At 39.0% G+C, this 144,179-nt stretch overlaps 1 pseudogene; it reads left to right on the top strand.

Moving 5' to 3' along the window:
• The first annotated feature begins 67,805 nt into the window (after nt 1–67,805).
• LOC142439923 (alpha-soluble NSF attachment protein pseudogene) lies at nt 67,806–139,254 on the top strand (annotated as a pseudogene).
• Nucleotides 139,255–144,179: the final 4,925 nt, after the last annotated feature.

The raw sequence follows: 144,179 nt of genomic DNA, 5'->3' as shown, positions 1-144,179 counted from the left end.
CATCGCAATTAAAAATGATCAATTCTTCTGTGGTCTTTATTATTTATTGTCCAACTTTCACACGCATATGTTGTTGTTAGGAGCCATCAAGTCAGCTCTGACTCATGTAGCCCGATTTAAAATGAAGAAAACGCAGCTTTAGGCCGGCACCATCCTTACAATTGTCCTTATGTTTCAGCCCAATTGTGGCAGCCACTGTGTCAGTCCATCTGCACTGGGGCTGTCCCCTTTTGTGCTCCGCCCCCTGCCCCCCGCTTGTTTGCCATATAGGGACTGATCTCTTCTGAGAACATGTCCAAAGGATGTGAGAAGAGGGCTTTCCATCCTTGCCTTTAAGGAATTTTCTGGCTATACTTGGTATTCCATCAGTTCCTGGATTGGATTTTTCTAATTATTTAAGGGTAAATTGGACTTTAGCCTTTAATACTATTGGATCTTGATGTGGAATAGTTGAATCCAAAACAGTTTTTGTTATTGTTGTTATTCAATGACTGTATTTTCCTTCTATCGTCTTCTTTTTTAAAAAAGCATTTTATTGAGACTCCTTACAATGCTTATTACAATCCATACATCAGTTATATCAGGCATATTTGTAGATTTGTTGCCATCATTCTTTTCTAGACAGTTACTTTCTATTGAGCTCTTCACATCAGCACCTCTTCCCCCCGGCTACCCTCGTGACCCCTTGATAGATTATAAATTATTATTTTCATGTCTCACACTAACCACTGTCTCCCTTCCCACATGGTTTCCATTGTTCTTCCCCCTGGATTGGTGTGATTGTGTGTTGATCAGTGTCCCCTTCTTCCCCTGTCCCTCCTCTCTTCACCCTTTTTATCTGGTATCTCTCTTCTCATTCCTGCTCCTGGGTTGCACGTGTCCTCAGCTCTTATTTCTTATCTACAGGCTGTGTACATGCTCTGGTCTAGTCCAAAATAAGGGGCATCACTTGGGTCAAGGTGGGGGTGGGGGTGAGGAAGCCTCAAGAAACCAGAGGAATATTGTCTGTTTCATTGGTAGTTTATTGCACTCTGGTTGACTCATCCCTTACCTGTGGCCCCTCTGTGGTGGATGTTCCATTGTCTACAGATGTGCTTTTGGTCTCTGCTCCAATGCCCCTCATTTTAAGCCATACGATTTTTTTTTGTTTGATTGTTAACGTTCTTCTGATGCCTGTTGCCTGGTCCCGATGACATCTCATGCTCACACAGGCTGGTCTGCTTCTTCCAGGTGGGCTTGTTGTTTCTCTGCTAGATGGTCATTTGTTTCACTTCAAGCCTTTAAGACCCCAGATGCTATATTTTTTAATAGTCAAGCACCATCTACTTTCTTCATCACATTTTCTTATGCACCCATTTTATCTTTAGCCATTGTGTTGGGAGAGTGAGCATCTCAGATTGTCAGTTTGTTACAACACTGTGTTCTTGTATTGAGGAAGAGTATGAGCAGAGGTCCAAAGTCCATCCACTACCTCAGTGTATTACCATATAAATATATGTACATAGGACAATACTTCTATTTTTATGGATTAATGTAATTACATATAGACACCCTATGCTCATGCCTCTATCCATAGTTTGGCTTCCTAGATCATTCCTCTGTTTCCTTTTGCCTTCCTTCTGCCCCACCATCATGCTCGCCCTACTTCTACCTCATGGTACTTTCTCTCCGATGCATTGCTGTTGCGCCAGTGCTCCCAGAATCTCTATATCAACATTGTTATTCTTTTTTATTCCCTATTTGTTCTCCTGTCTATGGTGCTGTTTGCTCATCGCACCTTTCCCCCTCTCCTTTCTCCCCCCAAGTCCCCTCAGGACTGTTGGTCCCAATGCTTTCTCCTCGAGTTTACTTCCCATGCCTGTCTATGTAAGTAACCATACCAACAATGGCATAGTCCAAACAAATAGAAATAGTTGATCAAATAAAAAACAGAGAGAGAAGTAAGAAGGAGAGAAAGAAAAACAAAACAAAACATTCATGCTTCCAAGTCTGTCTGCTGACCTTTGGGGGAATTCCAGGAACTACCCAGCCTAGCATGAAATCTATATTGGGGGGATCTTTAGGAGCTTTGTGTCTTTGCTTTGCTCCCATTACTGATCCGTTGTGTTCCCTTCTTGGTTTGCCCTGCTGGAGGAGGTTCAGACCACACTTCCTCCCTGCTGTGTGTCTCCAGTATTTTCCTCTGTTGTAGTATGCTCCAGCAAAGGGCCAGCATGTTGTGAGCTGTTGTCAGCCCTACAGTCATCTCTGTGCCTTAGTTTCATGCTGGGACGTTGTCTTCTGGTCTTGGTGTGTCATTATGGGATCTGGACCGACCGTTTCTTTCATCTTTTTCTTTCTCGGTTTGCCTCCAACCTGTAGGTTTAGTGTTGTTCTCTGTCACACGTACTACTAGGGAGGGAGTCAGTTTGGCTCAGGTTGTGGCCGCCCCTATGCCCCAATATTTTCATGCATTTCTCCTCACAGTTACGTTGCCCTCGTGGTTTGGTGCATCGTGTTGGTGTCTGTATGCATACTCTGGATTCTGTGGAGACATAACCAATACTCTCCCCCTGGGTGGGTTAGTGCCCTACTCCCCCCCACACCATGCCACCTTCTCACTCTCACCTGCCCCCTTTTCTCTCCTTCTCTCTTCCTCCTTTTCCCCTAACTTATGTTGGATTATCATGCACCTCCTTGGGTTTGGTCTGACCTCCACCCGAATGGCTATACCTCAATCCATACATTGTGAGATAAGTGGCTTTTCTTCTATAAATACTGTGGTGGTTATACTTCCCTCAGAGGATTCATGTTTTACTTGGCCTTTTGTGATAGGCTGACTTCACTTCGCATAATTGCCTCCAACTCTTCCCATTAAACGACATGTTTCCTGTAATCATTAGTGCTTCTTAGGGATGCATCGTACTCCATCGTGTGTATGTGCCAGAGTTCACTAATTCAGTTGTATACTGATTGAAATTTAGTTTGTTTCCAGCTCTTTGCGGTTGTGAATTGTACCGCAATAAACACCAGACAACAGATAACTGGTTGTGGTCTATTTCTTACCTCTTCTGGATATATGTCCCATAGGGGGATAGCTGGGTCATAAGGTAGATCAATTTCCATTTATTTTAGATCACACCAGTTCGCTTTCCACAGAGGCTCACAACCACCACCAGTGGAGGAGAGTTCCTCGCTCGCCACATCCCCTCCAACATTTGTTGCTCTCTGATCTTATGATTTGGTCTAACCTCAAGGATATTAGATGGTATCTCATGGTTGTGTAAATTTGCGTCTCTCTGATAGCTAATGATCAGGAGCATTTTCTCATATGTTTATTGGCCATATGGGTCTCCTCCCTAGTGAAACTTCTTTTCAGTTCTTTTGCCCACTTCCTCAGGGGGTTAACTGTTTTCCTCTTTTTGCAGGCCCTGAGGGTATTGTAGATTCTAGTAATAAGCCCTTTGTCTGTTGTGTCATTGCTAAAACTCCTCTCCCATTCTGTGGGAAGACCTGTTGTCAATATGCTGATGGTTTTACTTCTGGGTTTTCTGTTCTTTTCCACTGGTCTGAGTTTCTGCCATTATGCCAGTACCACACTGTCTTGACCACTGTGGCTGTGTAGTAAGTGTTAAAATCAGGTAAAGTTAGTCCTCCAACTTTGTCCTTCTTCTTGAGGAATTCTCTGCTAATTCTGGGCTTCTTCCCTTTCCATATGAAATTTGTGGTCAGTTTTTCCAATTCTTTGAAGAAGGTTCTTGGTATTTGAATCAGAATAGCAGTAAACTTATAAAGTGCGTTTGGTAAAATTGTCATCTTTACTATGCTGACTCTTTCAATCCACGGGGATGGGGTGTTCTTCCATTTATGGAGGTCACTTTCAGTTTCCTGTAGTAGGGTTTTGTAGTTTTCCTTGTACAGGACATTAATTTTTTAGTTAAATATATTGCTAAGTATTTCGATTTGTTCTTGGCTATTGTGAAGGAAATTGCCTTCTTGAACTCCTCTTCCATGTTCCTGTCTGACGTATACAGCAACCCAATAGACTGCTGTTTGTGGACCTTGTATCTGCCACTTTTCCATAGTCATCTATCGCTATAAGTACTCCATTGTGGAGCTTGTAGAATTTTCAATCTACAGAATCATGTCGTCTTCAAATAGGGATAGTTTCACTTCTTCCTCTCCCAGTTGAATATCTTTAATGTCCTTCAGCTGTCTAATTTTTTTTTAGCTACTGCCTCCAGTACATTATTGAAAAGAAGTGGGGTCAAGGGGCATCCTTGTCTGGTTCGCTTTTTCAGTGGGATTGTTTTCATCTTTTATCCATTGACCAGCAGTTCTCAACCTGTGGATCATGACCCCGTTGGGGATTGAAAGACCCATTCATAAGGGTCACACTACATCCTGCATATCAGATATTTAAATTACAATTCATAACAGTAGGGAAATTTCAGTTATTAAGACCCAAAATAATTAAGCAACAAAAATAATTTTATGGTGGGGGTCACCACAACATGAGGAACTGTATGAAAGAGGTGCAGCATTAGGAAAGTTGAGAACCACTGCCATTGACTATGACATTGGCTGTTGGCTTTTCATGAATAGCTTGTATTAGCTTGAGGAATTTACCCTCCACTCCTATCTTCCTGAGTGTCTTAATTAGAAATGGGTCTTGGATGTTGTCAAATGCTTTGTCTACATCTAGTGATATTATCATATAGTTCTTATACTTTTTCTTATCAATGTGGTGTATAATATTGATGGATTTTCAGGTGTTCAACCATTCCTGCATCCCTGTAATGAATCCTAAATGATCGTGGTGGATATGTTCTATATAATTTTATATTCTATTGGCCAGTATTTCCTAAAGATTTTTGCATCTTAGTTCATTCTAGATATTGGTCTATAATACTGTAATACCTGTAGGATCTTTGCCCTGTTTTAATATCAAAGTTATACTGGATTTGTAGAACGAGTTTGGGAGTTTGCCATCCTTTTCTATGTTCTGGAATACTTTGTGGAGGATCAGTGTAGAAGCTGTCTGGTCTAGGGCCTTTTTTGGTTGGTACTTTTTGATAACCATATCTATTCTTTTGCTATAGGTATGTTGAGGATCTTGAGTTCTGTCTGGGATAATCTAGGGAGGGACTGTTTTCCCAAGTATTTATCCACATCTACCTGTTTTTGAATTCATTAGAATACAGTCCTTTATAGTATTTTGTGATTATCCTTTTAATCTCATTGGGGTCTGTTGTGATTTCCCCTGTTGCATCCCTTATTGTGGCCATTGATGTTTGCTCCTTCCTTTCCTTGGTTAGGTTCACCAGTGATCTGTCAATTATGTTGATCCTTTCATAGAACCAGCTTTTTCTGCATTAATTTTTTACATCATTCTTTTATCTTCCCATTGGTTTAACTTTACCCTGATTTATTTATTTTCTTTTGCTATTGGAGGTGCTGTTCTGCTGACTCTGTTCTACGTGTTGATAGTTTTGTGATAACGTATCAGTCATAAACCTCTCTTCTTTTTTCATATATGCTGAGTTAGTTAAAGTTTATTGTGCCAACCTGGCCAATAAACACATGTGGGGTTAATTGAAGAGCAGAAAGATAAATGGCGCAGTTAGCCTTTCCTTTCTAGTTCTCAGGTCTCTTGCTTTCTGATGGTCGGACCAGCGTGCAGCTTGTCTTAACCAGTTCCCTGCTTCAGCTGGCAAGGATCATGTCCTGGATAACATCCCTGTGGAGAAGCCACATGGACCTATCCTGATGCAGCCCTGGGTGCTACAGCAGTCGTGTGGAGACCCTTGCCAGTGCTGAGATGCTTACACATTCACTGATTCAGCTTTCTTCCTGCAGTCAGCATCATTGTGTGTGTGTTGTGAGATGAAGGAGGACTTTGTGGATTGGTGTCAGACATATGGGTTAATGGGTTAATGTTGGGCTTTTGGGCTTGGTCAGCAATGGGTTGGGATGTTTTCTTGATGTGTACTTTCCCTTTATATAATACTTTCTTTTATACATATGAGTTTCTGTGGATTTATTTCTCAAAAGTACTCAGACTAACACACATGCATTTATTGATATCAAGCTTCCTCTGATAACTGCCTTCACAGTATCCCATAAGTTTTGATATGTTCTATTCTTGATCTAGAAACTTTCTAGGACTTCTTAAGTTTCTAGAAGTTTCCTAATATTCTCTCTAATCTAGGCCAGTACTCATTAATGTTACAGAATTTTGTTGTTCATCCTCCAATTGTTTGCTTCTGCTTTTCTGATTGTCTTTTTGTTACTCTCCAGTTGTATGGCCTGGTGATCTGAGGAAGACGTCTAGATAATCTGTGTTTGAATTCACTCAGGCTCACCTTGTGTCCCAGCACATAGTCTATTCTTGAAAATTAGTCATGTGGGCTTGTGTTTGGATGGAAAGCTCTATAAATGTCTATCAGGTCCAGTTGCCTAGTGGTATTGTTTATCTTTATAGCCTCCTTGCTGAGCTTCTTTCCCAGTCATCTATCTTTCTCTAATAGTGGTGTATTAAAGTCAGCTACCATGATTATTGATGTTGTGATTTCTTTTTCATCTTTTGAATAGTTTGATGAATTTTGCCAATTCATTGTTAGGGGTGTAAATATTCAATATACTTACTGTTTCCTGGTTTACTGATCCTCTGAGAATTATATAGTGTCCCTGCTTTTGCTTTTCTCTTTTTATAGTTTTAACTTTGAGGTCAATTTTGTCCAAAATTAGGATTGCCAACCCTGCTCTATTTATTTTTATTTTATTTTTTTCCATTTGTCTGGTTTAATTTCTGCCAGCCTTTTATTCTTGGGGTATTTTTGTCTGTGTGCTTAAGATGTGTCTCTAAGGAAACAGATTGTTGGGTTATATTTTCTGAGGCAGTCCTCAAGCCTTTTTCTTTTAATATAAGTATTGAGGCCATTGGATTTCAGAGTTGTTATCAGGATCTGTGGATTCATTGTTGTCATCTTGTGCCTTTTGATTTGGATGTTTTCCTATCTTCCTTCATAACAGTGTGCTGTCTTTGTATGTGTAGCTCTATTCTTACCTTCTATTCCCCCTAAGGCCCTGCTATATTTTGTATTTTTTGTCAGCACATTAGCTTCTGGATGGAGTTGGGCTATATGGTTGTTTCCTGCTTGTGCTTGGTGGATGTTGATCCTCTGCCCATAGTGTATCAGCCAGTATCTTATGCAGGTTTGGGTGTCTTACAGCAAATTCTTTTAGTTTTCCCTTGCCCTGTAAGACCCTTATGTCCCTATCTATTTTAATGGATAATTTGGCAGGGTAAAGGATTCTTGGGTGGGCGTTTTTTACTTTCAGCTGTTGGAAGATGTTGCTCCACTCTCTCCTCCTCTTCATCATTTCTTCTGATAGATCCAAGCATATTTTTTGCCCGAGCTCCTTTGTATATGACCATTTCCTTTCTCTCGCTGCTCTTAAAATTTTCTCTTTTTCCTGAAAGTTAGATATTTTCACTAGTAGATGTCTGCGTGAGTTCTTCTTGGGGTTTTGTCTAGTTGGTGTCCTCTCTGTTTCCTGTATGTTGATTCTCAGTCATTAAGACATGAAATTTGCTTATAGAAATTCCTTCACTATTTTTGCTATAGACATGATTGTAGTGTCCTGCTCAAATAGACCAATTATTCAAATATTGTTCCTCTTCATAACATCTCTCATTGTTCTCAGGTTATCTTCTTCCTCTTTTATTTTCTTACCTGACTGTGTCTCTCATATGCTGAGGACTGTCTTAGTGTCTTTGATATCACTGACATGGTTTTCTGCATCCTCAAGCCTAATCAAAATCTGTGATCTTGTGTATAGCTTCTGCTACTTCATCCATTAACACCTTTATTTCCTGTGGGTGCGTGGATTTCATACCGTCTATCATGGAGTCCATCCCCTCAACTGTGGACGTCATCTCCTCTAACATTGCATCCTTGTTCTGTGGTGATTCCCTCAACGCCTGTATCACTCCAAGCAGACCTCAGAATATTTCTTTTTATGGTAGATACATATCTAATTCTTCTATGAGATTCCTTAACTATGCTATTGTGTTTTGTCTCTCTGCTTATTTTTTGTTGAGAGTGAGGTGGTTAGCTGATGCTCCTTGACCCCTTTGGGGAGGTAGGCTCCATGTTTCTGGGAGACTGGCCCTGGGCTATTTATCTGTGTTACTGAAAGGTTGCTTGCAAGGGACTGCCTGTGGCATACTATAGAGGTGGATCAGTCTGCCTTGAAGCCAGGGTTTCCATGGCAATTCAGTGACCAGGAGTTGTGAGCAGTTTCAGTGATGGGAGTGGGGCCTGGGTCACTGGAGCTAGGCTAGCAGTGAGATCAGAGTGTCTTCTGGACCAAGAATGAATGCACGATGCCTCTCTGTGCGGAGGGCTGTGGAGGTGCTGAGGAGACTTGCTGGGCTCCTCCAGCTCACAGAAAGGGCCACTGGACTGTGTCCTGCTTTGCGTGGTTCTTTGGGAAGCGGGGTAGGGCCGCTGGGTGTGTATCACACTTGTCACAGCTCTGACTTGAACGGAGAAGGGCTGCCGTGGTCATAGCCACTTCATGTGGGTCTGCGGGGTCCGAAGAAGAGTTGCTGGGGCACACGCCACTTGGCACAGCCCTGCGGGGTCGGTCCATAGGATGGTTGCCAGGGCTGCGCACCACTTCACAGGGCACTACAGGGCCCACGGTAGAACTTCTGGAGCTGCCACTGCTTCAACCAGCACTGCAGGATTGGAAGAAGGACTTCCAAATATGTGTGGAACTTCCCGGGTCCCAGCAAGGGCCTCTGGTTCATGGCACTGCTGAGCTGCATGCCGCTTTGCTGGGTATCACGGACGTGTTATTGTGGGGGTAGAGAAGGCTCAGGCAATGGGGGAGGGGTGTCACAGGCAACCCACTTACTACAGGTTAACTGAGGTCAGTCCCTGGGGCCCTGGGTGAAAATGGGAGGAAACTAGCTTGGCAGCTGGACTGCCGCCACATGGAGAAGGGGCAACTCTGGGAGAAGAGAGCCGCTCCCCTAGATGAGTGCTTGAGTTCACAGCTCCTGTTTTGGGGTCTAACCGCTGCTGTGAGGGTCTCAACTGGGTAGCCACCTAGATCCCAGTTTAATGACCAGGTTGCGGGGTGGGATGTGTGTGAGGGGACGATTGGTGGGTGGTGGCTGCAGTGGCATGCTGAAGCAGCAATGCAGGCCGGGTAGGGAAAACCCAGGGAACAGATCACGGTTCTCTGGGGCCTTTGTCACGAGTGGCATGACCGATAATTACTTAACGCTCTTTGACATGTTCCAATGCTCGGTTTATTCACTGAAAACACACATCAAACCACCTAAAAATCTTAAAGGTTACTCAAATTATTAAGCATAAAAGTATAAGGATCAATACTTTCGTCTTGCTTCTAAAATGGAGTCCTCTGTGTTCACATGGTAAGGTGGTTCCAAGTCTTGCAAGGCAGTTCAATGTTGTTCCATCAGCCTTGGATATGCGGGGTCACGTGCGGGGCCGGGGAAGTTGTCGTGGGGGCCCCTTTCCTCACCAGAATCCTCCCAGTCATCCTCCTGACCACCCGACTCTCCATTTTCCTTGGAGCTCCCAGCACAGGCTGCTTACCTAGGCGCCATGTTTAATCCCTGGGTCCCTTCTATCTTCTCTTGTTGCTTCTTACACTGCTATATTTTAGTGTGCTGTTTTATACAATTAATGCCAAACACATACACATGGTCATTGATTTATTTAATTACATAAGTCGTTCAATGTATTTTTAAAAAGGTGTTGCCATGCCAATATCAGTTCTTGTATTTGTAACTCATTGCTAATTTTATCACAAAGTGACATTAGTTTTAAAGAGACGTTTTTTTCCAGAATTTGTTTTCTACTTGTATGTATTCAATATTCACAAAGTTTGCCAGGTATTTCATTAGAGGTACCTGGATTAGCAAATATTTTTTATATAAGATATTGTAGACAGTGGCTCTATAGATTGCTTTTATCTTCATTAGATGTTTTACTCTCCTTAATATTTTGTTCATAGAATCTTTCTGTATAGCAACTTCAGTTTTAACACTTCTTCAGTTCTTTCAGCTTGAGAAATACTATTTTTTAACTCTGTTTCACATTTCATTATAATTCTTTACTTAGTTCTCTTACTTTTCCTTTGAAAAAATTCCCAGGCTGCAGTGAAGACATTGGAGTAAAATAGATGCCAGGAATTGAAGTAATAATAACTGAGATGTTTCAAAAAGCACTGAAATAATGGGAGCATTCATTTGTCTATGGCAGTAAAATCTGGAAGACAGATGCCTGACAAACTGATTGGAAAGGATGTACATTTGTGTTCATTGAAAGCAAAGATGACCTACCAATGTTTAAATTATTGCACGACATCATTAATGTCACATTCAAGTGAAATGTTGCTGAAAGTAATTCAAAAACATTTGCAATAGTATATTGACACATATCTGCTAGAGATTAAAGCCAGGTTTAGAAGAGGACATGCTATTGTTCATTTAAAATGGATGTTGCTGAAAGCAGAAAATATTAGAGAGGTGTTTACCTGTGTTTCATTGATTATGAGGACATGAAATTCCATAGCACTCAATTGCATTCATGTGGAACCTCAAATAGACAGACCCTTTAAAGCGAGCCAAGGGGATATTGTGCGGTTTAAAATAAGGAAAGGCACGTGCCCGAGTGTTGTTCTTTGCCATATTTATCCAATCTATGTGCTGAATATGTAATTTGAGAAACTGGACTATATGAAGAAGAACCTAGCATTATGATTGGAGAAATGCATTAATAACTGGTGGTGTTCATGAGACCTTGTTTGCTGAAAGCAAAGAGTACTTGGCACATGTTGATTAAAACAACAGCTACATCTTTGCTATGATTACACTTTAGCATAATGAAATAAAAATCATCAAAAGTCTACCAATTAGACACATTATGATAAATGTAGAAAATATTTAAACTGGCAGGATTTCATTTTACTCATATTCAAAAATGAATGCCCATAGATATAGCACTATAGAAATAAAACAATATATCACTGGGTAAATTTGCTATGAGAGACTTATAGGATGACAATATGAAAACTAAGGTATACCAGACACAATCTATGCCTCATAAGCATGGAAAAGAGGTTCGGTGAATATATATGTAAAATAATTCATGAATTTGAGTTATGGTATTGTCAAAAAACATTGAAAGCATCAAGGATTGCCAGGAAAACAAACTCATCTGTCTTAGAAAAGTACATGCAAAATGCCCCTTAGAAACATGAATAGTGAGTTTTTAGCTCAAGTACTTGGGGCATGTCAGCAGAGGGGACCAGTCCTGGGAGACGGACATGATGCTTGGAAAAGAAGAGCCTCAACACCGCAGAGGAAGATGCTCAATGAAACCAACTGAGACATTGCTACAACATCGAGCTCAGTGTGTCAGCGTGAACGGACGGTGGAGGACCAGTCTGTGCTTTGTTATACATTGTTATACATTGGGTTGGTCTGTGTTAGAATTCACTCAACATTTAAATTTTCTGAAACCGTTTCAAAATAATGTAGAACTAAGTAAACTGAACAAAATTTGGTAAGCACAATCCTTATGGACCAAAAAGTTTTTCAGGGTATCAATGAAAATATCATTTTAATCTCCAAGCACAATTATCTTGAACATTGCTGTCACACAGGATATGTGTGAAATATGTGGATGAAAAAATATTGGGCTGTAAAATATTTTAATGGTTATTTTCAATTCTTAAAAGAAAAGACAACAACTTTTGGAGAAAGTTTCACTATAGAAAGAAAGGCATTTTCTTTAAAAGTGACAATAACTCATTTGGGAAGATTTTATTTTATTTTAATAGGTGTTATAAACAAAACAAAATATATTGTATACTTCCCCCAAATCACCCAGATCTTTGGTCATACATGTTTTGAGCGAGTGATTATCTGAAACTTGACAGTGTATACATATAGTAGGTTGTAAAATGTAATAATCAAGATACTTTTGAAGCTCAACATTTTAAGTTACCATGAAGTTTTTGTGGAAAGAAATGTTTATAATCTTTTTTTAAAAGAATATATTAAAAGTTGCTGAGTTTCCACTACCTGTTCCTGACAACTCTTTCAGTGTAAGTAATACATCACAGAGGTGATGGCAATCTGATGATGTATTGGACCTATACATCATTTTGGTGACAGCACTTTAATGACAGATGAGTAATACATCTTCAGGTAAAGCTCTCAAATTTGGGCTGGCCTAGAAAATAGAGTTTCTGGGGAAACAAAAAAATCATATCAACTTCATAAAAAATGCAAGCAATAAAGCATAACTTGCTAAACCAAAGTAATGTAGGTTTGGATACAGAAATGAGACATTTCAAAAAGTCAATATTATTTTTCTTATTTAACAGGTTTATTGCAAGCTAGAAATGTTCCCAACATTAAAAAGCCATCCCCATTTATTTTTATCTTCTTTAAACATGGTATATCCACCGTTTCAGCAGGCATGTGTATTTCCTTCTCGTTTTCTCCTTAAGAAGGGAAAATAATTTCTCGTAGTTTATGGTCTTTAGATCCAGAGACACTGTATCAATCAGGACTTCCTAACTCTATACAAGTACTGACATTATTTGCCATTTTTTTCTGTTTTATCCCTTTAAAACACTAATTAAAACCAATTTTACTGAGTGGTAGCTCCATTAAGAATTTAGGTTGTCATCTTTACAAGAACATGAAAAGCTATGATATTTTGTCATATACAATGCTCATTTAAAAGAAGAAAAGCAAAAAATGAGAGAAAACTAAATCTTTAAAAATATGTAATATAATTCATTTCAAAAGTATTGAAAATGATAACCTTATATTTTATTTATACATATTCATATGCCTCTATGTTTATAGTAAGTTTGTATGTATATGTGTGCTTATTACTTACCAGTAACTGGATTCCAATTCAGTACAACCACTGTAAGTATGCAGAATGACGGAGGGAATCAACACTCAATAGCCATTTCGAGACTGTGATCCTTGATTTTCAACACTTTCAAAAGGTGTCTGCAGCAGATTTACCCAATGCAATATGTCTTTCGATCTGTTGACTGCTTCTACCACGAGCAATAAAGATAAAATCCTTGACAACTTCCGTAGAAAAGTCTCCATCTACAACAATGGTGCTTATTGATCCAGGTGTGAAGATGTGATTGTTCTTTACATTGAGTTCTAATCCATACAGAATACTATAATCCTTTATCTTCATCATCAAGCGCTTCATGTCCTCATTTGGGGGAAGCAATGTTGTGTCATCTACATATCACCATTTCTTAATTAGCCTTCTTTCAATCCTGATGGAATATTATTATCATCTAGTTCAGTTTCCTGGATTATTTGTTTACCATATAGATTAAATAAGTATAGTGAAAAGATATAATTATGATGCACACATTCTTGATTTAAAATAAAATGGAATTCCTAATTCTGTTCTACTTACTGCCTCTAAGTCTTTGTACATCTTGTGCCTGTGTACAATAAAATGTTGTCGAATCCCCATTCTTCTCAAGCTCTCCAGAGTTTGTTGTGATCCACACAGCTGAGTGTCTTTGTATGGCCGATGAAACAGAAAATGTCGGGTATTCCACGATTTCATTCCAGGTCCTCTTCTTAATCTGACTTGAATATACCCCTGTTTTCTGTTAAATTCCTGTTATATCTAATTTTAATTATCTTCTGCATTGTTTATTTTCATCTCATATTAATATTAGTGTTCAAGAATTACCTCAATCTGCTGGTTCACTTGTATTTGAGTACAGATCTGGACATATTCCAGCCAGATGACCAGGTAGCTGTCTTACACATATATGTGCATGGATGAATGAGTGCTTCCAGTGCTTCATCAACATTCTGAAACATTTCAATTCCTGGAGACTTGCTTTTCTCTAATGTAATTTGAACTTTCTTCAGAATCCCTTTAAAAATGCTTGGATGCAGACAGGTTTGTTGGTTTTGGGGGGCAGTAACTATGAATGTACCTTCCACATTAGTTTGGGGCTTCCTGCATCATTCATTAATTTGCCCGTAGAATCTTTTAATATTGCACCTCCAGTCTTGCCATTTTTCTTCAGGTCTTGCTGTTGGAAACATGATGACCATGTTCCAACAAAACAAAACGAAAACGTACGGTAATCGAGTCCATTCTGACATAGTGCTGCTAAAGGACATGGTAGAGCTGCCATTGTGGGTTTCTGAGACTGTAACTCTTTATAGTACTAGACAGCCTCATCTTTGCTCCTTGAAAAGGCAAGTGGTTTCCAACTGCAGCCTCCCAGCAGCCCAGCGCAGATCCCACTACGCCACAGTGGTACCTTGCTGACTCTAACTGCAGGTCTTTGCATGCTCCTCATAATATTGTGTGACCTCAAGCTGCCCTTGGAAGCTTTCGGTTCAGCTCTTTCACTTCATCAGATTCAAGTGCTTTAGCTTCTCTACAATCAGGAACATGTTTCAGAGTAGAGTCCCTTCTGATATCCACTTTGGTCTTTTCTTTTACTTGTCTTTTTAATAACATGTTATTTTCTTCATGGGTGATATTCTTGATGTGATCCTACAGCTTATTATTTGCTATTAGTGTTTGATGTTTCAATTTTTTTTCTTGAAATGTTCTTAAAATTGAGGGGGAGGGGCTATGCTCAAGATTGTATCCTGGCTTTTATGTACCTTTTTCATATTCTTCAACATGAATTTACATGTGATTAATTGATGGTCTGTTCTACAGTCAGTCCCTTGCCTCTTTTCCTCGGCTAATTAATAGTGGAATTCTCCATTATCTTAACAAACATAGTCAACTTTATCCCTGTGTATTCAGCCTGGTGCAGTTCTTAGTACAGTGACTATTTAAATTGTTAGAAAATGATATTGGTGGTGAAGAAGTTGTCATTGTACAAAATTCTATCATGCTTTATTTCTGTTTTCTGGCGCTCCCTCTTCGTTTCCAACTTTCACATTCCAGTCACACTTCTTATCAATGCAGCATTATGATTGATTCTGCTTGAGGAGGAAGGTGTTCTCCTGTTGTATTCTGAGTGCTTTCCAATCTGAGGAGCCCATCCTATGAAACTATCTCTTACGGTGTTTTGAAGTTATTCATATGATAACTTCAGTGGCAAATTCCTCAGAAGTGCAGCACCTATCCTTTCTTTTTAGTCTGTTCTTATTCTCGATGTTGAGCTGAAACCTGTTCAATGTATTTGACCCTCCTGGTTTTTAACACACCTGTAACAACTCCCAGTATCACAGCAACATGCCAGTAGAAAAATGCAGAGCCAAGTTGTGGAGAATGCTGGTATCGTACCTTATAAAAGTGCTTTGAGCTTGAAAAAACTTCTGTTGAAAAGTAAAGGTTATATATTTTATTTTTATCTTTTAATTTAATTTTCACAACTTTTAAAAATATATATCATGATAGAGAGAGGTTTGATGGTACAACAGGAGTACCAGAAATTTGGCCTTTAGTGCCACTCAGCCTTGGATTCCATTTGGAGGTCTGAAAAGTATTAGCTGAGTTTTAATATCATGCCACTTAACTGTTTGAGTCTTCAGCTAATCTTTCATTAAATATTCAGATCTCATACCTCTCTGAATGCAGCTTTGGGGGATTACATTGGAAAACATATGTACAATTGAGAAAGTGGATATTTTCAGGGTTCAATAAATAGAGATTATACAAGCAGATCACTTATTAAATACTTCTTCCATAAATTAAAAGAAAAAAAGCTCAATGAAGTGGAAAAACTACCTATTGCAAATGCTACTGGGAAATAATTTAATCACAAAGATAACCACCAAAAAAAGTCTTATGAGTTTAGAATGTGAATATTTATGTCTGTATTTCTTCAACTTAGAATCAGTATTACTATGAATCAGATGCATTGTTCTTAGAATCCCACAACTCTAAAAGGCAGTTTAGGAAAAAGGATAATATGTCTATTTTTCCCCATATCTCTAAAAATGTGAGAAAATATCTAAATAAAGGTGCTTTTGATAGCAAATACATAATTTTGTGAAATACATGTTTAAAAAATGCAGTGAGACTCCTCAATGGCCTGAAATTAGAAACTGAAATAGATACTTCAAAATTAGTGTTGTCTTAATGTATTTTTGAACACTTGGCAGATCCTGCGTGTGTCAAAGGAGAACTGCGTTCCAAAGATTTTCAAATCACTATTTTTAAAGTAAATTTCAAGATCTTTCTTTTCAAGTGCCCCTTTCTGAATTAGAACTTCTAGCCTTTGGGTTAGCAATTCAGGGTGTTGTTCACAGCTACTGACCTCACAGTGCTTGGCTTGACTTGTAGGCCCCCTGACTGTCTGTGTTTGTCTTTTCAGATCTTTTTGTTTGCCTGCACATCTGGTATAAAAAAATAAATAAATAAAAAGATCATCTAAATGCACCTAATTTCAGGTAGGACCTACAGAGATCGATTAGTGGTTCAACTTTTCAAACAAGAATTTCTTAAAAGCGAATTTGCTCGAACCATGTTCTGTCCAATGTGAAACTAGACACTACTTATAACTTTGTATCATAAAATCACCTTTGTGGTTAATGGTCCATAAAGTTTAGACCATTTTAATGAATTGTTGTCCAATTAACACCAACCATGGAAGATCCCACATATGTGAGAATGGAACTGTGCTCTGTAGATTTTTCAAAGACTGATTTTCCAGGTGTAGATCACCCAACCTTGCTTCCAATGCCTCCAACTTTTGATTGGAGATAGATTTTGAATGTTTCCAATGAAATATATTGTTGTTGTAGAATAATAAATAAAGCGTTGCCATCAACTCCAAAAAATAGGGCATCCGTGAGGCATAGTATAACGGCCCCTTTGGGTTTTCATCAGTCTGAATCTCTGTAGGAACAGACAAACTCATCTTTTTCCACAGAGCAGCTGGAGGGTTGGAACCACTCAACTACAATTCGCAACCCCACTGGAACCCACAAAGTCAACATGGATCATTATTCTTACAAATACATATTTTTTAAAATTCACCACTGTTGAGTTGAATCCTTTTCATAGAGACCCGCAAGGACGAAAGAAAATGAATCCTGGTTTCCAAGGCCATCACTTTTTACAGAAGCACACGGCCCCATCTATGCCCTGCATGGTGGCTGGTGAGTTGGAATGGCTGAGCTTACGGTTAGCCGCTCACTCTTTAACTCAAAGTACCACCAGTGTCCTCAAGTGGCTGGATGTTTTTAGTTATGTTCTAGTTCAGAACATCCCTATGGACAACAGAAAGAAACACTGCGTGTTGTTCGTATTTCTCACAATAAGTCCTATGTTTGAGCTCATTGCTACAGTCACTGTCAATTATTATCATTGGGGATTTTCATCTTTTTCACCAACCCTCTACATTACCAAGTATGATGTCCTTCTGCAGGAACTGGTCTCTCCTGAGAACATATCCCAAGTACTAGAGACCAAGTCTCACTATCCTTGCTTTCAAGGATGATTCTGGTAGAACTTCCAACCCAGATTGGTTCCTTCTTCTGGAAGTCCAGGAGCAGTTGTTAGGTCTGCCTGAAAGAAGCACTCTGACGGCATTTCTTCCAAGACAGATCTGCTTTTCCTTTTAGCAATCCATGGTACTTTCAATATTCTTCCCCAGGATCATAATTCAAATACATCAATTCTCCTGTCTACTTTATCCAATGTCCAACTTTCACGTGCATGTAAAGCAATTGAAAATGACAAGGCTTGAGTCGGGTGCAACCCAGTCCTCAATGTAACATTCGTGTATTTCAATACATTAAAGAGGTCTTATGTAGCAGATTTACCTAATGTAGAGGGTCCTTCCTCTCTTGACTGCTGCTTCCATGAGCATTGCTTGAAGATTAGAGCATGATGAAATCCTTGATAACTTCATTTTTTCTCCCATTGATCATAATACTATTTATCAGTCCAGTTTGAAAATTTAGGTTTTCTTTACACTGAATTGTAACCAGGCTGAAGGCTTCAATCATTGATCTTCATCAGAAAGTGTTTCAAGTTCTCTTAGCCTTCAGCAAGCAAGGTTGTTACTTGCATATCAAAGGTTGTTAATAAACCACCATCTAATGTTGTTACCACATTCTTCATATAATCCAGATTCCTTGGTAATTATCTAAGCATACACACTAATTAAGTATGGTGAACAGATCCGACCCTTATTCAAACCTCTCCAGATTTTAAACCACGCAGTATTCTCTGTTTCTGTTTACACAACTGCCTTTTGATCCATGTACAAGTTCCACATGAGCACAAGGAAATGTTCTGAAATGCCCAATCTTCTCAATGTTATCCACAGTTTATTATGGGCCACGCAGTAAAACGTATTTTTATAGTCAACAAAACTCATGTAAACATCTTTCTGGTATTCTCTGCTTTAAACCAAGATCCATCTGACATCAGAAAAAAATATCCCCTTTTCCTTCCTCTTGTGATTCTGGCCTGAACCACTGGTAGCTCTCTGTCAATGCACTGCTGCAACTGCTGTTGGATGATATTGGGCAAAATTTTGGCTTGCATGTGATAGCAGTTATATTGTTCTGTAGTTTGAGCATTCTGTGCATCACCTTTCTATGGAATGGCACACATCTAGAGCTCTTCCAGTCAGCTGGCCAGAGAGCTGTGGTTTAGATTTCTGAGCCTAGAGTAGTGGGAGCTTCCAGGGCTTCATCAGCTTGTTGAACAATTAAATTGATATTCCATTACTTTCTGAAGCCCTGTTTTGGGATAATGCTTTCAGAGTAGCTTGGAAATCTTCTTTCAGTACCATTGGCTCTTGATCTTATGCTACGTCTTGAAATGTTTGAATGCCCATGCGTTTTTTGGGGGGAACAGTGACTCTGCATTGTTTCGATTTCTTTTGATTCCCCTGCATCTTGACATATTTGCCGATAAAATATTTCCGTATTCAATTTTTCCTTTAGTTCTTTCAGTTTAAGATATACTGAACATGTATTTTTTCCTTTTTAGATTTAACTGTAGATTTTTGAAAATTTCACTGTAATATTTTACTTTGTCTTCTCAGGCTGTCCTTTGAAATTCTGTCCAGATTTTTTACTTGATTTCATCATTTGTATTTGCTACTCTACAATTTAGAATAAATTTCAGAATCTCTTCTGACATCCACTTTGATTTTCCTTTTCTTTCCTATATTTTTTTAGCTTGCCATGAATTTTTAAAATGTTTCATTAGGGGCTCATGCAACTCTTATCACAATCCATACATACATCAATTGTGTAAAGCACATCTGTACATTCATTGCCCTCATCATTTTCAAAGCATTTGCTCTCCACTTAAGCCCTTGCCATCAGGTCCTCTTTTCTTTTTTCCCTCCCTCCCCGCTCTGCCCTCCCTCATGAGCCCTTGATAATTTATAAATTATTATTTTGTCATATCTCACATGTAGATCCTTGTAATCGATTCCGTCTTTCCAACCTACTCACCTTCTACCCTCCCAGAATCGCCCCTCACACCCCCGGTCCTAAAAGTGTCTTCTGCCCTGGATTCCCTGTGCCTCCAGCTTGGTCCTGCACCAGTGTACATCCTCTGGTCTGCCCAGACTAGCAAAGTAGAATTCGGATTATGATAGTGGGAGGAGGGGGAGGAAGCATTTTGGAACTAGACAAAAGCTGTATTCTTGGTGCTACATTGCACCCTGACTGACTCATCTCCTCCCCTAGACCCCTCTCAAGGGGATCTCAAGGGGCCGACAAATGGTCTTTGGGTCTCCACTCTGCACTTCCCCCTTTATTCACTATGGTAAGAATTTTTTGTTCTGATGGTGCCTTATACCTGCTCCCTTCGACACCTCATGATCGCACAGGTTGGTGTGTTTTCTCCATGTGGGCTTTGTTGCTTCTGAGCTAGATGGCCACTTGTTTACCTTCAATCCTTTAAGACCCCAGATGCTCTACCTTTTGATAACCAGGCACCATCAGCTTCCTTCGTCACATTTGCTTATGCACCCATTTGTCCTCAGCGATCATATCATGGAGGTTTGCACACAATAATATGATTTTTTGTTCTTTGATGCCTGATAACTGATCCTTTTGGAACCACGTGATCACACAGGCTGGTGTGTTATTCCATGTGGGCTTTGTTGCTTCCTATCTTTTTAATGACCTTTTACTTTCTTCATGGATGATGTTCCTGAAATCTTCCCACGACTCATTAGGTCTTCCATCATTAGTGTTCAATATAGCAAATATGTTCTTGAAATGTTCTCAAAATGTGGATGGGATATGGTAAATGTTGTATTTTGGCTCTTGTGCATTTGTTTTAAATTTCTTCAGCTCTGACCTAAAATTACATATTTGCTTGCACATATGTGATTTGTTCCATCCACGAGTATCAACCCCTGGCCTGCTTTTAGATGACAAGAGCCAGCTTTTCCAGCTTTTCTTCCCACAAATGTAGTCAATTTGCTTCTGTGTATTCTGCCTGGAAAAGTTCATATGTTTAGTCACCTTTCTGTTTTTGCAAAAAAGTATTTGCCATGAACAAGTTGCTTATCTTGCAGTATTGTATAGTGTGATCTCCAGCCACTTTTCTAACACCAACAACATATATTCCAATTATTGTTCCTTCCTGTATATTTCTAAATTTCACATTCCAATTGCCAATAATTTCTATAATACACCTTGATTAATGTTTCAGACAGAAGACATTGGTAGAATTCTTCAATTTTTTCACAACTAGCTTCAGTGCTTGCTGCATAAATTTAAATAATATTTGTATTGGCTAGATTTCCTTGTATTTGAATAGATAATATCCTACCACAAACAGCATTATACTTCAAGAAGATCTTACAATGACCATTTTGCTGACAAGTGCCACACCATTCTTTTAGAATATGTTTTTCCAACTGAGACAGTTAGTTTATTGTACCAACCTGGTCGATAAACACAGGTGGGGTTAATTGAAGGGTGGAGTGATAAATGGCTCAGTGAGCCTTGCCTTTCTAGTTCTCCGGTCTCTTGCTTTCTGATGGTTGGACCAGAGTGCAGTTGCCTTAGCAGTTCCCTGCTTCAGCTGGCAAGGCTCGCTTCCTGCAAGACATCCCCGAGGAGAAGCCACATGGCCCTACCCTGTTGTAGCCCTGGGTGCTGGCGCAGCCATCTGGAGACCCCTGCCAGCCTTTAGATGCTTACATATTCACTGACTCTGTTGCGTCTGTTTTGTGAGATGGAGGAGGAATTTGTGGATTGGTGTCAGACATATTGGTTAATGTTGGACTTGTGGGCCTGGGCAGCACTGGGTTAGGATGTTTTCTTGATCTGCACTTAACCTTTATATAAAACTCTCTTTTATACATAAGTTTCTGTGGATTTGTTTCTCTAATGTACCAAGACCAACACACCAACATAGTAAACTATACAATTTCTGATTCAAAATTGTTAATATCATTCCATTTCAGCTCACTCTATATCAATCTTTATGCATTCCATTTCATTTTGAAAACTTCTAATTTTTCTTAATTCATATATCTTGCATGTCAGGTTCTGACTATTAATTTATGTTTACAGCTGTTTCTTCTCATTTTAAATTTTGTCCTGTTAGCAAATGAAGCTCCTGAAAACTTTGCTCCTTGTCATTATGGTCAACTCTACTTTGAGAAGTCATTTCTCCCTCCATCATTTTTGGGTGGCTTCTGACATGAAGGGATCATTTTCTGGTACAGTTTTTGACAGTGTTCTCCTTCCATTCATTAGGCTTTCAGTATCTAAGGATGTATTGATCCACACAGTTTTCCAAGGCTAACTCTTCTGAAGAGAACACCTTTTCATTTTTCAAAGTTTGTTCTTAATCTGGAAGCTCCTATGAGCATTGTTTGGGGTGACACCACTTGAATTAGGAGCACTAGTGACATAGTTTCCCTGTGTCACAGCAACATAAAAGCCCCACAGTGAGACAACTGACAGGCAAGTGATCAGTTAGCTATCTTTCTATTCATGAGGTACAGATATATGGACAATCTCACGATTAAATCATGTAAATGCATATTTTGTTAATTATTCTTCCCAGTTCCTTCACTGAAGTTTGTAGTTCTTTCTTCACTATAATCATTTCTTTATACTACACTGTCAGCTGAAACAGTTGAATATTTATTACTGCTCTTCACTACAGTGACTCTTTTTCTATATTGCTTCTATCATCTTTTGAAGCTTCCTGCATCATTCAATATTTTTTCTTACAGAATTCTTCAATACTGCAACTCATAGCTTGAATTTTTTACTCAGTTCTGTCAACTTGTGAGGTAATGAAAATATTATTCCCTTTTATTTTAACTTCAAATCTTTGAAAATATCCTTACAATAATTTACTTTGCCACCTGTCATCTGTCAGTTTGTTCTATTATGATGCCGTCAATGTCGCTGTGATACTGTAAGATATGCCACCAGTTTTTGGGCACCAGTCTTCAAAAGACCTTCTGGAGTAAGACATACTGAAAGGAGGCCCTGCCAAGACACTGCTGAAAACAATAAAAGCCAAAGAAAAACTGGTGAATAGTCCTGTGAAGATATGAACTCAAGAACTATGAATAATCACAAGTTGTCTGAGAGTTGTAAATTGAGACCCTTTGATTGGAAGACTGAATTATACAGTGCTGGCAAAGAATATTAAGTATAAAATGATCGAAGGTAAAAATAACCAACATTGGGAAGGATTGTCACAGTGCTCATTAGACGTGTGCATGGAAAGATTTTGTTTTATATACTTTGAATATATTTTCAAGAAGGACCAGTTCTTTTTCTTTTAATCATTTTATTGGGGGTTTGTACAATTCTTATCACAATCCATATGTGCATCCAATTTGTCAAGCACATATGACATTTGTTACCATCATCATTCTCAAAACATTTGCCTTCTACTTGAGCCCCTACTATCGGCTCTGCATTTTGCCCCCTACCTCCCCACTCCCCCCTCCCTCATGAACCGTTCATAATTCATAAATTATTATTATTATGTCATATGTTACACTGGAAGGACCAGTTCTTAGAGAAGTACATACTTCGTGAAATAATCAGTTAAAAAAATGGAGTCATCAATCAACAATGACTGTGCCAAGCTCAAATAGAGGCGTGAACGTGAGAAAGTAAGCAACACTTCCTTTTGTTGTCACTCTGAGTTGGAACCAACTCCGGGCACCTAGAGCAACGACAATTTGTTTCTCAAGCTTCCATTTGCAGATTACAAATGAGGAGGCTCAATTTTAATCCCTTTAGCACTAGCTATTCTTTGCTGAAGAACAAGTTTCATATATTCTGCTGATAGTCATTTTGGTCTTTTGTTCTTTTCCAATATTTTAATGGCTTTTAATTCATTCATATATGATGTCATTATTCTCATCCTACAATATGTTTTGTCATTGGTCATTAAGAATGCACCAAAGAAAATCTATTCTGGAGCTGCAGGAATGTACTCGAGGCTACATTTTGGCTCCTAGTGCTTTTGGTCATTTTCAACTTGAAGTTGCATTTGAGCCACTGATATCTGTTCTGCAATCCACTAATGGCCTTTTTCTGAGTAACATGGAGCATCTTTAGCCTCTCATTCCACAGAAGTTTAATTTATTTCTGTGTATCCCATCTGGTGAGGTCCAAATGTATATTTGCTATATGCATACATTTTGTCCAAAAAAAGGAATTTATGATGACTAACTTGTTTTACATGCATATTTCTATTAGCCAATCTCCAGAGTAATTTTTCTCACTAGATGCTACATTTCCCAACTGCTGATCTTTCTTTTGCTGGCAATTTAGAATAATAGTCACATTCACTCCACTTCATCATCGAAAAAAGGGTATTATCCTACCACTGACTATATTCTGCTTCAAGATAAATTTTGAAATGTATCTTTGAATGATTAATTTGATACTTTTCTTCTTCAATTTTAATCCTGACATAGTAGAGCATAAAAATGTTTGATTCAAGATAGACAATATCAGTCTGTTTGAACTCAATAATACCTAGGTATATATCTTTATGTGTTCCATATCAGTTTTTGACAAATTCCAGGTGTCCTAAGTTTCTACATTGCACATTCTATACACTCATCATTAATGGATATTTTCAGCTGTTTCTTCTAATTTTTATTCTTGTCACATCAGCAAGTGAAAATCCCCAAAGCTATCCTCCATCCAGGTTATTAAGATTGATTTTACTTTGTTCCCTAATTATATCTTTAAGGTCTTCAAACAATCTTCTAAGGAGCCTTTGTTCTATAGTGGATGGCATGTTGGACTACTAATTGAAGGTTCACTAGTTCAAACCCCACCAGACACTCTATGAGGAAAATATGAGGTTTTCAGTTCCTGTAAATATTTACAACCTCAAAACGTAAAAGAAGAGTTGGACACTGTCTTACAGGTTTATTATGAATCAGAACTGACTCAATGATGGAGAGTTTTAACCATCTTCTGGCATTATAACAGACAATGTTCTGCTCCTATCCACAACTTCTTAGTTTCTAATTTTCACAAGTGATCTGTCTTACCATTTTTCCTATTATTTTTAGTATAGAAGCTTAGTAAAAAGAGCATAAGTGACTCTGTTGTTATTTTAAATACCTATGGAAAAAATTTGCCATTATAACAATATGCAAGCCACCCAATATGACAAACAGAAGAAGCATGGTCACAGCCTATGCTAACTCATTATTTGTTCCTAATATAATTGTCAATTGTTTTATTTAATTAACAATCATTGTGTGCAACATTTAAAAGTTTTTAAAAAATTTTTAAGTGATTCAAAATAACAGGAAATAATATTGCTCTGTTAGTTCAAGTCCCTTTTCCTGTTCTGTCTATACAACTCCATCTGGATCCCTGTACAAGTTCCACATGAGCACAATGAAGTGTTCTGGAATTCCCATTCTGCTCAGGGATGTCCATAGTTTGTTATGATGCACACAATGGAAAACCTGGGCACAGCCAACAAAGTACAAGTAAACACTTTTCTAGTATTCTCTGCTTTCAGTCAATATCCATCTTACATCAGCAATGGTATTTCTTGTGTCTTATCCTCTTATGAATCCAGTCTGCACCAATGGCAGTTCTTGTTAAATATACTGCTGCAGCTGCTCAGCAGACTTTTACTTGCATGCGATATCAGTGATATTGTCTATAATTTGTCTATAATTTGGACATTCTTTGCGTCACTTGTATTCTGAATGGTTCCAATATGGATCTCTTCCTGTTGGCCAAGTGGCTGTTTTCCAAATTTCCTGCCATACATTAGAGAGTGACTCAAATGTTTCATTAGCTTATTGAAAGATTTCAATTGCTATTCCGTCGAGTTAGGGAGGTTAAATTTGCCTCACAAGACCACATCAGAGTATTGGAAAGCAAAGATGCTACTTTGAGCACTAACACGTGACTGACACAATTCATAAGATATATGGCCAGAGCTCTCCTTGGAGGCAAAGATAACAAGACATCCTCATACATACTTTGGACAAGTTGTCTGGAAAGATTAGTCCTTGTAGAAAAACATCAGGTTTAGTAAAGGAGGAGGGATAATGGAAAAGAAAAGGTCACTCAACGATATGAATTAACACAGTGGCTGCATGAATGGGTTCAAGGCAGGAACAATTGCAACAATGGTGCAGGACAATGCTTTCTTCCGTTGTGTATATGGTTACTGTGGGTTAGAAACTATTTGATGACCTATAACATAACAATATCTAGAGTCCACACACAATGCACTACACTTAAATTAATCAGAAATAACCCTAGAGAAACAACTAGTTTGATATTGACAAGGCTTTTTATAAATAATGAAGAACAACTAATATGGAATATGCTTGTATTACATGACCACTATAAAAAATAAGTATGCCATTGTTAGGTGTATCAAGTGGTAATTGTAAAATTTCTGCTCTGCCTTTTGACTTTATTATTTCTTCTATTTGCCTTAGCAACTCTACAAATAAGAGCAAATTTCTGAGTCTTTTTTTTACATTCATTTTGGTCTTGTCTTCCTTTCCTGTGTTTTTAATGACCTTCTGTTTTCTCCGTGGATGATATTCTTGATGACATCCCACAGTTTAGCATTCTTCTGTCATTAATGTTCAATGTGTCAAATCTGTTCTTGAGATATTCGTAAGATTCAGGTGGGAGAGACTCAAGGTCTTATTTTGACTCTCTTGGACTTTGTGTTTTCTTTAACTTCAACCTGAACTGATATATCAGGAATTCATGGTCTGCTCCATAGTCAGACACTGATCGAGTTTTCACTTCTGATATTGAATTTCTCCATCATTCCTTCCTGTGGATGTAGCCAATTTTATTTCTGTATATTCTATCTGGACATGTTCTTTTGTTGAAAAAGGCATTTCCTATGAAGAAGCCATTGGTTTTTCTATCCATTTCATTTTTGACAATTTCCAATTCTTTTTTATTCATATTTGGTACATTCCAGATTCTGATTATTAATTGATGCTTGCAGCTGTTTCTTGTCATTTCATGAGTTGGGTCCCATCAGCAGCAAATACAGGTCTAGACGGCTTCACTGATACAAGATTTAAACCTTCCACACCATTACAGTTAGTCTACTCTATGAAGGCATTTCTTCCCTGGTCACTTTTTTAGTGTGCGTGGGCAGTGAATTATTTAATGTGGCTCTTCCATCCAAAGTCTCAAACTGCCAAATAACTTTCCCCTGCATGTGTCTGGTAAGAAACTGGGAAGCTGTTCTTGCTGAGCCATGGAAGTAGAACTGAATGCCTTTGGGTTGAGCCTTACCAGGTTGGGGTGCCTTGGGGCACAAACTTGGGAAGCTGGTTTAGCTGACTTGTCTAGCTTGAGCTGAATACCTTCAGGTTGAGGCTTATAACAGAGTGGTTCAACCCTCTTGCATTTATAACAGACCTGAAACTGCAACATATCCGGGTAAGCAACTAACCTGAGCGTTTCTCACTGGCATTGCTGTTAGGTATTGTGGAGTCAGTCCCTATCCACATCAATCCAATGCACAATAGCTAGAAAGACAGCACAGTCAGACCCGAGGCATCCTCATAATTGCTCTTAATAAAACTTTTAATCATTAATTGTGTCTCTGAGTTTCTATATCACCATCACAGTGGATATTAGAAAGAAGAAAGGTAAATGGTGGATGCTAATTAAGTCAGAGCAGAGTATGTATCTTCTGATCTGAGTATCTTATCTTCTGGCCCTATCTTTGATAATGTCCTGCTTCTATTCACGAGATTTTCAGCATCTGACAGAGCTTCAATGTGATTGATAAGGTTTTCAGGGGCTAATTTCTCTAACATGGGCAGCCCGTTCCTTCTTCGTAGTCTGTTGTTAGTCTGGAAGCTGTGTTAAAACCTGTTCACTTTGAAATACCAGTAAGATATCTTTCAGTATCACAGCAACACATAAGTCATGATAGTAGGACAACAGACAGACAAGTGGTACATTTATACTCATGTAACTTATGAAGATAGACATAATTTAATATATGAGCTGTGTTCAAAATTCATGGAAAATGGAAATAAAAGATAATTAGAACAATCCACCATTTAAGATTAAAAAGGCAGCATTTCCCCAGTACAAAATTTAGAGAATTTTGAAATGGAGAAAGGAAGAAGAGAATCCAGGCAGGAAATGGGATAAGTGAGAGTGCACTGAGGCGACTGCAATGGATGAGGTCAAACAAAATGTGTATGGAATGGTCAATGTAAAATTAATGATCTGAACTGTAAACCTTCATTCAGATTTAATGAAAAATATTAAAATACATATTTCCATGTTTTAGGCCCCCTCATTGATATAGTCCAACCTCTTCATATGTGCTTATTTGCTTTGTTTCTAATACATTTCTATCACTTGCCATTTCATAAGCTGCAGAAAACTGAGTGCCTTCATAATATTTCTAAATTTTAAAACTCACTATCTCTTGAAAATTATTTATGAAAACTCGCCAAAAGAGAAATCCAGTAATAATTTATTTTGTACCTTTGCCCATTCAAAGAAACCTCCATTTATCCTAGATATTTACTTTCATATAACCCTGCATATGGGGAAGAGGTCACTGCTGGTCTTACTGTTATTCAATTAGGAGAGAATCTACTTATGTGTGCAGGAGTAAGTCGTCATGCAAATAACTTATAATTTATGGTTCTGCTTAACAGATATGTGTGTGCGCTTGTGTGCATGTCCATGTTCCGTAGGCTAACATATTTTGAATTCTACACTCAAATACTTATGGAAAAAGTGCCTGGGCTAATCTAGTGGGGTTTTCTCTACTAAGCTAAGACAGATAATTATATTCACTCCATTTGATAATATCCATGGTACTTATTAAGTTGATCTATACTTCTGAACTGACATATTAATATTAAGCATCATAAACAGAAACCCTCTTCCTGCTAAAAGACTGTGGATCATTATAAATTAAAATGTCAATGAATGGTGTTTCTGTATAAGTAACATGAATGCAAGAAATGTGGTGAATTCACTTTGGAAAGATGGTAGCCATTTACATACAATGGACGAGGTGTACCTACTTTTTCCTTCATCAAATATTTATTTTAAATGCTGAAGTAGAAGAATAACTTCACTCAAACTACATTTCTCTGTACTGTGGGATAGGTGGAATCACGAGCCTTGAAGTAAGCTTAGGAAAATGATTCACAAGAACATTATGAATAGAATGCTATGATTTTTTAACACAGTTACTCTGTTTTTCCTTTTTTTAAGCTACCAAGGGTATTATTATTTCCCTGCAATGAATCAATTGCAATAGTTACCAGGAATGTATTCAAGGATTTCAGATAAGTTTTTTTTTCTTATCTTTGTTTTTCAAAGAAAATTGCCACTGCTGTTTATTTCTTATGAATATATGAAAGGTATTAGAATTTTTCCTTAGTATAATGGATACTTAAGAGTGTGGCTACATACACAAAGCACTTGAATTGTTTGGACTAGCCTAAGTAGTTTCCTAAAAAATAATAAATATGTAATATAGGTGACTATAGTTCATATGGAGAGAAAACATATCTTAAGGTAAATTTCCAACTTTTATTTTAATGAGTCTTGTAGAATAGGAAGAATGTTTTTTTAACAAATAATTTCAAATTCCATACACATAATTTCTCTTTGTTTTAAAACCATTTTACTAATAATTTTAATATTTTCAAAATAATTTCTCACCAAAATTATAACCATGTGCGTGAAACAATATTTCAACCCATGAGTAGATTTAAAAGCAATGATATTTTTCAGAAGCAATTTATTTCACTGTTTTCTTCTATAAATATTGGTCATTGAATATCAAATCCATAACTTTTCTTTTGCTTATATTATATAAATCTGGGAATTAAGCATTATAGAAAAAATCTAACTCCAATATACAATCAAGAATAAATTATGTATATCTATATTTAGCTGAAAATAATCTGCACTGTTCTTATTTTTGTTTTTTTGTACTTTCTAGTACATACCCTCCAAACTGTCCATAAAACATGGCATGAGTCAATGAACTTTCAGTTAAGTTTTAATGATTATACCTGTACCTCCCAATAGGAAGCTCTAGCCACATCTGCCTATTGAGCAAGTGACATGATACTAACCATAAATGAGATATTATGTAATTGCAACATGGTCAGCTCATAATATGAAGTTTAGAGTTCATCCAAAGACATTTGTATTTTCAAGACTATTAAAAATGAGCCCTTAATAACCTCACTTAGAAAATTTCTGCACTGACACACACACACAACGTATCTCCAGGAGTTGGAATGAACTAGAGGACAATTGATCAGTATAAACTTTGTACTTAATTGCAAATGTTAAATAAGAGGAAATAGAAGATAAAATGTAGCAGATATTCAATATTATGTTGAATTAGTAATATTTGGAGCATATTGGGTTAAATAAAACACCCAATTAATTTCACCTTCATAGAAGAGTTTGGGAGTTTTCCATCTTTTTCTATGTGATGGAAGAGTTTATGTAGGATTGATGTCAGTTCTTCCCTGAATGCTTGGTAAAATTCCCCTGCGAAGCCATCTGGCGTGGGGGATGTTTGTTGTTGTCAATCCATTGATAACATTTTCTATTTCTTCCATTACGATGTGTCTGTTGAGGTTCTTGACATTCATCTGGGATAGCTATGGAGGGATTGTTTTTCCAAGTATTTGTCCATGGTTTCCAAGTTGTTGATTTCGTTAGAGTATAGGCCTTCATAGTGCTGTGTAATTAGCCTGTTGATTTCATTAGGGTCCGTTGTAATGTCTCCCATAAGTTTCATCCCTCATCCTTAGGAGCATTATTTTACTGGACTTCATTTTATAGTGATCATATTTTCCCAAAACTGTTACCACTCAAATGTGAAGATCTGCTAGTTTTATAGCAGTTAATGTCCTATTAAATGTTTATTTTTGTGGTTTTTACTTAATGCAACTCAGTGTGATTTCTGGCAACTCAGTGTGATTTTGGATAGGATGGCAGAAATTATGATGGCTGACAATTGAAAGGAATGTAAGGAATTGAAGTCAATAACCCATCTGAATGTGTTTTCTTTCAATGTACAGTTATTCAACTAAAGTCACATTGATACTTTTGAAAATGTCATCCTGTTGTCTTAGTCACATTACCTGAAGCAAAATTGGTTTTTTGATTGAATAAATAGACAACGACTGCTTTGGTGACATTTCTAGAATTGCTTCCAATTGATTCACAAAGTGACCTTAAGTGATCTTAGGTCAGTCTCAAAGATGAATTGTAGAAAATAAAGTTCCACACCAGCTCTATTCAAGATTTTTATTCCTTTACACTATTTTAGTTACTGTTGGTTGGTATTTCCTTGAAATAACCAAGAAAGTTGTATGTAGAAATTTTATGAGAAATGTATGATGTACCAAATTATAGTTGACAAATAACCAAACTTAAATAATGAACATATGGAGAATTTTCTAAAATTAATTTATAGAACAGATTGACCCCATAAAATAGGACAATATCATCATACTATAGATTTATTGAAAGTTTTAAAAAAAAAAGTTTACCTTAGCAAGGCCTTGGGTTCTCTAAAAAATGGCAGTAATAACAAAATAGTTCTTATAAATAAATGACTGTGATAATGAAATGTAATTATTCATTAGCCCAGGTGGTGATGAAGCATGGTAGTAGGGCAGGAGGAAAGTCAAGTGAGATGGAGGAAAGAGCTAGGAGTCAAAGGGCATTCATGGAGGTCTAGACAAAGACATGTACATGCAAATATATATAGGAGGATGGGGAAATAGATCTATGTGTCTATATTTATAGGTCAAGTATTAAGGTGGCGGAAGGACCTTGGGCCTCTACTCAAACACTCCCTCAATGCATGAATACCTTCTTTTATTAAATTGGAACTCTATGATGCTCACTCTCCCGACACAACGGCTGGAGCCAAAGTGGGTGAACAAGTAAATGTGGTGAAGAAAGCTGATGGTGCCCGGCTATCAAAAGAGATAGTGACTGGGGTCTTAAAGACTTGAAGATAAACAAGCGGCCATCTAGCTCAGAAGCAACAAAGTCCACATGGAAGTGATCGAGTGGTCCCAGGGGGATCAGTTACCAGGCATCAAAGAACAAAAAATCATATCATTGACTGCACACCTCCATGATAGGATCGCTGAAGACAAATGGGTGCATAAGCAAATGTGGTGAAGAAAGCTGATGGTGCCCGGCTATCAAAAGAGATAGTGTCTGGGGTCTTAAAGGCTTGAAGGTGAACAAGCGGCCATCTAGCTCAGAAGCAAAAAAGCCCACATGGAAGAAGCACACCGGCCAGTGCGATCACGAGGTGCCAAGGGACCAGGTATAAGGCATCATGCAAAAAAAACAACAACGATATAAGTGTGTGTATATGTATATGTATATATATACCATATTAAATGAAGGGGGAAGTGCAGAGTGGAGACCCAAGGCCCAAGTGTCGGCCAATGGAGAGCCCCTCATAGAGGCGTTTAGGAGAGGAGATGGGTTAATTAGGGTGCGAGGTTTTACCGATGGGGAACACAGCTTTCCCCCAGATCCTGGATGCTTCCTCCCCCCAACTACCATGATCCGAATTCTACCTTGCAGGCCTAGATAGGACAGAGGCTGTACACTGGTGCATATGAGGGCTGGAGGTACAGGGAATCCAGGGTGGATGATACCTTCAGGACCAAGGGTGTGAGGGACGATGCTGGGAGAGTGGAGGGTGAGTGGGTTGGAAGGGGGGAACTGATTGCAAGGATCCACATGTGACCTCTTCCCTGGGAGAGGGACAGCAGAGAAGGGGGGAAGGGAGACTCCGGATAGGGCAAGATATGACAAAATAACGAGGTATAAATTACCAAGGGCACATGAGGGAGGGGGCAAAGGGGAGGGAGGGGAAAAAAAAGAGGACCTGATGCAAGGGGCTTAAGTGGAGAGCAAATACTTTGAGAATGATTGAGGCAGGGAATGTATGGATGTGCTTTATACAATTGATGTATGTATATGTATGGATGGTGATAAGAGTTGTATGGGTCCCTAATAAAATGTAAAAAAAGAAAAGAGGAGAAAAAAATGATTAGGGCAGGGACTGTACAGATGTGCTTTATACAATTGATGTATGTATATGTATGAACTGTGATAAGAATTGTATGAGCCCCTAATAAATTGTTAAAATTAAAAAAAACAAAACTCATAGGAAATCACATTAAAAAGCAAAAGGAAGAAGCCAAAATGATTAACATACAAAAATCAATATTTTAATTTTAATCACATCTGGATTATATGTAGGCTTATATATATATGCTAATTATTTGCTAAAAATCATTTAAAATAGGTTTTAGTATTCAGTAATTAAACTGTAGTAATAGTTAATGTAAAAAGTCCTTACTACATCGCTGCCATTGAGTCAATGCTGACCTACAGCATCCACTTGTGGGTTTCTGAGACTGTAGCTGTTTGCGGAATAGAAAGCCCAATATTTCTCCCTCAGAGCTGCTGGTGGCTTTGAACTTCTGACCATGCAGATTATATCCCAACACGTAACCAGTACACCATCAGGGCCCTTCACAAAGACACCCACGACCCCACCCTGTGTAGAAGTTAAACACTCGGTTGCTAACTAGAAGGTTGGCAGTTTCATCCCATCAGCTACTCCATTGGTGAAGGCTGTGGCAGCTGACTTCTTTAGCAGTTCCTCTAACTTCTACAAGTTCTATATGAATCACATTTAACTATACAGTAATAAAGAGTGATTAATATAAATATACACTGTTTTTCAGATAGGAAAACGGCTCAATATATGACAATGACCTAGACTTTCATCACAGACCAACAAGACAGCATAAACTCATAGGGTGGCTAATGAGGAGACTTCATCATGTACTTTGGGCTATGTTGTCAGGAGAGCCCTGTCCATGGCAAAGAGCATCGTGCTTGGTGAAGTAGTGGTTCCACAATAAAGAAGGCCTTTGACTAGATAGATTGACGCAGTGCTTGAATCGATGCTCTCAAATATAAAACAATGGTGAGGATGACACAAAATTGGGCAGAATTTCCTGCTCTTGTCCATAGGTTCACTATGAGGTGGAACCAACTAGATAACGCAACAAAAACAACAGTGCATGTTACAATTAATACAAGAAATAATGATTTAAAACTTTGTATATTCTATGGGGTATAATTCAAGACATCAAATGTTACAGGAGTCTCTGATGGGTGCATATGTTTATGCAAGAAAAAAAAAAAGGTGGGAGGTTCAGGTCTACTCAGAAACAAACCTCTCCAAAATGTTCATAGCAAAGCTGCATTCATAATCACACATACACTATATTCAACTACTAACAACGATTTATTTACTTCTTTTCTTTTTTGTGTTTGCTTCAAAACATGGGTGTTTTTTTTTTAAGGAAAATGCTGTCTGTGTGACAAGTTATCAATATCTAATGGTCATGTACCTTATTTTTATATCAATTTCCCTCCATGACCAGCCATCTTCATCAAAAAATGTTATACCCAAAGGATGACCAATTTGTTGCTTTGGGGTGGTGGCTATTTATTGCTCCTCTGTGCTAAATTATCAGTAGGAGAGGACATGACCAATATGACAGCTTGTGAAACCAAATTGTTGGAAGAGACAGATAACATATCTTCAGGCAAGTTTCCAACCCCTGTGGTTATAAATAATGGGGGAACACTTCACTTTACCATTGTCTTCATTCACTGACAAACCTCTGAGGCTGAGTTGTATGACAGGCCCTTACTCTCTATGGGGGAGGGAGGCGGCCTTTCTATTGGCTTCTACTTTTTTTTTCTGACAGAGAAGAATAAAAATACAGGTGGGAAATTAATATCTACATGAGAATGAAGGGAACCCATCCTTGCATTGCACATTATAACCGCCTCATCCGTCGGAAGAACGACAGTGTCATAAAGTCTTCATACAGAATTCTGGAGTGGAGGAGTTTACTACGTGAAAAACCAGGTCTGTCACAGCATTTCGACTCCCAACATGTTTACATATATAGCTAGCCAAAGGCATTACAATGTGTGTTAATGCCACGATGATCCTTGCCATTGAGTTCATTTCCGTGCACCTTGACCCTGCATAGGGTTTCCAAGGCTCTGAGTCCTGACATTAGCAGGCAGTCTCATCTTTCTCCACAGGGCAGCTGTGCTTCTGGCTTGCAGTCCAACACTTACCTGACAGCACCACCAGCGCTCGCTCCTTGACCAGAGGAACGTTGCCTGTTGGCATAGTGGTTACTCATGAGTTGCTAGCTGCCAAGTTAACAGTGAAACCACAAGTCACCCCTTGAGAGAAAACTGAGGTTTTCTCCTCCCATAAAGAGTGACTGTCCCAGAAAACCCACAGGGGCAGTTTGACCCTAACCTATAGGGTTGCCATGAATCAGAATCCATTCAGTGGTTATGAGTTTTGTTTGGTTTTATTATCTCTCAAAGTCTAATTTCCTTTAAAGTTATACCGTTCATACTTTTGTCTCTTATCCCACCTTCCAAATTCCTGACACTTTCTCACTTTGCCTCGTAAAGTAAACATTTCCTTTCTGCTCTCTTCAGGTTATTTTTCTCATGAAAGTGTGTCTATCCCTCCAGGGCACGGAGTCTTCTCCAGTGATTTCTACATTCGCTCTTAAAACATCTCATACCAGAAAGCCTGGATGTTGTTCTTAAATTTTAATGTCAATTTTATGCCTTTCTTCCTCCCATTTAAAGCTAAAACCCTTAGCTTTCAATCTTATGAATGCCACTGGATTTTTTTTTTTATCTCTTCCCACTCACTGTTGCTGACATCTATAGCTGTCTGGTTCATTATCCATTGACTGTAGCTCTGGATTTAATAGGACTCTTCTCGTGATTTTCTGTAATCATAAGGAACCACTAGATGATCAGCTCAATGCAAGGCCCTTCAGTTTTTAAAATTCAACTTCTCTGAATTTCATGTAATCAGTCTCAATCATAACATTCCATGGCTTCAAGTGTTCATCTTGTGGTCACAAAATTATTCGAATCTACGTATTTCAGTTCCTTTGATGCCACTCCAAATATCATCTTTTTTCTCTAATTCTTATTTGCTAACAGCTGACGTAAAACTTTGTTGAACTGTTTGATCTTAGCAATTTATATTGTCCCTCTTCTATTTAATGTCCCATATTTCTCATTTCTCATCTTTAACTTCATACTCAGTTACTGAATAAATATGCAGCATTTGGATACTCTCTTAAATAATTGTGAGATATTTATACTCTTAATTGCCATCGAGTCAATTCCTACTCATATAGATCCTATGCAAAACAGAATAAGTCATCAATCCCTACTCATATAGCGCCTATATAATGAGTCATCAATCCCTACTCATATAGATCCTATGTAATGAGTCATCAATCCCTACTCATATAGATCCTATGTAAAACAGAAGGAGTCACTGCCTGGCTCTGTGCCGTCCTCACAATTGTTATGTGCTAGTACATTGGGGAAGTCACTATGTCGATCCATCTCTTCAAGGATCTCCAACTTTGCATCTGACCCTCCAGTTTATCAAGGGTGATATCCATTTCCAGGGATTAATCTCTCCTAATAACATGTCTAAAATGCATGGCAAGCCTTGATATCCATTCTTTTAAGGAACTTTCTGTATATACTTACTTAAAGACAGATCCATTTATTCTTCTGACAGTCCGTCATATTTCCAATATTCTTCAGTACTATAAATCATCCATAAATATTCTACAGTTTTTTTATTCAATATATTAGCTAACCAAAGCAAAAAAACCTATTCCTTCATGAATCTTAAACTTGATCGTTTTGCACATTCTAGCGTATCAGTCACATTAGGCAAACTAATTTGGTGTTAACAAATAGACTCTAAATATTAGTGAGTTACCAAAGCTTTTTTAATAAACCTCTTACCCACATTATATATTCATATATTTTGAGTTGACATTGATTTTTCTCCTTGAACCTAATTACCTATTCACCAAACTCATTCAGTCACTGGATTTCAACTTCAGGTGACTCTACAGGACAAAACATGCCTTCCCCACTGGTTTCTCAGGCTGTCATTCCTTACAGACACACACTCTGACACTGCTTGCACAGAGGAGTTGGTGGGTTGAAATCACCAGCATTCCAGTTCGCAGTCAACTGTGTCACTACTGCGCACTAGGGTAGCTTACTAAACCAATAGAAGGTTCTATCCTGAATACGTCATATATATGAAAGAGAGAAGGAATATAATATATTCATTTATAGCTATAAAAGTTTCTGCTTCGTAATGGAACAAGACACTGAAAATATTTTTTTTGGTCTATGCAATTAATGTGGCCAAAATCGAAAGCATAAAATTCCTGCAGATGAAGTCCAAAATAAATGACTCCTTTGACCTCTGTGTTTCTTTAATAGTCACCCTTACAGAGCACAACCAGAGCCTTAGTTAATTATATCTATTTACGCTTATTTGCATGTACTCAAATGCAATTTATAGTTAGACACATACATGAAAACCACTGATTTGTGAAAGAGTCAAACTTTAAATGGATGACTATAAATATTATATGAGTTATTAATGGTGTCACGAAAAAAATGTATTTAAATTATTGACTGCCTTATTCTCCCATATCACATTTTTATCTCTCCTTAAAATATTAATAAAATATGCACAAACCTCAGCGTGAGCTCATAACTTTACCTTCTATGGCACAAACATAAAGGAGATGATCTTAAGATGTATTCTATGAGCTCTCACAATAGTGTATACCTATTTAAAAGCATCAAGCTAAATATACTCTGCATTACTGCCGAAGATTATAAATGAGACCGACCTTGCTCCTATCTAAAACCAATCCCTTTATGCTCTTCATCTTACATTTCAAGAGTATTTCTCTATTTTATATAACTTTTTATTCCTTTTATATTATAATCTTTCAGTTACCAAAATATATTTAGTCTTCATGTAATTTATTTTATTTCCCTTTCTAAATATAACTATATTTTTTTACTTGTGGTTGCAATGAAATTACTTCAAATTATGGACAATCCAGTTGTCCCCAGTTCCTGTCCTATTTTCTTTTACATTTCCTCAATTCATGATTTCTCACTTACTATTTTATTAAAACCAACCTTAATGTGGTGGTCTTCATAATCATTGCTTACTCATATTCATATTCTCTGATATTTGCTATTTCTTCTTCTGTGTGGGTAGGATATATAAATTGCTTCTTGTCATTAGAATATATTAAAGAGATTTACATAACTATATGCATGCAGACACACAAGAATCTCATACAAATCTCATGAAGAGATGCCTTTCTTGAGGACTTTGTTGAAGGACGTTACAATGCTAGGAAACACCGGTGGCAAGATATTTAAGGAAATCTCCCAGTTATCAAATAAGTGAGGATAGCATCGGACCAAAAGAAAAACACATTTTGAGCCCAACAGCATTCATTGAACATATGCATCCAAAGACATCTTCATTTATTTTATTTATGGATTTAAGTACTTCGTGGCAAGGAAAGCATAGAAATCTGGTGTCATCTTGGCCAGAGGTGTAAAATGGGTGTCGGATACTTCTGAACATTGTAACTTGTTTAATTTAAGTTACATTTGTGGTAGTTACATAATCTGGTGTCAACTTGAGACTATCAAGAGTGAAGGGGTGGAGTTTAGCCTGTCAGCTTGATTACCTCATTTAGAGGCACAACAGAAATGGAGATAAATAGCTCACTGGAGGCCAGACACTCCCTTTGAGACATTTCTGTTGACAAGCCAGATGGAGCTAAACTGATGCAGCCAGAGTCCTGGAGCTAGAGGAGTTATGAGAAGACCTCCACCAGCACTGAGAGGCTTCTACCACCACTGGATCCACAAGACTTTTCACCCACTGGCCTGTGATCTTATTTCCTACATTCAGTGTCATTGCATGGACTGCATGAGTCTGAAGAAGAATTTATAGACTGGAAATGGACCTATGGGCTAAGATCAAATTTATGGACTTGACCTGGACTGGGTTGGCATGTGTTCTTAATGTACAATTATCCTTCTATATAAAACTCTTTCGTATACACATACGGGTCTCCCTGGATTGGTTTCTTTAGTCTCCATTGACTAACACAGCATCTTTCTTCATTTTAATTACCAGTTAAATAATTAGTGTGTTGTTGTTAATTGCCATCAGTTGATTCTAACTCAGGATAAACCCAAATGTGCAGAGAAAAACTACTCCATAGGATATTTAATCTTTGACTATGATAGATTGCCAGACCTATTTTTATAAGGTATTTTAGGGTGAATTCAAACTTACAACCTCTTCCCATCTTTCACATCTGTCATTATCTAAGTAGGAAAAACATATCAGCATTTGTTCACTTGTCCCAGAAGGTTGAGAGACTTATGAAGCAGAATTATTCTGGAACCAGTAGCATGTGTGAGTCTAAACAATTTCAATACAGCTACCCAGCTAGATTAAATCTAGCATTATCTATAATCATCCTACCCAAAGATCTACTAAAATACATTTTAAGCGATTTAAGCAGATCATTTTAATGTGATTTGTGGCCTATTATTTCTGCCAAATTGAATGAGCTACAATTTTAAGGTCTAGCATTTTAAAATATACAGGTGCACATCACTACTATATATACATATATATTTCTGAATATATGTTTATGCATATATTTATATCTATCACCATATAGAGACAGATAAATGGTTATATTATATATGATAATATATTGTATGCACCATAGAATGAATAGAAAAATACACACATCCATAAACTCAGATTCACTTTCTAACTTTTTCAATAATCTCAGAAGAACCTTAGTTTATAAAATACACTATGTGACTAGTATATATAGTCACATCTACATAATTGTCAAAAAAAGAGCAATGTATCCCATATATTACAGTGTTGGTTGGCTCTCTAATTAAAGAGAACTCGGTAATTTGTTGAGGGAGACATGGTGGCATAGCGATCAGCAAAGGTAGCAGTTCGAAACCATCAGCCACTCCAGCGGAAAAACTCAGGGCCTTCTACTGTCTTAAAGAGTTTCCATCTCAGAAACTCAGAGTCAGTTCTATTCCAAACTACAGGGTCGCTAGGAGTTTGAATCGACTCTATGGCAGTGAGCTTGGACTTTGGTCTTTACTATTTGGATGAATGTCAAAAAGAACCAGGGAGATATTATCCCTAACTGACCAGTGATCATAATACCACTGTTATTTTAAAATGATCTCAACAGAAACCACGAATTTAATAAAGACAATACATCAAAAGTTTGTTTTAAAAGGTTATGACATAAGAAACATAGTGAGAATGTTTTAAATCATGTTTTCAGGAAAAGTCCTTAAAAGTGGTACCAACTTTTTACTTCTTTGTATTTTTTTTTCTGTGATTGAATTAATCAAGCTTATGTCACCGCGTTTTTAAAACATTCTTGTGGGTTTTAAAGCATCGTCTTTGTCCCTTTCAGACTTTGCAGAAGGAGGGAATGCTTTGACAAATTCAATACATTTACAAATTAGCAGTGATCCACTGAATTGTAGATTGATGATCATGGCTTTAAAAAGAACATATTTTATTTAATTCTCTCTTGCAGTTTGTACTGGTTAATTATGTGTGAGGAATTTTGTTCTTTTATTCCAAAGTCTTATCAATGTGTAGGATGACAGTGAAGAGGAAGAGAGTAGTTCTTTCTAATTGCTTTCAACAGTGAACATTCTTTTGTGGCATCTACAATAATGTGATCCTTACTCTCTATCGAAACAAATTTCGACAACTGATATAAATATGCAAACAAGTAAACCAGTGTTGATGAGTCCATAGGATTGCTATCAAATAAAAAATAATAACACTCTAACATACAATATAGGTATTGATGAGTTCTAACATTTACTGACCAGGTTTTTGGTACTATCGTGATTTGTATGTTGCTCTTATGCTAGAAGCACAACTCCCAGTATTTAAAGAGCAGCAAGGATATCAAGAATGGGAAAGTTTGAATGACATTTCCAAGCTAAAACAGGCTGGAAATAAAGGCTACTAGTCTATTTTCCTACAGAATCTGTTATAACTATGTTGCATAAGAGAACATCGTACAGCTCCCTTGCTTCAGAATAAGGAATCAGTCTCAGCTAGGGTCTGAACTGATGTGAGCTACAAATCAGGTGGAAGGGGAGTTTCCTTAGGACTGTGGTCTGCATTCAATACATAAGGATGGTTCGAAAAGTTGGTAAACATGGAAATAAAATAAATGGAATTTTTCCATGTACTTTTTGAAATTCTCTTTTATATGGATGGTCTGTCGAACATGCTCCTTTTCTCTCTCAGTCCTGCACTATCTCCTGGTCTGACCTCAGGTTTTTGGATAAGCTTTTTGTCAGCTAGCTGACCAGAAAGCATTGGTGTGACGATTTCTGCAAACCCATGAACTGCCACCTGCTCTGAAAATTTGGAGTTTTCAATCCCTGCAACCAAATGAATCAGAAACAGCATCCAGTCTAACCAACAGATTCGGGACATGCTGGTCTCCAAATTACTAATCTATTTTCACTAAAATAAATCTTTCTATAAATTAATATATGTGCTTCACTGAAGTTGTTCTTCTACAGAACATAAACAAAAAACTGAGTTTGATAGGTTTATTGTGCCAAGTATGCCTCTCCTAGGGAATATGTGGGTGGAATTTAATCAGGTCAAAGCTTGATTAGAGGGCAACTGAGATAAATACTTTCCATGGCTGACATACTGTCTCTCTCTTCCTCCCTGGTGAATGTACCAGCATGCTGCTGCTTGAGCTAATACTTTACCTCAACCATATACTGCACTACCTTTGAGCTGAGCCAACCCATGGATCATGTTTCTAGAGTTTGAGGATCCTTCTAGACCTGCTTCACCAACCTGCTGGTTGCATACATTGCTTGAATTCAGGATCCCATAAGGGCCTGTTTCAGAAAGCTCCTGGTTACTACAGACTCTTGCTGCCCCACACTGCCTGTCATACCTGGGGGCAGACTCCACATTCTCCTTCCTTGTCCTGGGACCAGCAGCCCTCCTGAGTTGAAGGACCTTCAGTATATTAACTATTCTACAAAAGTGAGTTGAACCAAACCCTCTGTACTGCTGTCTGGATTAATTTGCTTTTATATTACTCCTCGCTGTATATAAGTGTCCTGGTTTGTTTTTTCTAGAGAACCCTGCCTAACACAATTGATACCAGAAGTGGTTCTAGAGAAACAAGATCGCAATATAGGTTTCCTAAATTGGTTTTCCAGCTTGATTAGGCCTGCCAATACTAAATTGGCTGCTTCTATCTCTAAAAGCATAGATAAGTCGTCCACTATTACTAGAGAGGTTGGTGTTAATCTTTGATGTGAAGTTGCAAAGCTAATATCACCAATATCACCACCAATAGATGAAATGTTGGTGACAGGAGAGGCTCTGGGTGATTTTGTGTTTGCTATTTTCCAGCTGTTGTCCAGAAGAGAAGTATAGGGAAGTTGGCTGACTGGTCCTACTTATAATAGAAAATCTGATGAAGGAAAGAGAGAATCTCAGAAACACAAAAGCACGTCTCAAGAGCTGAATAAAAGCTCTAAAAGCTACTGCATGTGCTACAAAGGAGAGTCTTCTCGCCTCTAGTAATAGAGGTGACATTGCTTAAAACCAAATCCAGTCTCATCATACAAGTAACTGAATTACAGTGTCAGCTGAATTGCAGGTCTATAACAGTGTCTAATATTAAAGAAAGAACAATAATCAGAAAGAAATGGGACCCTGAAACATGGGATTGAAACATATGGGCTGATGATCCAGAAGAGGATATGGAACCCCTAGAGTAAATTGATCCACCCCTCCTCTTTCATCCACTATCAGTAAAACAATTCATGCTTGAGTAGTATGAATAACCAAACTGTGCATATTGAAATGCCATCTGGGGCTGTATCTGGAGCATTGCCTGGGAAAGATGCCTTACAAGATATTGCTGAGAGGCCAAAAAATGCCCTCGCCCACACCCACACACACTTGTTATTTCTTCTACTACTGTAACTAGAATTAAGTCTCAGAAAATACCTAAAGGTGGGGGAGAGGTGATGACTCAGAAAGAAGTGTGCTATATTCATAAAGATCTACTTGAGTTTTCTAAAATGTATGTGATAGGTAGATTTATTGTGCCAACCTGGCCAATAGGAACATGTGGGATTAATCAGATCACAGTTTGATTGGAAAGCAAAGAGATAAATGGATGTGCAAGGCCCAACCTCTCTCTCTTACTCTCTGGTGATTGCAGCACGCTGGAGTGTGCGTGATGCTGCTGTAGCTACTTCTCTGCCTCAATCCGTGAGCTAAACTGCCCGTGGGACACATCAGTCATGGAGCATGTCACTAGTGCTTAAGGCTCCATCGAGACTTGTTTTGCCACCCTGATGGGACAGACAATACTTGAGCGTAATGCTGGTGGTCCTATTGCCTTGCATTGCTTTTATTACATATCCTATTTGGCCTGTGTGGCTAAGCTCCCAGGCTACTGACTGTTGGTGACCCACCCTGCTGCCTGCTGCCTGTCGGCAGACTCTGCTTGCCTTTCACCAGGGAGGAGTCTGCTGTCTGCTTCCTTGACCTTGAACCCAGCAGCCCATGTGAGGTGAAGGACTTCTAGTATATTAACTGTCCCATGGAAGTGTATTGATCTGAACACTCTACTGCTGTGTGAACTAATTAGCTGTTATATTCCTCTTCACTATATAAACACATCCTCAAATATATATATTTCATATAAATATATGAAATCATAAGTGTCCTGGTTCCATTTCTCAAGAGAACCCTGCCTAACACAATTGGTACCGGGTGTGGTTCTAGAGAAACAGGTTCATAAATATGGGCTTCTCAAATTGACTCTCCAGCCTGATTAGGACTAACGGTGCTGAGAATGCTGCCTGTACCCCCCAAAACATGGATACGTCTGCCACTATTACTAGAGAGGGTGATGGTAATCCATGCTGTGAGGTCGAAAAGTTAATATCCACTTCACCATCAATAGATGAGGTGCTGGTGACAGGAGAGGCTCTGGGTGATCTTGTCTTTGATATTTTCCAGGAGTTCTTTCAGGCTGAGAAGTATAGGGAAGCTGGTTGGCTGGTCCTCCTTACAACAGAAAATGTGATCAAAGAAAGGGATAATCTCAGAAACACAGAAGCACAGCTCAAATGCAAATTAACAGACCTAAAAGCTTCTGCAAATGCTACAAAGGAGACTCTCTCACCTCTAGTAACAGAGCTGACATTGCTGAAAACCAAAGCCAGAGTCTCATCATACAAGTAACTGCATTACAATATCCGCTGAATTGCAGGTCTAGAACAGTGTCAGATATTAAAGTAAGGGCATTCACCAGAAAGAAATGGGCCCCTGAAGCATGGGATGAGAACATATGAGCTGATGATATAGAAGAGGAGGATGTTGAGCCCGTAGAGTGATTGAGTCATCTCAGCCAATATATCCACCCTTCCCACCTGAGGGAATGAATCCATTATCAGTAAAGCAACTCACACTTGAGCAGATTAACCAAACTGTTCAAGCTAAATTTCCAAGTGGGCTGCATTTGGAGCATTGCCTGGAGGGGATGCCTTACAAGATATTGCTAAAAGCCACCAGGAAACACCACACCCCCACCCCAAACATTATTTCCTATAGACCTGCAACTGGAATTATGTCTGAGAAAGTTCCTAAAGGTGAAGTTCAGATGATGACTCAGGAAGAAGTGTGCTATACTCATATAGATCTGTTTGAGTTTTCTAATGTGCATAAACAAAAGCCTGGGGGATATCCCTGGGAATGGTTACTAAAGGTGTGGGATTCTGGTGCAAGGAAGATAACCTTAGACCAGTCTGAGTTACTTGATATGGGCTCCTAAGCACAGATTCTCTTTCAATGTGTCAGCAAGAGAAGTGAAGAGAGGATCTCACTTCTTATTTGGCTGCTTAGCAGAAGCATGGGCTGCTAGATGGGCTAGATTAGACCAAACTGAGGTACCTGACCTACCTTGGTGCACTGTGGAAGAAGACATCCAAAAGCTTAGGGAAATTGGTATGTTGGAATGAATTTATCAGAATAATCCTATAGACCCCAAAAAGGAGCGCCCTGAGGACATACCCTTCACCACAACCATTAGGGACAAGTTTGTGAAGTGGGCCTCAGCACCTCTGAAGACTGCTGTGACTGCTATTTTATGTACAGTGGGATTAACAGTGGGAAATTCCCTAAGTGAACACCAACATTTGCCTACAGCGTGGCTAAATGGACCCTGTGGTGCTGGGGGACTGGTGTCAGCACTGAATCAACAGAGATGGGACGAGTGCGGTTATCACAATGGACAGCAAGTTTTCCATAGAAATCAAAACAATCTGAATTGTGTAGAGTTATGGCATTGACTACCTAGCCATAGTGTCCCTAGATGTGAAATACATGGCAAACCTACTAAATATTCACATGATCTATAAAGACAGAAGAATGCTACATCAAGTGAACAGCGGAGTAGAGTCATGACCACTCAGTCAATTCCCAGACCTTAGTCAATTTAGAGACCCAAACCCCATTGAATGAGGGGAAGGCCAGATCCCTCTAATGAAGGACTCCACTACATCATTGAATGTTTATACTGTTAATCTTTCTGCTAGCCTTCCCCAAAGAGACCTGTGTATGGCCTTTCACAAGAGTGACTATTAATTGGGGGAAAGGAAATAATTAAACTTTGGGTAGATTACTGGACACTGGCTCTGAATTGACACAAATTCCAGGAGACCCAAAATGTTTCAAATGCTGCCAGTCAGTGTATGGGGCATATGGAGGTCAAGCTATCAAAGGAGTTATAGCCCAGTTATGTCTCACTCTCGGTCCAGAGGGCCACTGAACCCATCCTGTGGTTATTTCCGCAGTTCCAGAATGCATCATTGGAATAGACATACTTAGTAACTGGCAGAGCACACATGTTGGATCCCTGAAATGGGGAATTTGGGCTGCTATGGTAGGAAAGGCCAAGTGGACACCATTAGAATTGCCATTACCTAGTAAAATAGTAAACCAAAAGCAATATCACATTCTTGGAGGGACTGCAGAGATTAGTGCCTCCATCAAATACTTAAACGATGCAGGGGTAGTGATTCCTAACACATCTCCATTTAGCTCGCCTATTTAGCCTGTAAAAAAACAAAACAAAAAGATGGATATTGAAGAATAGTGGATTACCCTATCCATGTGGTAGCTCCAATTGCAGCTGCCATCCCAGATGTGAGTTCATTGCTTAAGCAAATTAATACTTCTCCTGGTACTTGATATGCAGCAACTGATCCGGCCAAAGCCTTCTTCTCAATACCAGTCTCATAGGACCACCAGAAGCAGTTTGCCTTCAGCTGGCAGGGCAAAAATACACTTTCATAACTGTCCCCTAGGGGTTCATCAACTCTTCCACCTGTGCCATAATTGAGTCTGAAGTATCCTTAGCAGGCGGTCTAGGTTAGGCTAGATCAGGACCTGAAGATACAAGTGCGCTGCTTGAAGTGGCCCAAATGTCCACACTCCACTCTTGTCACAGTACCTTTCTTCTCCCAGTCTGAACCTATGGATTACTGGGGAGTTCCTTATGATAAGTTGACTGAAGAAAAGAAAATTCATGCTTGGTTTATTGATGGTTATGCACGATATGTGGGTGCCACTCATAAATGGACAGTGTCGAAGGGAAATCTTCCCAATGGGCAGAACTTTGAGCAGTGCACCTGGCTGTTCAGTTTGCCTGGAAGGAGAAATAGCCAAATGTGAGACTGTGTATTAAATCATTGGCTATGGTTAATGGCTTGACTAAATTGTCAGGGAATTGGAAGGAACATGATTGGAAAATTGGTGACCAGGAGGTATGTGGATAGACCTCTCTGAATGGGCCAAGAAAAGAAAGATAATTGAGTCATATATGAACATTAACCAAAGGGGAAGAGGACTTTAACAATCAGTGGATAAGATGACATACACTGTGGAGACTAGTCCACCTCTTTCCGCCAACACTCCTGCCATTGCCCAATGAGCACATGAACAAAGTGGACGTGGTGGTTGAGTTGGAGATTATGCATGGACGCAGCAACATGGATTTCCACTCACCAAGACTGAAGTGGCCACTGCCACTGCTGAATTTCCCATCAGTCATCAGCAGAAGCCAACATTGAGTCCAAGATATGGGACCATTCCTTGGGGGTATCAGCCAGCAACCTGGTGGCAGGTTGAATATGTAGGACCACTTCTTTCATGCAGGAGTGAGGGTTTTGTTCTGACTGCAATAGACACCTACTCTGGATATGGTTTTGCTTTCCTTGCACACAATGCTTCTGCCAAAACTACCTTTCATTGACTTACAGAATGCTTTATCCACTGGCATAACATCCCACATAGCATTGCTTCAGATCAAGGAACTCACTTCACTGTAAATGAAGTGTGACAAGGGGCCCACGCTCAAGGAATCTACTGGTCATATCATATCCCTCATCATCCTGAAGCAGCTGACTTGATGCAACGATGGAATGGCCTACTAAAGACAAAATTACAGCAACAGGTGGCAACAACTGGAGCAATGTTCTTCAGCAGGCTGTTTACATTCTAAACCAGCAGCAAATATATGGTGCTGTGTCTCCAATAGCCAGAATTCATGGGTCCAGGAACAAAGGGATGGTAGCTGGCCTGGCAACACTCACTATTACTCCTAGTGATCCATTTACAACATTATTGCTTCCTGTCCCAGCAACCCTATGTGCTTCAGGCCTAGAGGTCCTAGTTCCAAAGGAAGGAACTCTCCCACCTGCAAACACAGCACTTATTCCACTGAACAGGGCCATTGGAGAATGCCCCCTGGCCATTTTGGGGCTCCTCATGACTTTAGATCAACAGGTCAGGATGGGCGTCAGGTATTGAATGGTGTGATTGATACTGATTACCAAAGAGAAATTATACTGGTGCTACACAATGGAGGTAAAGAAGAATATGTCTGGAATCCAGGAGATCCCATAGGCTGTCTCTTAGTGCTACCATACCCTGGGATTAAAGTAAATGGTAAATTACAGCAACCTAATCCTGACAGGATATCTAATGACCCAGACTCCTCAGGAATGAAGGTCTGGGTCACCCCACCAGGCAAACAACTCTGGCCAGCTGAGGTGCTGCCAAGGGCAAAGGTAATACAGAATGGGTAATAGCAGAAGGTAGTTCTACCTACTGTTTACGACAATGTGATCAATTGCAAAAGTGAGGTTTGTGATTGTCAGTTTATTTTCTTTATATGTGCTTATTGAATCTTTCTTTTGTTCATGTATGATGTACCAGATAAAATTAGACTCAGTGTGTTTTAATGTATATGTATGATAGATATTTGATGTTGTGTATAAGTGTGATTTCATTAATGCCTGTAAATTATATATGGCTAAAAGATTTGTGTAGAGATGCCAAGTTGGCAAAGGGTAGACTGTGATAGGTAAGTTTATTGGGCCAAAGGGAACATGTAGGATTAATTAGGTTACTGTTTGGCTGGAGGGCAAATAAATAAATGGCTCTGCAAGGCCTGCCCCTCTCTCTTGCTCTCGCTGATCAAGCATGCTGGAGCTTGCCGGAACATGTTTATTTCTGCCTCAACCTGTGAGCTACACTACCTGTTGGCCAGGCCAGTCAATGGATTGTGTCACTAAAGATTGAGACTCATTCAAGACCTGCTTCACCAGGCTGCTGGTGAATACATCCCTTTAGCTTGATGCTGGTGGATCCTGTCACCTTGCATTGCTTGTGTTTGCTATCCTATCTGGGCCTGCTTTGCTAAACTTCCAAGCTATTGACTGTGAGTGACCCACCCTTCTGCTTGCTGGCTGTAAGCAGACTCTGCTTGCCTTGCCCCAGAGAGGACTCTGCTGTCTGCTTCCTTGACTTTGAATCTGACAACTCATGTGAGTTGAAGACTTTCCAGTACATTAACGGTTTCACAAAAGTGAGCTGAACTCTGTACTGCTGTTTGACCTAATTAGCCATTCTAGTCCTTCTCGTTGTATAAACCTATACTTGTATTCATATATAATCATACATTGTCCTGTTTTATTTCTCTAGAGAACCTTGTCTAACACACCGAGGATATTTCAAGAGATTAAGATGTGTTCAAATATTATATGAATCATATGCTACTCAAATTGAAAAGAAGAAAATATTTGACTTTGTTTTTTACTTTGCTTAGCTTTGTTGAAAACGTGGTGTAGTGCTCTGTTATCCTCATCTGTCTTTTTAGCATCAAGTTCTTTTAGTAGCTGAGCATTAGTTCTGTCTATTTTTCATAGTAATTTCTTTCTCCCAAATCTCTTTCTCATTTAGCTACTGAACTGTAGCTGCCAACTGGAAAGGTATGCCAGATCCAGTCTTTGCACTTTGAATATCAGAATTAATAATCCTGAACTCCAGGCCGCCATGATCCTTAACTCTGAGATATCTATGATCCTTAACCTACTTCAGTTGGATATAATTAAGATGTATTTAATTAAATCCCCTTAATTTAATTGATAAAATGACTAGTATGATAGAAAAATAAAATAACACTTAAGTAAAATAATATATGCAAGTATACATGAGCATATATTTCCTTTAAGAAACTAAATCTCCAATATGTATGATATAAATTATCTTATACATTTTTCTTCTAAAATGTACCTTTTATGGTAATAGTATCTCTTTTTATTATATTTTTGATATTTTTAAAAGATTATATGTATTGTCTATATGTTTTTAAAATTGTACAATAACAAATGTTACAGAAATCTTAGCAATAATCCTTCGCATATTATTTGGTGTTATGGTTGTCATACAAAAATCTGAATAGTTAAAACATATTGATTTATTCTCTAAAGTAATTGTTTTATATGAGCTATTCTTTGTTTTTATGCTCAGAAAGTATATTGAAGATAGTCATAAAATTCTTGTGGTCTCATTTAGGATAATTTTATATCCAACTCAAAACAAAATGTGGTTTAGAGAGAATCAGCATAGAAACTTATTGACTCATGTCAACATTTTACGATGTGTTTCAGAGTTAATTAAAAAAAGAAAAAAACAGCAACGCATTTTCTTTACTTCTCTCTCCCTTAACTTCAACCTCGAAGATATCTTTGTAGTTATGAGAAGTTTACACAGTTTTCAGGTCACAATATAAACGACTAAATCTACAAAAGAAAGGAATAAAATCCTGTTTAAATGTTGAATCAAATTATGATTGTCACTTCTTCACTCACTTATGTATCACGATTATGATGTAGCTAGGAATATGCAATTTGGCTCTTGTAAGCAGGCTCATTATTCCATCCAAGGTGCCTTTTGAAATGACATACTGACATGGGCAGAAAGAGAATTTCCTAGAACTAATAAGATACCATTGCAACTAACATATATATGTTTTGATGCATTATTGTTGAAATAAAAGATTGATCCAGTTAAATAACAAATGGCATAATTAATATAGAAAAATGTTATAGAAATTATTTTTCATTCTGGCTTTTAATAATATTTAGTAAGATTTCTGTAAAAAAATGCCATCTAGGTTTAGGTGTTAAGAAAACTGTATTTTTCTTCAGAAGTCGGAAATGTGTTCTTTTTCACACACACACACACGCAAAAAAAAAAACAGTTTAAAAATCCACTGTACTTGAGTGGATCTACTATTGCAGAGCTCCCAGGACCAAATTTGGAGCTAATCGTGAATAATTATGCAGGGCATTAGTGTCTATACAGAGATATTGTAATTTTACTCCATTCTAATCTCCCATTAAAGATGTATTTTTCATGTACAAGATATTCAGATTTGAAGAAAATAACTGCAGCAGGATTAAGAATATTTTAATTCCCTCCTTAAACAATCACTAAAACACAAGAAGAATAAATATACAGTAGAGGATTCATACCTGCAGCATTTACTAGGATACAGAAAAAGCCACACACCTTAAGTAACCTGTAAATATAAAAAATAGGCATAATTTTGTTTAAAAAATCCAACAGAACACCTGACATAAATCCATGCCTATTTAAGGCAAACACGTGCCGAGAGAGAAAGAGGTGCCTAAGGCTAACCGTGCTTGGTTTCAAAGAACAGGAGTAAATGAATGAGCAGAAACACACACAAAATCATGTCAGAAGGGAGGGGAAAGAAAGGAATATCAGCAGCGTAAGCACTGATTGGAAATGGAAATTCAATGTTTGTTATCCCTGCTTAGAGACAGGGGCTTGGCATTTGAAGGACTAAAAAGGAATCTAGGGGAAGCTTTGCATCTAGTAGTCAGATCGATAGGAGAGACTGCACACTGTGGAGATTATGCTGTGATAAGAATGAGGGAACCTAGGGGTCTTGAACAAATGAGAGATTATGGCAAGGATAGAGGTATTTTGTGAGACTGTGAAGCAAAATTAATTTGCATATTGGCGAATGGCAGGAATAGCCAAACTTCTTGTATTTTCAATCCCTTGCATGCAGGACACCTGCCTGAGTTTGCTTAAACTAGAGTACTAAACTTTGCTTGCAAATATTTTTTGTTATATTGATAGATGAAATTATACATGTCAATGACATCAAGCAAAAAGGGATTTTGTGGCACGTGTTTTCTTGTTAGATCCCTTCTACTTGGTTTCAATTTAGAGTGGCCCTATGAACAACAGGGAAAAAAATGTCCCACCCCTGCACCATCCTCACCTCACCTTAAGAATTGTTGCTTTATCTGATCCCTTTGTTTCAACCACTGTCTATTTTGAAGACCTTTCCCATTTTTTGCTGACCTTCTGTATCATTAACCAGTAGGTTCTAACACAATGAATTTTCCCTTCTGATCTGTAAGGTCTGAGACCTGTCTATTCATCTTCTTTTCTAAGAAACATTCTGACTCTATTTATTCCAAAACAGATTTATTCATTCTGTTTGAACTCCGTGCTATATGCCTGGCTTTGGTTACAAACACTTTAATCCATAAGGTTATATCTCTGCTTTGTAGCAATTGTAGAACTGTCTTTCACAGCAGATTTGCCCAATGTGCTATTTGAGTTCCTGTCTATTGCTTCCATTGAACTTGATCATGGATCCAAGTAAAATACATCCTTCATAACTATTGATAACCTATTTAGTATATCCAAAAATTGAGTAAAGGTAAAAAAATATTAGTTTTTGAATGTCTTCAGTTTAGCAACCATAGCAAAACTTTATTTTATGAAACTGAGTTCTAAAAAAGTTTCAAGGAACATCTATTTCAAAATACATTTATGGAAAGTGTATCAGCATACACATGTTCCCCCACCCCCACCCACTGGAGAATAGAATTTCAATCGAATTCTCTATAATCAGGCACAACTCACACCTGCTGGTGTTTTGGAAAATTCTTTATTTCTTTCTATGATGATTGCTTTGTATAGTTTGCATTTCTCCTATTTGAATTTACATCATCCTCTGGAAAAAATGTTGTCTGAGCTTAGATTCTCATTAAAGTTTTCATAGCTGATTGCAGTAGATGTGCACTATATAATCAGTAAACTTAGTCACATAGTTTGGAACAAGTGTGACATCTAGATTTTCTTAGAAAGCAATTAGGTGAAATTTAACATCTTTACAACCAAGATTTTTTTCTAAAAGAGCTCTGCTCCACCTGCCTTCAATTTTATTTTCATATCATGTTTTAGCCTTTGTATCCTCTTAATGATTCTATGATCTATGTTACTTAGATTTGTAATTTCACTGAGTCCTTAGTCACTTCAAGATCTTCAAAAAAATCTTTAAAGTATCAAGTTCTCTGGAGCAGTACCATTAACGACAATGATAAAAAGCAAATGTTTCTATATAAGAATTATCTAGAAGTTGTCATTAACAATGATGGAATTAAGAAATTAGCAACAGTATCATCAGTGTCATAGGCAAGTAAAACTTTACTGAAGATATTTCAAAATCAGGTGAGCAGCTACATTCAATCTAGATTTGGAAGAAGATGTTGAAGATCATTCAGCAATGGCAGCAGTAGTATATCAAGAGGAAACTGTGAGAAATTCAGGCAGATTCAGAAGAGGATTTGGGAGAAGATATAAATTGCTTATGCTGGGTCTTGGCTGAAAGCAGAGAATATCAGAAAGCTGTACACTGTGCTTTCTTGTCTATGAAAGACATGTCAACTAAGTCAGGGCATCCTACGGGTAACCGTGCAAAGAATGTGAACTTCAGAACACCTATTCCCAGAGATGTGTAAAGCAATGTAATCAACTCCTTAAGGCAATCTGCCAGTCAGTTGTAAGATTAGGACGGAAAGCAACATTTTCTTCTCAAATCATAGCCTTGATCCAATAAATTGAAAGGAAATTCTCAGGGATATATTGTAGCCTACTTTCAAAATAAGTAGGAGCTGTGGAAAAATATGCTAATATTTTGTGCCGATATGGCTCTCGTAGGAACATGTGGCCGAGGTTAGCCTGTCGGTCAGGTTGCAGCTTGATTGAAGGGCTACCGAGATCAGCACAAGCTTCTTTCTCTGTCTCCTTTGTGATCGGACCAGCTGCTCTGTGTGGCTGGTGTGAGTTGAGAGGACCTTAAGTATATTAATTGTCCCCTGACAGTAAATTGAACTGAGACCTCCATACTACTGTGTGGGCTAAATAGCTATTGTATTCATACTTGTTATCTAAACCTATCCTTGTATATGTATAATTATAGGTGTCTTCGCTTTGTTTCTCCAGAGAGCCCTGACTAACACAAAAAGCTTGTTTTGTTTTTGCTGGGTCTGAATCTTGCGTATAGCTCATCTTTGTACCTCTTGTTCTTTGGATTTGAGCCAGTAACTTGTTTGCCTATCCTGGGAGTTATCAGCAGCCTGGCATCGTCCTGCAGGCCTTTGATTCATTCAGCATCAACTCTGTAGTCTTTTTGCTGATCCTGAGTCCATCCGCCCTGGAAATTACTTTAGTCCAAAAAACTCTCTAGCATAACACATGACCTCCAGGCATGGAACTTACCTCGACTTAGAACTTGCTCGCTTCTACCACGGTGTGAGCCTTGCTAAAGTAGCAGAGCAGTGAAAAAGAGAAACACCTTTCACATGGTGGATTGACATAGTGGCTGGAGAGCTTAAGCGTAAAAACAATTATGAGGATGGCCCAGGACTGGGCAGCGTTTCATTCTGTTGGGCATGGTAGGGTCATTGTGAGTTGGTATTGACTTCAGTGTACCTAACAACATCGTAACAACAATACACATATAAGCTTCCCTGGCATATTTTTCAGCAGAGGATTCCTCATCCTAATACAATAACACACATGAATTTCAATTACCAAGACAACTATTTGTATTAGGTGTTTTGGTGCCAACATGGCAATCAATAGAAGATATGGATGGAGTGTATCCTGTCAATTAAGTCATAGCCTGATGATACCTCCTGGTTGGTGTTGCCTTCTCATAAGGAGGGTCCTGGGGACATCACCCTCTCTCTCTCTCTCTCTCTCTACCTTCACCTTCCTATTGAAGAACCATGCTGGCAGCCGCCAGACCCTTGTGATGCCGCAACCACCATTGGATCCACAAGACTTTGAACCCACCAGCTGATGATGTTCCTGTATTCTGCATCATTGCATGTGGCTGCAGGAGTTTAAAAAGGGACTTATCAACTAGTATTGAACTTATATACTAGCATTGAACTTATGGACTTGATCTGGACTGTGCTGGGACGTTTGCTTGATACATGAATACTTCTTAATACAAAGCTCTCTTTTCCACATATATATGAGTACCACTAGATTTGATTCTCTAGTCAACCTGTCCTAACGTATTATTTTAATCTATACAGTGATGAAAGTAATTATTGAACCAAATGAAAACCATAAACTAGTAATTATAGTATTTTCTTGTCAAGAGTAGAATGAAAACGTTTCACATTTCCTGGCTAATTTGGGGGGAGAACAGTAACCTATTGGTCTCTGATATATGTGTTATTGTTGTTAGGAGCCTTCAAGTCAGGACTTTCTGTGCAAAATACCTAATCACTGCCTGGTCTTTGCCATTCTCAAATTGTAGCTGTATGTGGGCCCATTGTGGTCATCGTGATGTCAATCTATCTCATTAAGGGCCTTGAGCCCATTGTGATAGCCCTATCTCAATACGTCTTATTAAGGGTCTTCCTTTTACTTTTTTTTTGTTGGTGTTGTTGTTGATCCTCTACTTTACTAAGCATGGGGTCTTTCCCTTCTCCAGAGATTGGTTCCTCCTGAGAAGTCCTGATGGCTCAGTGGTTAAGAGTTAGACAACAGTTAGAACCTACCAGTTGCTCCATAATATAAAGATGTGGGACTCTGCTTCTGTAAAAATGTATTGCCTTGTACACCTCTTCTATTCAATAAGATATCTGTGAAGTGGCATCAATTTGATAGCAGGGGGTGCATGTGTGATTCCAAATTATGTGACAAGAAATCTTGCCATCTTTGTTCATGTTTAAGCATTATGTCTGAACTTTGTCTGACATATTTATTTATTCTGGTATTTCATGGTATATTCAATATTCTTCATCAGCATCATAATTAAAATATATTAATACTTTGGTCTTATATGTACATTGATTACAACCGTTGAAATAACTCTTGTTTTACACTTCCTTGGAATCGCTGATATTATGCGTTTGCTCATAGCAACACGAAGCTTGGATTCTTAATTTTAAATGCCAAGGAAACTCTTTTCTGAGTCTTCTCACCCCTGTTATTTTCATTGTGATTATGGCAGTTAACTGTGTGCTAGAATGACTACCCTGCTGTGGTGTTAATCTGATGAGAGAAGACTGCTGGGACTTGTGGTAATTACACTGGGATAGTTCATCTCTTTTTGAACTCTCTCTCGGTCTTAATTTTTCCTAATAGCAACAGTGATACTAATTAAAAATGGATGTTAATTATAAAACTTTAAAATGCCCTTCCATTGAAAGTTCGAATAATCTTCCCCTCCAATGAAAGAGGTAAGCATTTTGTATTATGGAAGCTTTTCTGGTTCATCTTTTTGAAGTGAAAAAGAAACTAAAGCCACCACAGAGCAATTACTGGAGATGAGAAATTTTCCTTTAAACAGGACATACTTTTCATCCTTATTTAGGCATATTTTGGTCTCTAAGCATTTTTCATTTATTAATAAGTGAACCTTCTATTTAGCTTTATGGATTATGAAATTGGCATCCTGCTTACAAAAATGTGGAGTGTTTAGTGAAGCTTAGGAAAACAAATTTTTATGTGTAGTTGGCTACTAAACATCATCTAACACTGTTTTTCAAGAAGGACAAATGTAAAGAAAATGTGACACTAATATATGTAGATATCCATTGAAGTGCTTCATGTAAACCTTTTTCACTGAAATTAAATTAATCAAAAATTGTATTCTAGAGATTATGAATTATACTTATTGATGAAAATGTCTCTGAATAAATGGAATCAGTTTAGAAGTCACAGCTGTATTATTAATATGTACAGTCATGGATAGATGAGAAAAATTAGTAGCAAATTTGAGTTCAGAGGATGAGGTTAGGAGCATTAAAATGAGAAAATCTTGGGTGTGTTTTATGCTTAATGTGAATGTATAAAGAAATGTTTCTAAAGCTAGAACTGCTACCAATTTTGTTCTAATTTAGCTTATTTTTTACTTTGCATAAATATTATTAAAATGTCCAAACCAGTCTCAAAAGGAATAAACATTTCTGACTTATAAACACCAGATAAAGTTCAAGCAATTATTCCATGCAATCTGGGACAAAGAAGCTAATTGCATGTATTATATAAAACCAAAGGGAGAAAACAAAAAATTCAGCCTCAGTATTAAAGGTTTAAAACATGCCTACTCTTTATAAAGAGACCTGGTGTGCAGTGGATAAGAGTTCAGCTGATAATGTTAAGGGTGGCTTGTTCGAAACCACCAGCCAGTAAGTGTAAGAAAGATATACCAGTCTGCTTATGTAAAGGCCCACCGCCTTGGAAACGTTCTAGGCAGTTCCACTGTGTCCTACAGTGTCACTAGGACACGCAATCGGCTCAACAGAAAAATGCAACAGGCTACTGTAGAGGATTACTTCTTTTAGAAGCATAATATCTCGAGAAAATATTGGGGAATAATCACATATTAAATGCTAATGTTCTAAAGAACTTGTTGCTTTATGAATTGTCATAAATATTAAATATCAGGTGTTCAAAATGTTAACATTTTTAATTTAATCCTGTAACAGTTTCTTCTAAAGACCATTTCCATATTTATCAATATTTATTTTTAAAAATTCTTATTGCCCAGATGTTGGGTATTTGAGTATAGTCTTAAATTGGATATTAAATAATGCCCAAAACAGGATTTATTAGAAAAGAATTATATCCAAACATACCTTTGGTTGATTATTAACGTCTCTCGTTTTAAGGTTCAGGATATATAGTTCCAATATCCTACCAAACTAACCGAGTCGTTTTTGACAAATATTAACCCTATTAACTAGTGTAAGAATCCCAATTCCAAATACATGGGAATTAATACCACACATATTCAAGTGAGAAACAAAATAAAAGGAAGCTTTTTAAAAACTATTTTACCCACGTGGTTTGTAGAACTTTAATTAATATATTTGGACTATCATTTTTACATCTCATCTTTACATTACTTTAATGATGTAACAAAAAAACAAAAATAATATTATTTAATAAAAAAGGGTTCAAACCAGTTCTCCCTCATCAAAGATCACATATATTTTATATGTGGATTTTGAAATTTTAAATGAACTAATTAAGGTAATATGATTGAATTATGAGGGATATTGATAGTTTATTTTGGAACTTGAGTCCTGACTTATAAATTAAGTCTATTTCTGTTAGAGCTTTTCTACCATATATTTTGACTAACCAAATATTTTTCTACTGGCTTTGAATTTGCAATATCTTTGTAATTAAACAGATACCATTACAAGAAATTAAATGATTAGATTTGGGCCTTACCCTGTCATTGGTAATGTTCATGTATAAAAATGTTGGTGACTCTAATAAATTGTTTAAAAAAATGTTAGTGAATGCAATGCAGTAAGTTATTTAATATGGATCTTCTAGTCAAAGCTTTAGTTACTTCCACCAACTGATTTTCTTTTTCTGGTTGGTCTTGGGTAAGAAGGTGAGGGAAGACACTCACTGAATTATATGATTCCGTTTTGATTGATTATAAACAGGGTTATTTATGATTGCCATCAAGAATACAGGTTTGAACCTTAAGGATCAGCAAGATTAGGAGTCAGTTCATGGGCTAGAGCAAGGAAATCCCAACCCACAGGGCAAATAAAGCTGAGTGTTTGGGGACAGTGAGATGGCTTGTTGAGTAGAGTGCATCTGGGTACTTATTTTGGAGAGCTCAGTTTCCTAAGCTACAGAAGCAGAGCTGCGTCTCAGGCCTTAGATTTACAGCAGAATGGCATGCCCTTTGGATATTAATCAGTTGCCCTAATAGAACTCTATAATTTTGCCCAAGTAGGGCAGAAGGTAGGCCAAGAGAGTGAAAGCCAGAGAACAGCAGGTGTAATAGAGAAGAAACTCTCATAACCAATCAACTCTATGTATCCTGAGCATTTCTTACTGAAATTTTAATCTGTTACTTTCCCCAAAACGTTCTGTGTGGCCACTGTAATGAATTATCCACACTAGCCACAGGAATCGAGTGCCTTGGGAGGAATAGTTGTTGTAAATTCTGGAAATGTTCTAGCAGTTAATAGTTCCTCCCCTTGCTCATTTTTTAAATCATAATTTGATATTAGGTGTACTGACTAAAATTTTAAAAATGACTAGTTAAATAATTTTATTGCCCAGCCAAATATACAAACTTTAGCTGGTCTTTTATTTCGAGTGTGGAAATTCCAAGATGCTACTTTGGTGACTAAAGTGCACCTGATCCAAGCTATGGCATTTTCAATTGCTTCAAATGCATGCAAGGGTTGGCCATTGGATATGGAAGTCTGAAGAAGAATTAATGCATTTGAATAGTAGTGCTGGGGAAGAATATTGAAAGTACCCTGGAATGCTAAAAGGACAAACCAATCTGGGGTGGAAGAAGTAAGGCTAGAGTGCTCTTGAGAGGAAAGGATGGCAAGATGTCATCTTATATACAATGGACATGTTTTCAGGAGAGACTGGTTTGTGGAAAAGGACATCATATTTGAGAAAGCAGAAGGGTAGCAAAGAAGAGGAAACCCCCCAAAAATATGGATTGACTCCATAGCTATATCAACGGGCTCCAGCGTGAAAACAGTTGTGAAGATGGTTCAGAAGTTCAGAACTGGGCAATGTTTCATTCTATTGTACATGAGGTAGCTATGGGCCAGAAGTGACTTGATGGCTCCTAATTCCATCAATAATAAAGAAACAGCTGAGAGATGTTAAGCACCATTGCCATACTTCCAACTCATAGTGACCTTATTTACAACATAACAAAAAACGGCCTGATCCTGTGGTACCCTCACATTTGTTATGTTTAAGCCCATCATTTCAGTCACTAGCTTCATCCATCTAATTGAGGGTCTTCCTCGTTTTCTCTGCCCCTCTAGTGTGCCAGGCCTGATGCCTTTTTCCAGAGATTGGACTCTCCTGATGAGAATTTGAGACACAGTCTTGCCATTTTGACTTCTAAGGAGGATTCTGTCTGTACTCTTCCTAAGAGAGAGAGTTTGTTCTTTTGGAAGCCCATGGTACTTTCGATAATCTTCACCAGTTCCATAATTCAAACATGCCAATCCTTTCTTGGTCATACTCAGTGACCAACTTTCACAGGAATATGAGGTGATTGAAAACACCATGGTCTGGGTTAGTCCTCAAAGTAACGCCCTTGATTTTCATTAGTTTGCGGAGCTCTTGTGCAACAGATTTATTTGTTTGTATGTATGCCAGAGCCCATTGTTGCAGCCACTATGTCAATCCATCTCCTGGACAGCCTTCCTCCTTTTCACTGTCCCTCCACATTATCAAGCATGATATCCTTCTCCAAGGACTGGTCTCTCCTGGCTGTATGTCCAAAATAGGTAAGAAGAAGTTTTACCATTCTTGCTTCTAAGGAACACTCTGGTTGTACTTCTTCAAAGACAGATTTTCAAGAAGATGGTTAGATACAGTGACTGCAACCATGGACTCAAGCATAGGAATAATTGTGAGGATGGTTCAGGATTGGACCGTTTTCTTCGGATGTGCATAAGGTCACTATGGGTTGGAATCAACCCCTGACACCTAGCAATAAGTACAACAGTCACCATGTTTCCACTTTTCAAAGTCATAATTCCAAAATTCATAATTATCTATTGAAATATCCCTTTATATTAACACATGTTTCCTGTTAAATTATTCTTTTAACACCAATAGTTTTTTTTATTAAATGAAAGTTACTTTGGGCTATTTTGTCTCACTTCTTTTTGACATGTAACCAGAGGGAGAAGTCTATAGAAAAGGACATAATGCTTCATACAGTACAAGGTCAACAAAAATGAGGATATTCCTCAGGGAGATGTAGTGACTGCAACAATGTCTCAAATATAACAATTATCAGGATGATGGTGAGGGGACATGTATTATTTTGTTTTTTAGAGGATTGCTCTGAGTCAGAACTCATGAGTTAGGACTCAGTAGCACCAAATAACACAACTGATGCACAAATTGTATACAACTTGGGCATTATGCTAATATTCCTACTGCAATTCACACATTACAGACAATCTGTAAATTCTACTACCTCGATGGATGGTATGACATCTGGACCCCTTTTATTCTAATTATAGTGCAAATCATATCCAATGACATTTTAGAATATTTTTGTTTTTTCTATATCCAACCCTTCACTAGTCCACTTTCATACAGTTTATATATTTCCTTCAGCAGCTTGCCACAGCCATTAAAATAAAAAGTCCACATGATTAATCAGCATTCACATCCCTTCACAAATTGTCTCATATTCTCTGCTCCTCACTTTCTGTAATCAAGCAATGACTCAACTTTTTGCATATCTCTACATGTGTCATCCTACTGTACAATCACATGATAAGATGAAAGTCTATGTAACTTATATATACAAAACATATAGAATGATTTTTAAAACAAAAGTATGTGTATTAACATTTGACATTTGTCAAGTTCATTTCTCAGGACTTCAGTTTTCAGATTCATGAAAAAATTTTTAGAAGTGTTATGTTGAGGAATACATGAGGCAGTTTCAAATACAGTTTTTTTTTTAAAAAAAAAGGAATTAAAGATAACGCATTATTACAACAGAATGGGCGCCGGGGAAAATGTGCAATCACACAGTTCCTGGTTTGAGGACCAGATACTCTGGCAAAAGCCAGACCAAATCTAATGATGCCTAAGTAAACAAAAATAGGAATAATAAAAAGATACAGATAGCACCTGTGTGCCCTTATGTGGGGATTAGGCCATCTATCCAGCATCAAGCTGGGTCCGAAAGGAGGCGTGCGAATGAAAGAAAAAGAAAGAGATATACACAAAGTATGGGATCGGATCGGGAGGACCCAAATCTGATGGACTGGAATCTGGAGTATATTTGAAGCTTGGTATATATACTCTTCTTACACAAGGGAATTGGTTACAAAACAAACATCAAAGAACTTAAACATTCCTAAACTCTTATCTATGCAAATGTTACTTAACTAGTCACAGTTTCTTAACTTTAGAATAATAAAAGCACTAGGTTCAAGGACAATCACATGGATATGCAGGATTCCAGAGAGTCTCAAAGAGATCATAAATAGCTGAGTTATCCCTCAATGCTTTTAGCAGCAAAGTCACAAACAACAGTCATTTTGCAACACTTGTCTGCAGAGACACAGAGGCGCAGAGAACTAAATAGTCACCTATGAGTAAACACCTTGATCAGCCGGATGCTTCCTACACCCTTAAAGTCCACAAAGTGGTGGAAGGAAAAGAAAAAAAGATGGCAATCAAAAACACAGGGCCCTAGTCCACCCGAGGGGAGGGTATTGTTTATGTCTCCACAGGAAAGGGAGAGAAGTAGACCCCATTCCAGTGCACCAAGCCGCTACAGGGCAATGGTTCTCAACCTTCCTAATGCTGCAACTTTTAATACAGTTCCTCCTGTGTGGTTGGTGACCTCCAACCATAAAATTATTTTCGTGGCTACTTCATAACTCTAATTTTGCTACTGTTATGAATCGTAATGTAAATATCGGATATGCAGAGTGTATTTTCATTGGACTTAAGTTAAGCATAGTGATTAATCACAAAAGCAATATGTAATTCTATATTATGAAATATTTATTTCTAATTTCAAATAAATGGAATTTTGTCTTGAAGCATGGTGTAGCATACGTAACAGTCTACATGATGGGTACTCATGTGTGGGCGTATCTGCATGTGGGTGTACACACCTGGAGATGAATAGAGGAACAGTGTCTCAGTTTCTAAGACCATTGAAATATGTGTTTTCTGATGGTCTTAGGCGACCCCTGTGAAAGGGTCGTTTGACCCCCAAAGGGGTCACGACCCACAGGTTGAGAACTGCTGCCTAGGGGGGGTCAAGGTTCCTACTAGGAGCAGCACGTTCACGAAGAGGGCTACAGACATGATGTTCCCTCGATAAATGACAGCGCTACAGAGGACAGGGCTGAAGATACATGACAATACAGTTCAGGGAGTGTGCTGGTCTGGTCCGCCCACATGGGGACAATCCAAGAGGGGAGGACAACAGATCAGCAATCGCAATCAGAGCAAAGCCAAGAAGTCCCCTAGGAATCTCAATTGTTGTCTTCCAACTACAGGAGGAGTACGTCCCACTTTTTAATAATTTTTCCTGCGTCCCACGGTGGTTTAAAAAAGTCCCAATTTTTTAAAACAATGCGCGACAAAGCTAGGGTGTACGGTTTTCGGCTGCCATGTGGCTATTTCCCCAGGATATGAGTTTTATCAATGGTGTCCCGCTTTATCAATGTTAAAATTTGGTCATCTTAGAGGATATCCACAAGGGAGCCGCACTGAAAGTCTAAAGTTTGTAATGGGGTCGGGGTAGGGCACTAACCTTGACTGCAGAAAGAGCAATAGGGTCTTTTGGAAGGCACACCCCTGGGACAAGCAAGAGTAGTGAAAATAACCCAGGTCTAAAGCAGTGGTTCTCAACCTTCCTAATGGCTCAATCCTTTAATACAGTTCCTCAACCATAAAATTATGTTTGTTGCTTCTTCATAACTGCAATTTTGCTACTGTTATGAAACGGGTGATCCATGTGAATGGTGGTTCACCCCCAAAGAGGTCGCAACACACAGTTTGAAAACCACTGGTATAAAGGCGGTCCTGGGATATGGATCTCTGAAAGAAAAAGGTGTTGGACCTTTGGATTATAACAGGGCCTGCTCACTGTTTTATTTAGTTATCATTTTAACTAAAATGATTTTATGTGGGGCTCTTTCAGCTCTTATAACAACCCATGCATCAATGTATCAAGCGTATTTGTACATATATTGCCTTCATTATTTTCTAGACATTGACTTTCTATTGAACCCTTGTTATCAGCTCCTCTATTTTCCCTCCCTCAACACCCACCCTTGTGACCCCTTGATAAATTATAAATTATTATTACTTTCATGTCTTACATCGACCACTGTCTCCCTTCCCATATGATTTCTGTTGTTCATTCCCCTGGGGTTGTGGTGGTGGTGGTTATATGTCAATTGTTGTGATTGATATCCTCTTCCCTCCTCTCCCCACCTCCCTCCTCCCCTCCTGGTATCACTACTCCCATTCCTGTTCCAAGATCTATGTGTAGTGAGCTCTTATCTCTTTATCTGTACCTATGTACATGCTCTGGTCTAGCCAGAAGTGAAAGGCAGCACGGGGATCATGATAGTGCGGGGTGAGCAAGTCTCAAGGTACCAGAGGAGTGTTGTGTGTTCCAGAGGTGTTATACCGTTCCCTGATTGACTCATCCATTTCTTGTGCCCCTTCTGTGAAGGGATGTCCCACTGTCTGTAGATTGGTTTTTGTTCTCTGCTCTGACCCCTCTTGTTCTCAACAATATGTTTTGTTTGTTTGTAAGTGATCTTCTGATGCCTGTTACCCGATCCCGTCCATATCTCATGATCGTGTTGCTTCTCTGCTAGATGACTGCTTGTTTAACATCAAGACTGAAAACCCCAGAGGCTATATCTTTTGATAGCCAGGCACAATCATCTTTCTTCACCTTTGTTTATGCACCCATTTTTACTTCAGTGATCGTGCTCGGAGAGTGAGCATAACAGAATGCCAGTTTGTAGAAAAAAAGAGTTCTAGCATTGAGGGAGGGCGTGAGCAGAGGCCTGAAGTCTGTCGACTACCTCAGTGTATTGCCTTATATGTCTGTAGGCCAATAATTCTACTTTTATGAATTAACATATTTACATATGTACACATCTATGCTTATACCTCTATCAATAGCTTTGTTTGCTCATTCTTTCTTCTGGTTCCCTTTGCCTTCCTCATACCCCACCATCACGCTTGCCCTTCTTCCACCTCTTCATAATTCTTCTCAACTAGATTGCTATTGCTCACACACCCCCAGGATCTCTACATCTCTACATCCTCCTCCTTGTTGATTTAATTCCCTAGTTTTTTCCCTGTCTATGAAGCTGCTTGCTCACCACTCTCTTCCCCTGCCTCTTTATTCCTTCAACTCCCTCCAGAACCTTTGTTCCCATTGCTTTCTACCCAAGCTTGCTTCCCATGCCTATCTTGTATAAGCAGGCAAACCAACAATTATAGAGAACAAATAAAAAGAAAACATAAGATTGAATAAAAAGAAAAAAGGATAAAATAATTGGTAAACAAACAGAAAGGCATATATCATTCCAGGTCTGTCTGCTAACCTTTAGGGCTGTCTTCCCATTGGTCCTGGGGGAATTGCAGAATCTGCCCCTGCTAGCCTGAAGTGTATTTTGATGGTTCCTCAGGGGGTTTGTGACTTTGCTTAGCTCCCGTTGCTGATCAGTTATGTTCCCTTCTTGCTTCACCCTGCTGTATGGTGTTCACACTAACTCCCCGTGGTGTATCCCCAGTATTGTCTTCTCTCGTGGTATGCTCCCGTGGTACGCTCCAGTCTCTTTTCTTGTGCTATGCTCTCGTGGTATGCTCCAGTGTGTATCCCCAGTATTGTCTTCTCTCGTGGTATGCTCCTGTGGTATGCTCCAGTCTCTTTTCTTGTGCTATGCTCTCGTGGTATGCTCCAGTGTGTATCCCCAGTATTGTCTTCTCTTGTGGTATGCTCCAGTGCTATGTTTTGAGCTGTTTGGGGTTCTACAGTCCTCTCTGTGCCATCATCCTCTGGGCTTGGTTTGCTGACATGACATCTAGACTATCTCTCTCCCTTTTTCCTTCTTGGTTTGCTTCCGTGTGGGAGTGGCATGCTGGCCCCTCTCCCCAACCTGTAGGTTTAGTGGTGTTCTCTGTAACACATACTTCTAGGGAGGGAGCCAGGTTGGCTCTGATTGGGACAAGACCTGTAGCCCCCTCTTTTCATGCATTGCTTCATGTGGCTATATTGCCCTAAAAGTTTGGTTCATCATGTTGGGGTCTGCATGCCCACTCCCAGTTCTGTGGACACATAACCAATACTGCCCCCCTGGGTGGATTGGAGGTCTGCTCCCCCTGTGCCATCATCTCCATTTTCATTTATTGATTTTCCCCCTTTCTCCCTCTGCTTTACCCTGTTCCTATTCTTTGTGTTGGAATAACATATACCTCCTAAGGTTTGCTTGGACCTCCACCCACTGACTATTTCTCAACCCAAATACTGTGAGATATGTGGCATTTCTTCTGTCCCTCCTGTGCTGATTATATTTACCTCAGGGGACTCATGTTGTACTTGCCCTTTTGTGATTGGCTAATTTCACTTAGCATAATTTCCTCCAACTCTTCTCATGAAACAATATGCTTCATGTGATCAATGTGCTTCATGTGATCATCAGTGATTTTTACTGGTGTGAGGTACTCCATTGTATGTATGTGCCAGAGTTTTCTTATCCACTACTTTTAGATGGAAATTAGGTTGATTCCAATACTTTCCAATGGTGAATTGCACTACAATAAACATTGGAATGCAGATGACTGGTTGTAGTTTATTTCTTACCTTTCCTGGGCATAAGCCTAGTAGAGATATCCTGCTCACTATTTGACAGAGGAAGATTCATCAATTCTAAGTTAGGACAGAAGTTAGATTGGGAACATATATGGTCTTTTTTTTCTTTTTCCCACTGTTGTCTATACAAGATAGGCAGAAAAAGCAATCCCCAAAAGACAGCAACAGGATTGATGGTTCCAGGGACAGGAGGTGGAGGAGGTGGGGGGCATGGGAGATGAGGAAGCATGGGCAGGGGAGCAGTGAGCCAACAGCGATAGGGACAGAGAAGTAGCAAGAGATCTAAAATTGACGTTGAGGAGTGTGTAGCTATGCTGATCAGTTGTGTCTGATCAATTGAAATTTATTCAACAGGGATTACTGAGAGGGAACTATGACAGTAGGTCAAGAGGAAAGGGAAAAGGACAAGAAGATAAAAAAATATGTATATAGTTATAAATATGTGTATATTGTAATATGTAAATATATAAAGATAGGAGTAGTTCTCTCTCGGTGTGAGTGTGTGTGCGTGCGTGTGTGTAAATACAACAATTCTGACCTCAGTGCAATAACAGCTAGCTCTTATGTGGCAATGAATGAGGCTACCTTCCCAACATGACCGCTGAAGTCAAAAAGGGTGTGCAAGCAAATGTGGTGAAGAAAGCTGGCAAAACCCGGCTATCAAAAGATATAGCATCCAGGACCTTAAAGGCTTGAAGTTAAATAAGCGGTCATCTAGCAGGGAAGCCCCAAACCCCACATGGAAAAAGCACACCAACCTGTATAATCATGAGGTATCAATGAGAATTGGTATCAGAAGTTCAAAAGCTAGGTATTAATTGGTGTGAGGACGTGCACACAAAGTGGAGACACAAAACCCACATATAAGCTAAATGGATATGCCCTCCCAGAAAGGCTACACGGAAGGAATGATATATCCAGGGAGCGGAATCTGGCACTGATGAAACACTTAACTATCCTCTGGTTCTTTAATGTTTACTACATTATTATGATGGTCTTAGTTTTGCCTCATTAAACTTGTTAGACCAGGGGACTTCTGGGAGGTTGGCAGACCCAGGGATACGCATACTCTGAGAGCTCTTATGAACAAAGCAGGTTTGGGGTTCAGGTAGCTGAGCTGTAGGAGTCTGATGAGTGAAATATCTCCCCAGGACAGCATCCCACCCCCACCCCATGCATTTGTCCTGAGCTGGGGCCTCCATCTAGGGTCACTAGGTTGCCGCCATCACAGCTGCGACTAGCTATAGCCCCACTCCATGCCCAGACTGGGATCCAGCGCCCAAAGTCACTTGCCTGCTCTGTCAAGACAAGTGCAGCAGTGGCAGGACCCCCTACAGCAGCTGCCCACTCGCGGGACCCACTAGGAGAGATTCTGCCCTTCCCCGCAGTCACCCTCTCCCCACATGGCAGGATCTGCCCTTGGGCCTGCTTCCCTCCATCCATTCATCCAAGGCCTGGGTAACTGATGTGCAGGCCACCGGGGGCTGCGTGGGTGACACCCATGGGGGACCATCCACCCCCATTGCTGCCTGGAACCTCTCCACGGGCACCCTGCTTACCCAGCCACTTGCCCCCATCAACCTAGATCCCGCTCCACTCCCAGCCCTGGCAGCGGAGCCCCACTCTTCCCGCCGGTGCTAGCCTACAGCCGGAGCCCATTGCACTTCAATACCGACACTGCATTTCCACCACCAGAGCCACTTCAAGCTGGCCTGCGTGACAGCGGAGACCCGTACCCATGGTCCGGAGGACTAAACCTACCTGACGTGGGGCGCCTCTTCCAGTGCTGACAGCCCGGGACACAACAGTGGGCGCCCCTGCCTGTTGGGAGCATGAGCGGCAGGGCTTTGCACTCTTTCCAGAGCGGCTTTGCCCTCCCTGGTGCGCTGCGGAGGATTTCCAGCAGCTGGTGGCTCCGAGCTCTGAGCCTGCCGTGACACATTCCACCCAGGATGGAGGGTAGGCACCATTGCCGCTGTTTCCCACCAGAGGCGCCCCGCTGTCTGAACCTGCTCGGAACATGACTCTGAGGAGCCTGCTCCGCTCACAGGGCCTGATACTTAAGCGATAAATGCCCGCCTGCTAGGGAGCCTAGGATGTGGCTTTGTGGTCTCCACCTGAGCCGCCTGGATGCTCCTGCCGATTCTCACCACTGCAGGGCCCTGTGGGGTCCCCAGCGCCAGCCTCTAAGCCTGCCCCAGGCCTTCCCAGCTGGAAAAGGAGGCGGTGCTGCGGCCTTTGCCTCTCTCAGCACCCCTTAAAGACCCAACCTCTTTCAGCCAATGCAGGAGGCCCGTTCTTGTGGGGATGCTCCCTCCTGAGTAGCCCCTTTCTCCACAGGCTCAACTCTACAGGCCTGCAGGGACCTGGGAGTGCTTGCTGATTAGAAGAGCATTTTCCCTCCACATATCCCAGCACCACGTCCCATGGCAGTGAGGCCTCTCCCACCTCCACCTTCTATTAGGTATCACTAAAATTTGGAGGGAAAAGAAGGGGTGGAATTTATATATATATAATATATAAATATATATATCTTTTATCATGTGCTGGTTTTTCTCTTTTCTTTCTTTTACTTTATGCATTTTCTTTTCTCATGTCTTTCTTCCTCCTTTTTAATTATTACTAGTACTTCCCTTCTGCCCCCTTTCTATAGGTTTTCCTTCTATCTCGTTTTTTCTCCTTCCACTTCCACTTTATCATCTTCTCTCCTCTTTTATAGCTTCTCCTTTTTCCTCTCTCCATTGATTTCCTCCCCAAATTTTGTTAAACATATATATTTTTGGTCCTGAAGGTATCATCCACCCTGGATTCCCTGTACCTCCAGCCCTCATATGTACCAGTGTACAGCCTCTGTCCTATCCAGGCCTGCAAGGTAGAATTCGGATCATGGTAGTTGGGGGAAGGAAGCATCTAGGACCTGGGGGAAAGCTGTGTTCTTCATCGGTACTACCTCGCGCCCTAATTAACCCATCTCCTCTCCTAAACGCCTCTATGAGGGGATCTCCATTGGCCGACACTTGGGCCTTGGGTCTCCACTCTGCACTTCCCCCTTCATTTAATATGGTATATATATACATATACATATACACATATATACACATACATACACACACTTATATCGTTGTTGTTTTTTTTGCATGATGCCTTATACCTGGTCCCTTGGGCACCTCGTGATCGCACTGGCCGGTGTGCTTCTTCCATGTGGGCTTTTTTGCTTCTGAGCTAGATGGCCGCTTGTTCACCTTCAAGCCTTTAAGACCCCAGACACTATCTCTTTTGATAGCCGGGCACCATCAGCTTTCTTCACCACATTTGCTTATGCACCCATTTGTCTTCAGCGATCCTATCATGGAGGTGTGCAGTCAATGATATGATTTTTTGTTCTTTGATGCCTGGTAACTGATCCCTTCGGGACCACTTGATCACACAGGCTGGTGTGTTCTTCCATGTGGACTTTGTTGCTTCAGAGCTAGATGGCCGCTTGTTTATCTTCAAGCCTTTAAGACCCCAGTCACTATCTCTTTTGATAGCCGGGCACCATCAGCTTTCTTCACCACATTTACTTGTTCACCCACTTTGGCTCCAGCCGTTGTGTCGGGAGAGTGAGCATCATAGAGTTCCAATTTAATAAAAGAAGGTATTCATGCATTGAGGGAGTGTTTGAGTGAGGCCCAAGGTCCTTCCGCCACCTTAATACTTGACCTATAAATATAGACACATAGATCTATTTCCCCATCCTCCTATATATATTTGCATGTACATGTCTTTGTCTAGACCTCCATGAATGCCCTTTGACTCCTAGCTCTTTCCTCCATCTCCCTTGACTTTCCTCCTGCCCTACTACCATGCTTCATCGCCACCTGGGCTAGAGTATACCTCTTCTCTAAGCAACCTTACCCTTGATCATTTCCCACCAGGCCTGCCACTCCCCCTTCTCTACCATTTGGTGAGAGGGACGATGCTGGGAGAGTGGAGGGTGAGTGGGTTGGAAAGGGGGAACTGATTACAAGGATCCACATGTGACCTCTTCCCTGGGAGAGGGACAGCAGAGAAGGGGGGAAGGGAGACTCCGGATAGGGCAAGATATGACAAAATAACGAGGTATAAATTTCCAAGGGCACATGAGGGAGGGGGGAAAGGGGAGGGAGGGGAAAAAAAAAAGAGGACCTGATGCAAGGGGCTTAAGTGGAGAGCAAATGCCTTGAGAATGATTGGGGCAAGGAATGTATGGATGTGCTTTATACAATTGATGTATGTATATGTATGGATGGTGATAAGAGTTGTATGAGTCCCTAATAAAATGTAAAAAAAGAAAAGAGGAGAAAAAAATGATTAGGGCAAAGACTGTACAGATGTGCTTTATGCAATTGATGTATGTATATGTATGAACTGTGATAAGAATTGTATGAGCCCCTAATAAATTGTTAAAAGTAATTAAAAAAACATATATTTTTATTTTTTAACCTTTTAAATTCTTTTTTTCATTACTAAAAAAAAGGGGGGGGCTGCTGAGGGTTACCCTGTCAAACCAGGTCAAAGCAGCCATGGGGCACTCACTGAGGCTCCAGCCTCCACTCGAGTCGCCAAAACATCTCACCACTGTGGGTCGCTAAGCCTTGGGGGAACTCTGTCTACACAGCAGAGTTCCTTATAGTAAGTCATAGGCAGTCACATAAAAGAATCCTTAACAGTAACACAAATAAGGTTCTCCTGGACCTCCAGAAACATGGGGCCTATGAAAGGATCGAGGAGAAATCAACAGACCACATCGCTCCCAACAACAACAAAAAAAAGAACAAAAAACAGAAAGATAAAACATGGTAGCAGAGATAACTTCTCTCATAGAAGAAGCAGATACAGATCTGCCACAGAAGGAAATCTTCAGAAGTCTGCTTACAGTAATACAGGAGCTGAGGAAAGCAACCCAGAATAAGGATGCAACGATAGAGGAGATGAAGTCCACAACAGGGGGGATGAAGTCCACCCACCAAAGAGAATACAGCAGCTAACAGAGGAGGTAGCAGAAGCCACACACAAGGTCACAGAGTTTATGATTAGGCTTGAGGAGACATAGAACCGTATCAGCGAACTCATAGACACTCAATCAGACCTAAGCAAGCGAGAAAGACAGTCAGATAGGAAAATTAAAGAAAAAGAAGACAGCCTGAGATCAATGACAGATACCATGAAGAGGAGGAGAGAATGGAGCAACATCTTTCAAACGCTGAAAGAAAAAATGCCTCCCCCAGAATCCTGTTCCCTGCCAAGTTATATATTAAGATAGATGGTGAGATAAGGGTCTTCCAAGACAAGGAAAGACACAAATAATGTGCTGCAAGACACCCAACACTGCAGAACATACTGGCTGACTCACTATGGCCAGAGGATCAACCTCCACCAAGAAGAAACAGCAGACCACCATATTGCCAATCTCCATCTAGAAGCCAACATGCCAGCAACAATTACCAGGACAACAGGGTTTCAGATGGAAAAGAAGATAAGATAGAATTTCTCCACTCAAACACACACACTGATATGAAGTGAGATAGGAAAACAACCAAAACACAAAACAGGGTATGACAATTGTGAATCCACAGAAAGTGATAATAACTCTAACTTCCAATGGACTCAATTAGTACATTAAAAGAAAAAGGCTTGAGGACTGGCTCAGAAAACATAATCTATCAATCTGTTACCTGAAAGAGGCACATCTTAAGCATACAGACAAGAATGTGCTAAGAATAAAGGGTTGGCAGAAAGTTTACCAATCAAATTGTAACTCAAAAAAGGCAACGTGGCTATCGTAATCTCCAACAAAATGGACCTCAACATCAAAACCATAAAAAGAGAAAAAGAGGGACACTACATAATGCTCAAAGGTTCAGTAAACAAAGAAGCAATTAGCATATTGAATATTTATGCCCCTAATATTGGTGCGGTGAATTTTGTCAAAATATTTAAAACATGAAAAACAAAATCACAGACTCAACAATCACAGTAGATGATTTTAACACTCCACTATCGGAGAAAGATCACTGGGAAAGAAACTCAGCAAAGAGGCCATCAAGCTAAACAATGTAATTAGGCAACAGTGCCTGATAGACATTTATTGAACATTCCATTGAAATGCAAAGGATTTCACATTCTTCTCAAGCCCACATGGATATTTCTCAAGAATAGACACATGCTGGGACACCAGTCTAGCCTGAGTAAATTCAAACACATAGATATTAACCAGACATCTTTCTCAGATCACCGTGCCATAAAGCTTAATAAGAGAATGTCCAGAAAACAAGAACAACCAATTGGAGAATGAACAAAGATCTCCTGTGACATGAAAGGGTACAGGCCCAGATTAGACAGGATTTTAGGAAGTATTTAGTAACTAACTAGAATGAGAATACAATGTAACAAAACTTATGGGACACTGTAAAGGCAGTTATCAGAGGTAGCTTGATATTATTAAATGCATATATGAAAAAGAAGAGAGGTGTATGACAGATACATTAACACAAAACCTCTAACAACTAGAACAGAGGCAGCAGAATAACCTCTCCAATAGCAAGAGAAAAGAAATAATAAAAATCAGGGTGGAGTTAATCCAGTGGGAAGACAAAAGAACAATGCAAAAGATAAATGCAGCTAAAAGCTGGTTCTACAAAAGAATTAATGAAATTGACAGTCCTCTGGCAAAGCTTACCAAGGATAGAAAGGAGCACATATCAATAGCCAGAATTAGGGATGAATCAGGAGCAATAACAACAGATCTCAATGAGATTGAAAGGATAATCAAAACGTACTATGAAGGTCTGCATTCGAATGAAATCAGACACATGGAAGACATGGATAAATATTTGAGAAAACAGTCTTTCCCTATCCCTAGATTATCTTAGACAGAGATCAAGAACCTCAACAAACCCATATCAAAAGAAGAAATAGAGAGGGTCATCAAAAACCTACCAAGTAAAAAGCCCCAGGGCCAGATGGCTTCACAACAGAATTATAACAAGCATTCAGGGAAGAGTTGACACTTATCCTCCACAAAGTATTCCATAACATAGAAGAGGATGGCAAATTTCGAAACTCATTTAAGAAGCCAGCATTACTTTGATACCCAAACAGGGCAAAGACCCCCACAGGTATATAGAATTAAATAATTATTTCTCTAATGAATAGATGCAGAAGTCCTTAACAATATATTGGCCAATAGAACACAAAAGTATATAAACCATATCATCCACCATAACAAGGTAAGATTCATCCCAGGGATGCAGGAATAGTTTAACATCTGAAAATCCATCAATAATATACATGGCATCAACAAGAAAAATGATAAAAACCAAATGATAATATCCATAGATGCAGAAAAAGCATTTGACAACATACAACACCCATTCCTAATCAACACCATTCCTAATCAATCATGAATATTGGAAGGTAAGTTCCTCAAGGTGATACAAGCTATCTATGAAAGACCAATGGCCAACATCACAGTTAACGGAGAAAAGACAGAAACAATCCCACTGAAAAAGGGTACAAGACAAGGATGCTCCCTGTCCCCACTTCTATTCAATATCGTTTTGAAGGTTCTGGCTAACAACATAAGACAGCGGAAGGACATTAAAGGGATCCAAATGGGAGAAGAGGAGGTGAAACTATCACTATTTGCAGACGACATGATCCTGTACATTGAAAACCCCAAAAGCTCCACAGCTGGGGTACTTACAGCGATAAAGGAATATGGAAGAGTGGCAGGAGACAAGATCAATAAACAAATCGATAGGTTTTCTATACACATCGTGCACAATCATGGAAGAGGGGTTTAAGAAGGAAGTGCCCTTCACAGTATCTAAGAGCAAACTGAAATACCTAGGAATATATTTCACAAAAAATACTAAACACCTATATAAGGTAAACTATAAGACCCTACTACAGGAAACCAGAAGCAACCTCCACAAATGGAAGAATATCCCCTGCTTGTGGTGGAAGGCTTATCATAGTAAAGATGACAATCCTACCTAAAGCACTTTATAAGTTCAATGCTCTACCAATTCAAATACCATCAACCTTCTTCAAAGAATTGGAAAAACTGACCACCAATTTCCTATGGAGAGGGAAGAAACCCAGGATTAGCAGAAAACTCCTCAAAAAGGACACAGTTGGAGGACTCGCCTCACCAGATTTTAGTGCCTATTTCACAGCTACAGTGGTCAAAAAAATGTGGTACTGGCACAACGACAGACACTCAGACCAGTGGAAAAGAATAGAAAGGCCAAGAATAAAACCATCAGCATATAGACAACTGATCTTCAACAAGGGTCCCAAAACCATCAAGTGGGAAGTGGATGCCCTTTTTAACAAGTGGGGCTGGAAACAATGGATATCCACATATAGAAAGATGAAACAAGACATTTACCTCACCCCATGCACAAGAATAAACTCAAGGTGGATCAAAGACCTAGAAGATAAACCCCAAACCATCAGGACCATCAAGGAGGGAATTGGGACTTACCTCAGAGCACTGGCCCTGGGAACTCATAGGCTCACTGCAATAGGGAAGGGTACACACACAGGTGAACTGGAAATGACAAATGGGATTTAATAAGAACAGAGCACCTGTGCACCTCGAAAGACTTCACCAGGAGGGTGACAAGACAACCCACAGACTAGGAGAGAATTTTTAGTAATGACACATCGGACAAGGGGCTCATTACTAAAATCTACAACACCAATCATGACCTGCAAAAGAGGAAAACAGTTAACCCCCTAAGGACCGGGCCAAAAGAACTGAAAAAAAAATTTCAGTAGGGAGGAGACCCATATGGCCAATAAGCATATGAGAAAGTATTCCAGGTCATTAGCCATAAGAGAAATGCAAATCAAAACAACCATAAGATACCACATAACCCCCCTGAGGCTAGCCCAAATCAGTAAATCAGAGAGCAACAAGTGTTGGAGGGGCTGTGGTGAAGTAGGTCGTGTGGATTTGGACAGCCACTGTGGAAAGCAATCTGGAGATACTTAAAGAAAATGGAAATTGATCTATCTTATGGCCCAGCCATCCCTCAACTAGGCATATACCTGTTGGAAGCAACAAATAAAACACGACCAGTCATATGCGCTCCATGTTTATTGCGGTACAATTCACAATTACAAAGACTTGAAAACAGCCTAAGTTTCCATCGATTGATGAGTGGATTAGTAAACTGTGGCACATACCCACAATGGAGTACTATGCAGCACTGAAAAGCATGGACGAACACATGAAACACGTTATTTCGTGGGAAGAGCTGGAAGGAATCATGTTAAGTGAGGTAAGCCAACTTCAAAAAGACAGGTATAACATGAGTCCCCTAAGGTAAGTACAATCAGCATGCCAGGAATAGAAGAATAAACACCTATCTCAGAATAAACAGGTGGAAGCATAGATAGTTGGAGGGAGGGCAGGCCACACCCAGGGAGGTACATGAGGGTCCAACATAAAGATTTGGAAGGGGGCAGGTGTGGGAGAAGCAGGGTGGGGAGAAACCAAGTGGATGGCACAGGGGGGAACAGGGCACTAACCCACCCAGGGAAGAGTATTGGTTGTGTCCCCACAGAACTGGAACACGCATACAGATCCCACCATGATATGCCAAATCAGGAGGGTACCGTAAAGCACGGAGAAATCCACAAAGAGACTGGACCATACGCTGGCCCTAACCAGGATTAGCGCCATCATTAAGAGTACCACAGAAAATGAAAATAAATCATCTGGTGCAGGAAAGGAACTGACCTACCAAACCACACTCAGAAGGAAGCTGAAGCAAAGGAAGGAGGAGAATGTAGCAGAGCACACCTGGTCCTACCAAGCTCAGAGGACCATAGCCTGGCTTGGAGGTCCCAATGTACAGAAAGGATCATATAGCCGGCCCCAAGGTGAGATGCAACATGCTGCACTGACCCATGGCCCTACTGAGAACAGCACCATAGACACAGTGGGGGATATGTGACTGAGCTGACCCCACCACACTGAAGCAAAACATTGGGGACATGCAATGGAGCAGCGGGGGAAGCAGAGCAAGGAGGTCCCAAGTGAGTATACAGGATGGATTTTGGGGCCAGGACGTGGCACCCCATCAGACTCATCTGGAAAACACTCCTAAAGGTCAACAAAAAGACCTTGAACTACTAACAGTTTTTTTCTTTCTCTTTTTTTCTGTCTTTTTTTTCTATCTTCTTTTAAATTTTGTGTGTCAGTGGCTTTTTTGTTTGTTAGCTTGTCCGTGTTGCTGCCATCATCGCCATGTTCTTATGTGCCACTTTGGTGCTGTCAAAGCCATCCCCAATTTTATGCACATATTCATATATCTGCAGGTCCACCTAGATAAGATAGGCTGGACAAACAATGTGAGAAGAAAATAACGGGACCAACGGTCCTGGAGGGACAAGAGAGTGTGGGAGGTAGGGGAAGGGAGGAGGTGTTGGCCAACCCAGGGACAAGGGAACGAGTGGTTCAAAACCAGTGGAGGGAGAGGATGGGAAGACTAGTACAGAGTGACCAAGGGCAAGGTAACTGAGAGGAATTACTGAAACCAGAATGAAGGCTGAACATGATAGTGGGACAGGAGGAGAGCGTAAGGAAATAGAGGAAAGAAGTAGGAGTCAAAAGGCATACATAAATGCCTAAACACAGACATGTACATATGTACATATATTTATGATTATGGCGGAAACAGACCTATGTGCTTGTATTTATCAGTTCAGTAGTAGGGTAGCAGGTGGACATTGCGCCTCCTCACGTGCATTCCTTCAATACAAGAGCACCTTGCTCAGTTAAATGGTCATTTCATGATACCCACCTTCCCGACATTATCGCTGAAGACAGATGTGTCCATAGCAAACATGGTGAAGAAAGCTGATGGTGACCGGCTATCAAAAGATATAGTGTCTGGGGTCTTAAAAAGGCTTAAAGGCAAACAAGTGGCCATCTAGCTCAGAAGCAACAAAGCCCACACAGAAGAAGCACACAAGCCTGTGTGAACACGAGATGTTGAAGGGGTCAGGTAGCAGACACCAAAGAACAAAAATCATCATTGTGTGATCACCTTCCCTACATAAACACTGAAGACGAATGTGTGCATAAGTAAGTGTGGTCAAGAAGGCTGATGGTGCTTGGCTATTGAGAGATATAGTGTCTGGGGTCTTAAAGGCTTGAAAGTAAATAAGCAGCCATCAACCTAGAAGCAACGAAGCACTCATGGAAGCAGCACACCAGCATGTGTGATCATGAAGGACTGAGGGGACTAGGTTTCAAGCACCAAAGTTGGGGGGGCATCATATCATCGTGAATGAGGGGAGCACATGATGGGGACCCAGTGCCCATCTGTAGACAACTGGACATCCCTTGCCGAGGGGTAGTGGGGAGGAGATGAGTCGCTCAGGGTTCAGTGTAGCAATAATGAAACTCACAACCTTCCTCTAGTTCTTAAATGCTTCTTCCACTAACTATCATGATCCCAATTTTACTTTTCTAGTTTGCAAACCTGGTTAGACCAGAGGATACACAGCGGTACAGATGGGAACTGGAAACACAGGGAATCTAGGACAGATGAACCCCTCAGAACCAATGGTGAGAGTGGCGATACCAGGAGGGAAGGGGGGATAGAACCGGGGAACAGATCACAAGGATCTACATATAACCTCCTCTCTGGGGGAAGGGCAACAGAAAAGTGGTGAGGGAGATGCCGGGCAGTGTAAGATATGATAAAATAATAATTTATAAATTATTAAGGGTTCATGAGGGAGGGGGGAGTAGGGAGGGTGAGGGAAAAAAAATGAAAATGAGGAGCTGATTGCAGGAACCCAAGCAGAAAGCGAATTTTGAGAATGACGAGGGCAACGAATGTATAAGTGTGTTTGCACAATTGATGTATGTATGGATTGTGATGAGTTGTATGAGCCCCAGTAAAATGATTTTTTTTTAACCTCGTTAGACCTGAATCTGTTCATTTATATAATTGTTTGTTCAATGAAAGAAATTCATGATAGACAAATCCTTCAGAAATAATAATGGAAGAAATGATTTCCTGAGGGTGTGGGAAGAGAGGTGGGGGAAGAGGGAACCAATAGCAATGATGACTATGTAACCTCACTCGTGGAGCGATGAATAACAGAATGGCCAATGAACAGATACGTTGGATGGGGTAAGATATGGCAATATTATTAATAATATATAATATTAAGGATTCCTGGGGTGGTTGGGGAGGGGGAGGCAGTAATGGGGAACTGTTATCAAAGAGTTCAGGAAGAAAGATAATGGTTTGAAAATGATGGTGGCAGAAATTGTACAATTATGCTTGATCTAATGGAAAATTATGCCCTTTCGTAATATCTGTAAGAGCTCCCAAGAAAATGATTTAAAAAATAAAAGAGTGTTGCTACATTGGGGTGATGGCAATCAATTACATGAAACAAAATTCTTATGGTTTGCTGAATGTGAAACCAATCTGCTCTGTAAATCTTCACTCAATTCACAATAAGATGTTAAAAGGAAAAATACTGTATTTTCCAATGAACTTTTTGATGCCTCCTTGCTTTGGTTAATAATTATCACGAGTGCCTTAGTTATCTGTCATTCACTGCCCTCTAGTCAATTCAGACTCATAGTGATTCTACAGGACAGGGTAGAACTTCTCGTGTGGGTTTTTGAGATGGCAACTCTTTGCTGTTGTTCTTAAGTGCTATCAAGTTGCTTCTACCTATAGTGACCTTATATGCACAGCATAAGGAACCACTACCCAGTCTTGTGCCTGCCTCACAATTATTCTATGCTTGGGCCCATTGTTGCAGCCATTGTGCCAATCCATATTCTTCAGGACCTTCCCCTTTTATGCTGCTGGTTTGGAAATGTTGATCTTGAGGCTAGTAACTCAATGGGTTATTGCTACACCAACAGGGCACTTATAAGTAGGTATTTGCAACAAACATTTTTTTTCACACTTTAGGAGGTGAGAATTTCAAATTCAGGATGCAGGCTTTAAGGGAAAGCTTTCTCTGCCTGTTGGCTCTGGAGAAATTTTGTTGTCTCACCTGAATTTCTGTTCCTTTCTTTTGGCTTGGCTTGTGTCCTGGCTCAACTTTGCTTACTATCTTATTTGCTTATAATTTCTTTTATTTAACATTCCTATATGAATCCTGCCTTATTAACATAACAAAGACAACCTATTCCCCAATAGGATGTAAGCAAAGACATAAGCCTTAGAATATATAGCACATGGTTATGAAGCACAGAATTCAATCATTATACCCAGTTTAGCACAAAACATAATGTTCAAAAATCATATCATTGTAAATGAGGGTGAGTACAGCGTGATGATTCAAAGCTCATTGGTAGGCAACTGGACACTCCCTTACTGAAGGGTCGTGGGGAGGAGATGAGCCAGTCAGGGTGCAGGGTAGCAAGGATGAAATATATAACTTTGCTCTAGTTCTTAAATGCTTCCTCCCACCCCCCCCCCACACACACTATCATGATCCCAATTCTACCTTAAATATCTGGCTAGACCAGAAAATGTACATTGGTACATATAGCAACTGGAAACACAGGGAATACAGGACTGATGATTCCTTCAGGACCAGTGGTGAGAATGGCAATGCCTGGAGGGTGGAGGGAGTGTGGGGTGGAAAGAGGGAACTGATTACAAGAATCTACGTATCACGTCCTCCCTGGGGGATGGACAACAGAGAAGTGGGTGAGGGGAGATGTCAGACAGTGTAACATATAACAAAATAATAATGATTTATGAATTATGAAGGATTCATGAGAAGGGGGTGGGGAGGGAGGGGGAAAATGAGGAGCCTATATTAAGGGCTCAAGTAGAAGGAAACGTTTTGAGAATGATGATGGCAACAAATGTACAAATGTGCTTGACACAATGGATGGATGTATGGATTGTGATAAGAATTGTACTAGCCCCCCCAAAAAATGATTTAAAAAAACATAATGTTCAATAAACATCCTTTTTAAACTGACTTTCCCTACACCACTTGTAATCTGTGACTGGATTCACTCAATCATCAATAATTGAGTGCCATTGAAGTTCCAGACAAAGCACTATTAATGGAAAATGATTGTACATTTTGCCAAAAACATGTTGAACAAGAGGCCACATTAAATTGTATTTTTAAAGACTTTAAATTATAAACATCATTTAAATTATTTATTTATTTATTAAATAAGAACTAATTAATTATATTTATGTATTAAATAAAATATATTTTAAGGGAGGTTTTAATGTAATATCTCAAACCAACCATACTTACTGGCATGGTTAAGAACTACTCTGTAGGACAGGATGGAACGACTACTGTGAGTTTCTGAGACTATAATCCTTTATGGAAGTAGAATTCCCTGTATTTCTCCCACAGAGCAGCTGGTAATTATCGACTGCCGACCTTGCCATTAACAGTCGAACATGTAACAACACCATCACCAGGACTCTAAAAGAAAGAAAGAAACAAACAAACATATTAGAAGTTCCAGTGACATTTTATGCCAGAGTGTTCAGGATGGAGAAACATCACTCTGGAGTACTTCAGTTAGGTGAATTTCCATGTGAGTTCAACTTCACTTAATGGGAGAGGAGAAAAGACAAGGGCATTTCAGGTGGTGGAAATTATGTCAGCAATGGAGCTAAGCCAACAATATGTATCATATTTCATGGGAAAATATTAGGTCAATTTTCTAAAGTAAAGAATTCACTTAAGAAAGGAGCGTGTGATACATTTGGAGATATACAAAATGACTTTCGAGAACGCTGAAGACCCATGCTTCAGTGGGACTCTGATTTGGGTCACAGAGTTGTGAAAGTTGATTTAGGACAAGGAGGATTATTGCGTGTTTCAGACAGCTTGGCCTGGTTGTGAAGTGCTAGATGGTATCAATCAAAACCTACTGTGATCACCGCAGTGTGAAATAATGAAAATCAGGTTTTCTTGTACATTACTTAGTCTTCTATTAAATCTGTTCATTCTTATGAAATGCACATGATTTATATTTAATTTATTTTCATGTGATCCCTGAAACAAAGTTCATTGAAATTATGTATATTTTCCTGGCAGATATTATTTTTAATAATGGTTTAATAATTGTTAAAATACTTTTAAAAGTCCAGGTAGTATTCTTTGGTTGAGTTCTTTAGAAAGGCAAAACTAGTGATGCTTGAATGTGTATGCGCATAGAAATAGGTTTATATTAAGTAATAACTTCCACAGTAATCGATGTTCAGTCCAAGCATCTTCTGACTCCTGAAGCTTCAGGAACTGACAAACAGGAACCAAGAAGATGAAGCAGAAGGGCCGCATGCTGGTGGGAGCAAGGCTGAATGAATCTGGGGTCCGTCTAATGAATCCACGGTCAGAAGTATGCAGATGGCTCCTGTGATTGCCATGAGATATAGCAGATCAGTGAACCAGAGGAAGGATCCAGATCTGACAGAGAGAAAAAGGGCAGAGGGAGGTTAGTTCTACTCAGGCTCTCTTGGATGCAAAAGTCCACAGCCCTGAGGGGATGTCATCAGGCTTCGATGTGAACGACAGGTTGGGCTTCACCTTACCTCCATCCAGATACACGGAGTTGACATAACACGTAACCATCGAATAGCATTTGAGTGAATACAAAACAGTAGAAGAAAGAAAACATGAATGGAACATCTTCTTTCACAAGGTGTATAATCTACCACGAAGACCATCATGTTTTTGAATGTGCTCTATCAATAATGATTGATGTATATTATGAAACCTTATAATATTTTTAAAGTATCATTTAAGCACAATTCTTATAAAATGGACTGAAGAAGATGAAACTAAAGGGGCTGGATGTCAGTTCTTATTTCAAGTTCAGGGGGTGGGAGGGATAGAAGTCTCAAAGATGCCAGTAATAGAACAAAAGAAAAAATCATTAAGCAAAGACATTTAAAATATTTATGTCGTATTTTAATATTGGTAGGAAGTCTACTGCGGCATGAACAAAACATAAGAGGAAAGGCTTAATGAGAAATAAGGATGATCTAATAGCTTTGTGTTTATGCAAGTTCATTTTCTCCTGAATATGTATATGTGTTCAGAAAGTGTAACTATAAATATCATCCCATTATTTTTTTACATTTTATAGAATACATAGGGAATAATGGAAGTGAGATTAAAGGACAGAACAAGAAATGTCAGAGATTCACTGGACCTAGATCAAAGTCATTGGAAAGAGTTTAGACTTTTGACATAGCCTCATGAATTCAGTGACTATTTGTGAGCAGAAGAATGGCCTGGTTAGTTGGATACTTGGTTTAGAGCAATAACTCTGGCAGGCGGATTGCGAAAGAGAGTCGAGAGTCAAGGACAAGGAGAAAAGTTAGAAAAAGTTTCAGCTGTCCAAGTAAGCTGTAAAGAGGACCTGACCCCAGGCCCCCCTTTCCTAAATACAACATAAAGATATACAGAAGCAACGCAGGAGGGCAAGAACATCTGAATAGCTACTGTGGGGATCTGGGATATAAAGCCCAGAGAGAGAATATATACTGGCACCTTCACTGACATGACATTATTGGTACAAGACATATGAAAATTGGTGCAGAAGCGGCCATTTATACCTCCTATAGTTTCTTATTGCCATGACTCAGAGGTCAGACATGCTCCACCTTCTTTGCCTCTTCTGGTCCCAACCACTCTTCCTTCGCTGGGTGTAATCATCCATCATAATGGCCACAGAGAACTCACAGACAAAACTCCAATTATGGAGATTTACTAGGGAAGTTATGGAATAGGTTACCACACGTCCGGATCAGGAAACAGGAAGGATATAGTTTTTGTTTGGCAGCAACGTCTCTCCTCAACCAACTCTTTCTCTCTCTCTGGCCCCGAGTCACTAGACCATGTGGTCACTTGGCCTCTTCGCCATCTGCCAAAACGCCAGGCCACTGTGCTCGCTGCCTTCCAGTCTCAGGCCTGGGACTGCTCCTCTCTTCCGTCTCAGGCTCTTCTTGCTTCAGCGTGGCCTCCAGCCCACGGTCTGTGATGGCTCTGGTCTTCCCCTCCACCATTTCAGACAGCACAAAATGCTTCCCTCACTCATGGCCCTGCTTGGTTAGTGGTCCTACAGTTTCTCTCTCTTCCTGCCATGGCGATTCGTTCTTAATGCCAGGGTAGCAGCAACTACAACGGACCAATCCCTTTTATTAGTGTTACAATACACTACGTGCATAGTCACTTTTAATCATTCAATCAGACATAGGCAGAAGAGCCAAATTAAGAAGTTTCACTCCACTACATAAAGCTTGGAAACAGCACATGTGAGGTATGAAACAGAAAATGGGGCCCAAATGTGAAAAGATCACAATTATGGAGCCTTGGTAATGTCCTGGATAAATTTAATCTCTATATCCAATATTATGAAGGTCTATCACAGACTTCTCAATAGATGGAAATGCCATGCCACTCCATTTTAAAAATTGAGCCTGTGGAATAATTGATTGACTGAAGAACTGCTGGTGGAATTATAAACTCAGTGGGATTAAAGTAATCAATATTGATCATATCTATTTTATTCTTGGCACTGCGTTTACTATTTTATTTATATGCTATCCCCAACACTGCAGTTGTGTCATTCACTGTAAAATTTCAAAATTAACTTCCTATCTTAGTACTATTATTCTGACAAAAATAAAAAACTTTCTGAAAAAAATTAAGCAGGAATAATATCTGAGTTGATCCTATTTCCTAGAGTGAATGTAATTATGTTGCAAGCAAAAAAGTTGCCTCCTCAAATTCAGAAATATCGTGATTAAAATAGTTTTTCTACATGGAATAAACAATCAAAATCTCTTGAATACCATGTCTTATCTGCATGTGGAAATAGTAATATGTGTTTCAGGATTTTGGAAGGACCGAGAGAATACATGCCTACTTCTCAGTACAGATTAGTAATACTCTTTAGGAATTGCATCACATGTCACTGACACCAATCATATAGTTGTATATCCCAAGGTCAAGGAAAAACTATGATAGAAAAGAGTGTTGAAATTTAAGTTGCGTCTTCAGCCTGCATTTGCAAGCAACACATTTGTTACAAGGAATATATTTGATCCTAATCGATTATATATGTCCTAAAATTATGATAGTGTTCTAAAATGGCTCAATTTAAGCATTTCCATTCTATTTAGTCTTCCGTAAAGCACTTGTTCATGCATCATTGATTAATGGACAATTGTCACAAATAGGATAGGCCCATATGTTAAAGACTCATGCCATTTTTGTGTGTGACTGGCTTCAATCAGATTCAGTAGATTAATGATTGTAATAATCTGTCATCCTGTTGTTAAACTACATGATCTTAACTATACGACCATTTCTATTTTGTCCCTTAATCTAAGTCATTAATCTCTTTAGCAAATTTTATAACTGCTTGTTAGGCATATTGATCAGCATTCAACTTCTCCCTGTTTGCTAATGGATATTTTAAAGGGTTCTAATATGGAATTTAATTGCAAGCATTTATTGCCTTTTTTCTATTATACTGTTTTAATTTAAATATTTTTTCACATTACCTTGAGATCAGTACTTAAATGTTTTAACCTTTTACATGTCCTTGTAATGTCCTCTCATGTAATATCAGGTTCAGAGGGTTGATTGTATTTTCTAGTGAAAATTAAAAACCCATTTGTTCAGCTTGACTTATGCTTAGTGACAGCTCTGTGTATTTTTCACTGTGATACGAATACATGAAGGACACAGCATAAAAACTTCACTGTGTTATACTCCATCTGCATTGTGAAGTAAATGTGGTTGGAGTAATTACTGCTAAGTTTTATTTCTTTTTTTCATTAAAGCTATTATCATGTCAGGGACAAGGATAAATAATACCTAGTATGGCTTTTATTAGTTTCAGTCTTTGGCAAATGTGAATGACGTGAATAAGTATGACTATTTAAAATCATAAATAAAACATTAGCACATTTTTAATAGCACAGGTGTAAATGGCACTAATGAGGTAAGAATAAATATGTAATGTTAATTACTGTGGTTTCCCTGAATGTAAAATGTGAAAAAAGAAAGAAAATAGGAAAATAGTACATATTATTTTGTATTTGTTTTATTTTCTAAAATTTCTTGGAAACTTCATTTTTCTTTATACTTAACACACAGGTGTAGATTATAATAGAGGTTGGGCTGTGAGAAAAACTAGGCAATGCTGCAATTTCACTGCTTCAATTGAAGCACTGTCGTCTGATAACTGCTTACATTTGAATATATAGGAAAGTTCTTGAAATCATGGAATTTAAAAATCATGGAAATTTTCTAAGAAATTTTTGAAGGCCCTTCATTTCTAAAAGGTCCCTAAATGGTGCGCACTGTTACTACATTCAGTGTGTTACCTGAAATATTGTGCTGTCAAGTTCACCTGAAATCACCATGAAAGACGTGCCTGGCAATGTGCTTCTGAACAACCTGCCACTGACAACCACGGAGGACAGTCCTACTCTGGCAGACACAGCTCCCTACGAATCCACGTGAATTCCATAACCGCTGATGTTAAAAGTCCAGAAGACCTCAGATTCATCTCAGCATCATAACACCTCGTTAACGCCGTTTGTGAATTTCCAAATGTGTAAATTTACAAGAGTTCAACTTTGTTTCATCCAACATCTGGAAATAACATTTTCAATTGTTCAGTATAATTTAGAGTATCTACTGAAACTTTTTAAAATTTGACATATCATTAAACATGATCTATTGGTATTCTATTGATAAACTGGTTCTAGTTATAATGATAGACTAAGAACAACGAAAGCATGTATGGCATATGTATTTTTATAATATACACATATGCAAATAATTATGCAAGGGGCTTCAAAAAGTTTGTAGAAAATGTCTAAATTAAAAATAAATTCATAGTTTCAGGAACTTTCCAAAGGCTCTTCATGGGAAGGAGTAAAAAAAAAAAAACCTTCAAGTGCACGAGTGGTTCTCTCATTTCATCAAAGGTGAAATCTCTATTTCATAAAAGGACAAACCCCTCTCTGGATGTCCATCAACTTCCCAAACTGATGAAAATGTCAATGAAATCCGAGCACTTGTGCTTGAAGACCGGCGACGGACCCTTGAAGCGATGGGGACTCATCTGACTGTCCTGGAGGTCAGGTCAGCAATTGTAACAGAGGACTTGGGAATGAAAAGGGTTGCTGCCCAATGTGTGCCTGAGGTTCCAACTGATCAGGAGAAAGAGTGTCACGTGAAAACATGCTGTGCTTTGAAAAATCAACTCTGAAGTGACCCAGGCTTGTTTCCAAAATCTTTACTGGTGACAAGTCCTGGCACTATATTCTTAGGACCCTAAAAGAAACATGTATCAAGCCAGTGGAAGCCGCCCACTTCACCTTGCCCATGAAAAGCTCTTCAAGTGCTGTATTTAAAAGATCCAGACAATGCTCTTTTTGTGTTGTTGGTGGTGGTTTTTTGTTTGTTTGGTTTGGGTTTTTTTTTTTTTTTTTGCTTTTTTTTTTAATGTGAGAGGATCGGGTATTTGGAGTTCATTCCACCAGATCAGACTGTTAATCAAGCTTTCTATTTAGAGGTTCTGGAAAGATTACATAACAGTGTATGACATGCAAGGACTGATTTGTGGCACACAGGGGACACGTTTTGCCACCACGACAAGGCACCTGCTCATGTATCCATCTCAGTGCGCCAATATTGGCAAAAGCAGCATGCTCATCCGACCTGACTCAGTGCAACTTCTTTTTGTTTCCGTGAACGATGAGGGCATGAAAGGACAGCGATTTGACAAAGCAGAATAATTGAAGATAAAGCGAGAGAGGTTCTGTCAGCCTTCTAAACAAGTGAGTTTTCAAAATGTTTCCAAGAATGCTATCTCAGATTTGAAAAATATATTGTGTAAGGTGGGGGACTTCAAGGGTGATAAGGTTGTTTGGTTAAAAAGTTTAAATATTTAGCTTTGGGGGAAAAAGTCCGTGTTTTGAGGTACTCCTTCATATATGCAAACTTAAGTAATTAATACATAGTACTAATCTTATATGTAAGTTTATGTAACGATTAACTATGAGGGTGTATTTTTGTCTTTTTTTCCTCTAGGTCAGATGATGACCATACAAAATTGCATGCATCTTCAATACTCCTCTATTATTATTTTTATCTATAAGTTATTTGTTCCTTTCATAATTTCTCAAGAAATCAGAAAAGCAAAACAATGCACATTTCAACAACCTGATGAAGCACTGGAAGCGCTGACCAGTTTATGTCAGGATGTTTTACAGAGAGCCACTTGGTAAACTGATTGGAAGAGATTCATATTTCTGCCCATTTCAAAGAATGGTGAACAGAAATAAAGCTCAAATTAGAGAATAATATTATTGATATGATATGCTTGTAAAAATTTACTAAAGACCATCCAACAACAGTTGTAACAGTACATTGAGAGGGAGTTGGAAGAGGTTCAGGCTGGGCTCAGAAGAGAATCTTGGACAAGGAATGGGATTATTAATGTCAAATGGATCTTGGCTGAAAACGGAGAATACCAGAAAGATATTCACTTGTTTATTGTTTATGCCAAGACATTCAACTTTGTGGATCCTAAAAAACTGTGGATAGCTTTGAGAAGATTGGGGATTCCAGAATGGTTCAAGGTACTTGTGAGAAACTGGCACATGGATCAAGAAGCAATTGTGTGACTAGAATAAGAGAGTATTGCATGGTTTAAAATCAGGAAAATTATGTGTCAGGATTATATCCTGTCGCCCAAATTTTTCAATCTGTATGCTGAGCAAATCATCAGAGAAGCTGGATTATACAAGGAGAAACACAGCACCAGGATTTCAATAAGGTTTACTTAAAAAGTGAGATATGCAGATGACCTGAGTTTGCTGGCTGAAAGTGAGGAGGATTTGAAGCCCTTGCTGATTAAGACAAAGGATTCCCCACAGGAGGCAACCAGACTTCCACCTGGTGCTACAAAACTTGAATGCAAAATACCACCATGAAGCGGGGCACCAATAGAGAGTCTGAGGGACCAGCCCCAATTTCAACTAGGCAGAGTCCCCGCTCCCCCCAAGAAGAATTCACTTCAGAGGACAGCACTGAAGCTACAGCTCAGGGAGAAGGACATGTCTGATCAGAGCAAATGAAGCTAGAGAACAGAGAATGGAGCACATCCTGGCCCACCAAGCCCTGAGGACTATATCCCCACTCAGAGCAGCCAAAGCACAGAGAGGACCATAGGGCCAGGTCCACTAAGAGACACAAGGTCCCTTGCTAACCCATAGTGCTATGGGGGACAGCCCTGGAGACACAGTGTGGGTAGTGTTCCCAATCTGAACCCCCCACATGAAGGCGAAACACTAAGGGCATGCAACAGAACTGCAAGGGAAACAGAGTAACGAAGTCACCAAGGAACAACAAAAATAGACTTTGGGCCCAGGGCAGGACACCCCATCAGACTCGACCAGAAAACATTCCTGGAGGTCAGCAAACAGACCTTGAACTCCTCACAGGCTTTCCTTTTGTTGATCTTTGTTTTGTTATTGTTTTCTTTTCTTTTGCTGCCTTATTTTGTTGTCTTGCTTTTTGTGCATATTATTATCTCTGCAGGTCTATCTAGATAAGATAGGAAGGATAAATAAGCTGGAGGAGAAAACAATGGGACCCATGGTTCCAGGGCTACAAGGGAGAGGCGGAGGCGGGAAAATGAAGTGGTGTTAACAAACCCAGGGACAAAGGAGCAATAAGTGATCCAAAATCGATAGTGAAGAGGGTGTAAGAGGCCTGGTAGGGCTTGATAAAGGGCAATGTAACCGAGAGGAATTACTGAAATCCAATTGAAGGTCAAACATGATAGTGGGACAAGAGGAAAGTAAAAGGAAATAGAGGAAAGAGCTAGAAGGCAAAGGGCCTTTATAGAGGTCTACATACAGGCATGTGCCTATGTAAATATATTTATATATGACGATAGGGAAACAGATCTATGTGAATATATTATAGGTTTAGAATTGAGGTAGCAAATGGACATTGGGCCTCTGTTCAAGTCCTCCCTCAATGCAAGAACACTTTGTTCTACTAAACTGGCATTCCATGATGCTCACTTTCCCAACATGACCGCTGAAGACAGCAGGTGCATAACAAATGTGGTGAAGAAATCTGACAGTGCCTGGCTATCAAAAGATATAGTGTTTGGGATATTAAAGCCTTGAAGGTAAACAAGATGCCATTAGCCAAGAAACAAGAAAGCCCACATGGAAGAACACACCAGCCTGTGTGATCATGAGTTCTTGATAGGATCAGGTATCAGGCATCAAAGAACAAAAAATCATATCATTGTGAATGAGGGGGAGTGGGGAGTGGAGACCCAAAGTCCATCTGTAGGCAACTGAACATCCCCTTACAGAAGGGTCGCAGTGACGAGATGAGCCAGTCAGGGTGCAGTGTACACTGATGAAAAATTCAACTTTCCTCTAGTTCTTTAATGCTTCCTTCCCCTTTCCCCCACCCACCACACTATCACGATCTCAATTCTACTTTACAAATCCAGGTAGACAAGAGGATGTACACTGGTACAGATAAGAGTTGGAAACACAGGCCAGATAAGCTCCTCAGGATCAATAATGAGATTAGTAATACCAGGAATGTATGGGGAAGATGGGGGAGAAAAGTGGAACTGATCCCAATGATCTATGTATAACGCGCCCCCCCTGTGGAACAGACAACAGAAAAGTGGATGAAGGGAGACATGGGACAGTGTGAGACATGAAAAAATATATATAAATTATCAAGGTTTTGCTAGGGAAAGATGGTGGAGGCGGGAGGGTAAAAAAATGAGGAGCTGATACAAAAGTCACACGTAGAAAGGAAATGTTTTGGGAATGATGATGGCAACAAACATACAAATGTGCTTGACACAATGGCTGTAAGTATGGATTGTGATAAGAGGTGTATGAGGCCCCAATAAAAGGATTAAAAAAGATAAAGGATTGCAACCTTCAGTATGGATTATGACTCAATGCAAAAGAGATAGAAATCCTGACTACTGAACCAATAGGTAGCATCATGCTAAATGGTGAACAGGTTGAAAATGTCAAGGATTTTGTCTTGTTTGGGTCCACAATCAATGCTTATGGAAGCAGCAGTGAAGAGATCAGAAGACAAGGTTCAGTAGATAAATCTGTTGTACAAGACTTCTTTAGAGTGTTGAAAAGCAAAGATATTAATTTGAGGACGAAGGTGCTACCGATTCAAATCCAGGATATTTTCAACTTCCTCATATCTATGTGTGTGGTAGTTACATACATTTGGGTTTTAATCAGTGTGTAGTTACATACATTTGGGTTAACTTGAAGATATGCAAGGTGGAGTTTTGCTGGTCTCAGATCACAACCTGATGATGACTTTGTGGGCATGACCTTCTCCTGAGGAGGGCCCTGGGGACCTTTGTTTTTCTGTCTTCGTCTTCCTGTTCATGTGCACTCTGAGACCTGCCACCACCCGTTTATTCATCTCATGCCACTGGATCCACATAACTCTGCATCCTCCAGCCTGCTCGTCCTGCATTCTGCACCACTGCATGTGGGTGCATGCATCTAAAGACTATGGCCAAGCATTGGACTGAAGGACTTGAGTTGGACTGGGCTAGGAAGTTTTCTTGATATAATTACTTCTTGATATATAGTTCCTTCTTACACATTTCTGAGTGCTTCTGATTCTGTTTCTCTAGTCAACCTGGCCGAACATAGTATGACACCTTGGAAGTGAGGTAATAGAGAAACAAATTTAGATGATGGAGAGTGGAGGCTTGTCTGATCTCTGCCTTATGGTAGCTTTTCTTCTTTGCTTAGCCATTAAAAATGTGCAGATTGTGCATGTTCAGTAGATGCTGGCTCATAGCTCCCCTATAAGACTGCATAGAACTGTCCCTGTGAGTTTCTACAACTGCGGCTTTTAAAGAATTAGGAAGCCCCATCTGTCTCCCTCAGAGGGTGGGCTCCTTCTGCTACGTAAGTTTGAACTGAGTTAGACACACAACAACAATAACAGCAATAATATCACAATGAAATTATAAATACAGAAAGCTAGTAGAAGTGCTAAATGCTCCGTAATAAGTATTTGTGTTTGAGAGGGTAGTCAAAATCATGTACCCTGGACTCCATGACCTATTATTATTTTTATCATAGATTAAATCTCAGATTAACTACACCAACACATAAGGATATTAATAAGAAATGTAATAGGAAGACTTACCATGCACTTTGAATTCTAAGAGGACAGTAGGAGACTGGTCCAGTGCAATAAGATGTTATAAATATCTATTTGGATATGTACCATTTCCCTGAGCAGCAGATTTACCTCTAATGCACCTTGTCTGTAATAGAAATGTTCATTTCTTTCCTGTCTCTTTAATGGCATTTTGCAGGAGGTTATAGATGCAGACATACAACTCATTTGGTGTTTGTACATTAGTGTTCAATGCGTCAAATATATTCTTAAAATGATCTCCAAATTCAAGTGGGTATAATCAAGGTCATACTTTGACTCTAGCAAGCTTTGTTTAATTAACACAGTGCCTGCAACCATGAGATCAAGCATAACCATTGTAATGATAGTATAAGGCCAAACAATGTTTCTTTCTGTGATACACTGGGTCATTATCAGTCAGAGCCAACTTGACAGTATCTAATAACATGAACTTCACTTTGAACTTGCATATGAGTCATTTAGGGACTGTGTCATAGTGAGTCACTGCCTTATTATCACTGCTGATATTGAGCATCCCTATTGTCTCTTTCTATAGATGTAGTCCTTTTATTTCTGTGTATACATTTTGCTTATTGAGATGAATGTGTGTAGTTATTATTTATACTTTTGACAAAGAGGTGCTTGCTATGAATAAGTTTATTGGCCTTGCAAAATCCTGTTATTTGATCTCCAGCAAATTTTCTATCATCAATGCCATATATTCCAGTTATCCATACTGCATTGTTCCCAACATGCCAATGCTGAATAATTAATGATTCATCTTAATTGCTTGTTTGATCAACATTTCAGTGGGCAGAGTTGATAACATCTTCAATTTCTTTGTAATTGTTGGTATATAAATTTTGATAGTAGTTTTATTTATTAGTCTTCCTTTAGACATAGTGACATTATATTATAATGGACAGTATTGTGTTTTGGATTTTCTGATTGTTTGTTTCTTCTACACAAATAGCTGTATTTGAGATGGACAGAGCCAATGTTTCCACTCCTAAATTGCCTAGCTTCCTTCATCATCTGCAGCTTTGACCATCACTGGCCTGCAAAGAGAGGGGTGGTCTGTACAGCTGACCTGTAATTTTAGCTGCCCACACTAAAGCAGTGTGAAGTGAGCTAAGTAAGGCCCTTGCTGGTTTGGCGTGCTGAATCAAACCTGTGCCCATGGGTGGAATTGCAGATGAGTTTTAATCAGCTCTGGCTAAATTGTGTGTGTGTATGTGTGTGTGTGTGTGAGAGAGAGAGAGAGAGAGAGAGAGAGAGAGAGAGAGAGAGAGAGAGAGAGAGAGAGAAGCATCATCTCTCATAGCCATTAGTATTTGGAGTGCATTCTAACTTGAGTAGGTCATCCATTATCATCCTATGAAACAATGCTCTGCTGTTATCCATAACTTCTTCAATGTCCCTTTTAACAAGTTTTATTTCTACAGGTAGATTACCAAGTCCTTCTTCAAAGTCTGTCATAGTTTGAGAGTTCCTCTGAAACCAATTCACTGTGCTGACCTTGCTAGCGTTTGCAATGCCATCCTCAAAGCTTCCAGCATCACATCAACACGCACGTTGCCACAGTAAGAGAACTGACAGGCACGTGATGAAGGAGAAAGGCAGAAAAGACCAATATGCAATGCAGAGCCCAGGAAGCGTGCTCATGGACGTAGTGTGGCTAAAGGAAATGGGACAAATGGTGAAGTAAAAGCACTGAACAGAAGATTCCTAAAGACATGGCTAGAAGAAAAAGTGAAGCATTGTGAAGCAATACACCAAGACCTGGGATGAGACATATGCTGCAATCTCTCAATGAAAGAACTGAACCAAGTATTAATGTCTTCCTTTGTAACACTGAGGAATTATCTTAGCAAAATACTGAACAACACTAAGAAAAAAAACACAACAACCCCCTACCCCACCACCAAACTCACTGCTTTCAGGTTGATGCTGACTCATAGGGATCCTATAGGATGGGCTAGAACTGCCCCTGTGAGTTTCTGAGACTGTGCTTACAGGCATAAGAAGCCCTTTCTTTCTCCCTCAAAGCAGCCGGTGGTTTCAGATTTTCAAGTTCATGATATTGAAGGAAGAAGTCCAGAGTGTATGAAAGGCACTGGTAAAATTACTTGAGGATTTGACAAGACACCAACTGAGCTGTTTAGATGAATGGATGTAACTCTTGAATTTCTCCCTCCTACATTCTAACATTCTAAAATATTTGAAAGACAACTGACTGGAAGAGATGCCAATTTGTGCAAATCCCGAAGAATGGAAATACAAAAAAAGAGTCAAAATTATCGAACACTATCAGTAATATCACATGAAAGTAAATTGTTCCTGAAGATAATCCAAAATCACTTTCAAGACTTTATTGGCATGAGATGTCCTGAAATATTAGCTGGATTTAAAAGAGGACATGACACATCATTGTTGACATCAGATGGAACCTGACTGAAAGTTGAGAATATTAGAAATGTGTTTACCTTTGTTTTATTGATTAGTCAGAGGCATGGGATTGTGTGGAGAATAGCAAATATTAAATAATTTTATGAAGAATAGGAATGTTTGGACACATGTTAGTGCTCATGCAGAATCTATACATATGCCAAGAAGATACCATAGGAAGAAACAAGGGACTAGAGTGTGACTTAAATTCAGGGAAAGTGTGGATTAAGATGGTACCCTTTGTACTTATTTATTCAATCTGTATGCTGAGGAAATAATCTAAGAAAATGAATTATGTGGGCAAGATTGTAACATCAAGATTGGTGGAAGACTCTGATAATCTGTGAGATGCAGATGACTAGACTTTTCAGTCTTAAAGCTAAAGGGACTTGAAGAACCTTCTGATAAAGATATACTTTTAGACTACAGTCTTTAGTATGGATTATATATCTCAAGGTGTAATGGATTTTTTTGTGCCAACATGGCACCTGTAAGAAGATATGGATGGAGTTTAGCCCGTCAATCAGGTCACAGCTTGATGACCTCCTTTTGAGGTACAACGGAGAGAAATAGCTCTCTGGAGGCCAGCCTGTCTCTCTGCATTCATTCTGTTCCCCCTGAGCCCCTCTGAGACCTGTCAGAACCCTGTGATGAACTGCGCCATTGTATACACATGACCTTACACCCACTGGCTTGTGATCATCCTGCATTGTTCATGGACTAATACTGCATTGTACAAATCTGCTTCAAAAGAACTCATTACAGTGTTAAGAAACAATAGTGTTTCTTTGATGACTACAGGGTGCCTGGCCCAAGCCATGGTATTTTTCAATCTCCTCATATGCATGAGAAAGCTAGAGAATGGATAACAAAAGACTACAGCACAATTGATGCTTTGAGTTATGGTGTGGGCAGAGAATATGGATATACCATGGACAATCAGAAGAATTAACTAATTTTATTTTGGGAGAAGTACAATCAGAATGTGCCTTAGAAGCAAGGATATTGACACATTTTTCGTGTATTTTGGCCTTGTGATCAGGAAGGAATGCTCCATGGAGAAAGATAGTATGCTTGGCTTGATAAAATGCAGAGTCAGTAAAAACGTGGAAAACTCTCAATGAGATAGACTGGCCCAGCTGCAAAGAATATGAGTCTGAAACAGAATGGCGTGATGTATGATTCTGCTGTATATTTGGGTTTCCAACCTGACTATAAAAGTATTGATAGAAAGGAAATATTAAAATTATAATCATTAAAGTTTAAATTATACATAATTTTGGAACATTGTGCTAATTTTTATCATTTTATTAATTTTCTTAGTCTTTTAAGGACCAATACTGAAAGAACATTGAGCAAAACACTAAACACAACCTAACTCAATGTCATCGATGTAATTCTGATTCACAGCGACCCTATAGGACAGATTAGAATGGCTTCTGTAGGTTTCTGAGACTGCAAGTTTTGGGGGGAGTAGAAAGCCTCACCTTTCAAGGCATGATTTCATCAGCAACAGTAAAAAACTTGGCAACTTCTAGAACAAATTGTCTCTTTAAATATGGAGTAGAAATTGAAAACCAGCAATAATTTAAAAGCATCTTCTTTAGTCTCTTCCATTGCACAAGCAGAGCTTTTAATTCAATGTGGTTGCTGTTCGGTGTCATCAAGTCTAGTCCAAACCATACCAATCAAAAGCACAATGGAACCAAAATCTCCCTGGCGCTGCACCACCCTGTCCCTGTGACTGAGCCCATTGCTGCAGCCACGGTGTTAAACCATCTCTGTGAGGCCCTTCCTCTCTTTGGCTGTCCTCTACTTTACAAAACACGAGATCAGTCTCCAGGAAATGAGCTCTCCTTACCACATGATCAAAGTACATAAGATGAAGTTGCACCATGCTTGCCTCTAAAGAGCACTCTGTTTTTTCAAAACAGATTTGTTTTCTGTCAATACAAGAGACTTTGACTAGTCTACTCCAGTAACATGATTCAAATACATCAATTTTCTTTGTTATTCATATGTATTCAACTTCCAGATACATATGAGGCCACTGAAAATATTCTGACTTGAGTCAAGCTCACCTTACTCATCAAAGTAACATCCTTTCTTTTCAATGTTCTAAAAAGGTCTTCTGCAGAAAACTTGACAAATGCATCCAACATGTTTGGATCCCTTTACTGTTGTTTCTATGAGAATTGATTCTGGATCCAAGCAAGACAACATCCTTGACAATTTCAATCTTTTCTCCGTTCACAAGTCCACTAGTGAAGCCTTTGGTCTTCTTTACATTGAGTCGCAGTGCATTCTGAAAACTACAATCCTAGGTCTTCATCAGCACGTGCTTAAAGTCCGCCTCATATCAGCAAGCAAGATTGAATCATCTGCATATAGATGATATTCCTCCACTCCTGATACTGCTGAATAAAACACAGATTCCTCATGATTTTCTCAGTACACTGACTGAATAATATGTTGGAAGGTTATAACTCTGATGTACACTTTTCCTGATTTTAAGTCATGCAGTATTTCCTTGTTTTATTCACCCAGCTGCCTCTTTGTGCATGTACAAGTTCTGCATGAACACATGCTAGTGTTCTGGAATTGTCATTCTTCTCACAGCTACACACAGTTCATTATGATCTACACAGTTGAATATCTTGGCATAATCAATGAAATACAAATACATATCTTTCTGGTATTCTCTATTTTCTACCAAGATCCATCTGACATCAGCAATGATATAACTTGTTTTATGTTCTCTTCTGAATCTGGCCTAAGCCCCTGGTAGCTCCTTTCCTGGCACAAACCAGGAAGAGTTTCCTGTGCTTACTCAGTTTATGGAAACATTTCAATTAGTATTGCACCAAATCCTGTAGTCTTATTTTTGACTAATGCTTTCAGTGCAGCTTGAACTTCTTACTTCAGTTCAAGGAAGAAGAACCACTGGTTCTTGCTCATATGTTAACTTTTAAATTGGTTGAATGTTGGCAATTTTTATATATAAGCAAACACTTTGACGAAGTGAGTCTTTGGATCTAGATTCTCAAGACCGTGGTCTTTGGGGACACCAAGGTAAAATGGCATAGCATGGTCCTCCAAGACAATAGTAGACTTACTATTTTGCACTATCATCTGGGATTTAAAAAGTCTTCCATGAGCAGTCATTTAAGAAACAACTATTGATTTCTGTCCACAGAAAAGATGACTAAAGAAAATCAAAGACACATGGGAACAATCAATTTAATGAACTAATAATCCATGCAAACATCAATCTGAAGAACCCGGAGACCAGCAGAATATCTTTGCCTGGCCACTGTTTGCAACTGCGTTGAAATGGAACACATTAGAAGGTCCTGAAAGGAGCAGGACAAACCATGAAATCAAAAGAGATAGGGATTATTTTTCATATGGAAACCAGTGGAAGCTCAGAGACTATGGTCCTTACCCTTCAAGCCTGGAACATAACTCCCACTGGTGACCCCATTTTCACCCAAATAATGGGGAGAACTATTAGGAGATCAATAGCACTAGTTAGGTACACACAGCTTGGAACAAGCAACCATGTGATGTCAAAATAAGCTGTATTTACCAATGGACAATGTTCAGAAGAGTTAATAAAGAAGGAGCAATAGTAATAGAAAACACAGGTAGGGAGTGGGGTAGTTGAAGCAACACTAAGAGAATTACAGTCAATTTGATTCTAAAATATGTAAATGACTTGTCTAAGATAAAACTTTTAAGGTCCCCTACAAACATTTACCCAATTCATAATGAAAAGTAATGTGCACACACAAAAATAAAAATTATAAATAAGAGATTGTTCTAATCTTAATAAAATAATGCTAGGATTAAAATTGCTATTCAACAGTCAATAAAGAATCATTGTTATAATGACACCATAATGGGCAAAAAGCATGTAAAATTACTTAGAAATATAATTTATAATAATGTAAGAGTTTCCTATGAATGAAAATTAAAATATACTACTAAAACACAATGGAAATAAAAACAGAATAAACAAAGTCTAAACTTTAATGTTTTAACATAAAAATGCAAATTCTCATATAAAATAATTTATACACAAAAGAAATTAAATTTTTATATGTTGGAATATAAAAGTAATCTTTATGTGATAGCATCATTTTGAAGAACTTAAGGTCTTAATTGGAAAATAGCAATGGCACTTACAGAACTATTTTATAATATGTCAAAAAGTCGATGTTTATACACTACACTCCTGCCCTTTCAATTCCAGCATATATTACAGAAAAATTGTCAGGCGGTTATAAAAGAATGTTCAAAACATCAATAACTATATGTTTTCTAAAAGCAATGTATTGTTAATAAACTGAATCTTCATAAAAATTTTCTGAATAATTTGTAGGAATACTATTGCTGTGTAATACTGTGCATACAAAGCGTATATAAGTAGGACTACACTGATGGATATTATAAACTAGTTGTTAGGTGGCATCAGGTCTATTCTGACCCATACACTGTCCAGTCAAGCACCACCCTCACAATTATTCCTGTGCTTGAGCCCATAGTTGCAGCTACTGTGTCAATCCATTTCTTTGGAGGCCTTTCCCTCCTTGCTGCCCATCCACTTGACCAAACATGATGCCTTTCTCCAAGGATGGTCTCTCCCAATAATATCCCCAAAGTAAGCAAGGGGAAGTCTCTCCATCCTTGCCTCTAAGGAGCACTCTGGCCATATTTCTTCCAAAGCAGATTGATTTGTCTTTGTAGCATCCCATAGTACTTTTAACATTCTTCTCCAGAAGCATATTTCAAAGGTATCAAGTCTTCTTTAGTCTTCCTTATTCAATTTCCATCCTTCATATGCAATAGAAAATACCATGACTTGGATGAGACATACCTAAGTCCTCAAAATAACACCCTTGCTTTTAAAGCTTTTAAAGAGGCCTTGGGCAGCAGATATACCTATTGTAGCATGTGTTTCAATGTCTGGACCGCTGCTTCCACGAGCATCAATTGGAAGCAAGATAACATCCTTGGTAACTTCAGCTTTCATCGTGATATGTCTTCTGTACATTGAGTTGCAATACATACTGAAGTTGCACTCCTTGATCTTCATCAGCTTCAAGTCCTCCTCACTTTCGACAAGGAAAGTTGTGCATCTGCATATCACAGTTTATTAATAGGTCTTCCTCCACTCCTAATGCCACCATCTTCTTCTTCATATAAGCCAGGTTACCTGCTGCTTCGCTCAGTATACATATGGAATAAATATGTTGACAGAACACCTTTCCTGATTGTAAATCATGCAGTATTCCTTTGTTCTTTTTGTAAATCTGTCCCTTGATCCATATACAGGCTCTGTATGTGCACAACAAAGACTTCTGGAATCCCATTCATCTCAAGGTTATCCATAGATATTTTTTTGTATGATCCACAAAGTCAAATACCTTGGCATAGTAAAAAATGCAAGTAAATATATTTCTGGTGTTTCTGCTTTCAGACATTTTCCATCTGCTATCAGTAATGATATCCCTTGTTCCATGGGCTCTTCTGAACCTGGCCTGAACCTCTGGAAGCTCCCTGTCAAGGTACTGCTGCAACTCTTGTTGAAGGACTTTCAGCAAAACCTTACTTCAATGTGATAGCAATGATATTGTTCTAGAATTTGATAATGTTGTTTCTGTACATTTCAAACATTTGGTTCAAGAAATTTTACTTTTGTAGGTTCACTTAGTTGTAGCTGTTACAAAATATCCAGAAATTCATCAGAATAACAAACTATAAATTTGAGATGATAATACATTCTCTGTTGGAAGTGCATAAGGTCAGCAAATCCAATAATTTTTTATTTATGTATGTTAAGAAATGAATACTTGATACATAGATTTTTCTGTTGATATTTTCTATAGAATCTATTTTAAATATTTTATGGTATACTTTAAATAAACACACATCTTTTAAAATATACTTTTTTGTGTATTCTAATTCAATAGTTAAGTTAAAAGGGCTCTGTAAAATTTAAAATTTATTTTCTTTCTAGTTTTGCTAATCCCTTTTGTTATCGTTTTCAAATGAAAGCCATTAATACCAAACCTTTATTTTTGTTAACATTGACCTATTTCTCATTCCATAAGTATAATTTTATAATCAGAACATTTATCATTAAATATTATCCAAATAATTTGTTGTTAAACCACAAATCAGAAAGCACCAAACCATGAAAGCAGTAAATATACCTCAAAAATTTAATGCATGCTAACTTAAATTCACAAAGAATAGGCATAAACTATGAGAGGGCATTTTCCATCATAAAAAATGTAAATCCACTGATGTTAAGCAACTCCCCATTCATACCATCTTATTGTACAGAGTAAAACTGCACCGTCTGTTTTCTAAGTCTGTAAATTTCTGTGGGAACAGATAGCCTCAACATTTTACCAAAGATAAATTGGTGAGTTAGAAGCATAAGTCTTATTTAACACACTAACCACCTGTAAAGCAAGATGCTTACACAAAACCAGGTAGATTACTGGAAGATATTGCAGTGGGCAACAGATGCCAGAATAGAAGATAATATAATAGCTACATATTGAAATGATATACCACATTCAGAAAAATATATTTGTAGCTTAGATAACATGGAGAAGTTACTATTTCTCAAACACTGTGACTGGTAAATACAACTTGGAACATCAATGAATTCTTTGTTTCCTCTATGGCATAAAGATGCAAGATAATTGATTCTATTCACAATCACTGTTAAAAAATGATTTTGAAAATAAATCAGTAATGAAGAACCACCAATCATTTAAAATATAGTTTACTTAGTTAGCTCACATTTTTCTTCAATACAGAGAAAAAAAACAAATAAATGATATCAACCTCCCTCCTAAATATAATAATGTAGATAAGTTCCAATCTATGGAAGATGATTGTACCAGCAATTGTGTGTAATATTGTAAAAGGGTTTGGATAAATAAATAATTATAGCATATCCATTATAATAATTCGTATTAACATAAATTTTAAAATAAAATGTTCACTTGTCCCTCAAAATTCCTGAAACTGTGACTCCTTATAGGAGTAGAGAGCCTTATCTGTCTGCCAGAAGTAGATGGTGGTTTCAAACTACTAACCTTGTGGTTACCATCCCAATTGGGAACCACAAAGGCTCTTAATTGTAGGATAGATGAAGCAAATGGGAAAAATGATGAAGTCAAAGAGTTGAAGAGAAAATGTCAAAGGACAGCTCAAGAATATTAAGTAATGTATCATAATAAAATGTACAATGACTTGTAGCTAGAACACCAAAAATGACAAACACTCTCAGCATGTCTTATACTACAAGAACTCAGGAAAAAATCAAGTGTAAAATTGCAATATTGAGAAGGGTTCATGAGGGAGGAAGGGTAAGGGAAAAAATAGGAACTGACACTATGGGTTCAAGTAGAAAGAAAATGTTTTGGAAATGATGATGGCAATATATGTAGAAATGTGCTTGATGTAATCGATGTATGGATTCTTATGAGAGTGATAAAAGCCCCCAATAAAATGATTATAAAAAATTGCAATATTGAAAGAATTTCTGGGCAAATTGTTGAATAATGAAGAAAGTATCAAAAAAAAAAAAGATAGAAAGAGCCGGAAGATGGTGTCAAGATAGAGTCCCGTTCCTAGAATTCCCCTTGTGTGGCCTAGAGATCAATAGATGAGGTCAATTCGGGGAATTTGGATGCAGCCCTGGGTTCTCAGCGCTGCAGGGTTATTTTAGATCTCCCTGGCTGATTTTCACCCACGGAGAACAAAGAGGAGCTCACTCTGGTGCCCTCTTCTCCTCCAGCTCAGCAGGGTCAATGGGACTGCGAGTGTCATACCCTTTCCTTCTCCTGTTCTGGAATCCACCCACATGGGGGAATATCCCGAGTGAGACCCCCATTCCAAGTAGAGCCCCCAAACTCTCTCCCTTTTGGAGTTCAAGGTAGCCTTCAAACATAGTTTTACTCCCTTACAAAATCCCCTCTCCCTCTTAACCCTCCTTTCAAGGGTGAAACTCTAATGGCTGCCAGATAGATATTCTGAGCTAACTCTTGGTAAGACAGGAACACAACTTGAATTCTCATGGAGCTTTAAGAGTATCTTAGATTTTTTCCCCTATCTTCTTTTTCCCATCAGTGGAACTAGAGCTCAGCATTCCAGTGTTTCACAGAGGCTCTCCCGCTTCTGTCTAGGCATCTGGCTGACACTAGGGCTTGCTGTCCATAGAAGAACCTCCCCCGATTGGAAGTCTCACCCCCCACCTTAGGCCTTCACCAGTACCCTATTTCCATTCTGGGACCAAATCACGAAGGTTGGATAGTATTGTGTGGTACAGAACCCAATACTGCTGCATAATCTAAGGCAGGAGTTTCCCTCCTTGATAACACAAAAATGGCATGCTGTTGAAACAAGGTTCTTTTGCTACAAACATAGTAACAGTCTGGCTGCACTCTCCCTATCTAAAATATGGGGTCTATTAGAGACCCCTCACTTACACCAACCATCATTACCTCAAGTCTCCACTTTCCCCACTTTAGTAACTCACACTCTCTCATAACCTAACAAGTAATAACACATCTCTTGTAATGCTATTATCCAACTCATCAAAAATCACTATATTAAACAGGAAGCCTTATTAGGATTTAAATCATCATTGAAACCAACTTTCAAGTCCATACCTCCTATTCCACCTACCCAATTATCACTCCTTCCTCGTCTCCATGCAATATGATTTCCAGCTTTGATCTGATCCTACTTAAACCTAAAGAGCAAACTCCCCCTCAACTCAAAAGCCTACAAATCATCTAAAGCTCAAAGACTATGCAGCACAAACAACATCCATCAGCAGTTATGGCAAAGAACCAAGAGAAACAAATGTCAACAATTGAAGATTAGCTAAAGCCAATAGAATACACAGAAAAATAAGCCCTTAAAATTCCAGATGGAGGAGAAAGAGAATGTTTTTTAAAGACCTATTGGAAATTAGGGGATAAATCTAGAAAACAAATGAAGAAATAAAGGTACAAAAAACCTCACTGCCAAAGGTGATTCAAAAACTAAGTAATAACATAGCTGAAATAAAACACACAGTTCAAGGTCTGAAAAAATAGAATGGAAGAAAGGGGAAATTGAATTGGTGAGCTCAAAGACAACCAAGCAGCTGTCAGAAAATGAGAGAAATAATCCCCCCAAAATAGCAAAAGAATCTGAGAAAAATGAAGATGATGGGGAATGACATGAAGTGAAATAATATATGAAACACTGTGTTCCTGAGAAGGAAGAAACAAATAAGTTAAAATAGTAGGGGATTCTTAGAAGAAATTTGCCCAAATTTCACAAGGGAGGAGATGATAACCATTCAGGAATCAGAGAGAACAACAAATAGATTGCCCACCCTCAAAAACAAACAAAACAAAAACATCAAGACATATAGTAGACAAATTACCTAGTTTCAAGGAAAAGGGGAGAATCATAAGTGCAGCTAGAGAGAATAAAAAAAGCACATATAAATAAAGATAAACAGGTAAGAAAAAGCTTGGCCCTGTACCCAGAGACCCTCCGGCAAAGAGGAATATGAAGCAACACATTCTGAAAAGTGAAAGAAAAGACTGCAACCTAGTATCCTTTATCCAGCAAAGCTTTCCATCAAAATTGAAGTATAAATACATTTTCTCAAATAAAGAAATATTTTGGAAATTTGTAGAAGCAAAATCAGCATTACAAAAAATAATTTCCAGTTTAATGGGCAGAAAACGAACCACTGGAACACTCAAACATGAAACCACCACAAAGTGTACCACCACCCCGGAACCAAAACACTACAAACAGCACCCAAATCATTACACATCCAGTGGAGAAATTAAGAAAAAAATGAACTCTTCACACAGACAAATCCCTCTTTAAATGGAAAGAAATGATAATGTCAAATAGTAAGAGATGACAGAGACAAATATACATTTAGATTTAATTACACTGAATGTCGATAGACTAAACACACCAAACAAAAGAAAAATAGAAGCAAACTGTATTAGACAACAGGATTCATCTATTTTGTGTCTTCAAGACACATCTCAAACTCACAGACAAAAATAGACCTGAGTGTTAAAAGTTGTGAAAAATTTACCAACCTAATTGCAAAAGAAACCAAACAAACCCAAAAACCTGGGTGGCAATATTTAATTTCCAACAAAATAGACTTTAACGAACACGAAATAACAGGAGACCAGAATGGGCATTACAAAATGCTCAGGGTATCCAGAAAACAAGAACATATAACCAAAGTAAACATATATGTATCCAACAAAAGACTCAAAATTCTTCAACCAAATATTAAAAAAAAATGAAAAGAGAAATCACCAGGTCAGCAATAACAGTAGGAGACTTCATACACCACTCTCAAAGTTAGATCAACTAATAAGAAAATAAAGGAATGTAGGAGGTGAATAAAACAACTTGACCTCCTAGATATTTACAGAGCTCCCCAATCAACAGCCAAAATAATACACAGTATTCTCCAATGCTCTGTGGCTCATATACTAAAACAGACTACATGCTAAGCCAGAAAAATGCCTGAGAAAATTTAAGCTCATAGAGATCATTCAAAATATCTTCTACCTCCGGGCCATAAAACTGGAAATCAGAGACAAACAATTGCAAATTCAACAACCAACTACTCAAAAAAGACTGGGTAATAACCCAAATAAGAGAGGAATTTAGAAAATTCTGAGAAATTGATGTGAATGAGAACATAAAATATCAAAACCTATGAGACACAGCAAAAGCAGTTATCAAAGGTCACGTTGTAGCAATTAATGCACACATGAAATAAAAAAAACACTGGAGAATCATGTTCAACATCTTAACACAACACCTACATCAACTCAAACAGAGTCAACAGCATAAAACTTCCAACTGCAGTAGAAAAAAAATAATAAAATCTAAAGCAGAAAAAAACCTGGAAAACAGAAAAACAATGGGAAGAAGTTGGTTCTTGGAAAGGATCAACAAAAACAACCAACCACTAGCAAACTTAGCAAAGGAAAAGCAAGAGCAGATGACAATATCTAGAATTAGGGATGAAATGGGGGGAGTCACAAAAGATCCAAATGCAATAAAAAGATGGATAGCACAATATTATGGAAATATGTATTTCAACAAACTCGATAATCTGGATGAAATGGATAAATACCTCAAAAAGCACTCTCTTCCCAAATTAATATACATAGACATTAAGAACTTGAACAGACCCATAACAAAAGAGTAATTAGACAAGGTCATCAAGAAACTCCCAACTAAAAAATTCAAGGTCCAGATGGCTTCACAAGAGAATTCTATAAAATATTAAGAGATGATATGACACCAATACTACACAAACTTTTCCAGATTATAGACTGGAACAGCAAACTCCCAAATTCATTCTGTGAAGCCTGCATAGCCCTGATACTAAAACCAGGAAAATACCCACAAAGAGAGAGCACAACAGTCCATATCCCTCTTGAAAATGGTTGCAAAAATTTTAAACAAAATCTTGGTGAGTAGAATCCAACATATCAAAAAATAATACAGCATGACCAAGTGGGATTCATACCAGGTGTGTTAATCTGGGTAAACTAGAGAAACAAATCCACATAAACTCATATATGTACAAGAGAGAGTTTTACATAAAGGGTAGGTGTATATTAAGAAAGCATCCTAACCCAGGGTTTTCCAAGCCCATGAGTCCAACATTAGCCCACATGTCAGACACCAATCTACAAAGTTCTCCTTCATCTCACAAAACACACACAGTGATACTAACTGAAGAAGGAAAGCGGAATCAGTGTACATGTAAGCATCTCAGCACTGGCAAGGGTCTTCATATGGCTGCTCCAGCACCCGGGGAACATCAGGGTAGGTCCATGTGGCTTCTCCTCAGGGATGTCTCGCTGGAATTGAGCCTTGCAGCTGAAGCAGGGAACTGGCTAAGGCAGCTGCACCCTGGTCCGACCACCAGAAAGCAAAAGACCCGAAAACTGGAAAGGCGAGGCTCACTGAGCCATTTATCTCTCTACCCTTCAATTAATCCCATATGTGTTTATTGGCCAGGTTGGCCGAATAAACTATCACACCAGGGGTTCAGGGATATTGTTTAACATTTGAAAAACAATCAAGATAATTTACATTATGTCACATGAAAAAGAATAAGAACCATCTATTCATATCAATTGATGCAGAAAAAAGCATTTGACAATATTCAATTCTCATTCCTTATAAAATTCTCAAGGAGATAGGATTAAAAGAGGGAATCCTCAACAAAATAAAGCCCATATATGTAAAACCAATAGCCAATGTTACACTCAATGCCGAAAAACACTTCCACTGAATAAGGGAAACCAATAATTTGTTACTTATCACTACTTTTATTCAACATGGTGATGGAAGTCTTAGCTATTTCCATAAGACCACAGCCAGAAATCAGGGGACCACAATACGAAAAGAAGAATCGAAGCATTTGCTCTTTAAAGACAATATGATTTTCTATATAGAGAATGCTAAGGTGTTGACAATTGGATTGTTGGAAACAATTGAGGAATTTAGTAGAGTAGTAGGATACGAGATTAACAAATAAAAATCTATTGGATTCCTATACTCCATGGATGAGAATAACAAAAAAGAAGTCAAGAAAACAGTACTGTACACAATATCCAAGTAAAAGCTAAAATGCTTAGGAATAAACCTAACCAAATAAACAAACGACCCACACAAATAAAACTACAGAACATTATTACAGGGAGCCAAAAGCCACCTACACAAATGAATATTCTTTCCCATGTTCCTGGATTGGAAACCCAGTATTGTGAAAATGCCAATACTACTTAAAACAATACAGTGCCAACTCAGTACAAATTCCAGCATCATTCTTTAAGGCAATGGGGGGGGGGATAAGCAACTTCATATGGAGTGGGAAGAAGCACAAGCTAGGCAAAGAACTCCTCACAAAGAAGAACAAAGCAGGTGGCATTGCACTAGCTGACTTCAAACTTACAGCACAGCGACAAGTGTCAAATCAGCTTGGAACAAGTATAATCCTAGATACTCAGAGCAATGTAATATGACAGAAAACCAGCAATAAAAACACCTGCACAAAACAACTGATTTCTGACAAGGGCCCAATAAGCATTAAATGAAAGCAGATGCCCTTTTCAATAAATAGAGCTGGAAAAAACTGTATATCCACCTGCAGAAGAATGTAACAAGACCCATATCTCACTCCAGGCACAAAAACAAACTGAAGGTAGATTAAAGAACAAAATGTAAAACCCAAAGCTATCAGAATCACCAATGAGAAAACTGGGACAAAAGTAGGAGCCCTAGTGCAGGAGCCTAATGAACGGGCTCTGAGAGCTAACAAGGGAAACACACTCTCTGGAAGACAAAGCAGATGAGTGGGACCTATTAAAAATGAAGCTCTTGTTTATATCACAAGGCTTCATTAAAAGAGTAAAAATAGAGCTCACTGATTGGGAAAAGATATTTAGCAATAGCATTACAGACAAAGAATTAGTGAGTTAGTTTATTGTGCCAGCCTGGCCAATAAACACATGGGGGGTTAATTGAAGGGCTGGGGGATAAATGGCTCAGTGAGCCTTGCCCTAATAGTTCTCAGGTCTCTTGCTTTGTGATGGTTGTAACAGGGTGCAGCTGCCTTAGCAGTTCCCTGCTTCAGCTTGCAAGGCTGACTTCCTGCAAGACATCCCCAAGCAGAAGCCACATGGACCTACCCTGATGCAGCCCTGGGTGCTGGAACACCATGTGGAGACCTCTGCCAGCACTGAGATGTTTATACATTCACTGACTTGGCTTTCTTCTTTCAGTCGGCATCATAGTGTGTGTTGTGTGAATTAGAGTATGACTTTGTGTGTTGGTGTTGGCCATATGGGTTAATGGGTTAAAGTTGGACTTGTGGGCTTGGGCAGCACTGGGTTGGAATGTTTTCTTGATGGTCAGTTAACCTTTATATAAAACTCTCTCTTATACATGAGTTTCTGTGGATTTGTTTCTGTAAAGTACCCAGCCTAATACAATTAGTTACTAAAATCTACAGTATATTACAAGCCTACAACAAGAACAAAACCAACAACCCTGAGATAAAGTAGGCAAAAGACCTCAACAGATGATTCACGAAGGATGACACTTGAATGTCTAATAAACACATGAGGAAATACTCTCGTTTACTTGCCATCCCAGAAATGCAAATCAATACAGTCATGAGGTAACATCTAATATTCACAAGTATAGACCTATTTAAAACAAACAAACAAACAAACAACTGAGAGCAACAAATGCTGCAGAGGGTGTGGTTAGATTGGAACTCATTCACTGTTGATGGACTTATAAATATATACCGCCAGGGTGGAAAGTGATAAGATGATTCCTAAAACAGATGGCAACTGAAATACTATATGAGCCAGCAATATCATGCATTGACCTATACTTCCAGGAAATAAGAAACAGATCGTGGACAGATGTCTCCTCCCCCATGTTCACCACAGCACAGTTCACAGTAGCAAGAAGTTGGAAACAGCCTAAATTTCCATCAGTAGGAAATTGGATTTAAAAATTGTCATATATATACAAAATGGAATACTATGTACCTCTAAAATACACCGATGAGACCATGAAACACCTCATGTTATGGATGGACCTGGAAGACATTATGCTGAGTGTAGTTATTCAATCCTAAAAGGACACGTACTCACAGTCCACTGCTGTAGGAATGAGCTTCAGAACAAGCACAAGCTCAGGCTTTCAGGACAACAAGCCTGTGGGTTAGGTGGCCAGACAGCCTGAGGGAGAGCCTGACAGGTGCCAATGAGCCATACACCATCCTCTCTAGGCATGTATCTTAAAGGTCACTTTGCTGGAGAGCGCCTCACATCAGCTGAGATCACTGTTAAGGGAGAGTAGAGGAATGTCGTCTATTGAGTGGCTTCCATGCAAAGTTAGGATGATAAAGCTCTAAGCCAGCGGTTCTCAGCCTTCCTAATGCCATGACACTTTATACAGTTCCTCATGTGGTGGTGACCCCCCAACCATAAACTTCTTTTTGTTGCTACTTCAGAAATTTAATTTTGCTACTGTTATGAATCATAATGTAAACATCTGAGATGCAGGATACATGTTCATTATTACAAATTGAACAAAAGTAATATGTAATTATATATTGTGAAATATTTCTAATTACAAAGAAATGCAATTTTGTCTTGAAGCATGGTGTAGCAAGGCTAAAAATCTTCATGCCAGGTACACATATGTGGGCGTGACCCACCTGAACACGGATAGAGGACCGGTGTCTCAGTTCCTAAGACCATCAGAAATATGTGTTTTCCAATGATCTTAGGCCACCCCAGTGAGAGGGTTGTTTGCCCCAAAGGGGTTGCGACCCACAAGTTGAGAACCATTGCCCTACATCCTCCCAGATAAGGTAGAACAGCACTATCATAGGAATGGGGCTATTTTGGGGGAAAGCAAGTCAGGAGAGGGGAAAGGGAGCAAACCTGTTTGAGGAAACACAAATGGATGATTGTTGTAAGAAAAGTGGGAGAATTTACCTGTAGTTGGGGGTGGGGGAACTAAAATGCTTTGTAGGTTGTCCCTGGTTGTATGCACCTGAATGTTCCACGTTGATCCAGGCTTCTGGGTGCATCCTACGGTACCAGGACAGGTGCTGTAGAATGCTGGGGCACTGATCTTACCTGGATCTTCAAGGTACCCCGCATACTCCAGAGGCAGCATCAGTGAGATCCAGTGTGGAAAATCCACTGGGTGAACTGGATTCTACCTCAGACACACTTGTAACTTGTCACCTCAGGAAGTAAGATTGAAAATTTATGGTGTCTGAGGAAGCAGAAGACAGCTGTACCAAGATTGTTACATTATTGGTAAGCAGACAAACAGGGCCTTGCTACATCAATACTCTATATGCTCTATTGAGATCTATGTTATTCTGGCAAACCTGTGACTGACATTCTCAGTGAATATTATTGTAAATATTCCCTGACAATTAACTTGCATTGTTTATGTAAAAAGCATCCAGCCAAGAAAGAACTGATTCTGTATAAGTGAAGAATTCAAATACTGCAATATGGAGTCAATCTACATTGACCTAATATCCTTCTCTCAACAGGACTTAAAAATTAGTACCAGGGTGCCAGTCAAATACAATATTAATGAAAGATCATTATGGCCCAGGGGGTTGATCTATAAGACTCTCTACCACAAATTAACAGGGAGGCTTTTAGAGGAGCCAAAGGCAGATTAAAAACTGAATTATATGAAGTAAACATGGTATCAGGATTGGAGAAAGGTTTATTAAAAACTTTGTATATAAAGATTCCATAACCTTGCTTGCTGAAATTGATGATAGTCTGAATCACTTTCTGATTAAGATCTAGGATTTCAGCTCTTTGTAGGAATTGTAACTCAATATAAATAAAACCCAAATCCTCAGTACTGGACCAATAAATAACATCATAATAAATAGAAGAAAACAAAGTTATCAAGCATTTTATCTTGCTTGGGTCCACAATCAATGGCCTTGCAAGCAATAGTCAAGAATCCAATAATGCATCAGATCAGATAAATCTACTGTGTGAGCTCTAACCTCAGAGTGGCCTAAGACATGGCCTTTTCATCACCTCAGATGTCTGTGAAAGCTGAACAGAGAGTAAGGAAGACCGAAAAGGAATTGATATATTGGTTTATGCTGCTGGTGAATAATCTATAACGTACCAAGGACTGTCAAAAAACACCCAACAAGTCTGTCAGGAAGAAACGTTCATCATGCTTCTTAGAAGCAAGGGCAGCTAGACTTCATCTCATACACTGGGGCCATGCTACCGGGAGAGATCCGTCACTGGAGGAAGGTATCACTGCAGGCAAGGCGGAAGGCAGTGAAAAGAGGAAGACCTTCTACAAGATGAATTGGCACCGTGGCTACACAGAGGGGGGCGAACCTCACACGTGTGAGGCCAGCAGAGGACCCAGCAGTGTTTCCTTTCCTTGTACTCAGATCGCTCAGTCTTGGAACAGACTGAACGGCAACTAACAGCAACACTTTAAAAGAACTGTTTTTCGGACTATTGCAAACATACGTCAATACTATTTCTAATAAACTACAAAACATGGTTAAAATAAAGCAAAAGTAATCTTAGGGTGTATTTGTATGTTTCTGAGCATAAAGAAATATGAGCAGTGTACACGCAGATAGATAATCAAAAAGCGACTTCCCTCAAGCCTATTCTGACTCATAGCGACAGGACATAGTGGATTTCTGGCGTGGTGAATATTTACAGGAGTGATAGCTTCAACGTTCTTACCCAAATGACTGGTAGGTTTGAACCATCCACCTTCTGTTTTGCAGTCCAAAGCGCACTCACCAACATCACCAAGCCTCCTGTCGTAATCATAAACTGACTAAACAAGCGCACTCCCCTCCGGTTGATTGTGATTGACTTCAAAACTCACGGCTACCTAGTCAGTCTCTAAAGGATAGAAATGAAACGCTCCTTTTCAAACGTGTCAGCCTTTATAAGGGCAAAGAGCCCGATCTGTCTGCTAAGCTGCTGCTGCGTTCGAATCTCTGTGCTAGTCGTTAGCGTTCACGTGTAGTTCACTAGCCACGGGACTTCTATGCAGGTCTTCTGTTGTAAACTAACATCTTTATCCCTCAGAGTTACAGGAGCGCCTCACAGCCGACCTTGCTGTGTGTTAGTGTACGTGGGAACTTAAAACATTTCATGGAAAATTGGAGCTGAAATATAATATTTTCCTATAATCTCTTTGAAGCTCCTGGTATTTATCCATTCCTGAGTGTTAGTGGGCATTCAGGTAAGTTTCCAGCTGCCAACTCAAGGTCAGTGTTTCAAATCTCCCAGCTTCTCCACAGGAGAAAGATGAAGCTATCTGATCCCATAAATTTACAACTCGGGAACCCTGAATAGGAGCATTATGGGTCAGAATTGACCCATCAGTAGGATATTGTTTTTTGTTTTGGTTTAGTTTATTTGAGCATCTATTGTATATGTGATAATATTATTTTTAAAAGTACAAAGTAAATGAGGGACAGCAGAAATAGCATATGAAGAAATATGATTGTGATATCCTTTTTATAGTATCGTATGTCAAGAACCCTAAAGAAATGAATATCCTTTAGAAGCAGAATGGTATAAATATAAAATAAAATTTCTGCCCAACTACATTAGTATTCAACTTTTATCTCTCCAGGATATGCATTTATTCCCCCTAAAACAGTACATGGGATTTTTCCCCACTTGTTAATCTGATGTTACATGATGGTGATTAACATCTGGGTTTGGAGATGTCTGAATTGGCAACTGAGAAACCAAATGAAGCTTCCATTCATGTGCAGAAATCAAGTCTTTTGATAATGATTGTAGACATGATGTGAAGTGCTTATTGCTGTTGAATCACAGTTGACGTAAGGCAGATTCTGTTGCAAGGAAAACATCTTGAGTCTGTAGCTCTTAATAAAAAAGTTAGTGTGAAGGAGTTATGACAGACCAAGAAGTTGAAATAGAACAACATATGAACTTTCTTGATTTTTTCCTTCTCAATCTTGAACACCCTGAAAGTACATTCAATAAAACTAAACTGAGTCAAAAAGGATACAGAGCACCTTTATTGTACAGAATTGAATAAACAAAAGAATGATTTTTTTTTCTGTAAGCATTTTATCAGAGGAAACAAAATGAAAAATATAAATTATTAAAAACATAAAACAATAACACACGAAAAAACAAATATCTTTGCCATGAAGTGGAGTTATTTTGTGAAAATTGGACAATCCTAAGATACCATTTTCTCTCAATGGGCGTTTTTATAAGTCCTAGTAGTGTAGTGGGTTACATATTGGCTGAATGTTGGGTTAAACATAATTTTGAGGTCAGCAGTTTGGAAGCTCTCCCCATTCCAAGAAAGATGAATTTTATACTCCCCTAAAGTGTTACAGCCTCAGAGACTCACAGCAGGAGTTGTACCCTGTCCTGTAGGGTTGCTATAAGTTAGAATTGACTTCATTCCAGGGAGAGATTTGAAATGTATTTTTATCCCTGGTAATACCAGCTTCTCATTCTTGTGTTGTTACTAAGTGGTGTGAGTCAGGTCCAGCAGAAGAAAGCACTGTTGATCCTACACCATTCTCTTCGTCATTTCTAATTGATGCTGTTGAGCTTCTTCTTTTTTCTGCTGACTCAATAGTCTAAAAGGCATAGTAATTCAATCTCAAGATTTGTCCCTCTGATAATTTGTCGAGAAGTACATGAGACAAAGTCTGACCATTCTCATTTATAAGGAGTTTTCTGGCTGTTCTCTTTCAAAGACAGATTTAGTCTTTGGCTGGAAGTTAATGACATGTTCAATATTATTCAATAACACTATAATTCAAATGTATGTATTTGTTTGTTTGTTTGCCATCCCTAGGTAGGCACAAATAAATTATTCTTTTTGGGTCTTCTTTATACATTGTTTAAATTTCAGATGTGTATATGGCCACAATTAGAGTGAGTTTATAGTTAATATGATGGAATAGAATATCCAAATATTATTTGAAGTTTCTGAACTGGAACAATATGAAGAATATGTATCCATAAATAATGTTTTATAGGATAGAAAGATGAAAGCATCATGAGAATTATAAAGACATAAATAATAGTATCACATCTTAAAAGTAAACATGAAGGAATTGTTGCCCCTCAAAGATGGGGAAATGAGGTGAGGGTAGAACAGAAAGGGGAAATAAAAAAAATCATGAAGGTTATATTTCCAACTTATCTATGTCTGATTTTGTTGTTGCTTAGTTTCCTAGGCAAAAACATTCTTTGTTGCATCTCAAGTAAAATGAAGAGAAATAAAATAAAATATAGACTATGTATAATATTGTTTACTGTTATTTGATGCTAGTTGGCTCATCATGACTCAAATGTACATTAGAACAAGACATTTCAACTTGTAGGTTGAAATTTTGCAAATGATCAGAAACCATCAGAAAACGGCTTCCATATGACTTAGTTCTGTTCCTTGTGAAAACCTGAGACACAGAGAAGGGAGAGGATTATATAGTCATGCAAAAAAGAAAGCCCAATTGTAATTAGAAGGATAGCCATCCAGAGATTTGAGCAATTTTTAGTAATTTTTGTTTCTATAAATCATGAGTTCAAATGACATATTACATTGGACCTAGCTCTAAAGTGTTGAAAAGCAAGATTGTTAAATTGAGGCCTAAACCACAGTATTTTCAATGGCCTCATATGCATGTGAAAATTAGAAAATGAATAAGGAAAACCTAAGAATAATGGATGAATTTGAATTATGTGCTTTAGAAGAATATTGAAAGTACCATGAAATGTTAAAAGAACAAGTAAATCTGTCTTGGAAGAAATGCAGACTAAGTTCTCCTTAGAGGCAAAGATGGTGAGAATTCATTGTCAGGAGAGATCAGTCCCTAGAGAAGGACATCATGTTAGGTAAAATGAAGGGGCCTTCAAAAAGATGAACACTCTTCAGCAAGATAGATTGACACATGTCTTCTCTGATGGGCTCAAACATAAGAACAATTATGAGGTTGGCACAGGACCAGGCAGTGTTTCATTCCGTTGTACATAGGTTTGATAAAATTTGGAATCGACATGATGGCACCTAATAACATATATATATATAAAATTTAACCAGCTTAACTATGTTAATTAACATCCATCTATATTATTACTAACATCAGATGGATCTTTTTTTGAGAATTAAAAAAAATTCATCTTATGTGCTCACTGTCTCAACATGATAACTTAAGACAAAGCAGGTGCATAAGCAAATGTGGTGAAGAAAGCTGATGTTGCCCAGCTATCAAAAGATATAGCATCTGGGGTCTTAAAGGCTTGAAGATAAACAAGCGGCCATCTAGCTCAGAAGCAACAAGCCCACATGGAAGGAGCACAACAGCCTGTGTGATCATGAGGTTGTCGATGGGATCAGTTATCAGGCATCAAAGACCCAGAATGAAACCATATCCAAGGTGAATGGGGGTGGGGGACATGGATTGTCCCCCCACTATCATGACCTTAATTCTGCCTTACAAATCGGATTAGACCAGAGCACACACACTGCTGCATATAGGAGTCTGAAACACAGGGAATCCAGGAACGATAAACTCCTCTGGACCAACAAGGAGAGTAGAGCTATCAGGTCAATTAGAGGAGGATGGGGGGAAAAGGGGAATCAATCACAGGATCAACTAGACCCCCCTCCCAGGGGGAGGAATAACAGAAAAGTGAGTGAGGGGCAATGAAAGATGAGGTAAGATATGGAAAAAAATCTATAACTTATCAAGGTTTCGAGAGGTAGGGTGAGCGAGGGAGGGTGGGGAAGAAATGGAGAGCTGATATCAGGGGCTCAAGTGGGAAGAGAATGTTTTGAAAATGATGATGGCGAAATAGGTGCAAATGTGCTTGACACATTGGAGGAATGTATGGATTGTGATAAGAGATAAAAGAGCCCCAATAAAAGTATTTTTAAAAATTCATCTTGTGTTAAGTTTGTCTTTTCCCCAGCAGTTTTATTGTCAAGTAATTTACATATCATATAATTCAATAGTTCAATCATTCAATCGTATTAAAGACAATTGTACAATCACCTCCACAATCATTGTAGAGCACAGTCACCTCCCCCCACTCCCCTCCAATGATTAAATCACTTTCAAGATGAGTGATGCAATCACAATGCTTTCTAGTGCACACTCCCCACTCCCATCTTCATTATTTACACACTCCCCCAAATCCCCTTTCCTTCTCTATCTCCTCACACCTCCACACCCCTTTTTTCAAGATATCCCCTTGCATCAGTTATTCTCATCATGCATCTACTCCTTCTGTGTTTCACAGTTGGGAGACACAGTGGAAAACAATAAAAAACAAAATCGCACTAAGGTGGTAAGGATAAAAACAATAGCATAAAGACAAAAATATGCATAATGTATAAGTAGGCAAAGATCCCCAATAATATTCAAATAGCCAGGGAAGAAAATTCTAGCACAAAAACCAGTGAGAGATACTTGCACCTAGACAAATTCAGGTCACGTTTATGGGGTCATCTGGCCAGGTATTGAGTTTGATCCAGCATAATGAAGATTACAATGGTCTCTGCCTGATAGTAAGGCTGGCCAAGACTCTTGCCTGTGGCTAGAATGGATCTGCCAGTGGCTCAGTCTGACTAGCTACTCTGTAGGTGGCGCTTAGACTCCACCCCCCCCATAGCCCTCCCCAAAGTGGGTGTTCATAATTTTTGCTCTGATGCTTTTCTCCTCACCATATTCAAATTTTGTGATTATCATCTTTGGATCATACCAGCTGGTGTTCTTCTTCCATGTGGATTTGGTTGAATCCTCGCTTAGATCGCTGATTGTTTGATTACAAGCCTTTAAGATCACAGACTATTCAAATTGATAGCCAGGCACCAGCTGCTTTCTTCACCACACCTTGCTGTAGCTTCCTTATCTTTACTGATTATTTCATGCAGGTGAGTATGTAGCAGGGCGATGGATTATTGTTCTTAAATTGGAGCTAGGATTTAGTGTGAGCTCAAAACCCATTCCCGGATCTATGTCTGTTTTTAAAATTTGTGATAACTTCAGAGCCAATATATATGATACATCATTCCATGGTTCAATCATATCAAACAATTTCTTCTATAATCAGATATGTTTTCCAAAACATGCTTTTCCTTCCTGGACTTCTTGACATGATTTCCCTCTTATCTCTTCCACCCTTTTATATTCCCTTTCTACAAAACACTTGTCTGTTACGTCATTACTAAATGATCTTTTCCCAATCTGTGGGCTCTCTTTTTACTCTTTTAATAAAGTCTTTCAAGGTATCACCTCTGAGATACACCCATATATAAATGAGCGTAAGCAGAATATAATTCAATGGCCATCACAGAATTGCCAGGACTATATATATCTTTATACAACATACATGGCGTTGATGTACCAACCAGTAGTTTACTGCTCTTGTTAAAACTGTCTCTTTTTTTAACCTAAGACACCATGTGCTTTCCGACTTAAGTTCAGTTTCTATGTGTGCCTGGGATAGGGTCCAGTTCACCCAGTGGAGTTCCCATTTGGTGTTTCACAGATGCAGCCTCTGGCGCATTACCTGTGACCCAAAGATCTAGGATTCAGTATCCCAGTGTTCTGTGGCACCCAATCTGGGTTCCCAGAATACCGCCAAATGCCCTAGGTAAATACTGCTCTCCTGCAGCACACGAGTAAAGACCCTCCCTAACTAATGATCCCAGGAATAACCTCGATCTCCCCCCACCCCCACCCCCAGGTAATCAGCCCTCCCCTCTCCTCCCCACAGAAGACATTCATCTATGTTCTCCCAAACTTGACCTTTCCCTCTCCCCTCCTATGCTACCCTTCCCATCAGTAAGCCTCATCCCTCTGTCAGGGCTGCCTCCCTCTCTGGTGGACTTTCCCTCAGATCCACATGGCTACCACTCAGTAAACAGCCCCCCCTCACTCCCCCAACCATTATTCCCAGCTGTTATGAGGTGTCCTCCTGCCAAGGCACCTACACTATACTTACCCAGATGAGATGTGGCTCATTGCAACTGGTCCAGCTCTTTACTAGGCTGTGGGGTCCCCCTCCATCCCCCTCCAGAGGACTGGGTCGCTGAAAGCTTGAGCTTGTGTCTGATCTGCTGCTTGTTCCGACCCCAGTGGCCTCATACAGTATTTGTCCTTTGGTGCTTGAATAACTTCACTTAGTCATCCAGATCCCCCCATGGGTAGAGATGTTTCATGGTTTCTTCACTGCTTTTTAGGGATGTGTAGTATTCCATAGTATTCTGTTTGTACCAGAGTTTCCTAATCAACTCTTCTATTGATGGTAATTTAGGCAATTTCTAGCTTCTTGCTATCGTGAATTGTGCTGTGATGAGCAAGGGGTGGGGAGGGCAAAGAGGGTGGGGTAAAAAAACATCTTTTTTGTGATGTGTCTTATTTCTTTTGGGTATACGCTAGGTAATGGTATTGCTGGGTCATATGGTAACTCAATTGCCAGCTGTTATAGATATCACCATATATCACCATTCTATAGGGGCTGTACTTATTTACAAGTCCACCAGTAGTGAAACAGACTTCCTGTCTCACCGAACCCTCTCCAACATTGCTTGTTCTCAGTTTTTTAAAATCCAGCTACAGTAATGGATGTTAGGTAGTATCTCATTTTGTTTTGTCTTGCATTGCAGATGGCTAATGGCTTGGAGCATTTCCTCATGTGTTTATTAGCCCTTCGCCATTTGAGTGCCATCCTTTGTGAATCTGTCTGTTAACATATTTTGCCCAACTTCTCAGTGAACTATTAGTATTTTTTGTTGTTGTAAGTTTGTAAACTTTTGTAGCTCTTAGTAATTATTTTTTGTTATGTTGTTACTAGATATCTTTTACCAATCAGTGTTCTCTCTTTGTACTCTTTTAATAAAGTCTTTTCATGTACACAAGTGTTTTATTTTAATTTTTGAAAGGTCCTATCCATCTATTTTATCTTCCGCTGAATGTGTTTCCTTTGTTAATTCTTCTAGCTCTTGTATTCCCTGTACTAGAGCTCCTAGCTCTGAGATGGACCTCTTTTTGCTGAAAGTAGAGAATACCAGAAAGAGCTAATCTTCAATATGAAAAGGCTTTCAGTGTGTGGATTGAATCTTAACAATCTATTTTTAACATTGAGATTAACAAACATTCTAGAACACTTCATTGTGCTCATGTGGAAACTGAACGGAAGCCAAGAGGCAGTCATTCAAAAGAACAAGGGGATACTGCATGGCTGGAAATACAGAAAGAAGTGCATCAGGAGTGTATCCTAGACTATATGAAGAAGAATGTGACATCAGGATTGGTGGAAAGCTTAGTAACAACCTGTGATATGTGGATGACTCAACCTTGTTTCCTGAAGGAAGTATATAAAGCACTTACTAAGAAACATGAAAACAAAAACGTTCATTATATATTACAACTCAATGTTAAAAAATATCCTCACAACTAGATTAATTGACACTGAGAGAAAAGATTGCACTTGATAATGATTTTATTTTCTTGGATTCATAATCAAAGCTCATGGAAGTAGCATTTAAGTAATCAAATGATATCTCTTGCATTGGGCAAATCTGCTGCACAGACCTCATGAGTTTAGCAATTCAGAGCAAAGATGTCATTTTGAGGATTAATACCAAGTTATGATATTGTCACTCATTTTCCCCCAGTTCTTTATTAATCATTTTATTTGGGGCTCACACAGCCTTTAGCACAATCCATACGTCCATCCATTGTGTCAAGCACTTTTGTACATTTGTTGCTGTCATCATTTTCAAAATATTTTCTTTCTACTTGAGCCCTTGGTATCAGCTCCTCATTTTTTTCTCCCTCCCTCATGAACCCTTGATAATTTATAAATTGTTATTATTTTTTTTCATGGCTTACACTGACTGGTATATTTTCTATTGTCCAGCCCCTAGGTAGGGGGTTATATGTAGATCATTGTACTCAGTTCACCCTTTTCCTCCTACCTTCCCCTTACTCTCCTGGTATTGCTACTCTCAGTATTGGTCCTGAGAGGTTTATCTATCCTGGATTCCCTATGTTTCCAGTTCTATCTGTACCTATGGGCATGCTCTGTTCTAGCTGGATTTGTAAGGTAGATCATGATAGTTGGGGGGAGGAAGTATTAAAGAACTAGAGGAAAGTTGTATGTTTCATCAGTGCTATACTGCACCCCGACCGGCTCATCTTTTCCTTGTGACCCTTCTATAAGGAAATATCCAATTGTCTACAGATGGACTTTGGGTCTCCAATCTGCACTTCCATTATTCACATTGATATAATATTTTGTTCTGCTTCTTTGATGCCTGATACCTGACCCCATTGACACCTGGTGATCACACAGACTGGTGTGTTTCTTCAATGTGGACTTTGTTGCTTCTCAGTTACATGTCCATTTATTTATCATCAAGCATTTAAGATCCCAGATGCTATATCTTTTGATAGCCAGGCACCATCAGCTTTCTTCACCACATTTGCTTATGCATCCACTTTGTCTTCAGCGATCTTGTTGGGAAGGTGAGCATTATGGAAAGTCAGGTTAATAGAACAAAGTGTTCTTGCATTGAGGGAGTGCTTGAGTAGAGGCCTAATGTCCATCTGCTACTTTGATACTTAACATATAAATCTATGTACATAGATCTATTTCTCCATTGTTATCTATAAGTATATTTACATATGTATATGCCTGTATTTAGACCTCTATAAATGTCATTTGCCTCCTACTTCTTTCCTCTATTTCCTTTTACTCTTCTCTTGTCCCACTATCATGTTTGCTGCTCATTTGGATTTCAGTAATTCGTTTTGGTTACATTGCCTTGCATCAAGCCCTACCAGACATCCTACGTCCTCCTCACCATGGATTTTAGATCACATGTTGTTCCCTTGTCCCTGGGTTTGTTAACACCCACTTTCTTTCCCCACCACCCCTCTCCCATGTTCCACCCCACCCCACCCCCACTATTATTTTCTCCACCAGATTGTTAACTCCATCTATCTTATCTAGAGAGAAATGCAGAGACAATAATAATAAGGCAGAGTAGAACAAAGCAACAAAAGAAAACAGAATAACCAAACAACAACAAAAATAAATAAATAAAAGCCTATAAATAGTTCCAGTTCTGTTGACTTTTAGGTGTGTTTCCGAAGTCGTAATATTTTCAATAAACTCATATTGGCACTTTATTTTTGAGAACCTTTATGAGACAATGACATACAAGTGCCAAGTAGGCTTTTTCCTTGATTCCTTCTAGTCAGTCTGGGTTCTTAAAGACAACATACACAACAGCTAAACATGGCCTATTTCTGTGTCATCCTTATAATTTGCTGTTCTTCAGCCTATTATTTTAATCACTGCATCAGTGTATCTTGTTGAGTGACTTCTACCTTTTCACTTACCTTTACTAACCATGATGCCTTTCTTCAGAAATCAATGCTTCCTGATATTTGTCCAGAGTGCCTGAGGCAAATTATTGCCATTCTCTTTTCTAAGAATCATTCTGTGTACACTCTTTCAAGACAGCATATTCTTTTTGAAGTCCATGGCATATTTAATTATCTTTGCCCAAACTGTATTTCAAAATTATCAGTTCTTCTTTGGTCTTACTTTTTCCTTCTCTGGCTTCCTCAAACATATGTGACATCTTGTTGCCTCCAAACCACAACGTCCCTATGCACAGCAGAATGAAACACTGCTCTGTCCTACACCATCCTCACAATTATTCCTATGTTTGAGCCCATTGTTGCAGCCACAGTGTCAATCCAGCTCCTCAAGGGCCTTCCTCATTTTTTCTACTCCTCTACAAAACATGATGTTCTTCTCCAGGGACTGGTCTCTACTGACATCATGCCTAAAGTATGTGAGACAAAGTCTCTCCATCTCTGCCTCTAGGGAGCACTCTGGTCTTACTTCTTTCGAGACTGATGTGTTTTTCCTTTCAGCAGTCCACAGTACTTTAAACATCCTTCTCCAGCACCACACTCCAAATGCATTGATTCTTTGTGGGCCTTCCTTATTCAGCATCCAACTTCCACAGAGGAAATTAAAAAGGCCATGGTTTGTGTCAGGGGCTCCTTCGTCCTCAACGGAGACCTCCCTGCTCTTTGTTAGACTAGAGTTTTGTGCACCAGATTTGCCCAGCGCAATGCATATTTTAATCTCTTGTTTGCTGCTTCCATTAGAATTGATTTTGGATCCAAGCAAGACAACTTCGATCTTTTCTCTATTTATCATGATGTTACCTATTGGACCAGTTGTGAGGATTTTAGTCTTCTTTAATTTTAATCTTAATCCATCCTGAATACCGGAGTTTGTTATCTTCATCAGTACAGTTCTCCTTACTTTCAGCAAGCAAGGCTGCTTCATCTGCGTGTGTAGGTTGTTAATAAGTCTTCCTCTGATCCTGCTTCTGTGTTCTTTTTCATGCTACCCGGTTTCTCCAAGGTCACAATGAAATGTTCTTGAATTCCCATTCTTCCCAAGGTTATCCACTGTTATGTTATGATCCACAGAGTCAAATGACTTTACATAGTCAATGAAACACAAATCAACATCTTTCTGGTATTCTCTGCTTTCAACCAAGGTCTGTCTGACATCAGCAATGCTACCCTCCTTTCCACATCCTTTCCTGATTCCTTCATGCACCTCTGGCTGCTTCCTGTCAATGCATTGCTGCAACGATTTGGGGGTGATCTTCAGTAACATTTTATTTGTATGCAATGTCAATGATACAGTTCTATAGTTTGAACATTCTGTTGGATCATCTTTCTTTGAAATGGGCACAAATACGAATCTTTTCCAATTAGTGGGTCAAGTAGCTGTTTCCAATCTTCTTTGCATAGGTGAATGAGTGCTTCTAGTGCTTCATCAATCTGTTGAAACATTTCTATTGCTATTCCGTCAACTCCTGGAACTTCCTTTTGGCTTATGCTTTCAGTGTTGCTTGAACTTCTTTCTTCAGAACCATTGTTTCTTCCTCATATGCGACCTCCTGAAAGAGTGGAATGTTGCCTAGTTCTTTTTCATACAGTGATGTGCACATGTTGGGTCATTCAAAATACCATGGCATGACTCTTCAACACCTATTTTTCAAAGTGTTGTCTTTGCTTTTGGAAACTTTAAACAAATCTTGTGCAGCAGATTTGTGTATATTAGTATATGCATTTTAGAGTCAGGGTATCCTTCATGGTAAAGGTTTACATCTGACAAATCTGTATTAGAATTCGGTGAGCATAGGTGTTTCCAATATTTCAGCTGAAGTCAGACAGACCTGCTTACAGAATGCCTGGAGTCCATTCTAACTCATGGAGGCACCACATAGAGTTTTAAAGGCTTAGTAAATCTCAACAGGTGCAGGGAGCCACATTTTCCTCTCACTGGTGACATTCCCTTTGTATTAGCAATCCACCATCTGCCCAACCCACACCGAGAGCTCGGTCAAGGCACACAGGCGAGGGGCAGGGCATGGAAGATTAAGCATCGGGACACCTCAGTTCAACTTAATATAAAGAAGAACAATGATACGTGTCCTTGTGAGGAAAGACGAAGAATGGAATGATTAGAGTGGGTGATAAACTTGGTGCCAACTTGATTAGGCCATATTCCCAGCAGTTCGACAGTTGTGGTCTCCCACATGAAATGATCAACATACTGTAATCAACACCATGATAAAATCGACTATAAGCAGCCGTACGGTGTGTGTCAGTCTGGGTGGACTAGAGAAACAAATTCATAGACACTCATATGTGTATAAGAAATATCTTTATATACAAGAGCAATTGAATATTGAGAAAACATCCCAGCCCAGTCCATATCAAATTCTTAAGTCCACTATTAGCCCATATGCCCAATTCCAATCTATAAACTCCTCTTCAGACTCACATAACACGCTCAATGACACCAAATACAGGAAGATCACAGGTCAGTGGGTGGGAAATCTTGTGAATCCAGTGGTACTGTAAGCATCTCAGTGCTGGCGGGGGCTCCACATGGCTTCTCCATCTCTGAGACTCTGGCTGCAATCAGCCAGTCTCCATGTGGGTTGTCAACTACAATGTCTCCCATGGAGTGAGCAGAGAGTCTGTGTGACTCCTGCCTCTGAGGGGGAATATAGAAGTTCCCAGAATCCTCAGGAGAAGCCCATGCCCACACAGAGGTCTCATTAGCTATGACCTGATTGCCAGGCTAGACTCCACACCTTCACTCTTAATCCTCTCAAATTGACAAACGATTATATAACTACCACACAGTTACAAAAAGGATTTTTTGTGGAGTTCTAACTCCTTAATCAGGTTAAAATCAAGATGTAATTGGAAGTTTCAGTGGGGATGGAGCTTATTTCTATGTGAATAAACTCTATGGGAAGGTTTCTCTCTTGTTGTTGTCCTGGATCTCAAGCCTGTGTCACCAACCTGCACTCCTTTGGACTTGAGCTACCAGAAGCCTGCCATATTGCAGGCCAATCTTGGATTTATTCACCTCTCCAGCCATGCATCTTATTTGCTATCCTTAGATACATTTGCATATGCCTCCACCAACCAATGGGCTACCTGCTTCTGTGTTCATCTTTCTGCTTCCTGGTTCATCATCCCTGCCAATTACATGCATCACGAAAGCGTCCAGCTTAACCTCTGACTCATAAAGTTGAACCAGATTGGACTTACTTATATCCACAACTGTATAAACCACTGTCTCGATATACATTTCTTTATATACACATACATATATCACTAGTTTTGCTTCTCCATCTAACCCAGTTTAACAGAGCATGGTTCAGAACATAAGAAGCAAATACGATGTGTGCTGAACTTCATAAATGACACAGAAATAACTAAATTATTTTTTAAAGTTGTATACTTCACATTTGATATAGTGCAAATCACTGTTCAGTGTGACAAGATAAATTTGATTATAAAGAATGGAGTTGTGTTGTAAGCTGTGCGTGTTTAATTATTTTACTTGTATTAATGTCATAGGGCTGTGGAAGACAAGTCCTTCATGTTAAATGGCCTACAAGAGCAGGGACTAATTGTTTCAAACTTGTAAAGGCTAGCAGAATGAATTTCTGTTGTCTTCAACGTCCTATTTTCTTTGAAGTCTTGATAGAAGGCTCTCACATATTTCACAGCTTCTGATATTCTAAGGCATTCATTGAGCTTTTAGCTGCAGCATAACTTCTGCATTTGACCACTTTTCCTCTGCTCATTTCTCTGTGTCACTTCTCCTCTTTTTAAAAATATACCACTTAAATGATTTAGGACTCACTCTAATATGGCATAATCTCATATTAGCTGATAACATTCTTAAAAGATCCATTTTCAAATATGGTCATAAAGAAAGTTTAGGCTTTCAGCTTATCTTTGGTGGGGAAATATATTAAGTCCTTAACAATGATAATGCAAAAGGAAAAGAAACAGAGATTGTGGAAAGCAAGGAAAAAGAACTCTGAGAAAAAAATGTTAATAGATTTCATAAGGCTTGTGCTAACTTTCATGACTTGGGAAATTTCTATGGCATTTTCAATGAGGAAAATATGGCCCTGTGTAATTAACCTGAGACATTCATCTAGGCAAAAAGGTTAATGCTGACAGAAAAGAAAGTTAAATCATAACTACTCAAGTGAAATAAATAATCCTGCTTCTCTCTATAAAATTATTTCCTCAAAAATAATGTATGCATCGAGTCTTCCAGCTGGAGACAGGACATCACATGGTTGACTACGTGAAGTATGAAATTACCCAGTGTATTAAGATAATAGGTAATAATCCAGGTTCTTTGATAATCTATTTTCTCCTCTATCTTTTTAAACATGCTGCCTGTGATGCCGTCTTTTTATTTTTATTTGAAATCTATTAACTAGTTAGAAAGCTTTTCCAAAGCTTAAGCCATCCTAGAAATACAATGAACTTTATCATAATTATTAATTTTAACAAGTGTAGATGTCCATTAAATAGATTACTCTGAAGTGCTACTTTACAGGAGAAGCTTTGCAAGATGCGTTTTTCAAGACAGTTATAGAATTGATTGACTAGGTCTTTTTTTTTACTGTTTTTAATATAACTTTATTTCAACTGTCAAAGCCGTCATAATGATTTGTGGATATAAATTGCTTAAATTACATTCAGGTAGTTAAAAATGTACTCTCAGTGAATAAATAGGACTTCAGCTTTATTGTCCATTATGTGTGATTTCATTTTCATTTTCTGCAGTGGGGGTGATGTTGGAACACTGAAAACCAAAGGACAGTGCCTACTCCTACTGCTTTCATTTTACCTTGGCATAGAACTCCAAATGTTAATCAAAGTAACGTATTTGATTCAAATCAGGTTTTTCATGTGTGTGATAATGTTTTTCTAATATTGAAAGAATAAGGTATTTAAAACATGTGCCTAGAAACAACATGAAACCAAATTCTAGAATCTGGATTGTTGCATGGAGTAATATCATTGAATCATACACATATCTAATTCATCAATTCATATACTTCTCTTTGATTCCACAAAGCCTGCAAGAGAAAAATGCTCAGCCAAAAAATATCAAATCTATTACCTCCAATTTATACTTTTGCTTTGTTTTGTTGTGTGAGACAAACACTATGGTTATTCATTTGTCTTTGAGATTGATGCCTTGGAAACGGTGTGATTTTTTTTCAAATTAATATAAAGGTATATTGCCTCATGTTCATTTGTATTGGAAGAGTCGCAAAGAGCCTCACATGGGTTTGTTACCTGTAACAAATGCATGATTCAAGGCATGTGATTGTAGAATGGAAACATATAAAGTTAAAAGCAGGGAACTGACATACTACCCACCGAAGAGGTGGAATCCAACTGTTCATAATTGCTTGTGAGTGCAGAAAGTGAGAAAAAGGGAACAAATGGGAAAAATAATATTTCTGATTCATTTTCATGATCCATTGGCCAGCTGCACTGCGGAGAAGCTTTAATGAAGCATGCAGTGTCATGCTGCTTGGCCCCACAGCGCGAGCCATGCTTCACCTTATGGCCCCATTCTTCACCCGTTCCAAACACCAAAAAGGTGCATGTGCTTTCGAGCACATTAAAATTAGATATGTACATATAATTCAGCTTTCTTTGAAAATCACTGACAGTTACCATACCATTTGTTAGAGTGACAGCATTCAGCAGAGCATTGTTCTGTGAAATAGAGAATCGAATCACACAGTGTGAAAGGAAAAATGTGAAATCAAAAGTTTTCCAGAAGCTGTTATTTAGTAGGGTTTTTGTTAAGGAGTTAATACTGTAATAGCTCACCTATAATTTTTGTTTCTTTTGCTGAGAAATTTGGATTTTCCAAACAGATTGCAGTGTTTATTGCATGTTTTTGATGTTCCCATTACTTATTACTTTTGTGTTGCATTTTCCGGCTCAGTTTAAAAAATGTGATCTCTAATATTACAGTTTGCAATTAAGTGTTGACAGTTCAACAATGATCTTTTTTTTTTTTTACAGAGGCATTTCTGCAAAAATTTTCTCAAAAATTAGAAATTTACTTTAAGTTTTGGCATGTCAAAATTGAACAGTACTGTTTTGTTCTAAAGCTACACATAAGTTGAAGTGATTATATGGACTCATTTTTATCTCTACATCGTGTCCAAGTCTTCAGATTGAGATTGAGTTTCAAAGGCAACCTATTTGTAGATTTCCATCTATGACTCTTATACCCACTGCCATTGAGTCAGTTAGTTCATGGTTGTGCAGGTAGATTTTTTGTGCCAAGTTGGCCAATAGGAACGTGTGAGATTAATAAGGTCACAGTTTGATTAGAGGGCAAAGAGATAAAATGCTCGGCAAGCCTGACTTGTCTCTTTCTAGCTCCCTGGTGATCAGACCACCGTGCATCTGCCTTAGCTAGTTCTCTGCCTCAACTTGTGAGCTATACAACCTGTGGGACACCCAACCTATGGATCATGTCACTAGAGCTTGAGGTTCCTTTGAAGCCTGCGTCACCACGCTGTTGATGTATACATCACTTGAGCTTGGGACTATGGGATCCTGTCCTCTGGCTGACTGTTGGTACCTGCCCTGCTGCTGCCTGTGGCTGGACTACCTGCATTGCTCTACAGAAGACTCAGCTGTCTGCTTCCTTGGACTTGGAGCCAGCAGACCTATTGAGTTAAAGGACTTCCAGTATATTAACTATTCCATGGAAGTGAGTTGAACTGAGCCCTCTGTGCTCCTGTGTGGACTAATTATCTGTTATATTCCTTCGTGTCGTATATATCTCTATCCATATTATCTCTATCTATATCATAAGTGTCCTGATTTTGTTTCTCTAGAGATCCCTGTCTAACATAATTACTATCAATAAATGATTAACATGAATACTGAATATGCTTATTAAAGCATGCCCTAACTCCGAATGCTTAACTTAAATTAGTGGAGCCATTAAGTGTTCATTCTTATGTTATTCAGTTCAATGTATCAGGAGTTATCATGATTTTGTCCTATGAATAATATTTTACTATAGAAATTGTAGTAACATAGAAAATAGAACTCCAACATTAGCTAAGTTAGAATAAAAGCCAAAAGGAATTTGCCTGTGTTTTCAGAAAAATTAAAAATCATCAAAGTTACAATAATTATTTAAAACATAAAGATGATTTTAAAAAATAAATGTGTGTGCGTGTTAGGTGCCATCAAATTGAGTGAAACTCCTAGCAATCTTTTATTAAACAGAAACACTGCCCAGTCCTGCAGGATTCTCACAGTCGTTGTTATCTTTGAGCCAATTGTTGCAGGCAGTGTGTCAATCCTTCTCACTGAGGGCATTCCTTCCTTTTGCTGATCTACCACATTAGCAAGCATGATGTCCTTCTGTCGACTTGGTCTGTCCTGACAACATGTCTAAGTACAGGTGAACAAGCCTCCTCATCTACCTTTTAGGGAGCATTCTGTCTGAATTTCTCCCAAGACAAATATATTTTTACCTCCAGCAGAACTCATTGTTTTTATATTCTCCATAAATACTATAAATCAAATGCATTCATTTTCAACAGTCAGTTCTTTATTCATTGTAAAAATTTCATTTTCATATGATTGGAAACATCATCTGTTGGTCAAACACACCTTAAAGTGACATCCTTACTCTTCAACATCTTATGGGGGTCCTGTGCAGCAGATTTCCCCAATGCACTTGATTTTTGAAGGCTACTTTCATGAGCATTTATTGTCGATCCAAGCAAAATTAAATCCTTGGCAAATTCAGCCTTTAGAAATATTTCAAATTTTGAATCATTAGCAAGACTCAACTTTGTTGTTGTTTTTTTTCCCCCCGCAGAACTTGTCAGATTTTGATGCACTAACATTTGAAGACCTGAGAGCCTCCCTGCTGGACAATGGGAACCATAATTGGATAGAGAGATGGAAAGGACTTCGATGTTGTTGTAACAAAGATTTTACGGGTCTAAGAAAAGAAGCTCTAGACCTTTAACTCCAGCGGAACTTTTCATGGGACACAGACTGCTTCAGGAAAGGGAAATGGCATCAGGCAAAGTGATTTCCTTCTCAGAAGGAGTCATTCCAAAAGAAGTGCCTCTGCTTTGTGCACTTTCCAAGTTTACACCTGCTACCACTGTGCCCCACTGCTTGTACGCAAACGCATACAAGGAAGGAGGTCACGTTGATGACTAAGGTGTGCTTAATCAAAGCTATGGTGTTGTCAATCTTCTCATATGCATGTGGAAGTTTGACAACATATAAGCAAGACTGAAGAAAAATGGATGCATTTGAATTATGGTGCTGGTGAAGAACATACCATGACTGTTAAAAAAACAAACGGTTCCTCCTTCTCCCTCCCGTGACCCCTTGATAAGTTATAAATTATTATTTTCATATCTTACACTGACTACTGTCTCCCATCCCCCACCTTTTTCTGTTGTCTGTTGCCCTGATGGGTGGTGGTGGTGGTTATGTGTTGATTATGGAGATCGGTTCCCTCTTCCTCCCCTCTTTTCCCAACCTCCCCCCTACCCTCCTGGTATCACTATTCCCATTCCTGTTTTGGGATTCCATGTGTCAAGAAGTTTTATCTCTTATCTATAAGACTGAAAGGCAGGACTGGGGTCAGGATAGTGGGGAGTGAGGAAGCCTCAAGGAACCAGAGGAACATTGTGTATTTCATCGGTGCTCTACTGCACTCTGGTTGACTCATCCCTTCCTTATAAACCTTCTGTGAAGGGATGTACCATTGTCTACAGATGGGTTTGGGGTCTTTGCTCTGATGCGCCTCGTTCTCAACAATATGGTTTGTTTTTTGTTATGGGTCTTCTGATGCCTGTTACCTGGTCCAATGCTATCTCATGATTGCACTGACTGGTGTGCTTATTCCATGTGGGCTTGTTGCTTCTCTGCTAGATGGCCACTTGTTTAACTTCAAGCCTTTAAGACCCCAGCCGCTCTATCTTTTGATAGCTGGGCACTACCAGCTTTCTTCACCACGGTTTCAAATGTACTCATTTTGTCTTCAGTGACTGTGTCAGAAGAGTGAGGATCACAGAATGCCAGCTTGTTAGAACAAAGTGTTCTTGCTTTGGGGGAGGACATGAACAGAGGCCCGAAGTCCATCCACTACCTCAGTGTATTGCCATATAAGTATATGTACAATACCTCTATTTTTATGAATTAATGTATTTACATATGTAGAGGGGAGCTGATACCAAGGGCTTGATAGAAAGTAAATGTTTAGAAAATAATGATGGCCACATATGTATAAATATTCTTAATACAATTGTTGTACAGGTTGTTATAAGAGCCCCCAATAAACTGATCTTTTAATTAAAAAAGAAAAAACTAAACAAAAATCGAACAAACAAAACTGTGTTGGAAGTACAGCCAGTGTGCTCCTTCGAGCCAAGAATGCTGACAATTCATTTTAGGAGAGACCAGTCCATGGAGAAGTCACCATGCTTGGTAAAGTAAAGAGAAAGTGACAACGAGATGGGCTGACACACTTGTACAATAGGCTCAAGCATAGGAACAATTGTGAGGATGGCTCACAATTAGGCAATGCATTTTTCTGTTGTGCATAAGGTCAAGGTTGTGCATGGGTTGGGACAGAGTTTATGTCACCTAACAACAAGAACTACACTACTGTTTTGTATAATGGTCACTCGGTGACACAGCAGTTGCAATTGGCTTTAACCAGGGGTTAGCAGTCTGAACACGCAGAACAGTTTTCTGGAACAGTTTCCTGTAATCTTCCATAAAGATTACAGTCAGAACAGCAGATGGGGTATTTATAGGCTATGACAAATGGGTTTTCCATGTCTTTGAGAACTTCAATATATTATTTAAAGTAAAATACCTATTTTGATAAATAGAGTTGCATAATATTGACTTGAATGCTAGAAGAGATAAGAAAGTTTTATGTAGATTATTAATTAAAATACCATTGCTATTATTATTTTTATCCTTTTGAAAACATTGATGCTGTAGTATTATTTTATTGGTTATCAAAATTTGTTAATGTTAAGGAAACATAAAATCTATTGTTTTATTATAAAGCACACATATTTTTGTGGAAGTATTGAACACATTTTTAAACAAGAGTTAAATACTAAAAGAAAAAATAAGATGAAGAATTGTCCTTAGGCAAAAACTTATTTAGTATGTGAAACGCCTTTGAATCATTTATGTATGGTACTTATTTTTAGTGTTGCATACCACTATGGAAAATTTCTGGGGAATTTTTAAAAGAAATATAGATTAAACAATCAACTATGTTTCAGTGTCGTTTTTTACTCAGCAAGGTGATAACATAATAGAATTATGTAATATCATGAACTGTTCAGAATCCTTAGAAACCATCCTCACATTAAATCCTCTTTCCAGCCTTTTATAGGGCCAAAGTTATTATCCACCTTTTACAGATAAGTACATTGGGGTTCAAAGAGGATAAAGATTTGGTCATTTATAATACCTGTAAGTCCTCTACAATTACAATAATTTAAAATCAGAGAACATTTTAATCTAAAAAGAAAGAAAGAAAGAAAGAAATGAGTATAGAGGAGGGAAAATTAAAAGGCAAAAAGAAAATTCAGCAAAATCTAGATTCCCACCCTATTATTACAAATAAGATAATAAAAGTAAATCAATAAATCTGCTATGCTTGGATGATGTTCTATGCCACAATATTTTGAGCTATAATTAATTTAGCTAGGTCATTCAAAATTTTGAATACTTAAGGTGTTTTGCTCTCACAAGAGTAAAGCTTTGGATATTTGGGATGTCTATTTTTCCTTTGGTAGGCTGAAATAGATTTTATGGCTACTTGCACCTAGGTAGGGGTGGAGGTCAACATATTAATCAGGTCACAGCCTGAGGATCCCTCCTTGAAAGGAGTGGCCTTTTATTATTGATCTTGGTGGATTCGGTGACTGCCTCCAGAGTTAGCCCCCAGGTGGACCACTGACCCCAGGAACCAGTCTAGAAAATATCCTGCCATGTTTCCATTGACCTTGGATCCATGCGACTCTGCACCCACTAGTCAGAGATCTCCCTGCTTCCACCTTCAGTTTTCTTCATCATCTGTCTCAAGCTATATGGGTCTAGAGGACTCAGCTAGCATCATTGAACCCGTGAACTTGTGTTGACTGGGTTGTGCTGTCTTCTTGATATAAAAATTACTTCTTGATATAAAGTTCTCTATACGTACACAAGTGTCACTGGTTTTGTTTCTCTAGGTAACCCAGCCTAATACATACACTTAAACATTCAAATAGTTAGCAGACATGGCCACTAATGGAAAGTTGGCATTTTGAGTTCAACCAGTATCTCCTTGGGAGACATTTTAGGAATCTGTCTCAAATAATTCAAGCTTCAAAAATCCTGTGCAGCATGGTACTACTGTGGTGCACCTAGGTGTGCCATAACCAGTACTGGATTCAAAGGCAATTGACTGGGGATCTTTTTTCTTTCATTTCTTTTTATTATTTCCTTATGATTTGTATAGGAATAACGTGTACTTTAAAGAAGTGTTTTTTTCCTCCTTTAAAAAGAGCTGTTCCTGTTAGAAGATACCAGAGGAAGTATATTAGACAATAATCAACACCATAAAATCAATTAATTTAAAATGTAGTGTGTATGAAGAATATTTAATATGCTATGGAATCCCAAAAGAATAACCAAGTTTTCCTTAGAGAAAATAGCCAGAATCCCCCTTAAATGTAGTCTACGTTGTTAGGTTATGTTATCAAGAGAGACCAATTCTTTGAAAAAGACATCATATTTTGTAAAAAATAAGGACAGTGAAAAAAAGAAAACCCTCAAGGAGATGGATTGATACAGTGGGACCAAACAAAAAAAAAAGATTTTGAGCATGGTGTACTATTTTGTTCTTTTGCACATAGTGTCTCTTTGGCTTTAGCTAACTCAACAGTACCTAAGAAGAAAATATTCTAAAAATTCTAAAAATAATTATGAGTTTAGAATAATTTTTATTTGAGAGTCAATATATTTAGCATATATTTGAATACTTTTAAATCTTTGAATATATAGTGGATAGTGATATTTATAGATTGAATATGTAGTGACATTATTTATCAGATAAAAATTTACAGGGCATTAGGCCAGTGTGAATATATATTTGTTGATAATTTATTTCTTTTTCTGAGCAATATTTTTCCATTTTTGTATGTAAAATAAAAAATTCTAACAAAATATTGTACCTATGATCTTCCCTCTAATTTTCCCATGTTCTGAAATTTAGAAAAACAAATGTAAATTTAGGGTTAATGTATAAAAGTGAAATTTTCAATGCAAAAATTTTAGGATAAAATTATAGATTATTCTAGAATTTAAGAGAGTCAATTTCAAGTGAGTCAAGCAGAGGATAAAGGTTAACATAGCATTTTATTTAAAATTTCTGAGAAGTATAAGCTTAAGGGCTGAAAGAGGAAACTATTACATAAATGTATTAAGGGGAATCAATTTATATACAGAGAATATCCTTCTATACTTTTTTAACTTTTTCACAAAATATTTAAAATGATAGAAATAGAATGAAAGAAACACACAGTGAACAACTGGCACAGAGTTCTATTATTAACATTTTACACTACTTGATTTACCATGTATCTGATGAACTACCCATTTATTTTTCCATCCATGTTTAATTTTTGTTTTGTTTTCCAAAGTATCTATGTTGATGTTTAAACTATTTTTCAAAATCCTCAAGATAGTTTGTGTCAAATTGTCACAAATTAATTTTAATTAATTTTGCTTTTACCACCCTATTTCATTTAAAACTACAATCTCCCCAACATGCACACACATACACATGCAAACATACTAAAAATCACAAATCTGGCTTCCAAATTCATATATCTATATTAGCCCTTAGCCCTTTCCAAATGACATGAGAATATAAAAATGGTACAATTATATATTTTTCAAATTTTAACTCATTTCAGGACTAGAAAAGTGCCTGGTGAATAATACCTTTCAATGTATAAAACTTCTATTTGGTGGGTGCCTATGTTATAACACAAGATATTCTGTTGCAATATACTCACATTTTCTGTTCTATTGGACACATAATCTTGTATTGTATATGTAAATACATAATATATCTTTAAATGAGTCTACAGATTGGTTTAAAAGCTTCTCCACAATATTTTATTAATTTGACAATTTCTGCCACATTCTAGCTGCCAAGATATATTTTTAACTAGGAAAACCATTGAAATGTTTTACCTTAGTTGACATTTTCACATCAGTGTCATTTTCCAGATGTTGATTCTGCTGCAGTGAAACCTGTAAGAGCTGAAGTTCTACATGACTGCCCTGGTTTTCTGGATCTCTCCAGTGTTCCACCTTTGAGAGCATGCAGTCTTACCATGTTTTTAGCATTCATTATTAAATCAAGCTCCCAGAGACCCTACGGGGGGGAGTAGAAATGCCCCTGTGGATTTCTAAGGCTGCAATTCGTTAGTGTTGTTGTTAGGTGCCATTAAGTTGCCACCACAGGGACAGCAGGATGAAACACGGTCAGGTTCTTTGCCATACTTACGCTTGTTCTTTTCTTTGTACCCATTGATACAGTCACTGTGTCAATCCCTTTCATCACAGGTCTTCCTGTTTCTTCTTCTTTTCAAAGTCCCTAGCATGATTTTCTTCTCCAAAAGTTGGTCTTGTCCAAAGAGCATGAGATGAAGTCTTGCCATTCTTGACTGTAAGGAGCACCTTGGTTGTATTTATTCCAGACAGATTTGTTTGCTTGTTTTTGACAGTTCATGATACTTTTTAAATTCCTGGTCAGCATCATATTTCAAAGGCACTTGACTGTGGATTCAAGAAGGACAAAATTCTTGACAATCTACTCTCCAACTATCATGATGTTTGTCTCTTGGTCCATTTATGAGGATATTGGTTTTCTTTACGTTGAACTGTAAACCACACTGAAAGTTACAATCTTTGATGTTCATCAACAAGATCTTCAAGTCCCCCTCACCTTCAGCCAGCAAGGGTGTGTCATCTGCATCACTCAGGTTGTTAATACACCTCCCTATTAACCTGATGTTACCTTCTTCTTCCTAATTCAACTTCTCTGATGGCTTGGGGAAAACATAATTGATTAATTATGGTGAGAGCATACAGCCCTGCCCCACACCATTCCTGAATTTAAACCCTGCAGTATGTCCTTATTCTTTTCGCACAGCTGCCTCTTGATCCATGTACAAGTTCTGCTTGAGCACAGTGTAGTGTTCTGGGATTCCCATTCTTCTCTAGGCTACTCATAGATTTTTTTTAATGGTCACACAGTGGAATGCCTTAGCATAATCAATAGAACGCGAGTAATAATTTCATCTACGTCAAGAAATTAGGAAGACAGCTACTTGGCCAACTGATGAGAAGATATCCAATTTGAAATCATTCCAAAAAATCAAGGGCCAATAGAATGCTCACATTTTAAAACAATATCATTAATAGCACATGCAAGGAATTTTTTTTGCTGAAGACCAACCAACAACTAGCAGGTAACTGCCAGAGGTTCACTGGCAGCTACACTGGCAGATAACTGCCAGAGGTTCATGCAAGATTCACAAGCACAGTACACTGGTAGAGGTTCACGCAGGTACACTGGCAGGTAACTGGTAGAGGTTCACGCAAGATTCACAAGAGGATGACATACAAGGATCATCACTATTAATGTCAGATGGGTCTTGGCTGTAAACAGAGGATACCAAAAAGATGTTTACTTTTTTTTTTTTGGCTATGTTTTCAAATCATTAGGGGAGTAGGCAACTTCAGCCTTCTCCCTCAAAGTAGGTGGTGCTTTCAAACTAACGACTTTGCAGTTTCCGTCCCAGTGTGTAACCCCACTAAACTCCCAGTGCTCCTTCTGTGAGTTGAAAAGGATTCTATCAAAGTGAGTTTGTGGTTTTGAGTTATTAAACCCAAACCAAAGCCACCGCCATCCAGTCATTGCCCATACATAGGGGTTCTGCACTGGGGTTCAAAGCTTTGTAAATATTTCAGGGTGCAGATAGTCTCATCTTTCTCTTGTGAATTCATTAATATCCCCTAATCCATGACCTTGAGGTTAGCAGTTCAATACTACAAAGTAACTTTAGCAACACGAAGGAAGCAACACAAAACATACTCACTGTCATGGAGTCAATTTGTAACAACAACAAAAAAGTGACCCTAACAGCAGACTAGAACTGTCCCTGTGGGTTGCTGCAGCTATGAATCCTTATGGGAGCAAAACACCTCATCTTTCTCCCAGAAGTTGGTTCCAATTCTTGACCTTCGGATTGCAGCCCAATGCATAGCTTATTATGTCATATTCTCTATTATGAAATACTATTTGCTTCCCTAGAACAGGTTTTTGCCTTTCACAGATCCCAGCTTTCACAGACTTAATTGTATTAGCCATTGCCAAATGCGTGTGGCTATGTTCTGCCAAATCTATATTCAGAATTCTGTATCAGAATTAAAAGGGTGAATCAAAACCAAGGCATATTAAATAATGCCCACACACCTAACCACCACAAGCACATCTATACTGTTAGAAAGAATTATAAATGGATCATAAAGAATTTTCATGATTTAAATAGCAATTTTCAAATGGCCAGTATATATTGATTTTGTGGGGATCCACAACTTTCGGTCATACCCTCAAATTTACACAAAGCCAGTCAGCCACCTCTGCTTTCTATTCTAAGATGTTTCAGTGCTCTGCGTTCTTGACAATCTGTTTATGATGATGAGGTCTCAGCTTTGACTTGATCTTGACAGGTGTTGGCTTTTATTTGAAAATCTGCAATTGAGATGGTGAAGCTGTCTCTCTCATTGACCTTTTAACAGCCCAGTGACAGAGACTCATTTCCTTCTGATAGACTTAAGTTAACCAGAGATTCTGTGGGCCAGTTTAAACCACAGATTTGGAAGCACAAGCTAACAACCTGACAAATAGGATTAAAGCATCCAATGTGAGAAAACATGCTTGTTATTCCTGCAGATGACAGAAGAATATTGGCTTGGCTTTCGTAAGCTGCTTTTCAAAAATATAAGCAAAATATCACAGATGATTTCTTCTTAATTTATCTCTTTGACTTTGTTGTTGAAGATTCCTTTTGAAATAAAGCTCTGTTCATTTCCAGAGCATACAATATTCCAAGCTAAAAAAAATTACCTTTAATGCAATGTTAATCTGATCCTACAAAAACAAAACAAACAAACATCTAAGTGAGGGGTTTTAACTACATTTTCAACATTAAATACTTATTAGAAGCATTATAAGTATAAATTCCTTTGAATTGTTAAAGTGTAATAAAATAACAAAACCCACAGCACCCGATGCTATAGTTTTAAATAATAGATGCTGTTGGTCCCTTACATTGTACTATCTACTTTCTACTAAATAGAATGGTGATAATTTGACTTCTTTTTGGAAACATAACCCATAAAGGCCTATTAATAGAAAAGAAAAGCATATTGATAAAGTACAACCCTTAAAAATGAGGAATTATCAGTTAGATAGTAATGCACATATGTAAAAAAAAAGAGGTGACAACATAACAGGTATATGAAGTTTACTAAGGACCAGGCAATATTTTGTTCTGTAACATATAAGATAGCCTTGAGTGGGAGTGGCATGAAGAAAAGTAATTATCATTTCTTAATCATTTTGTTACTATCAAGGGGATTCCAATTTATGAAACCTGTGTGTGTCTGGGCAAAAATGTGCCCCACGGTACCTTCTTTTCTTTGACATCGATATATTTAATTTTTATTGCAAATAGGTGAAGGTTTCTACAGAAGATCATCACCTTTACAATCAACACTCCAAATACATTTTGTTTTTACCCATCCACTGCAATCCCTCCATAGGTCATCATTTAGCCCTCTTCCTCCTGTGGCTGATGTCTTCATTGTGCATTCTCTACCAGTCCTCTTACTTTGAATCTGAATACAAGCCTCATGCTTTGATTTTGAATAGTTGATTATTCTGTCATGGGAGTGAGGTCAGCTCCAAACCTTACAGGTGGAAAGACTATAATCTTGGAGATTCCATTAGCCTCTATCCAACCATTAAGCTTGGTCTCTTTTATGATTTTGAATTATTTCACTTTTTTCTCTCAGTTTATTCCTGGCCTTTTAATGTGACAGCTTTCAGAGCAGTTGGTGTGGTCAATGGGGTTTTCAAGGTTGATTTCTCTGAAGGAGAAAGACTTGCCTTTCCTTTAGGTGCTTCGTGGTGAAGTCAAGCTACTGCTCTGTTCTTCTGCATTACAGAGGCGGAAATGACTAGGAAGCAACTCGATTACATCTAACAAAGCAACATTTCCTAAATTATAGCTGATAATTTATAGAGGGAGGACTCATGGTACGTTTTTCATTTTATACATAAAAACATTCACAATGAAATTCTGTATACATCTCATATTCATCCCTTGAAAAGGGTACTTATGATGTAGAGTTGGTGTCAGATTTTTCTTCTTACTCTGCAATTTTTCCTTACAATCTTCCCCCTTACATGCCTGATTCATATTAATTCTTCCGTTGTCATTCTACCTGATCATTATAACAAATTATTTTAATGAACATCAAAAAAGTCTGGTATTCTTATCAACTATTTAATAGCTCAAATTAAATAAATGGCAAATCATCATTGCATTTGTATTCACTGTAATAATACTATGCACACAGCATTATTTTGGCATTCATATGAATGCAGCTCTGTATTTCCATGGAAATTTATTTTTATTTTTTCCTTAATTGAGTCAATTTGAATCATTGTTCTTGATGCTTTAATTATCAGGGCCTTGGCTCAGCATACCAAATAAATGATGCAGGTACAAATACAAAAGCAGAAGTTCCACATATTTATCAAATGTTTTCTTTTATCTGTATATATTAAGTTAGTAATAATTAAATATTAATAGATTCTATGCAAGAGAACTATACAAGCTTGATTTAAAGTGTTCAAAATGGCCCAAAAGTGGAGCGCCGCCGGCAACGCGTCGGCCCAGCTGCACCTACAGCTTCAGAGCAAGCACGACGCCGCCACCTTCTTCCTGGACGCCAGCAACGCCTTCAATGAGGTCGCCCCACAAGAGGCCATTAACTATCTCTGGAAAGTCATGGAGTTTTACTCGGACATGGGTCGCTTCACGATCACAGCTAAGCAGCACATCTCTACGAGACGTAGTTGGTGGACATCGAGACGGCCATTGCACACTATGAGCAGTCCATGGACTACAGCAAGGATGAGGAGTCCAACACCCCAACCACCAAGTGTCAGCTGAAAGTGGTCAGCGATGCCGCACAGCGGGAGCAGCACCAGAAGGCTGTGCACATCTACTAGCAGGTGGGGACCAGCACCATGGACAGCACCCTCCTCAAGTACAACGCCCAGGACTACTTCTTCAAGGGGGCCCTCTGCCACTTCTGCATCGGCATGCTCAAGGTCAAGCTGGCCATCCAGAAGTCTGAGGAGATGTTCCCCGACTTCTCTGAGTCCCGAGAGAGCAAGCTCATGAAGAAGCTGCTAGATGCCCATCAGGAGCAGAACGTGGACAGCTATACCGAGGCAGTGAAGGAGTACTATGGATACCATCTCCCGGCTGGACCAGTGGCTCACCACCATGGTGCTGTGCATCCAGAAGACCATCCAGGGTGATGAGGAGGACCTGCGTTAGGCCCCACCCAGCCTGGACCTGACTCCGTCCCTGCTCCTGTATCCTGTGGCTCCAGTGAGGAGCCAGTATGAGACATGGGGCCGAGACCTTGGCAAGAGACCGCTCCTCTCCACCCCACCCCGCGGGAGGGGACTCCCAAGTCAAAGCCGTGGCCACATGGGCTCAGGAGGCCAGTACTGCTGGCCGACGGTCGCTTTCCGCCCATGCTTCATCCATCATGCCTGCTCGTTTATTTAAGCCCCTCTGGTGCCCTTCTTTAACCCTATAACTCTCCCTCGCCCACCAAAGCCAGCTGTACAGAGCCTCCCATCCAGAGCTGTTTGCAGGGGTGCTGGGAGAGCCAGGGTCAGCACCTGGCTTCCCATTTCCAGACGGCATGCCCCAGCCGAGCTCTGAGCACTGTGGCTGCTGCCCCGCCAGAATGGGCTGCTAACTGTATCCAGGACCTGTTCCCTTTAGCTCCAGCCTCTCAGGTTAGACTCAGGAGGGTCCTCCTGCACCATCACTTCCCCTAATGTTTGGAGGTTCTGATTGGGGCAGCTGCAGCTCCCCCAGCAATAAAATGAAAGTCGACACTTTCGGAAAAAGAAAGAATAAAATGAAATGAAAAGCCACAGAATTTTTCATGAGCCTTTTGAATCCCCCTCACCCAATAGTCAGGACTCTGTCAGAAGGCAAGCTGCAGTGCTGAGGGATGCCACAACCAGGGTGAACCTTGAAGATAATCTGCTAGATGAGACCTGTCCCTTACAAAATGACAACTCTTCTGTGATTTTAAAACATTACACTTTTGGAAGACACAGTGCACAATATAATAGGGGCTACTGGGAACAAGGGGAATATGTTTTTATAGAACTGAGGTCTCTTTAAGGGGATAGAAGCTACTACAATTGACGTTTGTACAACACAATTGATGTGAATATTTTCACTAAATTGTACAAGCAAAAGATGCTGAATTGATAAATGTTGTGTTACTTGTTTTTATATTTATCCTTCAGCTTTAATCCCATTTGCATTTTCATCGTGATTAATGACAAAGCAAGCCTACATATAAATTCTTCTGTTGCTATTTTCAGTTATGTTTAGGAAAGTTCCCAAATGTACTTTGTGCAGTATGCCTGTATTAGCCTGGGTTGGCTAGTGAAACAAAACCAATAACAGTGATATATATACAAGAAAGAACTTCATATCAAGAAGTAATATTATGGGAAAATGGCATCTGCTTTAGGCTGGGTTATCTAAAGAAACAAATCCAGTGATATTCATCCATGTATAATAAAGTTCTTTCTATCAAGAATTAGATATATGGCATCTCAGCCAGTCCAATTCAAGTCCATAAGTCGCTCTTCAGACTCACTGAGACACCTGGCAGTGACGCAGAATGGCGAAGCAGGTAAATCACAAGGCAGTGGATGCAATCATGTGGATACAAGGTGAGAGGAAACAAGGCAGAATGGCAGCAGTTTCAGAGTCACTGGCAGAGAGAGACTCAGCATACAGAAAGGTGAAGGAGCACAGGGGGAGAGGTTCCCAGGAACTATCTTTTTTTCCCTCATTATCATTTTCTAAACATTTACTTTGTATTGAGTCCTTAGTATCACCTCCTCTTTTTAAAAAATCATTTTATTAGGGGCTCATACACCTCCTATCACAATCCATACATACATAAATTGTGTAAAGCATATTTGTACATTTGTTACCCTCATTATTCTCAAAGCATTTGCTCTCCACCCAAGCCCTTGGCATCAGGTCCTCAATTTTACCCTCCCTCTCCACTCCCCCCTCCCTCGTGAACTCTTGATAATTTATAAATTATTATTTTGTCATATCTTGCTCTGTCTCACGTCTCCCTCACCCCACTTTTTTGTTGTATGTCCCCCAGGGAGGAGGTCACATGTAGATCCTTAAAATAGGTTTCCCCTTTCCAACCCACCCTCCCTATTCTCTCTCAGTATCTTCACTCACACCACTGGTCCTGAGGGGATAATCCACCCTGGCTTCCCTGTGTTTCCAGTTCCCATCTGTCCCAGTGTACATCCTCTGGTCTAGTCAGGCTTGCAAGGTAGGATTCGGACCATGACAGTGGGACGGCGGGGAGGAAACATTTAGGAAACTAGAGGAAATTGTATTTTTCATCATTGCTACATCGCACCCTGACTGTCTCATCTCCTCCCCAAGACCCTTCTGTAAGGGGATGTCCAATGGCCTACAAATTGGCTTTGGGTCTCCACTCTGCATTCCCCCATTCATTCACTATGGTAAGATTTTTTTGTCCTGATGATGCCTGATACCTGATCCCTTTACACCTTGTGATCAACCAGGCTGGTGTGCTCCTGAGCTAAATGGCTGCTTGTTTACCTTCAAGCCTTTAAGAACCCCAGCGCTATACCTTTTGATAGTCGGACACCATCAGCTTTCTTCGCCACATTTGCTTATGCACCCATTTGTCTTCAGTGGTCATATCAGGGAGGTGAGCACAAAATGATATGATTTTTTTGTTCTTTGATACCTGATAACTGATCCCTTCAGCACCTCATGGTCACACAGGCTGGTGTGCTTCTTCCATGTGGGCTTTATTGCTTCTGAGCCAAATAGTGGCTTGTTTACCTTCAAGCCTATAAGACACCAGACACAATATCTTTTGATAGTTGGGCACCATCAGTTTCCTTCACCACATTTAGTTGTTCACCCACTTTGTCTTCAGCGGTTGTGTCAGGAAGGTGAGCATCATAGAATGCCAATTTAACAGAAGAAAGTATTCTTGCATTGAAGGAGTACTTGAGTGGAGCTCCAATGTCCCTCTGCTGCCTTAATACTAACCTTATAAATATATGCACACAGATCTATTTTCTCATCCTCATTTATAAATATGTTTGCATATGTACATGTCTTTATATAGACCTCTATAAATGCCCTCTGCCTCCCAGCTCTTTCCTTTATTTCCTTTGACTTCCCTCCTGTCCCACTATCATGCTCAGTCCCCACCAGGGTTTCAAAAATTCCTCTTAGTTACATTATCCTTGATCATGCCCAACCAGGCCTCCCACCCCCTCCTCACCACCAATTTGGATTGCTTGTTGTTCCCTTGTCCCTGGGTTTATTTAACACCACCACCTTCCCCCCAACCTCCCCATCTCCCATGTCCCCACAGAACTATTGGTCCTGTTGTTTTCTCCTCCAATTGTTCATCCAGCCTATCTTATTTAGACAGACCTACGGAAATAATAACATGCACAAAAACAAGACAGAGCACAACCAAGCAACAATACACAACAAAACAGGAACAAACCAATGACAAAAACAAAACAAAACACAACAAGAAAGAAAAGCTTGTATTTAGTTCAAGGATTGTTTGTTGGCCTTTAGGAGTGTTTTCCAGTCTACTCTGTTGGGGCACCACACCCTAGCCCCAAAGTCCACCTTCAGCATTCTCTGGGGACCTTGCTGCTCCATTTCCTTGCTGTTCTGTTGCACCCCCTTAATGTTTTACCTCGGTGTGGTGGGATCCGATCGGGTGAAATTCCCTCACTGTCGCCTGTAGGGTTATGGGTCAGTGAGGGATGTCGTGTCTCATAGTGGGGGCAGCCATGTGGTCCTTCCTCTCTGTTGACTGGCTGTTCTAATTGGGAACATCGACCTCCTGGACTGGTGGGCCATGATGTGCTCCACTCTCTCCTCCTCCCCCTTCATCTGCTCCTGTGTGCTCTGATCAGATAGTTGGTCTTGGGGCTGGCCCCCCAAACCTCTCCACTGGTTCCCTACTCAATGCTGGCATGTTGCATTCACATCTTGGAGCATCGGGTTGAAGTCTGGTCCCTCTTTCCATATGGAGGCACAAACAATACCCTCCCCTTGGGTGGGTTAGTGACCTGTGCCCCACTATCCTTTTCTTTTCTATTACTTTTTTCCTTTCCCTTCCTCCTTTTTAGTTGTCTACCATGTGTATCCCTGTATTTGGCCTAGTCCCTGCCACATAACCTGGTCCTCACCCCAGGAATATTTGTATACCGTAGCTTTTTCCCTGTGCCCCATTTGTCTTTATTTATTTTTATTTTTTTACAGCTTACCTCAGCAGCCTTTCAAGTCTTTCTATATTCAAGTCAATGTTATCTTGAGGTCTGTTTTCTCTTTTTTGCCTTCCGGGTGAGGTTGTTCTATGTTGTGGTCTCTTATTTATGCTTGGTGAGTGTTGTTCTTCTGCCCATACTGGGTCGGCAAGGATCTTTTGTAGGGCTGGGTTTCTTCTAACGTATTCTTTGAGTTTTTCATTGTCTGGGAAGACTCTTACTTCTCCATCTATCTTGATCGATAATTTGGCTGGATAGAGTATTCTTGGGTTTGCATAGTTTTCCTTCAGTTTTTTGAATATGTTACTCCACTTTCTCCTCTTCTTCATAGTTCTGCTGATAGGTCTGAGGATATTATTATTTGGGAACCTTTATATGTGATTGCTTGTTTTTCCCTAGATGCTCTCATAATTTTCTCCCAGGAATTATCTTAAAAGAAAGCCATACCCCAACGAGGTATCATCAGCATGTGACCTGAGCGTGACTAGATTGGATTACTTCCCTACATTTTGTTACATCTTAAAGTTTACGTAAAACAATCTAACTACCACAACATCCCAGCCCAGCATTCCAGCTCAATCCAAGGTATTATGCTAGCAGGAGCCCTCTTCAGACACATGTAGCTGTAGCCCAATGGCTCTGAGAGGTGAAGCAAGAAGCAAGGAGATCAAGGGCCAGAGTTTGCAGAGTTGCATTATACCAAGGCCAGAGGAGCATGGCAAGGTACCTACAATTCCCAGGGTCAGAAGCCCAATGGGGCCATTGCTGGATGCAGACACAGGACCCAAGCAAGGAGAAAGAAAGGTGTGGAGAAAGAGACATGGAGAAGTGTCCAGTCTATCTCTTAAAAAAGACCAC

The sequence above is a fragment of the Tenrec ecaudatus genome, chromosome 2, assembly GCF_050624435.1.
Source record: "Tenrec ecaudatus isolate mTenEca1 chromosome 2, mTenEca1.hap1, whole genome shotgun sequence".
In the NCBI taxonomy this organism is placed as follows: domain Eukaryota; kingdom Metazoa; phylum Chordata; class Mammalia; order Afrosoricida; family Tenrecidae; genus Tenrec; species Tenrec ecaudatus.
The sequence above is the reverse complement of the archived record's forward strand: the minus strand, read 5'-3'. Positions and strand labels throughout refer to the sequence as shown.